Genomic DNA, 144,179 nt, shown 5'->3' with positions numbered 1-144,179 from the left:
CATATATTTCATAGGCTCCTTTTTTTCTTCTGTTTATCTTCTCAAATGAAGAGAGATCTGTTTACTTTTGGTGTTTACCTGTTTAACCAAAAACAGGGTGATTGAATTATCCTTTGATCTTTTCTCTATATATCTGTTGATAATGATAATAATTTTAAGCTGGAGGACTGATGGCATATATTTATATTGTGTGCTGACTTGCTTCAGTCATGCCTGACTCTGTGCAACCCCATGGACTGTCGCCCTCCAGACTCTTCTGTCTGTGGGATTCTCCAGGCAAGAATACTGGAGTGGGTTGCCATTTCCTACTCCAGGGGATCTTCCCGACCCAGGGATCAAACCCATGTCTCTTGTGTCTCCTGCATTGGCAGGTAGGTTCTTTACCACTCTCACCGCCTGGGAAGCCCTATATTTACATTACCAGCAAATTAAGATGAGAAGAAAAGGAGCAGGGTCCTGGATTATCACATGGGTAAGAATGTAGTGTTTATTCATCACCTTCTTTCTCTGAAGCTGACTCTTTGTGCACAGCTCTCCACAGGCATGGCTCTCTGTCTGTCCTCCATTCTTGCTCTGCTGCCCAGGGCCTCAAAAAGAAGGCATGCCTCCCTGGGGAGAAGTCTTGCCACACTGCCTGCTCCTGCTTGGTGGAACATAAGCATGGTGCCCGGGATCTCCTTGAGTAGCTGCTTTTGAATGGTGCTGGCCCACAGCTACAGCTGTGATTCTAGCGAGTGCTCCCTTCTGTTCTCTGCTGTCCTCCTCCCAGCCCTTTCCCCTCCACACTTGTGTTATTAGGGCTCTGCCAGAATGTTGTTTACTTCCTTTTTTTTTCTCATTAGAGGATTGTAAATGTTGTCTCTAGATTTTGTTGTCTTTCTGTCTGGTTGTATCAGAATCATTTGGAAGCCATACAAAAACATCCTTCTTAATTTTTAGCACGATTGCAGAGTTTCTTTCACACTTATGTTTCTGTTCTCATTTTGCTTGGGTTGGGAGTAAAAGAGGAAACTTGGGTGTGGTTTTTCTGAGTATCTCTTACATCTGTGCCCTCTTTATTCCCTTTCCACTTCTCCTGCCTCATCTCATATTTGATCATGTGTCTTTCTTGCTAGAATCCCCCTGCTGTGTCTCCCTGCCTCTTTTCTGGCACCGCTCCCCTGGTGTTGGCACTTGGTAAGAAAGGGGCTCGGCTCTAGGAGATATTTGGTTGTATTAAAATTGTGTTCAATTTCAGGTACTCATAAGCAACTCTACTGTAGCTTAAGCAGAAAACAAAAGGTCCAGGGGAGATCGGTCCAGGACTGGTAGGTTGACTCAGTGATACTGTCAGGGGCAGCTCCTGCTGTCTTTCCACCTTGCTGCTTTCTGTGAGGTCTGCTGCACCTCCAGGCTGTGCATGTCTCCCAGGAGGGTGCAGAGGGAGAGGAAGAGGCAGCACAAGAGTCTCCTGCCTTCTTTTCTTTGGTTGGAGTGTGTCTCCTGCCACACTCCTGATTGCCAGGAGGCAGAGGAAGGGAGTCATTACCTTTTTCAGACTCTGTGGCAGAGGCTGGCCAGGAGAAAAGGGCTGGAAAAAGGAGATGGGTAAGCTAAATTCTGGTGTTGGCCACCTTCCTTGTTCCCAACACCTGTTAGTCAGAAGAAACTCTCCTGCCCATTCATACCTAGGGCCTCGGAATGTTGTTTTTATAGAAAGGAAAAATATCGATTGGGGGGGGAGTGGCTGTAAGTGGGCATTTATTCTCATCCCCATCTACCACCCCCAGACATCTGTTTCTCCAAACTAGAGAATATTGGGGTTTTCCCTCAATTTTCTTCCATTTTTTCCCATTCCACTGCATAATTCTTTCAACAGTGACATGTGGATGCAATAGTTGTGGAAGTGCACTGTGAAGCTGGAAATTTTCCATGGACTACTTTTGTTCAATAATTTTGCTTCCTTTTTTAAAAAAAGTATAGTCTGTTTTATGGAGGGGATATTTGTAAATACATATGATGTCACCAGCTCTCCCAGAAGTGTCCTTGGTGTTTTGTTTTGTTTGGTAGTGGGGGGGGGGCGGGTAGGGTTTGCAGGATGAAGATAATGGTATGGGTTCATCTATGAATGTGAACCAGGTCTTCAGGTTCCTTGAGTCTCTCATTTCTGGTCATCCAGCAGAGCCTACTTATTTATATTTTATCTTCTACCCCGCCTACTTTGGCTGTTTCTTGGCATTTTGGACCACTCCAGACATTAAGTGGCTTTTTCCATTTCTTTTGTGTGTCTCAGTGGCCACAGCAGGTTCACAGTTGCAGGCCAACTGTGGAAAAGGTCAGGAAATGCTAATGGGACATTTAGCAGCAAGTGTTCCTGCTTAACTTTCCATGGAAAACAAAATCAAACTGACAGAAGGAAAAACTCAGTTCTATCTTAATGTTGAAATGGTCCCAAGTTAGGGCTGTGTGATATATTAGTCATTTATAGATATAATTTCATAAGTGACAGGGATTAATAGATCATTTTGGTCTGTGTAACCAGACACATTCCCTACTGTACTTCTTTTGTAACACATAAGATGAAATTTGAATGTGCTTAAATGCAGTAAAATGTGTACATTAGAATTATGGTGAAAATTTGAACTTGAATTTTGAGAATTAATGTATAATTTCATGATGTGTGCTACTACAACTGTAATTCAAAAGATTTAATCCACATACTTATGAAGAAATATCACTGCCTATAAATACTGCTAGGTATTCTTGTTGTTCTTCTGCATCTGTATGAAAAGGTGAAAAGATCAGGTGTCTTAGGGTTAGAAAAACTCAAAGTGTGAGTCCTGGATCTCACATTTACTGACTGTGAATTGAGAGAAATTCCTTGGCTCCTGATTCTCAGTTTTACTATCTACAGAATGATGAAAGTGACATATTTCAGATTTGGAAGTCTCACATGGCAGGATGTAGTCTGTAAATTGCAAAGCATTATGTAAGTACATACTAGTTTATAAACTGCTCTTACTTGTAACAAACTACAGTACACTTTCTAAGTGGAAACGTGATATTTCATTATATAGGTGGGCAAAACATTTAGGTTGTTATATACCTGTATCTGTTTTACAATATATGTATGTATCTAACTCTATATGTCTATCTGTCTATACACACACACACACAAAGGAGATTTCCAATATACAATATAGTATTGCTAACTGTGGCTTTCCTGCTTCACTGGTGGCTCAGATGGTAAAGAATCTGCTTAAAATGTTGGAGATGTGGGTTCAATTCATGGGTTGGGAAGATCCCCTGGGACAGGGAATGGCTACCTACTCCAGAATTCTTGCCTGGAGAATTTCATGGACAGAAGAGCCTTGCGGGTCACATTCCATGGGGTTGGAAAGAGTCGGACACGACTGAGCAACTAACACACACACGCACACACACACACACATTGTTAACTGTAGTCACCATGCTATGCATTTCATCCTCAGAATTTACCTTGTAACTGAAAGTTTTTACCTTTTGACCACCTTCACCCAATTCCCTCTCTCACTACTGCCTGCCTCTGGCAACTATTAATCTTTTCTCTGTATCCGTGAATTCAGTTTTTGTTTGTATTTAGATTTTATATGTAAGTGTATATAGTGTTTTTATGTGTTGTTCCAATTCATTGTAATAATCACTTATTGTTTGAATGATCATAAGAAACTTTTTGTGGTGAAAGCTCACTCCTAACTTCTACAATGAAAATAAGTACTACAAATAAGATAAAAAGGCCAAAGACTGACTGGCAGGATCTCTTTATGGCATACATGGCAAATTGGTTAAATTCTTTAATACACAAAGAGCTTTTAAATAAATCAACAAGAAAAGCTGAAAACCATAATATAATTTAGGTAAAGAACATGAGTCAGCAATGTATGGCAAAAACCCCAAACAGATGGCAGACATGTGAAAAAATACTCATTTCTTTTACTTTTAAAGAAATGAAATTAAAATCAGAGTTATTTTTTCCTTTATTATATAAGATTAAAAAGTTGGAAAATATATTTTATAATATATGAAAATAGACACTCCATAGATATTTAAATTGGTGTGACTTTTTAGGAGTCAATTTTGTAATACCTTAAAACATTTCAATGCAAACCTGGACCTGTTATCCTCCTTTGCAGGATTTTATCCTACAAAAGCACCTGATGAATGTAAAAAGATAGCAGCAGATATGTCACTGTGACATGTGTGCCTATGTGTGTGTCAATGAAACAAATAGCTGTGTAAACAAAATATAATCTGTGAACTACCTGTATAGCCTGTATATGTCTCAGTGTGGTACTGCTCAAATTTATGTATATTCAAGAAAAGGAATTTTATATAGCAACTAAAAAATGGACTGATCTCTGATATGCAGATAACTAAAAAAAGCAAGTTCAGACTTGAGCCAGGGAGTAGTCACCAGGGAAACTTGCTAAAAAGCATTTGGCCCTTACAAACCATATCTTTGTGTGTGGAAATGAAAGAACTTAACAAAAGCGTAAACCAGTGAATCTGATTTGGATCTGAATGAGACCAGGAGAGGAGAGTTTTGTTTTGTCATGTCTTGTTTTTTAAACACCCTAGTTATTCAACACTGAGCTACTGCTCTTTGGGTAAACCTTGATTCAGTAAAAAAAGAGTTGAAGTCCAGAAATCTGAATTTTTAACAAGCACCCGGTGACTTCATTGCAGGTAAGTATTGCAAAATATTGTCCTTTTCTAAGGAGAGGGTTTCTTTAGCCCCTACGAACATCTAGCTACTCCAAGAGTCTGCACATTGCTTTGCCAGGAATGTCTATCCTCTCCAAACCTCTCAATCTTTTTCTAAATTAACTTAATCGCTAAACTCCTAAGGAGCAAACACAAAGGGCTTTATCTCTTGGTAAATGATCTCATCCAAGGTGCTGGAAATCAACCTAGGTGGAGGTCTAGAAAGAGGAGATTATTATATTTTAACTTCCTAATTGTTCAGTGTTTACACTCTGTATGAACATCACAGGGACGTCTGATGCCATCTTCTCTAACTTCTGTTTACTGGGTCATCCTGACACATGCGGTTTAATTCTTTAGTTTTCTAAGAGAAAAGTCTCCAACTCCCTTCTCCTGGTGTTTTTCGTTGGCAGCTTCTTCCTACTGTTATCAGAGTCTTTGAATTCTCATCAATTTTCTTGTGACTTTTGTGGAATGCACTTGGTAGAGCAGCAGCTGTTCCATCTTCTACTTAGAACAGGTTTTCTTCCCCTGAAGGATTAATAGGGAAGCAAACTATTTGCAGTTGCTTCACTCCACCTCTGACAGTTCTTTAACCCCATGAGAAAGAACAATCTCAGAGTTTCTCATTCTTTCTCAGCATGACAGTTGTCATGAGTTCTTCCTTGTCATTCTTCATACCTTCTCTTTTCTGTCTTGGCCAGTCAGTGTAAACTGAGGAATTTGTTTCCATGGTGACCATCAGCCTAAAGAAAACATGCTGTACCAAGGAATGAGTAATTTATTATTATTATTTTAATACAACAAACATTTCTTGAGCTCTTTCTGTGCATTGTGCTAAATGCTGGAGACATGGGTGTAAAAGCAGAGAGCAGCAGCCAAGTCTCCAAAAAACCTTGACAACTCCAGGTTGAGAGCATCCCATATAATGAGGAAACAACATAATTAAAGGTCTGGGAGTGAATCTGTACAATGGAGACTATTCAGATATGACTGGCATACATGGTTCTTGGTGAGAAATAAGAGATTCTTTGAAGACTTGGTGCTGCTGTCAAAAATCTGAATATCACTCAATAGGAAATTATTTCTTAATCAAAAAATTAAGATATGGAAAACACAGCATTCTAGTATAAAAACACAATAAATAAAATAATACTTCTGTTTTCTTTTTAAATCATTTAGGTGAGGACATAGTAGAATTGTAAACATGGCCACAGATTGGATATGGGAGTCCAATGGGAAGAGGAGGTCATGTTCACTCCAAGATTGGTGTCTAGATGATTTAGGGGGTGATCTAAGGTTGATGCCTAATGAAATGAGGTTTGGAAAGAAAGCTAATGATTTCATTTGTTAATACTTTTGGGGGAATGCTCAAGGAATTGTTTGTAGACCAAACGGAATTAGTTCCTTATAGAAATGGGAGTTTCTCAAGGCACAGTGGAGAGCCTCACAGATGAGAGGGCATGGAGGAGGGAAGAAGAGTGGGGACCAGCTGGGGAAGGATGAGAAGAGAGACTGCGTTATTTCAGTATAATTTTCAGTAGTGAAGAGGGAGGGGCTTGGGTGCAAGCCTGGATGGAGGGTGTGGAAGGATCACAGCTGAATTTGTTGAACTCTGGCCACAGTGTTCCTGGTGGAATGTTGACTTGCTGGACTCTGCGGAGTTCTTTGTCTCCCAGGTGCTGGGCACAGTTGCTCAGAGTAGCTCCTGCAGGGAGGGTCAAGGGGTCAGGAAGGAGGGTGGTCAGAGGAGAGAGCTGGAGATACCGGCCTCTGCAGAATGCTCTTATTTTTCTTGGCATTTGACAGGTGGTCTAGATGGAATCTAGCTGGGAGCCAAGCCAGTCAACAGATTCCCTTAATGGTTCTCACCATCCCCTCAAGGTCCTCCCTTGTTTAAGGCATCTCTTCTTCACATTATTTTAATGATCATTCTCTTCAGTGTTTATTTGCTAAGTGACATTTTAAGGAAATAAATATAATACCTAGTTCAATAAAAGTAGTTTCTGAAAATGTCAGATCGGTTTACCTAAAGAAAATTTAATGTTATTATGAATTATAGATATTTCACACTATATTTTTTTAGGACTTGGGGGTACCTAACTGATTACATGATTTAGAGAATCATTTTTTTTGATGTCTCAGTTTAAGAAGTAAATTTTCAAAAATCTTGTTTGCATGAAGGTAAATTTCTAATGCAAGATTATTGATTGGCTTAGAAAATCATATAACATGAATATAATATGCTCATGATAATAAACAAATACTTTATCACCATGGATTCTAAGCAAAATCATTATCATATCCCAAATAAGTACCAGCTGTTCAGAACATAATAGAGGGGGATGGGAGAATTCATGCTTAATTAATCATTTCCTTGGTTAGAAAACAAAATCTTCAAACAAAGAGAACATTATATCTACAAGACACCAGCATTGCTAAGATTCCACCGACAGTAAGGCCAGTCAACATAAAGCCAAGCCTTTCGCTGGATTTTGAATTGCTTGTATAAACTTGGAAAATTACAACAGAGAGTAAATGAGATTGTGTCCAGATAACTGAAGTCAAAAGACTGGTCTGCTTCCTTTTCTACGTCCTGTCCTCTCTCTGCCCTGCTGCCCCCTCCCGGTGCCTCCTCCCCTGCCCCTCCCCCCACCTGCCTACCCTGAGCATGCCAAGTGGGGATCCCGTCTTTAATTCCTTTGCATACAGATTGTCATCAAATCCTATTTCTTAAAAATATCATCTATGTGACTCTTCAGTATACGTTTCAAAAAAACTTCAAAACCTAATAGAGTAACCTTATTAAACTGGTTTAATAAGACTTTAAATAAGACTTTAAATTTATTGAATCCCAGGCACTGTCGTATTTTTATCTTTATAACAGCCTTCCAATAAGCTATTATTATTAGCATTATCATCACCGTTTCACAGATAAGGATATTAGGCCTTACAGCAGTAGCTCTCAGCCCATCACCTGGGAACTTTTACAACTGTCAGTACTCAGGCTACCATCCATCTGGACCAGTTAAATCAGAAACCCTGAAAGTGGGACCTGGGCATCTGTATTTTTTTAAGGTTCTCCAGGTGAATACAAAGTGTGGTGAAGTTCAGAACTACTGACTTTTAGGATAGTTAATTAACCAGCACAGGGTCACAAGGCTGATTGATGGAGTTGGGTATAGAACTAGGTTTGTAGTCTCATCTTCTTTTTTAAAGAATAATTTTCTTTATTTATTTATGGCTGTGCTGCGTCTTTGTTGCTGTGTGGGCTTTTTTTCTAGCTGCACTGAGCAGTGGCTGCTGTCTGGTTGTGCTGCACAGATTTCTCATTGCAATGGCTTCTCTTGTTGCAGAGGATGCGCTTGCAGAGTAGGGGCGTGGGACATTCCATAGCTGTGACATGTGGGCTCAGTAGTTGCAGCTCCCGGGCTCTAGAGCTCAGGCTCAATAGTTGTGGGGTAGGAGCTCAGTTGCTCTGAAATAGGCGGGATCTTCCAGCATCAGTGATTGAACCTGTCTCCTGTATTGGCAGGAAGATTCTTTACCACGAGTGCCACCTAGGAAGCTTTTCTTGATTACTATAGATTTATAATAAGTCTTGATATCTGGTCAAGCAAGTCCTCCCAACATTTTCAAGAATACTTTGGGTATTCTTAGATCTTTATTTCCATAAAATCAGCTTATCAACTCTCACAAGGAAACCTGCCGGATTTTGATTGAGTTTGCAATAAGTCTATCAGTCAACTTGGAGTTTATATCTTTACAATTTTAAGTTTTTAAATCCATAACATGGTAGGTACATCTCTCTATTTAAACTAGTTTTCATTAATTAAATGAAATTCAATTCACTATTTAAAATAGTTTTAATTTCATAGCTCTTATGAAATTTGTGTAACTTTATACACTTTTATGTCTTTTGAGTTAATCCTATGTCCTTCTTGTACATGAAATACTGTCTGTCTGTTTAAAGTGTTAACTGTATAAACTTAATTTCAGTCTTCCCTGATGGCTCAAGTGGTAAAGAATGTGCCTGCAGTGCAGGAGACTCAGGAGACGTGGGTTTGATCTCTGGTCAGGAAAATCCCCTGGAGGAGGAAATGGCAACCAACTCCAGTATGCTTGCCTGGAAAATTCCAAGGAGAGGGGAGCCTGACAGGCTGCAGTCTGTACAGTTGAACACGATTGAGCACGTAAGTGTAAATAGGAGATAACGCTTTAATCTCTAATGGTACACGGGCTTCCTTAGCGGCCCAGTGGTAAAGAATCTGCCTGCAGTGTCGGAAACATGGGTTCAATCCCTGGGTCGAAAAGATCCCCTGAAGAAGGAAACGACAACCCACTCCAGTGTTCTCGTCTGGGGAAACCCCATGGACAGGGGAGCCTGGCGGCTACAGTCCATGGCACTGCACAAGAGTCAGAAATGACTTAACAATTAAAAAACAACAACAATGGAATATGATTGATATGAGGCTGCTGCTGCTAAGTAGCGTCAGTCGTGCCCGACTCTGTGCGACCCCATAGATGGCAGCCCACCAGGCTCCCCCGTCCCTGGGATTCTCCAGGCAAGAACAGTGGAGTGGGTTGCATTTCCTTCTGAATGTATGAAAGTGAAAAGTGAAAGTGAAGTCGCTCAGTCGTGTCCGACTCTTAGCGACCCCATGGACTGTAGCCCACCAGGCTCCTCCCTCCATGGGATTTCCCAGGCAAGAGCACTGGAGTGGGGTGCCATTGCCTTCTCTGTGATATGAAGTTAACATACTCATAATACCACCATCTGACAAGGATACTAAATTACAGATCATCATACTCATGACCATGATGCAAAAATCCTAAAAAAAACCCAACTTACCAAGACTCAGTTGCATTAATTAAAAGAACGCCAGGTTAGTCTAACATTTCAAATACTAGAAACTTTATTGTAATTCACCATGCTTACAAATAAAATGAGGTAAAATATGATAATTTTGATAGTGTAGAATTTTTAAAAATAAAACTGAACATTTCTTTATGATTTGCAAACTAATCATAGAAGACTACCATAATCTAAAAAAGGTTAGCTTCAAAAAGCACAAGGAAAACTTTATTTTTAATGGCTAAACATAAAAAATGGTATCTCTTTTTAGATAAATGAGATTCCAATGATGGCTTATGTATAATATTAAAATGGAAATCCTTGCCAGATTAATTAGTTAAGAAAAAGAGAAAAAAAGGCATAATGATTTGAAAAGAAGAAACATTCACAAATACTACCTTCATTGAGAATTCAAAAACTATAGAAAAATTAGAATTAATAAAAGAATTTAGGATGTTTGTTTAGTACAAAAATCAGTATACACAAATCAATTGTATTGCCTTATGTAATACCATCAACCAACAGTTAATGTAATTGTAGAAAATGTGTTATTTAAAATAGTGAAAAAATATAAATGATCTAGGAATAAATATACCAAATATTTGCAAACTTTTAATGACAAAATTGGAATATTTTATTAAATTAATGTTAAAATCATACCAAGTTCATGGGTCGGAAGTTTCAAAATAATAAAAATGACAAATTCATCAACTGATCTGTAGATTTGATGTAATTTAAGTCAGAGTACTCTCAAATTTTTCTCAAATCAGAGGTAAGGTAAGTGCTATAAGCTGATATCATTATAGTGCTGTGCTGTGCGAGCATGCAAAGTTGCTTCAGTCCTGTCCACTCTTGACCCCATGGACTGTAGCCCGCCAGACTCCTCTGTCCATGGGATTCTCCAGGCAAGAATACTGGAGTGGGTTGCCATGCTGTCCTCCAGGGGGTCTTCCCAACACTGGGATTGAACTCATTTCTCTTAACGTCTCCTGTATTGGTGGGTGGGTTCTTTATCTCTAGCGTCACCTAGTGCTAGGAGGCTAAAATTATAGTAAAGCCAGATATTCGTTTGTGGGGATCATTGAGTCTTCACAAAGAGGAGATCACATCTGAGCTGGTCATGAACACTGACTACATTTTATTTTGGGAAGGTGCCAGCAAGATTGCGGAAGGACAGAACAACCTGATGTGTCCTGTTACCATCAGCTCAGGTGATAGGTACCTATTGTCTCGTTTCCAGATGAAGCAAGCTGGCTTGGGCATTAATGGTACTTCAGTGATTTCCATTTTCTACCTGAATTCCTTGTTTGAATGACCTGTTTACATTACTACTCTGGGTGACACCTATGCCTACAGATGTCTGCGAGTTGAAAATGAACAAACAGCAGCTAGGTATTCCTTATCTCTAATGGATGGTCTGCAAATCCCTTAGCTTTAACATTTTGTGTGCAATGAATTTTTAAAAATTGAATAAAAGGAAAATAATAGACACACATCCAGCTGCTTTGTGCAAACAGCATGTTGTTCTTCTGTCAAGGTGACTCTGAGCATAAGATATGCAGTTTGGATGTGACTGACTCAAAACTGTGTGTTCCTTTTCACTTACTTGGTCTCCTCTTTGTGAAAAATGGACTTGTGTTTGAGATTAAACTTGTTAACCTTTGCTCTACTTACATTCTTAAAGTACCATTTTTATCAGGATACTCTATACAAAAGGCTAAAATGAGTCTGAACTGCCTACTTAGAACATGTCTTCTGTTTTTGTGCTCTGGTTTCTTACACTTGATTTTAGCCAAAAGGCCGAGAAGCGATGCTCTCGTTTCTTAGAATAATATCTGTACTGTCTCAAACATCACTCTCTTTCCCCATCCCTAAAATGTTCTTTCGTTTACTTATAGATTCAACAAATAAACATTTATATACTAGCTACTGTTTGATGGACTTGGGACACAGTTTTCAAGAAGAGAGACAAAAATCAATGAGAGTCACTTGAGAGTCCCTTGGACTGCAAGGAGATCCAACCAGTCCATCCTAAAGGAGATCTGTCCTGGGTGTTCATTGGAAGGACTGATGTTGAAGCTGAAACTCCGATACTTTGGTCACCTCATGCAAAGAGCTGACTCACTTGAAAAGACCCTGATGCTGGGAAAGATTGAGGGCAGGAGGAGAAGGGGATGACAGAGGATGAGATGGTTGGATGGCATCACCGACTCAATGGCTATGGATTATATTCTAGCATTTTGTTCATTACAAAATAAATTATAAATTTAAACGAGGAGATAATACAGTATGTTAAAAGGTGATAAATGCTATGAAAAAAAGAGAGGGCAAGAGGGTTGGAGATGAGTGCACAAACTGCAACTGTAAATAGATTTGTCTGGATGGGCCTCATTTAGAACTGGGTTAGCCTCTGGTCATCTGGGTGTGAGAGCCTTTTGGGTAGAGGCAGCCACCAAGGCTCTGGCCCTATGATGGGAATTTGCTCAGGATTGTCTAGGAGTAGCCTAATTGGTTAGTGTGATTGGAGCACAGTGAGCAGGGGGTAAGAATAGTAGGAGAGGAAGTCACAAAGGAAATGGGGTCAATTGGTATACAGACTTGTAGAACTTTGTAAGAACTTTGACTTTTAGTGGATGGGAGGTTCTTCGGGAGAGATGTGATCCTTTCTCTTTGTGCTATTGTTGGCATATATTTTTCAGTTCAGTTCAGTCGCTCATGTCCGACTGTTTGCAACCCCATGAATCACAGCACTCCAGGCCTCCCTGTCCATCACCAACTCCCACAGTCCACCCAAACCCATGTCCATTGAGCCAGTGATGCCATCCAACCATCTCATCCTCTGTCATCCCCTTCTCCTTCTGCCCTCAATCCTGCCCAGCATCAGGGTCTTTTCAAATGAGTCAGCTCTTCGCATCAGGTGGCCAAAGTATTGGAGTTTCAACTTCAACATCACTTCTTCCAATGAATACCCAGGTCTGATCCCTTTAGGATGGACTGGTTGGATCTTCTTGCAGTCCAAGGGACTCTCAAGAGTCTTCTCCAACACCACGGTTCAAAAGCATCAATTCTTTGGTGCTCAGCTTTCTTTCTAGTCCAACTGTCCCATCCATATGTGACTACTGGAAAAACCATAGACTTGACTAGACGGACCTTTGTTGACAAAGTAATGTCTCTGCTTTTTAATATGCTGTCTAGGTTGGTTATAACTTTCCTCCCAAGGAGTAAGCAACTTTTAATTTCATGGCTACAGTCACCATCTGCAGTGATTTTGGAGCCCAGAAAAATAAAGTCTGTCACTATTTCCACTGTTTCCCCATCTATCTGCCATGAAGTGATGGGACCAGATGCCATTATCTTTGTTTTCTGAATGTTAAGCTTTAAGCCAACTTTTTGATTCTCCTCTTTCACTTTCATCAAGAGGCTCTGTAGTTCTTCTTCACTTTCTGCCATAAGGGTGGTGTCATCTGCATATCTGAGGTTATTGATATTTCTCCCAGCAATCTTGATTCCAGCTTGTACTTCATCCAGCCCAGCGTTTCTCATCATGTACCCTTCATAGAAGTTAAATAAGCAGGGTGACAATATACAGCCTTGACGGACTCCTTTTCCTATTTGGAACCAGTCTGTTGTTCCATGTCCAGTTCTAACTGTTGCTTCCTGACCTGCATACAGGTTTCTCAAGAGGCAGGTCAGGTGGTCTGATCTCTTTCAGAATTTTCCACAGTTTATTGTGATCCACACAGTCAAAGGCTTTGGCATAGTCAGTAAAGCAGAAATAGATGTTTTTCTGGAACTCTCTTGTTTTTTCGATGATCTAGCGGATGTTGGCAATTTGATCTCTGGTGCCTCTGCGTTTTCTAAAACCAGCTTGAACATCTGGAAGTTCATGGTTCACGTATTGCTGAAGCCTAGCTTGGACAATTTCAAGCATCACTTTACTAGCGTGTGAGAAGTATTATTATTGAGATTTTTACCAAATAAAAAGTCAAGATTTTTAATTAAGCCAAATTTAAAGTAGTATTTGTAATTAAAGTAACAGTAGCATATTTTGGTGAAATTTTAATCTGTTGCCTTTATTATAGTAATGTTATATAGATGGTCAATATTTGCAACTATACTGCTTTCTTTGTAGTCAAAAAAGACTGATTTCAATTTGTTACATGTTAGTTATTTTATGTTTCTTTTTAAGAGAGATAGTCATTAAGTCATTGTAATAAAATCAGGCGATCATAAATTTCTTCCAGGAATTATATTCCTGGTATGTTGTGGTTTTCTTGGAAGTCATTTTATAATACAACCAATCAATAGCCCACTGTGTAAAGAATTTACTAAAGAAACCCTCTACCCACAATGTAATTATTCAGCCCATATGTTGTCATTATTTTTCCTTTAAACATCAGTTGACTTTTTGGGGGACTTAATTTTGGGTTAATGTTTGCATAATATATCTTTTTCCATTTTTTTACTTTCAATATATCTATGTTCTTATATACATTAAGTGAGGTTTTTGTAGATAACAGATTAATGGATCTTTTTTTTTTAAACTACTGTGTCAATTTTGGTCTTTTAATTGGTGTATTTAGATATTTACTTTGAGGGTAATTATTGATATGCTAGAACTGTAGACAGCATTTTTGTATTTGTTTCTGTTTGATTCCTCTATTTCTCTTTTTTTAACCTTCCTGTGGGTTCCATGTACATTTTTTTAGGATTCCATCTTGATTAAAATCAAGATGCTCAAATTTTTGTGCATATCACTTGTATAGTTTTCCTAGTGGTTGTCAGAGGTAATGTTTAATTTTGATATAATTTCAAACTTAAAGTTACAAGAGTAGTATAAAAAGAACTTCCTTGTTTTTTCTTTCTCTTTTAAAAATTGAAGTGTAGTTGATCTGTGATATTATATTAATTTCAGGTGTACAACTTCATGATTCAGTATTTTTACCGATTATATTCCATCTAAGGTTATTACAAAACAATGGCTATATTTTCCTATACTGTACAGTATATCCTTGATGTTTATTTATTTTATACATAGTAGTTTGTATCTCTTAATCCCATAACCCCGTCTGTCCCTCCTCTCTACTTTCTCCCCACCGGTAACTACAAATTTGTTGTCTATATCTATGAGCTGGTTTCTGTTTTGTTAGTCATTCATTTGTTTTATTTTTTAGTTTCCACCTGTTTGTGATAATATAAAGTATTTTGTTCTTCTCTGTCTGACATATTTCACTAAGCATAATACCCTGTAGGTACATCCACATTGTTGCAAAAGGCAGAATTTCATTTCCTTTTATGATTGAGTAGCGCAACCGACCACGTGCAGAAGTGCGGCTGAGAAGAGCTACCCCACGCCCTGAGGCCAATGGCGGCAGCTGAGAGGAGCTACCCACGTCCAAGAGGTGGTGGCTGCGCGGGCGCAGGGGCCCGAGAGGAGCTACAGCACGTTCAAGTTTAGGAGGGACGGTCTTGAGGAGATACCCCTTGTCCAAGGTAAGGTGCAGTGGCTGCGCTTTGCTGGAGTAGCTGTGAAGAGATATCCCACAACCAAGGTATGAGAAACCCAAATAAGACGGTAGGTATTGCGAGGGGGCATCAGAGGGCAGACACACTGAAATCATAATCACAGGAAACTAGTCGATCTGATCACATGGACCACAGCCGAATGTGGTCCACTGGAGAAGGGAATGGAAAACCACTTCAGTATACTTGCCTTGAGAACCCCATGAACAGTATCAAAGGGCAAAATGATAGGATACTGAATGAGGAACTCCCCAGGTCGGTAGGTGCCCAGTATGCTACTGGAGATCAGTGGAGAAATAACTCCAGAAGGAATGAAGGGATGGAGCCAAAGCAAAACCAATACCCAGTTGTGGATGTGACGGTGATAGAAGCAAGATCTGATGCTGTAAAAAGCAATATTGCATAGGAACCTGGAATGTTAGGTCCATGAATCAAGGCAAATTGGAAGTGGTCAAACAGGAGATGGCAAGAGTGAACGTAGACATTCTAGGAATCAGTGAACTAAAATGGATTGGAATGGGTGAATTTAACTCAGACGACCATTATATCTACTACTGTGGGCAGGAATCCCTTAGAAGAAATAGAGTAGCCATCATGGTCAACAAGAGTCCGAAATGCAGTACCTGGATGCAATCTTAAAAACGACAGAATGATTTCTGTTTGTTTCCAAGGCAAACCATTCAATATTACAGTAATCCAAGCCTATGCCCCAACCAGTAATGCTGAAGAAGCCGAAGTTGAATGGTTCTATGAAGACCTACAAGACCTTTTAGAACTAACACCCCAAAAAGATGTCCTTTTCATTATAGGGGACTGGAATGCAAAAGTAGGAAGTCAAGAAACACCTGGAGTAATAGGCAAATTTGGCCTTGGAGCACGGAATGAAGCAGGGCAAAGGCTAATAGAGTTTTGTCAAGAGAATGCACTGGTCATAGCAAACACCCTCTTCCAACAACACAAGAGAAGACTCTACACATGGACATCACCAGATGGTCAACACCGAAATCAGACTGATTATATTCTTTGCAACCAAAGATGGAGAAGCTGTATACAGTTAGCAAAAACAAGACCAGGAGCTGACTGTGGCTCAGATAATGAACTCCTTATTGCCAAATTCATACTTAAATTGAAGAAAGTAGGGAAAACCACTAGACCATTCAGATATGACCTAAATCAAATCCCTTATGATTATACAGTGGAAGTGAGAAATAGATTTAAGGGACTAGATCTGACAGATCGAGTGCCTGATGAACTCTGGACGGAGGTTCGTGACATTGTACAGGAGACAGGGACCAATACCATCCCCATGGAAAAGAAATGCAAAAAAGCAAAATGGCTGTCTGAGGAGGCCTTACAAATAGCTGTGAAAAGAAGAGAAGCGAAAAGCCAAGGAGAAAAGGAAAGATATAAGCATCTGAATGCAGAGTTCCAAAGAATAGCAAGGAGAGATAAGAAAGCCTTCCTCAGCATCAATGCAAAGAAATAGAGGAAAACAACAGAATAGGAAAAACAAGAGATCTCTTCAAGAAAATTAGAGATATCACGGGAACATTTCATGCAAAGATAGGCTCGATAAAGGACAGAAATGGTATGGACCTAACAGAAGCAGAAGATATTAAGAAGAGGTAGCAAGAATACACAGAAGAACTGTACAAAAAATATCTTCATGATGAAGATAATCACGATGGTGTGATCACTCACCTGGAGCCAGACATCTTGGAATGTGAAGTCAAGTGGGCCTTAGAAAGCAACACTACGAACAAAGCTAGTGGAGGTGATGGAATTCCAGTTGATCTGTTTCAAATCCTGAAAGATGATGCTGTGAAAGTGCTGCACTCGATATGTCAGCAAATTTGGAAAACTCAGCAGTGGCCACAGGACTGGAAAAGGTCAGTGTTCATTCCAATCCCAAAGAAAGGCAATGCCAAAGAATGCTCAGACTACCGCACCATTGTACTCATCTCACATGCTAGTAAAGTCATGCTCAAAATTCTCCAAGCCAGGCTTCAGCAATATGTGAACCGTGAACTCCCAGATGTTCAAGCAGGTTTTAGAAAAGGCAGAGGAGCCAGAGATCAAATTGCCAACATCCGCTGGATCATGGAGAAAGCAAGAGAGTTTCAGAAAAACATCTATTTCTGCTTCACTGACTATGCCAAGGCCTTTGACTGTGTGGATCACAATAAACTGTGGAAAATTCTGAAAGAGATGGAATACCAGACCACCTGACCTGTCTCTTGAGAAACCTGTATGCAGGTCAGGAAGCAACAGTTAGAACTGGACATGGAACAACAGACTAGTTCCAAATAGGAAAAGGAGTCTGTCAAGGCTATATATTGTCACCCTGCTTATTTAACTTATATGCAGAGTACATCATGAGGAACGCTGGGCTGGAAGAAGCACAAGCTGGAATCAAGATTGCTGGGAGAAATATCAATCACCTCAGATATGCAGATGATACCACCCTTATGGCAGAAAGTGAAGAGGAACTCAAAAGCCTCTTGATGAAAGTGAAAGAGGAGAGTGAAAAGGTTGGCTTGAAGCTCAACATTCAGAAGACAAAGATCATGGCATCTGGTCCCATCACTTCATGGGAAATAGATGGGGAAACAGTGGAAGCAGTGTCAGACCCTATTTTTTTGGGCTCCAAAATCACTGCAGATGCTGATTGCAGGCATGAAATTAAAAGTTGCTTACTCCTTGGAAGGAAAGTTATGACCAACCTAGATAACATATTAAAAAGCAGAGACATTACTTTGCCTACCAGGGTCCATCTAGTCATGGCTATGGTTTTTCCCATGGTCATGTATGGATGTGAGAGTTGGACTGTGAAGAAAGCTGATCGCCGAAGAATTGATGCTTTTGAACTGTGGTGCTGGAGAAGACTCTTGAGAGTCCCTTGGACTGCAAGGAGATCCAACCAGTCCATTCTAAAGGAGATCCATCCTGGGTGTTCATTGGAAGGACTGATGCTAAAGCTGAAACTCCAATACTTTGGCCACCTCATGCGATGAGTTGACTCATTGGAAAAGACTCTGATGCTGGGAGGGATTGGGGGCAGGAGGAGAAGGGGACGATAGAGAATGAGATGGCTGGATGGCATCGCCAACTCGATGGACATGAGGTTGAGTGAACTCCGCGAGTTGGTATTGGACAGGGAGGCCTGGTGTGCTGTGATTCACAGGGTCACAAAGAGTCGGACACGACTGAGTGACTGAACTGAACTGAACTGAATATTCCACTGTGTAGGTATATATCACATCAATTTTATCCATTCATTTGTTGATGAATGCTTAGATTGTTTCTGTGTCTTACCTATTTTAAATAATAGTACTATGAACATTGGGGTACATTTATCTTTTTGAAGAAGTATTTTCATTTTCTTCAAATATATATCCAGGAGTGGAATTTTTAGATCATACATAGTTCTATTTTTAGTCTCTTTAGGAACTTTTATACTGTTTTCCACAGTGGCTGCATCAATTTATAACTCCTACCAACTGTACAAGGGTTCCCTTTTCTCCACATCCTTTTCAATGCTTGTTATTTCTTATCTTTTTGATGATAGCCATTCTGATATGTGTGAGGTGGCATTTCATTGTGGCTTTTGATTTGCATTTCTCTGATGATTAACAGTGTTGAACATCTTTTCATGTGCTTGTTGACCATCTGCAGGTCTTCTTTGAAAAAATGTCTATTCATGTCTTATGCTCATTATTTAATCAGGTTGTTTGTTTGTTTGTTTTCATATTGAGCTATATGAGCTGTTTATATATTTTGGATATTAACTCCTTATTGGTCATATCTTTGTAAATATTTTCTGTCATTCAGTAGACTGTCTTTTCTTTTTGTCAGTGGTTTCCTTTGCTGTGTAAAAGCTTCTAACTTTAATTAACTTCTATTTATTTTTATTTTTGTTTCCTTTGTCTTAGGAGACAAATCCTAAATAACATATTGCTGTTATTTATGTCAGAAGCATTCTACTTACATTCTCTTCTAGGATTTTTGTGGTTTTAAGTCTTACATTTAGGTCTTTAATCCATTTTGAGTTTATTTTCACATATCATATGAGACAGTGTTCTAATTTCATTCTATTACATGGAGCTCTCCAATTTTCCCAGTATCACTTATTGAAGAGACTGTGTTTTCTCCATTTATTTTCTCCATATATTTTTGCATCCTTCATTGTAGATTAATTGCCCATAAGTGTGGGAATTTATTTCCAGGCTCTCTGTTCTGTTCTGTTGATTTATGTATCTGTTTTTATGCCAGTACCATACTGTTTGCTGGGAGAAATATCAATAACCTCAGATATGCAGATGACACCACCCTTATGGCAGAAAGTGAAGAGGAACTCAAAAGCCTCTTGATGAAAGTGAAAGAGGAGAGTGAAAAGGTTGGCTTGAAGCTCAACATTCAGAAAACAAAGATCATGGCATCTGGTCCCATCACTTCATGGGAAATAGATGGAAAAACAGTGGAAACAGTGTCAGACTTTATTTTTTTGGGCTCCAAAATCACTGCAGATGCTGATTGCAGCCATGAAATTAAAAGAAGCTTGCTCCTTGGAAGGAAAGTTATGACCAACCTTGATAGTATATTAAAAAGCAGAGACATTACTTTGCCAACCAAGGTCTATCTAGTCAAGGCTATGGTTTTTCCCGTGGTCATGTATGGATGTGAGAGTTGGACTGTGAAGAAAGCTGATCACCGAAGAATTGATGCTTTTGAACTGTGGTGTTGGAGAAGACTCTTGAGAGTCCCTTATACTGCAAGGAGATCCAACCAGTCCATTCTGAAGGAGATCAATCCTGGATGTTCATTGGAGGGACTGATGCTAAAGCTGAAACTGCAATACTTTGGCCACCTCATGTGACGAGTTGACTCACTGGAAAAGACTCTGATGCTGGGAAAGGTTGGGGGCGGGAGGAGAAGGGGACGACGGAGAATGAGATGGCTGGATGGCATCACCGACTCTGTGGACATGAGTTTGAATGTACTCCGGGAGTTGGTGATGGACAGGGAGGCCTGGCGTGCTGTAATTCATGGGGTCGCGGAGAGTCGGACACGACTGAGCGACTGAACTGAACTGAACTGAACCATACTGTTTTGGTAGCTTTGAAGGACAGTCTGAGGTCAGGGGATGTGATACTTCCAGCTTTGTTCTTTATTTCTCAGGATTGCTTTGCCATTTCAGGGTCTTTTGTGGTTCCAAATAGTTTTAGAATTAGTTCTGGTTCTGTGAAAAATGTCCTGGGTATTTTGATAGGGATTACATTAAACGTATAGATTGCTTCGAGTACTATGGGTATTTTAACAAAAGTAATTCTTCTAATCCTTGAACATGGTATATCTCCATTTCTTTGTATCATTTTCACTTTCCTTCAACAGTTGTGGTAGTTTTCAGAGTATAGGTCTTTCACCACCTTGGTTAAATTTATTCATATGTATTTTATTCTTTCTGATGTGATTTTAAATTGTTTTCTCTTTCTGATAGTTCATTATTAGTGTATGGAATAGTAACAGATTTCTGTATATTAATCTTATATCCTGCAACTTTACTGAATTTATGTGTTAGTTCTAATAGCTTTTTTGTGGAGACTTTAGGGTTTTCTAAAAAGTAAGTCTACATATGAACAAGTTCTGTTCCAAGAGCATGTTCATAAATCCAATTTGTCTGTAAGTCCGACAAAGTTAGCCTAGGTATCCAACTAACACAATCAGCTATAGTACTGTGCTATAATAGATTAATAATACTTTTCACACAAATAATAAATAAACAAGAAAAATAAAATATTTTTAATCTTACAGTACTTTGAAAAGTATTTGAAACTCAGTCTCTTTAGTCTTATTTAATTGGGGAGCAATTTTTCATTTTTTCCTTATATTCCTTGAACCTCAATTTTTTTTTGAGGAGTAAAGCTGGTTATTTTGCGGAATGTTCTTTAGTTCTGGTTTGTCTGAAGTTTATTAAAGAAATATTCACGTTTGTTCTTGTTGTTATTCTGTCATCCAGTCATGTCCAATTCTTTGCAACCCCACGGACTGCAGCACTCCAGGCCTCCCTGTCCCTCACCATCTCCTGGAGTTTGCCCAAGTTCATGTTCTTTTGATCGGTGATACCATCCAGCCATCTCATCCTCTGACACCCTCTTCTGCCCTCAATTTTTCCCAGCATCAGGGACTTTCCAATGAGTTGTTTGTTCACATCGGATGACCAAAATACTGGAGCTTCAGCTTCAGCATCAGTCCTTCCAGTGAATATTTAGGGTTGATCTCCCTCAAGATTGACTGGTTTGATCTCCTTGCTGTCCAGAGGACTTTCAGGAGTCTTCTCCAGTACTACAGTTTGAAGGCATCAGTTCTTTGGTGTTCTGCACAACCATCCGTGACCACTGGGAAGACCATTGGCTTGACTATGTTGGCAGAATCATGCCTCTGCTTTTCCTACACTGTCTAGGTTTGTCATCGCTTTCCTGCCAAGAAGCAATCATCTTCTGATTTTATGACTGCAGTCACTGTCCACAGTGATTCTGGAGCCCAAGAAGAGGAAATTTATCACTCCTTCCACATTTCCCCCTTCTATTTGCCATGCAGTAATGGGGCCGGATCCCATGATCTTAGTTTTTTTAAATATTTAGTCTTAAGCCAGCTCTTTCACTCTCCTCCTTCACCCTTGTCAAGAGGCTCTTTAGCTCCTCTTTGCATTCTGCCATTAGAGTGGTATCATCCGACTCTCTGAGGTTGTTGATGTTTCTCCTGCCTATCTTGATTCCAGCTTGTAACTCATCTACCCCGGCATTTCTCATGATGTGCTCAGTTTACAGGTTAAACAAACAGGGTGACAGCAGACAGCCCTGTCATACTCCTTTCTCGATCTTGAACCAATCAGTTGTTCCATACAGGGCTCTAACTGTTGCTTCTTGACTCACGTACAGGTTTCTCAGGAGACAGGTAAGATGGTCTGGTACTCCCATCTCTCTAAGAGCTTGCCATAGTTTGTCATGATCCAAACAGTCAAAGGCTTTAGTGTAGTCAATGAAACAGAGATAAATGTTTTTCTGAAATTCCCTTCTCTATAATCCAGCAAATGTTGGCAATTTTATCTCCAGTTCCTCTTCCTTTTCTAAAGCCAGCTTGAACATCTGAAAGTTCTTGGTTCGCATTGTGCTGAAGCCTAGCATGCAAGATTTTAAGCGTGACCTTACCTGCATGGGAGATAAGTACGACTGTATGATGGTTAGCATGTTCTTTGGTACTACCCGTTTTGGGAACTGGGATGAGGATTGACCTTTTCCAGTTCTGTGCCCACTGCTGGATCTTCCAGATTTGCTGACATAACGAATGCAAACCCTTGATGGCATTGTCCTTTAGGGATGTGAATAGTCCTGCTGGAATTTCGTTGCATTCACTAGCTTTATTAACCAAAGTGCTTCTTGAGGCCCACTTGACTTTGCACTCCAGAGTGTCTGGCTCTGGGTGACTAACCACACCGTCGTAGTAACCGGTTCCTTAAGATCCTTTTTACACAGTTCTTCCCTGTATTCCTCCCATCTCATCTCAATCTCTTCAGCATCTACTAGGTCTCTACCATTTTGATCCTTTCCTGTGCCCGTCTTTGGGCAGAATGCTCCCTTGATGGTTTCAATTTTCCTGAAGAGATCTCTAGTCCTTCCCTTTTGTTGTTTTCTTCTGTTAGTAAGCACTGTTCATTGAAGAAGTTCTTCTTGTCTCTTCTATCTGGTCTTTGGAACTCTGCATTTAATTGAATATCTTTCCCTCTCTCCCTTGCTTTTCACTTCACTTTGTTCTTCCGCTATTTATAAGGCCTCCTCAGATAACCACTTTGCCTTCTTGCTTTTCTTTTTTTGTGGATGGTTTTGTTTGCCACCTCCTGTACAATATTATGGACCCCTGTCCATAGTTCTTTAAGGCACACTGTTAACTAGATCTAGTCCCTTGCATCTATTTATCACCTCTACTGCGAATTCATATGGGATTTGATTTAAGTCATACCTGGCTGGTCTAGTGTTTTTCCTGGTTTTCTTTACTTTAAGCCTGAATTTTGCTATAGGAAGTTGCTATCTAAGTTAACAGTCAGCTCCAGGTCTTATTTTTACTGACTGTATATAGGCTTCTCCATCTTTGGCTACAAAGAATGTAATCAATTTGATTTTGATATTCACATTACTTATTTGTAATAGAAGAAATTTGGAAACACTCTAAATATGTCATTTTAGGGGCTTGTTTAAATAAAGATACGCTATGATATATCGGAGAAGGCAATGGCAAGCCACTCCAGTACTCTTGCCTGGAAAATTCCATGGACAGAGGAGCCTGGTAGGCTGCAGTCCGTGGGGTCGCTAAGGGTCAGACACAACTGAGCGACTTCACTTTCACACATTGGAGAAGGAAATGGCAACCCACTCCAGTGTTCTTGCCTGGAGAATCCCAGGGACGGGGGACCCTGGTGGTCTTCTGTCTATGGGGTCACACAGAGTTGGACACGACTGAAGTGATGCAGCAGCAGCAGCAGCATGATATATTATGTGGTTATCAAAATAATGGTATTTTTAACCATTATTTTGTTTGGTTTTAACCAACTAACCATAGAAAGTTCAAATACATGAAGAACAAAAGGCAAGGCACAAAGCAGTCTATAAAAATGATACAATTTTTGTAAGCAAATATGCAGTTATTTACATGGGAAAATTTGCATAGGAAATAGTCTGGAGGAAAATACACCAAGTTATTAATTTAAGGTATTATTATCTCTGGGTTGTAACCCAGAGATTTTTTTCCCTTTTCAAGTTTTTCTCCAGTGAAGATCTATTATTCATGCAGTTTTAAAAAGGAAATTTTTTTTTCCCAATAAATCCAGCAACCTTTTAAAATTTTAAAACCAGAATGCTTTCATTTTTCTAGGGAAAAAAAGAGAGAGTTATATATAAGACATTATGCTATAATGGAAAATACATTGAACTGAGATCAAATCCAAATATCACTGTTTACTGTTTATAAGGTCTTGGTCAGGGGCTTCATGATTTTTGAGTCTCAATTTCCTCATATTTAAAATGGGGATCACAGTATCATTTTCCTGTCTACTTCACTGCTTTGTTTTGAGAATCAAATGGAATAATGTATTTTGTTACTCTTTGTAAATTTTAAAAACCAATACTAATATTAATAAAAGGCATTCTTATTTTATTTTTCATGAAAAACATCTCCAGCTCATTGCATACCAGAGGTGGACTTTTTCTAAAATTATTTACAGTAAAAAATATCCAAACTCCTAGGCATTTGAACTTCACTCTAGTTCCTAGTGTTACTAATCTTTTCATCTGGAATAGACAGAGCAATAAGGAATTAGCAGATCAACCACTGCAACACTTACAGCCTATCCATGTCCTCAGCGTAAAGAAAAAACCTTTTTTTTCTATTTCTTCTTCAATTTTTTCCCCACTTATTATGGGATCAGTTATTTCTTAGCTTTGATAAACAGTGGAAAGTTCTTTCCTCTTTAGAGACTTCTGATGTGCCTTATCCTAGGAAATAGAAATATAAGAGACACATGCAGTTGCACCTAGGTGCTCCTGGAGTATCCACCTTTCTGCTAAAAGTACAACCCATTTTGGGGATGGGGATGTCTCACTGACTTTTGCCGCTCCTCCTGCCCGGGACTGCAGACCAGTGGGAGTAGCAGGGTCTGGGAGAGAGAGCAACTGTGGTATAAGGAGGTGCCCTGGCCACTGGAGAGAGATTTCTGGAGTCATCTAGGAGTTTTGCTGAGAACCAAAGGCGCTGGGGAAGAAGAGGTGAGAAGAAGCAGAAATGAAGCTCCAGCAAGTAGTCTTATAAGGCTACAGACATGGAACATTGGTTCTGCTCATTTATCTCGATCCAGTATATGGTCCTGTCTTAGGCTGGTGGTCTTTCATGCCACACAGTCATGCATATTTTCACTGTGAATGTTAAATAAATGTTTGAGAAATAATAATTGATCACATAATGAAGTTTGTAAGTTGACCTGGCCCCTTACATCCCATATACAGATATTCATTATGTTTCACAAGATTTGTTGGAAAAAATTTCACAGTGGCAATGTGAAAGAAACCATTTGTAAGGCCATAGCACACAGAATCAGGGGGTCACAAAATTACTGTAACACATGGTTCAGCTGTTGCTATTATTTTTTAAAGGACATAATATATGTCCCAAAGCAATCTAAACAGTTTAGATGTTATCAAAAACCATTTTGTGAAGCAATATATTGTAAAAACTTTTTTCCCCCCTTAAAGAAAATCTGGAAAATGAAAATTCAATCTTCAGAGCCTGAAGTCCAGCAGGTTAATTCCCCCACTTCCATTCTTCTTCCTCAAGATTGCTTTGGCTATTCGAGGTTTTTTTGAATTTCCATACAAATTGTGAGATTATATGTTCTAGTTCTGTGAAAATATCGTTGGTAGCTTGATAGGGATTGCATTGAATATATAAATTACTTTGGGTAGTATACTCATTTTTATAATATTTATTCTTCCAATCCACGAACATGGTATATTTCTCCATCTATTAGTGTTCTCTTTGATTACTTTCACTAGTGTTTTATAGTTTTCTATGTATAAGTCTTATACATACTTATGATTATACAGTGGAAGTGAGAAATAGATTTAAGGGACTAGATCTGATTGATAGAGTGCCTGATGAACTCTGGACGGAGGTTCATGACATTGTACAGGAGACAGGGGCCAAGATCATCCCCATGGAAAAGAAATGCAGAAGAGCGAAATGGCTGTCTGAGGAGGCCTTACAAATAGCTGTGAAAAGAAGAGAGGCGAAAAGCCAAGGAGAAAAGGAAAGATATAAGCATATGAATGCAGAGTTCCAAAGAATAGCAAGGAGAGATAAGAAAGACTTCCTCAGTGATCAATGCAAAGAAATAGAGGAAAACAACAGAATAGGAAAAACAAGAGGCCTCTTCAAGAAAATTAGAGATTCCAAGGGAACATTTCATGCAAAGATGGGCTCAATAAAGGACAGAAATGGTATGGACCTAACAGAAGCAGAAGATATTAAGAAGAGGTGGCAGGAATACACAGAAGAACTGTACAAAAAAGATCTTCACGACCAAGATAGTCACGATAACATGATCACTGACCTAGAGCCAGACATCTTGGAATGTGAAGTCAAGTGGGCCTTAGAAAGCATCACTACGAACAAAGCTAGTGGAGGTGATGGAATTCCAGTTGAGCTATTTCAAGTCTTGAAAGATGATGCTGTGAAAGTGCTGCACTCAATATGCCAGCAGATTTGGAAAACTCAGCAGTGGCCACAGGACTGGAAGAGGTCAGTCTTCATTCCAATCCCAAAGAAAGGCAATGCCAAAGAATGCTCAAACTACCGGACAATTGCACTCATATCACACGCTAGTAAAGTCATGCTCAAAATTCTCCAAGCCAGGCTTCAGCAGTATGTAAACTGTGAACTCCCAGATGTTCAAGCAGGTTTTAGAAAAGGCAGAGGCACCAGAGATCAAATTGCCAACATCCGCTGGATCATGGAGAAAGCAAGAGAGTTCCAGAAAAACATCTATTTCTGCTTCATTGACTATGCCAAAGCCTTTGACTGTGTGGATCACAATAAACTGTGGAACATTCTGAAAGAGATGGGAATCCCAGACCACCTGACCTGCCTCTTGAGAAACCTGTATGCAGGTCAGGAAGCAACAGTTAGAACTGGACATGGAACAACAGACTGGTTCCAAATAGGAAAAGGTGTACGTCAAGGTTGTATATTGTCACCCTGCTTATTTAACTTATATGCAGAGTACATCATGAGGAATGCTGGGCTGGAAGAAGCACAAGCTGGAATCAAGATTGCTGGGAGAAATATCAATCACCTCAGATATGCAGATGACACTACCCTTATGGCAGAAAGTGAAGAGGAACTCAAAAGCCTCTTGATGAAAGTGAAAGAGGAGAGTGAAAAGGTTGGCTTGAAGCTCAACATTCAGAAAACAAAGATCATGGCATCTGGTCCCATCACTTCATGGGAAATAGATGGAAAAATAGTGGAAACAGTGTCAGACTTTATTTTTTTGGGCTCCAAAATCACTGCAGATACTGATTGCAGCCATGAAATTAAAAGAAGCTTGCTCCTTGGAAGGAAAGTTATGACCAACCTTGATAGTATATTAAAAAGCAGAGACATTACTTTGCCAACCAAGGTCCGTCTAGTCAAGGCAATGGTTTTTCCCGTGGTCATGTATGGATGTGAGAGTTGGACTGTGATGAAGGCTGATCGCCGAAGAATCGATGCTTTTGAACTGTGGTGTTGGAGAAGACTCTTGAGAGTCCCTTATACTGCAAGGAGATCCAACCAGTCCATTCTAAAGGAGATCAATCCTGGATGTTCATTGGAAGGACTGATGCTAAAGCTGAAACTGCAATACTTTGGCTACCTCATGCGACGAGTTGACTCACTGGAAAAGACTCTGATGCTGGGAAAGGTTGGGGGTGGGAGGAGAAGGGGACGATGGAGAACAAGATGGCTGGATGGCATCACCGACTGTGTGGACATGAGTTTGAGTGAACTCCGGGAGTTGGTGATGGACAGGGAGGCCTGGCGTGCTGTGATTCATGGGGTCGTGGAGAGTCGGACACGACTGAGCGACTGAACTGAACTGAACAGAACTGATGTATAAGTCTTTTGTTTCCTTAGGCAGATATATTCCTAAGTATTTAATTCTTTTCATTGCAACAGTAAATGGAATAGATTCCTTAATTTCTCTTTCTATTTTCTCATTATTAGTGTATAGGGATTGTATAGGGAAATGCAAGGGATTTCTGTGTGTTGATTTTATATCCTGAAACTTTACTGTATTTATTGATTAGCTCTGGTAGTTTTCTGGTAGAGTCTTTAGGGTTTTCTGTGCAGAGGATCATGTCATCAGCGAACAGTGAAAGTTTTACTTCTTCTTTTCCAATTTGTATTCCTTTTATGTCTTTTTCTGCTCTGATTGCTGTAGCCAAAACTTCCAGAACTACATTGAATAGAAGTGGTGAGAGTGGGCACCCTTGTCTTGTTCCTGACTTTAGGGGAAATGCTTTCAGTTTTTCACCATTGAGGATAATGTTTGCTGTGGGTTTGTCATATATAGCTTTTATTATGTTGAGGTATGTCCCTTCTATTCCCACTTTCTGGAGGGTTTTTATCATAAATGAATGTTGAATTTTGTCGAAGGCTTTCTCTGCATCTATTGAGATAATCATATGATTTTTATTTTTCAGTTTGTTAATGTGGTGTATTACGTTGATTGATTTGTGGATATTGAAGAATCCTTGCATTCCTGGGATAAAGCCCACTTGGTCATGATGTATGATCTTCTTAATGTGTTGTTGGATTCTGATTGCTAGAATTTTGTTAAGGATTTTTGCATCTATGTTCATCAGTGATATTGGCCTGTAGTTTTCTTTTTTTGTGGGGTCTTTACCAGGTTTTGGGATTAGGGTGATGGTGACCTCATAGAATGAGTTTGGAAGTTCCCTTCCTCAGCAATTTTCTGGAAGAGTTTGAGTAGAATAGGTGTTAGCTCTTCTCTAAATTTTTGGTAGAATTCAGCTGTGAAGCTGTCTGGACCTGGAAGATTTGTTTGCTGGAAGATTTCTGATTACAGTCTCTAGTTCCGTGCTTGTGATGGGTCTGTTCAGATTTTCTATTTCTTCCTGGTTCAGTTTTGGAAAGTTGTACTTTTCTAGGAATTTGTCCATTTCTTCCAGGTTATTCATTTTATTGCCATATAATTGCTGATAGTATTCTCTAATAATCCTTTGTATTTCTGTGTTGTCGGTTGTGATCTCTCCATTTTCATTTCTAATTTTATTGATTTGGTTCTTCTCCCTTTGTTTTTTGATGAGTCTGGCTAGTGGTTTGTCAATTTTATTTACCTTCTCAAAGAAGCAGCTTTTGGCTTTGTTGATTTTTGCTATGGTCTCTTTTGTTTCTTTTGCATTTATCTCTGCCCTAATTTTTACGATTTCTTTTCTTCTACTGACCCTGGGGTTCTTTATTTCTTCCTTTTCTAGTTGCTTTAGATGTAGAGTTAGGTTATTTAGTTGACTTTTTTCTTGTTTCTTGAGGTGTGCCTGTATTGCTATGAACTTCCCTCTTAACACTGCTTTTACAGTGTCCCAGAGGTTTTGGGTTGTTGTGTTTTCATTTTCATTCATTTCTATGCATATTTTGATTTCTCTTTTGATTTCTTCTATGATTTGTTCATTATTCAACAGCGTATTGTTCAGCCTCCATATGTTGGCATTTTTAATAGTTTTTCTCCCATAATTGAGATCTAATCTTACTGCATGTGGTCAGAAAAGATGCTTGGAATGATTTAAATTTTTTTGAATTTACCAAGGCTAGATTTATGGCCCAGGATGTGATCTATCCTGGAAAAGGTTCCGTGTGCGCTTGAGAAAAAGGTGAAATTCATTGTTTTGGGGTGAAATGTCCTATAGATATCTATTAGGTCTAACTGGTCTATTGTATCATTTAAAGTTTGTGTTTCCTTGTTAATTTTCTGTTTAGTTGAGCCACAGTCATCAGGACAGTATGGTACTGGCATAAAGACAGAAATATAGATCAATGGATCAAAATAGAAAGCCCAGAGATAAATCCACGCACCTATGGACACCTTATCTTTGACAAAGGAGGCAAGAATATAAAATGGAGAAAAGACAGTCTCTTTAACAAGTGGTGCTGGGAAAACTGGTCAGCCACTTGTTAAAGAATGAAACTAGAACACTTCCTAACACCATGCACAAAAATAAACTCAAAATGGATTAGAGAGCTAAATGTAAGACCAGATTCTATAAAACTCCTAGAAGAGAACGTAGGCAAAACACTCTCCGACATAAATCACAGCAGGATCCTCCAAGACCCACCTCCCAGAATACTGGAATTAAAAGCAAAAATAAACAAATGGGACCCAATAAAATCAAAAGCTTCTGCACAGCAAAGGAAACTATAAGTAAGGTGAAAAGACAGCCTTCAGAATGGGAGAAAATAATAGCAAATGAAGCAACTGATAAAGGATTAATCTCCAAAATATACAAGCAGCTCCTGCAGCTCAATTCCAGAAAAATAAATGACCCAATCAAAAAATGGGCCAAAGATCTAAACAGACATTTCTCCAAAGAAGACATAGAGATGGCTATCAAACACATGAAAAAATGCTCAACATCCCTCATAATCAGAGAAATGCAAATCAAAACCACAATGAGATACCATTTCACACCAGTCAGAATGGCTGCTATCCAAAAGTCTACATGCAATAAATGCTGGAGAGGGTGTGGAGAGAAGGGAACCCTCTTACACTGTTGGTGGGAATGCAAACTGGTACAGCCACTATGGAGAACAGTGTGGAGATTCCTCAGAAAACTGGAAATAGAACTGCCATATGATCCAGCAATCGCACTCCTGGGCATACACACCGAGGAAACCAGAATTGAAAGAGACACATGTACTCCAATGTTCATTGCAGCACTGTTTATAATAGCCAGGACATGGAAGCAACCTAGATGTCCATCTGCAGACGAATGGATAAGAAAGCTTTGATACATATACACAATGGAGTATTACTCAGCCATTAAAAAGAATGCATTTGAATCAGTTCTCATGAGGTGGATGAAACTGGAGCCTATTATACAGAGTGAAGTAAGCCAGAAAGAAAAACACCAATACAGTATACTAACGCATATATATGGAATTTAGAAAGATGCAAATGATAACCCTGTATACGAGACAGCAATAGAGACACAGATGTATAGAACAGTCTTGGGACTCTGTGGGAGAGGGTGAGGGTGGGATGATTTGGGAGAATGGCATTGAAACATGTATGTTGTCATATGTGAAACGAATCACCAGTTCAGGGTCGATGCATGTTATAGGATGCTTGGGGCTGGTGTGCGGGGATGACCCAGAGGGAGGATAAAGGGAGGAGGGAGGTGGGAGGGGGGTTCAGGAGGGGGAACTCATGTACACCCGGGGCGGATTCATGTCAATGTATGGCAAAACCAACCAATATAATATTGTAAAATAATTAGCCTCCAATAAAAAAATAAAATAAAATAAATAAATATAAATAAATAAAGTTTGAGACTCCATAAAAGTCTCAGCAAAAAAAAGAAAATTAAATCTTCAAGGCTTCTTTTAAAGATCTTCATTTTTCTTATAAATTTAATATTGAAGAAGGAAATAGATTATTAAAGCAATGGGGCCACTTATTAAAATCATGTCAGACTGACCTCCATCAAAATCCAAGAGTCTTTTTTATGCTGATTGCCTTTTAAGTACTTAGGCCATTGGTGTCTGTGCTAATCCTAGGACACTGTAATGATTTTTATGATTTCAGTAGTGTATAGACAGGGTCCATAATCAGCATACTCAACATACAAATTCGTGAGATGAGCCAGGCTTAGTTCAAGAACTTGTTTAGTCTTTTTTTCACATCTATTTTTTTGTGTGTGTGAGTAATTCTATATATTATTCTGATACCATAAGATAAATTTTGGTGGAATTAAGTACAGATAGCTCAAACTGACTTAGTAATTACCCCTTACCTTGCATTGGTATGAAGTGATTAAATGACAATATGAGTGCCATATTCACTCTAGGAAAATGATGAATGGCATTTTAAAAGAAGCACCATGGCATCTTAAAGGCATATAACGAGGAATCCAAAAGAGCATCAGTTCAGTTCAGTTCAGTTGCTCAGTCGTATCTGACTCTTTGCGACCCCATGAATCACAGCATGCCAGGCCTCCCTGTCCAACACCAACTCCCAGAGTTCACTCAAACTCATGTCCATCGAGTCGGTGATGCCATCCAGCCATCTCATTCTCTGTCGTCCCCTTCTCCTCCCGCCCCCAATCACTTCCAGCATCAGAGTCTTTTCCATTGAGTCAACTCATCACATGAAGTGGCCAAAGTATTGGAGTTTCAGCTTTAGCATCAGTCCTTCCAATGAACAACCAGGCTTGATCTCCTTTAGAATGGACTGGCTGGATCTCCTTGCAGTCCAAGGGACTCTCAAGAGTCTTCTCCAGCATCACAGTTCAAAAGCATCAATTTTTTGGTGATCAGCTTTCTTCACAGTCCAACTCTCACATCCATACATGACCACTGGAAAAACCATAGCCTTGACTAGACAGACCTTTGTTGACAAAGTAATGTCTCTGCTTTTTAATATACTATCTAGGTTGGTCATAACTTTCCTTCCAAGGAGTAAGCATCTTTTAATTTCATGGCTGCAATCAGCATCCGCAGTGATTTTGGAGCCCAAAAAAATAAAGTCTGACACTGCTTCCACTGTTTCCCCATCTATTTCCCATGAAGTGATGGGACCAGATGCCATGATCTTTGTTTTCTGAATGTTGAGCTTCAAGCCAACCTTTTCACTCTCCTCTTTCACTTTCATCAAGAGGCTTTTGAGTTCCTCTTCACTCTCTGCCAAAGGGTGGTGTCATCTGCATATCTGAGGTGACTGATATTTCTCCCAGCAATCTTGATTCCAGCTTGTGCTTCTTCCAGCCCAGCGTTCCTCATGATGTACTCTGCATATAAGGTAAATAAGCAGGGTGACAATATACAACCTTGACGTACTCCTCTTTCTATTTGGAACCAGTCTGTTGTTCCATGTCCAGTTCTAACTGTTGCTTCCTGACCTGCATACAGGTTTCTCAAGAGGCAGGTCAGGTGATCTGGTATTCCCATCTCTTTCAGAATGTTCCACAGTTTATTGTGATCCACACAGTCAAAGGCTTTGGCATAGTCAATGAAGCAGAAATAGATGTTCTTCTGGAACTCTCTTGCTTTCTCCATGATCCAGTGGATGTTGGCAATTTGATCTCTGGTTCCTCTGCCTTTTCTAAAACCTGCTTGAACATCTGGGAGTTCATGGTTCACATATTGCTGAAGCCTGGCTTGGAGAATATTGAGCATGACTTTACTAGCGTGTGAGATGAGTGCAATTGTGCGGTAGTTTGAGCATTCTTTGGCATTGCCTTTCTTTGGGATTGGAATGGAGACTGACCTTTTCCAGTCCTGTGGCCACTGCTGAGTTTTCCAAATTTGCTGGCATATTGAGTGCAGCACTTTCACAGCATCATCTTTCAGGATTTGAAATAGCTCAACTGGAATTCCATCACCTCCACTAGCTTTGTTCGTAGTGATGCTTTCTAAGGCCCACTTAACTTCACATATTTATTCATTATTCCTTTGCCACAAAAGATGATCACTGGGTTGGAAAAGACAGAGTTGCCTATGAAAAAATGCTACTGACAGAGTCAGTTCAGGATGGAGACAGGTCACTAGAGCAGCACGTAGCCTCAACCTTCAGTGCACAGTGAATTTTGGAGGGAAGAGTCTTCCATAAACACCAAATACATTTCAGAGATAACCACTAAGAATTAGCAATATATCCCATGAAAGAGTAAATATCTCAACATGGAACAAGTGAAACAATATCCAAAGTAGGACGTACCAAGGAAGAAAGGAACAATTTGTCAAACTGGTTAAAAATTTAGAGAATCAGTTGCTCAGCAGGCCTCATAAGAGGTGGGATTCATATTTCCTCCCCCTTGAATCTGGACTTACCTTAGTGACTCACTTGGCATTTCAGAGAATGCATCAGAAGTGACGTGGTGTCATTTCCGAGGCAAGGTCAGAAAGGGCCATGGGGCTTCCACATTTCCCTCTTGGGATAAAGAAGCCATGTTTTATAATGGGATAGAAGAAACCCTATAAGAAATTCAACTACCTAAGAGCGCCACACTGGAGAGGCTGTGAGTAGCCAGTGGCGCTCCCAACAGAAGCTTAGCCGCACTTGCCAGCTAAGTGATTAGGCCATTTTGGACATTCAGCCAGGCAAACCTTCAGATGACTGCAGCCTCAGTGGACGTCTGAATGCATTTGCATGAGAGACCCCAAGTGAGAATCTTTCCCAAATTCCCGACTTTTGAAATTGTGAGCAAAACCAAACCAGTTTATATACCACTAAATTGTGGAATAATTTTTATACAGCAAGAATGACTGAAACATTCATGTGGCCTCGTGCATTTTAAAGAAGAGTAAAAGCAAAGTTTCAAGTGTAGTTATTCTGCTATGAAAATCTCAGAGCAGGCACTCCCCTTGCCAGAACCCAGTCTTCCATTTCACACATCATTCCCCCTCCCACGCTCCCCCTCGTCACACCCTGCAGCCCTGCACCAGCCCCAAATCTTAGGAAGCCAGGGTGATTCAGGTTTTTCCTAGACTTTTTCATTATTCTAGTAGTTTCCAGCTCTGTAAAAATCTACTGTGTGAGGAATTACTTTTTAAAACTAGCCAAGAAAAGAATATGTGTTTTGCTCAAAGCTGCTGATTGGATTTCGAATTGTTTTGATTCTCTCTGACATTCCAAGAACAAGATGCTTGTTTTTCCAAGATTCTTTCCTGCTGAATAAGGGACTACAGATCATGGCGTAACAGACTTTTGTTGTAAACCAGCCACAGGGGCTCAGCAATCCTCTTCCCCTCTTCCTTTTTGATTTTGCTCAGACTACCTTCCTTAGGTTACCAAGGAGGCAGGAGGAGAATGAAAGAAGTAGATTTTTCTTGCCCAGTGTACAGACTTTTCACATCTTGCCTCCATTACAGTGACTTATATTGCTCTGGCCAAAATTTAAGGAAAATCTAATGTGTGACTTAGTGAAAATTTCAGGGACCGGTAAGAGGAAACTTTCACAATTCATTAGCTATTTAAGGAGAGGTAGCAATCCTCTCTCCCTCTTCACCTCCTCCCCTCCCTTCCTTTTAGCTACTTCTGTCTTAATGTAAGAGATAATTTATCACCTCTGGTGTTTCCCCCTTTAAAAATTTTTCCTTATCTAGAAATAAGTCACTTTTATTTTTTCTTATTTATTCATTCAGCAAACATTTATGGAGGACCTAATATGTGCTTCCCACTGTTCTAGCTATGAGAGTCCGTGGGTAAACAGTACAAAGTCCTTGGCCTAATGGAGATTGCAGAGATTACTAGGTATAAAGTAAAATACAAAACAGTAAAATATAGTGAGAAGGTCAGGTGTCGAGTTGGAGCAGAAGCTCTTGCGATTTTATTTAGATGTGCCAGAGTCTTTCTGGTAAAGTAACATTTGATCAGATATCTGAAGGAAATTCTGCAGGCAAAATAATGCTTCCCTCCAAAGCTTTCCAAGTTCAAATCTCTAAAACCCACACACATGTTAGTTACCTTACATGTAAAAGGTACTTTGCAGATTTGATTAAGCTAATGATTTTGAGATGGGAAAGTTTTCCTGGAATATCCAGATAATTACAATGTAATTACAAGGGTCCTTGTAAGAGGGTCTCAGGAGAGTCCGTTAAGAGATATGATACCAGAAGCAGAGTCGGAGAGATTGAAGATGCTTTGTTGCTGGCTTGAAGTTGGAGGAAGGGATTATGAACTGAAGAATGCAAACAGCCTGTAGGAGCTGAAAAAGGCATGGAAACAGATATTCCCCTAGAGCCTCTAGAAAGGATACAGGCCTGCTGACACCTTGATTCTAGGATTTCTGGTTTTCAGAACTCTAAGATAACAAATGTGTGTGGTGTTTTCATGTTTGTGGTCATATGTTACAACAGCAGTTGGAAACTAATAACAGCAGTGCAGAAGCAAGATTTGCAGGTAACCAGGGAAAAAGAAGAGTGTGAAAATGTTGGCTTGAAGCTCAACATTCAGAAAACAAAGATTATGGCATCTGGACCCATCACTTCATGGGAAATAGATGGGGAAACAGTGTCAGACTTTATTTTTTTGGGCTCCAAAATCACTGCAGATGCTGATTGCAGCCATGAAATTAAAAGACGCTTACTCCTTGGAAGGAAAGTTATGACCAACCTAGATAGTATATTAAAAAGCAGAGACATTACTTTGCCAACCAAGGTCCGTCTAGTCAAGGCTATGGTTTTTCCCATGGTCATGTATGGATGTGAGAGTTGGACTGTGAAGAAAGCTGATGGCCGAAGAATTGATGCTTTTGAACTGTGGTGTTGGAGAAGACTCTTGAGAGTCCCTTGGACTGCAAGGAGATCCAACCAGTCCATTCTAAAGGAGATCCATCCTGGGTGTTCATTGGAAGGACTGATGCTAAAGCTGAAACTCCAATACTTTGGCCACCTCATGTGACGAGTTGACTCATTGGAAAAGACTCTGATGCTGGGAGGGATTGGGGGCAGGAGGAGAAGGGGACGACAGAGAATGAGATGGCTGGATGGCATCACCGACTCGATGGACATGAGTTTGAGTGAACTCCGGGAGTTGGTGATGGACAGGGAGGCCTGGCGTGCTGTGATTCATGGGGTCGCAAAGAGTCGGACACGACTGAGCGACTGAACTGAACTGAAATGAGGGAAAAAGAAACCCTAGAGGAGAGCATAGCAAAAGCTAAGGTCTTGTGGTAGCAGCATCTAGGAGAGGTTGAAGAACAGAAAGGGATCCACATGGTCCCGAGTCAAGTGAGGTGGGCGAAGGGTATAAGAGTGGTAGGAGATGAGGCCGGAGAACTAAGGGTGTATGAACTTGGACCTTTTCTCTGAGTGAGCTGGGGACCCTCTGACACATAGAACATTTATTGCATTCAGCCCTGTTTGTTATTTTCTCTTTGTTTTCCCTAATTGCCAAAGTTTCTGATTTTCATGTTATCAGATCTGTTACATTTTTCCTTTAAAGATTTCTCCATTGCCTATACGCTTAGAAATTTCTTTCACACCTTCAGTTCAGTTCAGTTCAGTCGCTCAGTCGTGTCTGACTCTTTGCGACCCCATGAATCACAGCACGCCAGGCCTCCCTGTCCATCACCAACTCCCGGAGCCCACCCAAGCCATGTTCATTGAGTCCGTGATTCCATCCAGCCATCTCATTCTCTGTCGTCCCCTTCTCCTCCTGCCCCCAATCCCTCCCAGCATCAGAGTCTTTTCCAATGAGTCAACTCTTCACATGAGGTGGCTAAAGTATTGGACTTTCAGCTTTAGCGTCAGTCCTTCCAATGAACACCCAGGACTGATCTCCTTTAGAATGGACTGATTGGATCTCCTTGCAGTCCACCTTAAGACCTGTTAAATAACCAGCTGTAATTACTTCTGGTTTTTAATGATTTCATGTCTCCATTTAACTTTTTAGTCTGGTTTGTTAATGTTTATACATAGTATTAGGTGAGGCTTTCACTTTATTTTTCTTGACTTTTCTTTTTTCAGTAGAAGCCAATGTTCCCAACAATATTTGTTACATGGTTTATTATGATCTCAGTGGTGTGTGACACCACTCTATAATATATTAAATTCTTATACATACTAAAGTCTGTCTTCTGGCTGCACATTCTGTTCCACTGATCTATTTGTTTGTTCTGGACCAGGCCCTTTAGGTCTCTAGCAAAGTGTCGAAAATGTAGATGAGTAAATATTTTTTGAGCAACTTGCTAAAGGCTTGGAAGTAAGAGGGAATTAGACTCATTTGGGAAACTGAAATTAATTGTTCATATTGTTGGTGCATAGGGGGAAGGAGGGGAGAAGGGAGTGGAGGGAGTGGAGTCTGGAAATGAGGCTGGAGGCACAAGTAGGATGTGTAAATTAAGCTGAATGGTATATATTTCATTACAAGGGCAATAGAAAATTATTTATTAAAATGTTCTAAGCAGGGAGATGACAGGATCAGACACAGCATGCCAAGGCAATCATATTCCAAAGGAACTCAGTGGAGAGCTGGAGCTCAGAGCCAAAGGTAAGGAATTTAAATCCCCTAGGAATTTGCAGGATCTTGGGAAGGGAGAAAGCATTGGATTCACCAGTGCCTTTCCCAAGGTGAGCCCAGCTGAGACTTGGGTCACAGGGAATTGGTAAATAAAAAAATTGTGACACATCTATCTTTTAAAATTTATTTTCCATATTGGAATAAACTCTAACCCCTAACCCCAACATTACAAATGATGCTGTAAGAGAATTTTTAATGAGAAGGACAATTTGTGACAGATGGCTAAGTGAAACTGGATGGTCATCTCTGAGTGGTAGAGGTACGCGTGATTCTAACCTTTTTGATTGCTTATTTGAAAAGTTGTTGATAATAAACTTGTTATGTATTTTATAAATAAAAAGGGAAAATTTACTCTGAGGAAAAAAGACACTTGAATTCTGTATTTTCTGGATTTTTTCACATATGGAATTACTGTTTTTTCTTTTACACAGGAATGACCACGTGGAAATAGCATTTTTGTGCCCTGAGTTTACTCCCAGGAAATTCTATAGCCTTTTCTGTACTTTATTTTGACTTTTTTTATTAGAATTTTGAGGCCAGCACGATATTTGTTGGTGGTGGTGGTTTAAAATTTTAATTTTAAACGTTTCCTTTGTGGATATAACATCTGTTTGCCCCTGAAAAATTATAGGATATTTATCCTTATAATGGAGAAAATTTGACATTGGTCTCTTTTCATTAATTTTTCTTGCTGCTGCTGCTGCTAAGTCACTTCAGTCGTGTCCGACTCTGTGCGACCCCATAGACGGCAGCCCACCAGGCTCCCCCGTCCCTGGGATTCTCCAGGCAAGAACACTGGAGTGGGTTGCCATTTGAACTTGTTAATTGCTTTTGGTCTGAATATTGTAATTCTTATACTTTTAAGTTCAGCCAAGTTATGACTTCTAAAATTGTTCTGATTTTGTTGGGGTGACCATAATTAATTCTTTGATTAGATTTTCACCTAAGTGCTCTATATTTATAATTTCTTGAGTAGTTTTTTGCACTTGTCCTTTACAGCTACGTATTAGGAAAGCTCAAGTTATTTTCCACGTCATTCCTTCTCTTTAATGTCTCCATTGCAGATTTCAATTCTGCTAGTTTCTATTTCGTTCTTTGTTGCCTCACTCAACCCGTTTATCTCCAATTATTGCCTTTGCTCTCATTTTGTTGCATTCTTACTTGTCTTTTCTTTCTCTTTTATACTTGTTGTGTCCTCTCGGACCCTACTTAGGATTGCCAAGTCTTACAAAATTTTCCTTTGATTCCTTCTAAATATCATTTTCAAAGATAGGTAATTCTCTATTAGATTATCAAAGTGATAGTCTTTTTTCTTTGTGACACATTTCTTTCTTTTAAAGGGCTTAAATATATTTTTCTTTGATTTAAAAAAATTGAAAAAAATTTATAAAAATATTAAAATGTTGAAAATATTTAAAATTTTTACTTAAAATTGAAATTAAAATTTTTTTCTTCCTTTTAAAAAATGATAAGACCTATTTAGACTTGCTTATCATTTCATCAGTCAAGATGTATGTTTTTTTTTTTTAATTTTTGTTTTAATTTTATTTATTTATTTATTTTTTTGCATTACAATAGTTTAATATGAACAATCAGAACTAATTAACAGTATAACAATATTTTACAACTGAAATAATTAAAATAAACTATAAAATTACTACCTAAAACAGGTCTGATCTAGCTTATTTACTTTCTATAATTTCTTCAGTGCTGCAAAACCATTTATTTCTTTTTTTTTTTCATGTTTTAATAAACGCTTCGTCTTTTTGTATTGCTTTTTTTTTATCACAATAATAGAAATATAACATCATATATCACTGTAAAACACATTTCCACATAAATGCTGATAAGCACAAAATATTTTTCATCATTTACATTTTAACTGTAATAATATATGGCAGAATTAAAGCTGCATCCATCATGTGTCTAACTCACCTTGCTGTAATGAATTTTTAAATGTAATGGTTTCTGTCGCAAAGTAAAATCGTACATAATGTCTAGTGACACAGTACGCTGGTGGATGGGTGGATTTGGAAAATGGAAATGCAACTTCATTTTTAATTAGATTTATAAACTTCACCACCTCCACCTCCAGCCAGCTTCCCAACCCTCCCTCCCACCACCATTATTTATTTATTTATTTATTTATTTAAAATGAGGCTTTTAGTTAATGTTTGACAGAGCTGATTCAGGTTGAATAGACTAAATTTCTTTAAACAAACTTACTTATACTCCAGAGTCCTTTAAAAACTTAATAGCATTTATACATTGAAGGTATTTGATTTTCTTGTAACTAGCACTTCAAATGCAACAAGCATTTGACCCAACAAGTAAAACTTTCTACAGTTCATAACTTTTATAAATAAAATAAATTAAATGTACAGTGAATAAGTTCTCTGAAATATTTCAATATTTCTGCAGGTTTAGTAACATCGTAAAATACATTTCAACTAAAATTCACAAATCTAAAAATCTGTTAGGCATTTTTAGGCATTTTAAGTTGGAAATGAAGACCAATGTTACATCGTAATATGCCAATTACAAATAGTACTTCAAACAGCAAATACTACAGTTTGTCCCAAACTTTAAAAACTATTCATGAACTCAACACTGAACTATTGATGGCTATGAGAATTGTTTCCTAGCCTTTTTGAAAATTTCAACCCATTTACGTTTAAGGTGATTATTGATAAGTACGATCCCTTAGCCATTTTCTTTATTACTTTGGGTTCAAGTTTATACACTCTTTCTGTGTATCCTGTCTAGAGAAGATCCTTTAGCATTTGTTGGAGAGCTGGTTTGGTGATGCTGAATTCCCTCAGCTTTTGCTTGTCTGTAAAGCTTTTGATTTCTCCTTCATATTTGAAGGAGATCCTTGCTGGGTATAGTAATCTGGGCTGTAGGGTATTTTCTTTCATCACTTTAAGTATGTCTTGCCACTCCCTTCTGGCCTGAAGAGTTTCTGTTGAAAGATCAGCTGTTATCCTTATGGGAATCCCCTTATGTGTTATTTGCTGCTTTTCCCTTGCTGCTTTTAATATTTGTTCTTTGTGTCTGATCTTTGTTAATTTGATTAATATGTGTCTTGGAGTATTTCGCCTTGGGTTTATCCTGTTGGGGACTCTCTGGGTTTCTTGGACTTGGGTGATTATTTCTTTCCCTATTTTAGGGAAGTTTTCAACTATTATCTCCTGAAGAATTCTCTCATGGTCTTTCTTTTTGTCTTCTTCTTCTGGGACTCCTATGATTCGAATGTTGGAGCGTTTAACATTGTCCCAGAGGTCTCTAATATTGTCCTCATTTCTTTTAATTCGTTTTTCTTTTTTCCTCTCTGTTTCATTTATTTCTACAATTTTATCTTCTAGTTCGCTAATCCTGTCTTCTGCCTCTGTTATTCTATTGTTTGTTCCCTCCAGAGTGTTTCTGATCTCATCTATTGCATTATTCATTGTATATTGACTCTTTTTTATTTCTTCTAAGTCCTTATTAAATCTTTCTTCCATCTTCTCAATCCTTTTCTCCAGGTTATTTATCTGTAACTCCATTTTGCTTTCAAGATTTTGAATCATTTTCACCATCAAAATTTGAAATTCTTTATCAGGTAGAGTCCCTATATCTTCTTCTTTTGTTTGTGTTGGTGGGCAATTATCTTGTTCCTTTACTTGCTGGGTATTTCTCTGCCTCTTCATCTTGCTTATATTGCTTTGCTTGGGGTGTCCTTTCCCTCTTCTTGCAGTTTGTGGAGTTCTCTTTATTATGTAGTTTCTTCGCTGTGTGTGGGGTTGGACGGGTGACTTGTCCGGGTTCCCTGGTTAGGGAGGCATGTGTCAGTGTTCTGGTGGGTGGAGCTTGATTTCTTCTCTTTCCTTTAGAAGACAATGGCTGCTTTTCTGGGAGCCTGATGTCCTCTGCCAGTATTCAGAAGTTGTTTTGTGGACTTTACTCCGCATTCAAATGTTCTTTTGATGAATTTGTGGGGAAGAAAGTGGTCTCGCCGTCTTATCCCTCCGCCATCTTGTTCCTTCCTCCCCAGAACACTGGATTCTTATATTCCACTTGGTCATGGAGTATCTCTTCCCAGCTGCTCCAGCAAGGCGCAGCCGCTGTACCTTACCTCGGACGAGGGGTATCTCCTCAAGGCTTCCCCTCCTGCTTTGAATGTGGATCAGCTCCTCTCGGCCCTCCGGTGCCCAAGCAGCCACTGCCTCCTGGACGTGGTACAGCTCCTCTCGGCCACCGCCCTAACCCTGGGCGCGGGGCAGCTCCTCTCAGCCACGATTCTGCACGTGGTCGGTTGCGCCGGGAGCCGGGCGTCTCTCGCGTCTGCGCCGCCGGGAGCCGGGCGTCTCTCGCGTCTGCGCCGCCGGGAGCCGGGCGTCTCTCGCGTCTGCGCCGCCGGGAGCCGGGCGTCTCTCGCGTCTGCGCCGCCGGGAGCCGGGCGTCTCTCGCGTCTGCGCCGCCGGGAGCCGGGCGTCTCTCGCGTCTGCGCCGCCGGGAGCCGGGCGTCTCTCGCGTCTGCGCCGCCGGGAGCCGGGCGTCTCTCGCGTCTGCGCCGCCGGGAGCCGGGCGTCTCTCGCGTCTGCGCCGCCGGGAGCCGGGCGTCTCTCGCGTCTGCGCCGCCGGGAGCCGGGCGTCTCTCGCGTCTGCGCCGCCGGGAGCCGGGCGTCTCTCGCGTCTGCGCCGCCGGGAGCCGGGCGTCTCTTGCGTCTCATGTATGTTTTTTATAATACTGTTTCACTGCATGCCTTTTGGCTAAAATTTCATTATGTTCTATATATTTGTAGAGTGCATTCTGCTGGCATGAATCATGCTTTTCTCTTAGTTCCCCTTTCTGAACCCAAGAACAATTGAAATATCACAGCCTGTGTTATGTATTCTTACCAAGGCCCTTCCCATTTCTGCCTTTGCTATAGGCCTCTTCCTGTATGCAGCCAGAGAAACAGACTAGAAGAAGGATGAAGTGTCCCCATTGTCATCTTTCAACTCAGCAGAGCCCCTTTTTTTACATAATGAAGCTGGAGAATCCCTGAATTATTTTTTCTCAATCCAACTCCATTGATGTTTTAGTTGGTAGAAATTCCTTTCCTTCCACCCATTTCTATTATATTGTCTATTAATCTTGCTAGTTTCATAATTTTCTGAATCTTCATCAGTCTTAGTGTGTGGTCAGGAAAAGTTGCTGCAGACGTTACTAAGCAGTACCATTTTATATCAAAGCCTTTTATTTCCCTCTATTTGGTGAAAATATCTAAGTCTTGTGTTCAATTGAAATATTTTTTTCTCAACATTGTTTTCTCTTATATTTACTTACTTTCCTACATCCTCTCAATGTCTCAATCTTTTTTTTTTTTTTTCATTTCTTTTTATGTCTCTGAAAATCCATTTTGAAATTTGGAGGGACATAAAGACTCTGATGCTGGGAAAGGTTGGGGGCGGGAGGAGAAGGGGACGACCGAGAATGAGATGGCTGGATGGCATCACCGACTCTGTGGACATGAGTTTGAGTGAACTCTGGGAGTTGGTGATGGATAGGGAGGCCTGGCGTGCTGTGATTCATGGGGTCGCGGAGAGTCGGACACGACTGAGCGACTGAACTGAACTGAACTGAACTGAAATAATAAATGAATATGTGAGGTGAATTTTTATTTTAACAAAAGTAGCCAAATCACTAAGATCAAAATAATACATAACTTCAAAAATTACTAATGCTCAGAATTTCCAAACCAGATTGTAAACACTGAATGCATCCTGTATTATATTGATTGTCCACTCAGCAAACTGGGTAAAAGCTATCATATTTATCTCTGTGCCAAGAATAAAGAACTGCAGCCCATAGAAGAATTAATAATTTGATGTTTGTGCTAACTTCTTGTTTTGAAGCAGCTCCTGGTCATTTGTAGGCTTTTCATTCATTTTGAAATAATCCCTCCCTGTGGAATGAAAGAAGTGTTTCTATCTCTTTAGACAGTGGGTTGTCTGGGGCTTATGGATAGACAGACAGGTATTCTTGATGATATGTTTTCCAGTCCAGATCTTTCTCCAAATCCTTTTTTTTCCCCTGTGTCATGCTGCCTCAGTATTATCAAATAGTTCTGTCCCAATGACAAGGATGGTATCGCTGCTTAACCTGCAGGGATAACAGTATACTGTGATAGCTGTGCTCAATTGCAAACATTTTGGGTACTGTCATAGTTTCCATGAAGTTTTATTCTGTCCAAATTCTCAAAAGTATATCAGATGACCAGAGAACTTTTAAAGACTGAGGGAGACTTCTACTCAGTTTTCTAACTGTGTAAAATGATCTCATTTTCCCACAATTGTTCAAGAATGTGGAAAGATAGAGATTCTTAAGACATATGTGTTCTACATACCATGAGGTGCACGCCATCCTTAGAAATAAACAAAAGAAGTAAATGATTTCTTCTCCTTTTTTAGATATTTAATCTGGCATCCCTAAATAACAGATTAGACTGGTGAAAGTTGATGTGATTTTTATAACTGTCAGTGGAAATTGTTGAAGAAGTTGATGTTTGAGGTTCATATGTTGCTGGAGTGTATGTAACAAATGGAGTTAATCTTTGCTGTCAGACGTATTTTGTGTTCTGTTGTGCTTGACAAGTGCATGCACACTGTTTAGCTTGGGTCTTCTTCATATTCCTGGTCTATTTTGTAAAGAATGTTGTTTTTGCTCAGCCAGAATGCTTTGTCACTGAAAAAGATGGTAGACCGCGAGAATTTCCCTCTCACAAGGCAAAATAGAAGTTGTATTCTTTGGTAGCTCCTTCCAAAGAGCTGAGTTATTGAGGGACTGAAAATGCCCTGTGGAATCTAAAGACCCTATATTTTACTTTGGATTAATGCTACTCATGAAATCTCTTTCTCTCTTTCAATCTATCTATTTATATAGAAAGAGTTTGCACAAAATACTTCATAGAAAAAGATAATTTTAGAGTGTGACTGATTTAAAATAGTAACTTATCTATTTGCCTAATTAAACTGATTATCAAGTCATTTAAAATTTTTGTCTCCTTTATTTTGGTGACAAATACATCCTTTTCTCCCTCCAGACTTCTCATCCATTTTTACTGCCATTAAATGTTGCGTGTGCATTTTCCCTCCCATTAGTGGATCATTACAGACAATGTTCAAGATGTGATGGGAGCATATTGTTCTGGTGCATATCTTTACTGTGTCCTGTAGGTGACAAGAGACATTAAAGAACTAATAAGACTTCCCTGGTGGTCCAGTGGTTAAGACTCAGAGCTTACAGTATAAGGGGCACAGCTTCTATCCCTGGTCAGTGAATTAGGATTCCACATGCCCTGCAGTGTAGCCAAAAAATAAATAAATGAATAATTTTTAAAAAGAACTGATAGAGAAAGCATTCAGAGTAAACACGAAAGGTCATAAAAAACATCAGCAAGAGAATATGAAGCAATCATTCCCATTGCCATAAACATTCCTTTCATACCTCTCAACACAGTAGATTTTGTGGACTTCATTTGGCTGAATTGGTTAGTATACAGTACTGGTGAAGACCCTGGAATCAGACTGTCCAGGTTTCATTCCCAGCTCTACAACTTTGTAACTGTATGATCTTGGGCAAGTTGCTTAACCATCTTTTAGTGGCAGCAGCTAAGTCTGCTAGACTGGTACTCTGGTGCCACCTACTCTGGGCTAGTCTGCTCAGCCTCCCTACTTCCTGCCATTTCTTGAGCCTGCTTCTCCAAACTTCTCATCAATTTTAATAAAGCTCTTATCACTCAGTTCAGCCATAATTTTATTCTGTTGCCTGCAACTAGTGACTCTAAATGTATACAGACATCTAGAAGTCATGTGACCATGTATGTCTTCATACATTATAGTTCCCTTCTACTACCTAACTTCCATTATATATATTGTTCATATATGAATACCTAACATTCCAGGCCACTGCACAGCAGTTCAGTGTTTGCAGTGTTATCTGCTTCATCTATAAAATAACAGCCTAGAATTACTTGATTTTTTCCCCCTATTCTTCCTGCAAGTATTATTGAATAAGTAATACTATTGAATAAGTAGGTCCATCTAGTCAAGGCTATGGTTTTTCCCGTGGTCATGTATGGATGTGAGAGTTGGACTGTGAAGAAAACTGAGCGCCGAAGAATTGATGCTTTTGAACTGTGGTATTGGAGAAGACTCTTGAGAGTCCCTTGGACTGCAAGGAGATGCAACCAGTCCATTCTAAAGGAGATCAATCTTGGGTGTTCATTGGAAGGACTGATGCTAAAGCTGAAGCTCCAATACTTTGGCCACCTCATGAGGTGAGTTGACTCACTGGAAAAGACTCTGATGCTGGGAAAGGTTGGGGGCAGGAGGAGAAGGGGACGACCGAGAATGAGATGGCTGGATGGCATCACTGACTCTGTGGACATGAGTTTGAGTGAACTCCGGGAGTTGGTGATGGACAGGGAGGCCTGGCGTGCTGTGATTCATGGGGTCGCGGAGAGTCGGACACGACTGAGCGACTGAACTGAACTGAACTGAAACCTAGTTCTAGGTCTGTGTTAGGTGTTAAAATTGCATTATTTTTAAATTAACTTTTGTTGTACCCACATTATAGAAGCACATTCTTTTTAATTTTTTTTTAAAGTTGGAACATTACTGATTAAAGACTAAGTCCCCTTTGACCACCCCCATTCTTATTCCTCTCCTGACCTTCTTACATGTAACAGTATTTCACTTTTAGAGGAGCTTTCTAGATATCTTTTTTCTTACATATAAAAAGCAGTAAAGCTGTATGGAAAATAGAAAGCTACTCTATGAGTTCTTATGAGGTTTAATATAGGTTTTAGGAACCATCACAATCACTGGATCATAAAAAGAACTGGAGGAATGAAGGGCTTTATCAGTTAAAGGGATTAGTTGTATGCCACAAAAATGGACTCTGGATGATTGAAGCAGAAAAAGACTTTATTAAAATTGTTCAGAATGAGAAAGTAATGGGGGATCTTCCTATTACTATTCCTCCAGGGATGGAAGCTGTGTCCCCTGTACTGTAAGCTCTGAGTCAGCCACTGGACCACCAGGGAAGTCTTCTTAGTTCTTTAATGTCTCTTGTCACCTACAGGACACAGTGAAGATACGCACCAGAACAATATTCTCCCATCACATCTTGTACATTGTCTGTAATGATCCACTAATGGAGTGAGGATGCACATGCATTCCTGTTATTATAGGGCGCCCTTTTCTGAGCAGAGGACAGTTCAGAAATGTATACTAACCAGTTTGGGCTCTGGGAAGTCCATCTACATCAGAGAAACAGTAAATCTCTCTGCCTCAGAGACAGTACCAGGTGGATAGGAGCTACTTGTTTCCTTGTGGAGTCACCGGGGTGGGGTGGTGGGGGTGGGGGTGGGAGGTGGACAGTCTTGCCACTTTGGATTCCAGGTGTCTTTCTGTGTGCAAAGCTACCCCATTTTCACTACTCATTCATTCATCCCACCAAAATCTCGTTCTCCATTTAGCATTCCTCTGACTGAGAATGGAACAAGGACCGGAGGGAAATCCTGAAGTCATGACGATGCACTGGGATGAATGCAGGGATTGACACAGCAGTCCAGAGACCTTAGCAAGGCTGTACAGTTAATTCTTCTTATGTAATGCACAGTCTCCACTGAATGCACTGTGTGCTCGGGAGACTCTGCGCCAGAGTCCTAGGGAAATTAATAGTCTCTGCCTCATGAATCCCACTGCATCATTTTTTTAAATGATATTGAAACATTGCTTCTGACTGTAAGTACCATAATAAATATTTAACAGTGAAAGTGAAACAGGATCAGAACAAGAACTCTTGATACCACCATTAGCGTACAGTACTGTAGAGGAATTATTGGCAGTAATACCCAAGCAGTCTTGGAGCTCTTTAAGAACTCTTCCCCTTCATGCCTTCTTGATTGGCTATAAAGATCTGTAAATAAGGCAACTATTTGTCTCAGTTTCTGCAGGAATGCCCTGGTTTACAGTTGCTGTCCTAGTGCAATTATCCATAGAGTCTCAGTTCGAATGATAAAATTATATAATCATTCTGTTTATAAAAATCTCCCTCCCTCTGTATACCATTATTCCAGTAAATATCTATAGATTTTAAAATCCCTAACTAGTTTAACCTATATTCCCTGGTGTTTGGGGTAGATGTTTCCTGATTTTTTTATTTGTTTTCCACTCATACCTATTGAAATACTACTTTGGGTTTCCTGTTTCCTCTTAAGCACACCCTTGTCTGAGATGCTGACTCTGGTTACCTTTTTCTCTATCAACATATAAGCAGGCAGGATAGAAATTAGAATCCCCTGTGGCCCATACCCTAAGTCACAAGTTTGGCACATTGTGAAAATTTCTAATGGCTAGGGGAAAACTCATGATGTAATGTTAAGTAAAAGAAGAAGGACATAAAATTATTTCCATGTGTGGTACTTATTATGATTTTTTAATAGTGATGACTGGAAACATAGTAATTTGAACTGGTAATAGTTTGTATCACTTCATGGGAAGACTACGAATCAAATATTATTTTTTTTTTGGTAATTAATTTATTTTTTATTGGAGGCAAATTATTTTACAATATTATATTGGTTGGTTTTGCCATACATTGACATGAATTCGCCCTTTACTCTTATAAATAAATTGTTTTTAATTCCATAATTCATGTATATTTTATAATCAGAAAAACAATGTAAAAATAATGAAGTGGTGTTAGTTGTCCCTTCTGGCTTAAGGAATTCAATGTCCAGAAAGTTCTAGAGGTGTCTCCCCATTTCTTATATACAAATGAAAAGAGGCTCTGGAAGACAGCTTTTCAGGGTTTCTCTATAGTGTTTCATCTGCATATCTGAGATATTGATATTTCTCCCGGCAATCTTGATTCCAGCTTGTGCTTCATCCAGTCCAGCATTTCTCATGATGTACTCTGCATATAAGTTAAATAAGCAGGGTGACAACATACAGCCTTGACATACTCTTTTCCTGATTTGGAACCAGTCTGTTGTTCCATGTCCAGTTCTAACTATTGCTTCTTGACCTGATACAGATTTCTCAGGAGGCAAGTCAAGTGTTCTGGTATTCCCATCTCTTTAAGAATTTTCCACAGTTTGTTGTGATCCACATAGTCAAAGACTTTGGCATAGTCAATAAAGCAAAAGTAGATGTTTTTCTGGAACTCTCTTGCTTTTTCGATGATCCAACAGATGTTGGCAATTTGATCTCTGGTTCCTCTGCCTTTTCTAAATCCAGCTTGAACATCTGAAAGTTCACAGTTCATGTATTGTTGAAGCCTGGCTTGGAGAATATTGAGCATTACTTTGCTAGCATGTGAGATGAGTGCAATTGTGTGGTAGTTTGAAAGTGAAGAACTAAAGATCCTCTTGATTAAAGTGCAAAAGGAGAGTGAAAAAGTTGGCTTAAAACTCAACATTCAGAAAACAGATCATAGCATCCCATCCCATCACTTCATGGAAAATAGATGGGGAAACAATGGAAACAGTAACGGATTTTATTTTTTTGGGCTACAAAATCACTGCAGATGGTGACTGCAGCCATGAAATTAAAAGATGCATGTTCCTTGGAAGAAAAGCTATGACAAACTGAGACAGTGTATTAAAAAGCAGAGACATTACTTTGCCAAAAAAGGTCCATCTAGTGAAAGCTTTGGTTTTTCCAGTAGTCATGTATGGATGTGAGAGTTGGACTATAAAGAAAACTGAGTGTCAAAGAATTGATGCTTTTGAACTGTGGTGTTGGAGAAGACTCTTGAGAGTCCCTTGGACATCAAGGAGATCCAACCGGTCCATCCTAAAGGAAATCAGTCCTGAATATTCGTTGGAAGGACTGATGCTGAAACTTCAAAACTTGGGCCACCTGATGCGAAGAACTGAATCATTTGAAAAGACCCTGATGCTGGGAAAGATTGGAGGGGATGACAGAGGATGAGATGGTTGGATGGCATCACAGACTCAATGGACATGAGTTTGAGTAAGCTCTGGGAATTGGTGATGGACAGGGAGGCCTGGTGTGCTGCAGTCCATGGGGTTGCAGAGTTGGACATGACTGAGAGACTGAACTGAACTATAGTGTTTCTTCCAGAGGAAGTAGAATCAAGGTTTCCTTTGTTTGGAAAACCTCTCATTAGAGACTTTCAGGAACTCCTAAATTTGTCAAGCTTTGTATTAATCAGTTCACAGTGAACCCAAGGAATTTTGACTGGACTAGATGGCCAGTTCTAGTCACATCTGCTATTTCCTCTTCATATTGCAAACATGGGTTATGTTGTAGATGTAAAGCAGTAAGGTTTTTTTTTTTTTTTTTTGTAAGTTAAGCATTATGGATAATATCTGAGAACTTGATGTGCCAGTGCATCCTTGTGAGAATTCTCATCTCTTCAGAGGTGGCCATTATGATGCCATGAAAAGAGCATGACTTTCAAGCTAGGTTGACCTGGGTTTGAATCTTTAATCCACCACTCATTTACTAGCTTTGTGTCTTTGTTTTGTTTTGTTTTTTTAACCACTGTGTTTCCTTGGAATAATCACCATTTCTCACTGTTGTTGGGAACTTTTTTAAAAATTGAAATATAATTGATTTACAATATCGTGTTAGTTTCAGGTTACAGCACAGCAATTCAGTTATACATACAAACCTAAATGTATACCTCTATATATCTATCTGTTCTTTTTGAGGTTCTTTTCCCTTATAGGTTATTACAAAATGTTGAGCATAGCTCCCTGTGCTATACAGTAGGTCCTTGTTGATTATCTACTTGAAATATAGTAGTGTGTATATGTTAATTCTAACCTCTAATTTATCCCTCCTTTCAACCTCCTTTCCCCTTTGATACCCATAAGTTTATTTCCTATGTCTGTGAGTCTCTGTTGGGAACTGTTTAAAGTTCTGTGGTGCCAGGTTTATAAATGGTTTGCTTTAGTGGCTGGGATACAAAGATTGGCAAGTGTCTTAATTTTCAATTAATTTTCCATGAATGCAGGGGCATAGCCTGTTCAGAGGGTGTCAGTCTTACTTCCAGACACCAGCTAGAGATAGGGGATTGGAAAGTAGAGTCCATCCACTGGTGCTGTTGCTTTGGCTTCTGCTGCATTTGTTGCTGCTGTAAGACCTGCCCTGCTCAGCCAGTTGGGTGCCTGTCTGCAGTTGAGGAAATGTTCTTGAAGGTCTGGATTTCTGCCTGTGCTGCAGTGGTTCCTGGCTGGACTGCTGCATTCTGAGCTCGGTCACTCTTGCTCAAAAAGCTCAATACTAGGCCAAAGTGGCTGAGTCTGTAGGGCGTCCTCTTTCAGCCATCTGCTGCCTTGCATAACCTAGGCTTGTCTTGAGGCTACACCATGTACTCAGAAAAGGCCAATCTCCCCTTCATCCCCCTGCCAATGATTTCTCCTTTGGTGTACTCATTGTCATTTTGCAGTATCTCTTGCTGAATGGCACCTTGGTTCACCCCAGATTTCCCTGGTCTCTGATTTGGGGTAACAGGAGTTTCAGTCTCATCCTTTTCTCTTAGAAGTTTCTGGGCTTCTTATGCAAGTTGAGACACTTTTTACCTAGAGCTTTCAAGGAGGGGAGTTGAATTTTCCCCAGGTGAAAGCAGTTGCTGACTTTATATTTGCTTAATCAAGAGCAGCCACAGAAGTGAACTTTCACAGCTCCCAGGGTCTTCTTTCTAGGTCTTCTCTTAAACTGAGATGTCACTCCAGAATAAAAACAAAACAAAGCAAACTCCAGGTGCTTCATCAGCCCACCCCTGTTATTTATTATATTTTGTAAATTCTAAGACAACACTAACAGTGAATGCAGCATTATTTTATGTTCCCCTAAAAACAAAACACATACACAAAGCAAACAAGCAAGCAAACAAAAAACTTTGCCAATTAAACTATGAGGCATCATTGACTGTAAGTCTCATCCCAATTTCAGAGACATTAAAACATGAAAACCAAAGCAAAACCAAGCCAAAAAAACAAACCTGGGCCTTAGAGATGATGGGAAAACGATAGATGATTTCCCTATCAGCAGGAATTAAAGAATAATGCCCACCCCACCCCCAGTTACCTTAGTGGTTGGGAGACTAACCAGGCCAGATGGCATCCTGTAGATTCAGAGAGAGGTTAAAGGTTTGAGATAAGCAGGTGAAGAGGAACGAATAATGAACTGGATTTACTTGGTCTGCATTAAGTGCAAGCATGTTGAATTCATGAGTAAGAAACCTCCTGCTTTAAGTCTTTGTTTCAGACTTGGAATATATGTACATTTCTCCCTTTTTTCCATCTGGACTTAGTTGAAACGTCAGGTCAAGCCAGCTTGAAAACAAATACAGTGGAGCTACCTTTTACATTATGACATCATGTCTCCACTGTTTCTCATTATAAAGTTGAGTTTCAATGTTAAAATCATATCCTCCTCACCCCTCTTTGTTTTCTTCTTCCCCTTACCCTCAACAATCCTGTTCTGATGGAGTTCCATTGTTTTTATAGTTGAACTACAACTATTTTGGGCCACATGCACAAAATTATTGACCTGACAATAAGAAAACACACCTTATGACTAGGAATTCAGCTTCTATTATTTTTAACTCTACAAAGGTTTTAGTGTATTTTTTTGCCAGCTGCAAGTCTACATATTTTTTTCAAGTTCCAGTTCTGACTTACATAGAAGAGGTTGTTTTTAATAAAAAGAAAAGCTTTGGATTTGCTATAAAGCGTCACATAATTTTTTAGAGATCCATGTGAAATTGTAACATAGTTTATACAATTTTACTAAAAATGGAAAGTGAATAATGACATAGTTTAAATTTTTTTTAAATAGTGGGAACATGCTGCAATAACAGAATGATGCTTGTTCTTTCCGCTGAAAATGCAGGCAGGTTGCATAAAAATGTTGGCTATATGTACAGTAGTTTCTAAAACTGTAATCTAAAACTAATCAAATTATGATATAAATGATGTGCAGCACTGAATCGCTTTTAGAAGTAGTATTTTGGCAGTTTGAGCTAAGAACAAGGCAATATGATCAATCTTTCTCAGTGATATTCTCCATGAAAACAAACAAAAATAACAACAAAATCCTAGAGAGAAAAAATAATGAAGTATAGAAGTCAAGTTAAAGTAACTGTTCTGGAGCCTCCCTGGTGGTCCAGTGGCTGAGACTTCTCCCTTCCACTGCAGAGTGTGCAGGTTTGAGTCCTGGTTGGGGATCTAAGATTCCACATGATGCAACTAAAAAAAAAAGTTAAAAAAAACTATACTATTATTTTTCTATACAAGAGAAATGATCCATCAGTAAATTGATGGAAAAATATATAATTAAAATGCCTACAAAAAATTTTAACTTAACTAAGGGAAAACAATACAATGAGAGAATATTCAAATAAATGAATAGCAGGAGATATAACATGTTTTCAATACGATGACCCAACATATTATCAGTTCTCCTCAGGTTAATTTATGTAGTTAATCTGACTCACTTAGAACCAGACATCCAGGAATGTGAAGTCAAGTGGGCCTTAGGAAGCATCACTATGAACAAAGCTAGTGGAGGGGATGGAATTCCAGTTGAGCTATTTCAAATCCCCAAAGATGATGCTGTGAAAGTGCTGCACTCAATATGCCAGCTAATTTGGAAAACTCAGCAGTGGGCACAGGACTGGAAAAGGTCAGTGTTCTTCCCAACCCCAAAGAAAGGCAATGCCACATAATACTCAAACTGCCACACAATTGCACTCATCTCACATGCTAGCAAAGTAATGCTCAAAATTTTCCAAGCCAGGCTTCAACAGTACGTGAACCGTGAACTTCCAGATATTCAAGCTGGATTTAGACAATGCAGAGGAACCAGAGATCAAATTGCCAACATCTGCTGGATCATGGAGAAAGCAAGAGAATTCCAGAAAAACATCTATTTCTGCTTTATTGACTATGCCAAAGCCTTTGACTGTGTGGATCACAACAAACTGTGGAAAATTCTGAAAGAGATGGTCATACCAGACTACCTGACCTACCTCTTGAGAAACCTGCATGCAGGTCAAGAAGCAACAGTGAGAACTGGACATGGAAAACCAGACTGGTTCCAAATAGGAAAAGAAGTCCGTCAAGGCTGTATATTGTCACCCTGCTTATTTAACTTATATGCAGAGTATATCATGAGAAATGCTGGACTGGATGAAGCACAAGCTGGAATCAAGATTGCCAGGAGAAATATCAATAACCTCAGATATGCAGATGACACCACCCTTATGGCAGAAAATGAAGAAGAACTAAAGAGCCTCTTGATGAAGGTGAAAGAGCAGAGTGAAAAAGTTGGCTTAAAACTCTACATTCAGAAAACTAAGATCATGGCATCTGGTCCCATGACTTCATGGTAAATATATGGGGAAACAGTTACAGACTATCTTTTGAGGCTCCCAAATCACTGCAGATTGTGACTGCAGCCATGAAATTAAAAGACACTTACTCCTTGGAAGGAAAGGTATGACTAACCTAGACAACATATTAAAAAGCAGAGATATTATTTTGCCAACAAAGATCCATCTAGTCAAAGCTATGGTTTTTCCAGTAGTCATGTATGGATGTGAGAGTTGGACTATAAATAAAACTTAGTGCCAAAGAACTGATGCTTTTGAACTGTGGTATCGGGAAAGAATCTTGAGAGTACCTTGAACTGCAAGGAGATCCAACCAGTCCATCTTAAAGGAAATCAGTCCTGAATATTCATGGGAAAGACTGATGCTGAAGACAAAACTTCAATACTTTGGCCACCTGATGTGAAAAACTGACTCATTTGAAAAGACCCTGATGCTGGGAAAGATTGAGGGTGGGAGGATAAGTGGTCGATGGTTGGATGGCTTCACTGACTCAGTGGACATGAGTTTGAGTAAACTCTGGGAGTTGGTGGTGGACAGGGAGGCCTGGCATGCTACAGTCCATGGGGTCTCAAAGAGTCCGACATGACTGGGTGAGTGAACTGAACTGAATGTGCCTCCAAGCAAGACCCCAATAAGGGTATTTTGGGCTTATCAAACTTTTTTTTTGTTGGAAGTATATAAAGCCAAGTATATTCAATATATAAACGTTAAACCTTCTTAAACATTATTTTTATTAAGTTATAATTAATATAGTAAAATATCCAGATCTTGATTTTACAGCTCAGTGAATGTTTACAATGTATTCACATGTTGTGACCACCACACAGATATAGAACATTTTCATATCCTTAGAAAGTTTCCTTATTCTACCTTCTAGTCAGCAGCCCCAGTACAAAGGTTCAGTTCAGTTCAGTTCAGTCGCTCACTCATGTCCGACTCTTTGCGACCCCATGAATCACAGCACGCCAGGCCTCCCTGTCCATCACCAACTCCCAGAGTTCACTCAAACTCACGTCCATCGAGTTGGTGATGCCATCCAGCCATCTCATTCTCTGTCGTCCCCTTCTCTTCCTGCCCCCAATCCTTCCCAGCATCAGAGTCTTTTCCAGTGAGTCAACACTTCGCAAGAGGTGGCCAAAGTATTGGAGTTTCAGCTTTAGCATCAGTCCTTCCAATGAACACCCAGGACTGATCTCCTTTAGAATGGACTGGTTGCATCTCCTTGCAGTCCAAGGGACTCTCAAGAGTCTTCTCCAGCACCACAGTTCAAAAGCATCAATTCTTTGGGGATCAGCTTTCTTCACAGTCCAGCTCTCACATCCATACATGACCACTGGAAAACCCATAGCCTTGACTAGACGGACTTTGGTTGGCAAAGTAATGTCTCTGCTTTTTCATATGCTGTCTAGGTTGGTCATAACTTTCCTTCCAAGGAGTAGGCGTCTTTTAATTTCATGGCTGCAATCAGCATCTACAGTGATTTTGGAGCCCCAAAAAATAAAGTCTGACACTGTTTCCACTGTTTCCCCATCTATTTCCCATGAAGTGATGGAACCGGATGCCATGATCTTTGTTTTCTGCATGTTGAGCTTCAAGACAACTTTTTCACTCTCCTGTTTCACTTTCATCAAGAAGTTTTTTAGTTCCTCTTTACTTTCTGCCATAAGGGTTTTGTCATCTGCATATCTGAGGTTATTGATATTTCTCCCGGCAATCTTGATTCCAGCATGTGGTTTTTCCAGCCCAGCATTCCTCATGATGTACTCTGCATATAAGTTAAATAAGCAGGGTGACAATATACAACCTTGACGTACTCCTTTTCCTATTTTGGAACCGCCTGTGCTTAGTTATAAATGAAGGCTTTCCCCCTGCTCAGTCAGTAAAGAATCCACCTGCAATGCAGGAGGCCTGGGTTCGATTCCTGGGTCCAGAACATCCCCTGGAGAAGGAAATGGCAATCCAATCCAGTATTTTTGCCTGCAAAATCCCATGAACAGAGGAGCCTGGGGTCACAAGAGTTGGACACGACTTAGTGACTAAACTACCACCACCACCATCATTATAAATTAGTTTTGGCTAGTATTGGAAAAGACTCTGATGCTGGGAAAGATTGAAGGCAGGAGGAGAAGGGGACAACAGAGAATGAGATGGTTAGATCGCATAACTGACTCAATGTACTTGAATTTGAGCAAACTCTGGGAAATAGTAAAGGACAGGGAAGGCTGGCATGCTGCGATCCATGGGGGTCACAAAGAGTTGGATACGACTAATCAAATGAATACAGACAGTACTGAATTGCATAAAATTGGAATCTTACAGTAGGTGCTCCTTTGTGTCTCTTTTTGATATTTATCCTTATAGTTAAGTGTATCAGTTGTTTAATCTTTTTTTTTTTGCTCTGTAGCAATTCATTGTATGGGTGGCTTCCCTGGTGGCTCAAATGGTAAAGCATCTGCCTATAATGCAGGAGACCCGGGTTTGATCCCTGGGTTGGGAAGATCCTCTGGAGAAAGAAATGGCAACCCACTCTCTGGGTAAATACATAGGAAGAGAACGACTGCATCATATGGTGGATGAATGTTTAACTCGATTAGAAACTGATAAATATCTTTCCAGTATGATTTTCACCATTTTTTCACTTCCACTAGCATTGTGTGTGAAGGTCAATTGCTCTACTTTCTCATCAGTGCTATACACTGTCAGTCTTCTAATAGACAGTTTCATAGTGTGAAATGGTATCTCACTGATGTTTTAATTTCAATTTTCCTAACTGTCTTTGACTACTGAGGCTAGTATAACAAAAATACCATAGACTGTGTGGCTTAAATAAAAGCATTTCTTCATTTTTTCTTTTTCCTTAAAATTTTTACTATATAATTCCATTTCCAGAAGAGGCAAATCCATGCAGACAGAAAGCAGACTAGTGATTGCCAGGGGCTGGGGAAAAGGGGAATATGCAATGACTACTGACAGGCATAGGGCTTCTTTTGGAGGTGATAAGAATGTTTTAGAATTATTCAGTGGTGATAGTTGGACATCCTTATGAATATCCTGAACTCCACAGAATTGCCACTCTTTAAAATGGTAAATGTTAAGGTGAATATTTTCTCAATGAATAAAATGAAAAAGAAAGCAGCGGAACCAAAAAGACCAGAATAAAAAACCAAGCCTTTTGTTTTCTCTACTTTTCCCTTTGCTTTCCCTGTTTTTCAGAATTATTCTGAATACATTGAATTTTGACTCTTGTAATGCAATAGTCTACTGGCCAGGAATGGATGAGGGTGTCACAGTTTCAGTGTGCTGAGGGCAAGTTCAGAGACCCCCCTAGCCCCCAACAGGAGTCTCATCCCCATGTTTCCATTGAGTTGGGACATCAGGAATCACATTTAAATACAAAGATGTGGATAATACTTCATGGAGAAATTCTTATACCAGACAGCTTTCAAAGCTCTAAAGTATGGAGGATGTGAGGATCAGAAGTGGACAAAAAAGAGGTTTAGTGAATATGTACCCAGCTAAGAGACGGGAGGCCTGGCTTCCAGTTCTGGCTCTGATGCTTTCTTCTTGAATGATTTTTCATAAATTCCTTTCACTTCTTTAGTTTAATTTCTCCATCCTCACTCCCACCATGTTTTATAGGACCCAGTCTTTCCAAGTCCCAGCTCTGCCAGTGGTTTGCTGTCTGAACTTGGGCAAGTACATATCATTCTAAGGTTCTCCACTGCATCATTTATACACGAAGAAGATTAGACCTTGTCACCTAACCTTCTCCAGGCCAGAAGGTTTTATGTTCATTCCCCGACACCTCTGTCTGCAGGCCTGGGTTTTGAACTATTATGGAGTATTTTTGTTCATATTATCTCAGCTTGTTTAGATTCCTCAAGCTAGGTCTAGAGCAGTGGCTCTTAAGTTAGCCTGTATATGTGTGGAATTATTAATTATAGATATTATCTCATATTTCCCGCATTCTCTTTTTTTTAAAGTTTTTTCTTTGTGTCTTAATTTGTTTCTATTGATCTGTCCTCAATTCATTGATTCTTTCTTCTGCTATATCTAATCTGATATTAAGCCCATCCAGTGCCTTCCTTGTTTGAAATATCTATGTTGTTGTTCATTTGCTCAGTCATGTCTGACTCTTTGCAACCCTATGGACTGCAGCATGCCAGGCTTCCCTGTCCTTCATCATCTCCTGGAGCTTGCTCAAATTCTCACACATTCAGTCAATGATGCCATCCAACCATCTCGTTCTCTGTGGCCCCCTTCTCCTCCTGCCCTCAGTCTTTCCCAGCATCAGGGTCTGTTGCTGCTGCTTCCATCCCTCTGTTGAAATTATATAGCTTTCCATAAATTAGGTCTATTTTTACTCTAATTTTAAAAATACTCCTAAGAGTGATTTTGTAGTCATTTTCAGTCAATCCCACATTTGAGTCATATACAATTCTCCTATAGATTTTATTTTTCCTTTGAATAAAAGTCACATTTTCTTTCTTTCCATGACTCAACTTTTTATTGTGTTTAAAAATTCTAGAGATTGAAGTAAATATTGAGTTCCTCCAGAAGGGGGGATATCTTTTCTTCTTATCAGGCAACTGAAGAGCAGTAGAGAAAATTTTTGCTTTGATCCTATCAGGAACATCAGAATTTAAGCTGGTTTGCAATTCAGTTAGTTTTAGGTTGCATTTGTGTTCACATTTCTTGAGAATGCTATCTTATCTGTATATATAACAGGTTCTTTTTTTTAGTGGACTTTCTGTGTTTGCTTTCCAGCTCTACCCCAGATTCCCTATTGCTTCTTTCAGATACCAAGCAGAAGTCCTGGGGGGAGAATTACTGGGAGAAAGGACTAGCTATGCATTTGGGGTTCCTAAGATTCTATTCCACTGTACCAGCTCACATGGCATTTTCACCATGCCAGGTAAAAGTTTAACTGGTTTCTTCTTTCTCTAGCGGATTCTTTCTGTGTAAACTCAGCAAGGGTTCCTAGGAGAAAAGCGTTCCAGGGTCCACTCACCCAGGAAGGGTCTGTTACTCTCTGAAAGTCTGTAGATTCTTTTCCTTCTTAGCTCTCCAGTGTGTTAAAACGTAGGAATTTTTAGCTAATCCATATTTTAGTAATTTTTGTGCCAAGAACAATGATCTGTTACAGCCTTCTGCATCTTTGTTGCTGTTGTTTAGTCACTAGGTTGTGTCCGACTCTTTGCAAATCCATGAACTATATCATGCCAGGCTTGCCTGTCCTTCACTATCTCTGCGAGTTTGCCCAAACTCATGTCCATTGAGTTAATGACGTTATCACCATCTCATCCTCTGTCCCTCCCTCCTCCCTGTTGCCCTAAATCTTTCCAAGCATCCCGGTCTTTCCCAATGAGTCAGCTCTTTGCATCAGGTGGCCAAAGTATTAGAGCTTAAACTTCAGCATCAGTCCTTCCAATGAATATCAGGGTTGATTTCATTAGGACTGACTGGTTTGATCTTGCAGTCTGAGGGACTCTGAAGAGTCTTCACCAGCACCACATCTTAACCTGAAGTAAAACTCTGCAGTAGAATTATGGGGAAAAATCCACTATGAATTGACATTTGCATCACAGAAATTTAGAACATATATAATTTTACATTGTGGTGTTGGCACAAGAGTAGGCCAATGTAGATGAGTCAAACAGAATAGAAAGTAAAGAAACACAAAAGGTTTTACCTTATGATATATATGGTTATCCCCCAAATCTTGCAAGGTAATGTGTTATTCAACATAAGGAAAAAAAATGTCTGTTTGTAAAAAAATAAATGTAGAGCCTCTTTTTATCCAGTACTCAAATAGAAATTACATAGAAGTCAATCTAAAACATGAAACTACAAGATAAAAATTCCTAAAAATATGGAAGAACAGATCCTGCTTACAGGGTTAGTAAAATATTTTGAAGGATGAAATTAAAGAAAAGAATAAGAAATACAACTTTTCTTTCAAAAAAATTACCATGAACAAATTTAGAGAAGAGCTAAAACCTATCCTACTCAAACTCTTCCAGAAAATTGCAGAGGAAGGTAAACTTCCAAACTCATTCTATCACTATCACCCTAATACCAAAACCTGACAAAGATGCCACAAAAAAAGAAAACTACAGGCCAATATCACGGATGAACATAGATGCAAAAATCCTTAACAAAATTCTAGCAATCAGAATCCAACAACACATTAAGTAGATCATACATCATGACCAAGTGGGCTTTTATCCCAGGGATGCAAGGATTCTTCAATATCTGCAAATCAATCAATGTAATACACCACATTAACAAATTGAAAAATAAAAACCATATGATTATCTCAATAGATGCAGAGAAAGCCTTTGACAAAATTCAACATTCATTTATGATAAAAACCCTCCAGAAAGCAGGAATAGGAGGAACATACCTCAACGTAATAAAAACTATATATGACAAACCCACAGCAAACATTATCCTCAATGGTGAAAAACTGAAAGCATTTCCCCTAAAGTCAGGAACAAGACAAGGGTGCCCACTCTCACCACTACTATTCAACATAGTTTTGGAAGTTTTGGCCACAGCAATCAGAGCAGGGAAAAAAAATAAAAGGAATCCAAATTGGAAAAGAAGAAAACTCTCACTGTTGCAGATGACATGATCCTCTACATAGAAAATCCTAAGGACTCCAACAGAAAATTACTAGAGCTAATCAATGAATATAGTAAAGTTCCAGGATGTAAAACTAAGATACAGAAATCCCTTGCATTGCTATGCACTAACAATGAGAAAACAGAGAAATTAATGACACAATTCCATTCACCATTGCAATGAAGAGAATAAAATACTTAGGAATATATCTACCTAAAGAAACAAAAGACCTGTATATAGAAAACTATAAAACACTGGTAAAAGAAATCAAAGAGGACACAAATAGATGGAGAAATATACTGTGTTCATGGATTGGAAGAATCAATATAGTGAAAATGAGTGTATTATCCAAAGCAATTTATAGATTCAGTGCAATTCCTATCAAGCTACCAACAGTATTTTTCAGAGAACTAGAACAAATAATTTCACAATTTGTATGGAAATACAAAAGGCCTCGAATAGCCAAAGCAATCTTGAGAAAGAAGAATGGAACTAGAGAAATCAACCTGCCTGACTTCAGCCTCTACTACAAAGCCACAGTCATCAAGACAGTATGGTACTGGCACAAAGACAGAAATACAGATCAATGGAACAAAATAGAAAGCCCAGAGATAAATCCATGCACCTACGGACATCTTCTCTTTGACCAAGGAGGCAAGAATATTCAATGGAGAAAAGACAATCTCTTTAACAAGTGGTGCTGGGAAAACTGGTCAACCATTTGTGAAAGAATGAAACTAGAAGACTTTCTAACACCATACACAAAAATAAACTCAAAATGGATTAAAGATCTAAATGTGAGACCAGAAACTATTAAACTCCTAGAGGAAAACATAGGCAAAAACTCTCTGACATAAACCACAGCAGGATCCTCTATGACCCACCTCCAAGAATGTTGGAAATAAAAGCAAAAATAAACAAATGGGACCTAATTAAAATTAAAAGCTTCTGCACAACAAAGGAAACTATAAGCAAGGTGAAAAGACAGCCTTCATAATGGGAGAAAATAATAGCAAACGAAGCAATGGACAAAGAATTAATCTCAAAAATAAGCAACTCCTGTAGCTCAATTCCAGAAAAATGAAAGACCCAATCAAAAAGTGGGCCTAAGAACTAAACAGACATTTCTCCAAAGAAGACAAACAGGTGGCTAACAAACATATGAAAAGATGCTCAACATCACTCATTATCAGAGAAATGCAAATCAAAACCACAATGAGATATCATTTCACACCAGTCAGAATGGCTGCTGTCCAAAAGTCTACAAGCGATAAATGCTGGAGAGGGTGTGGAGAAAAGGGAACCCTGTTACACTGTTGGTGGGAATGCAAAATAGTACAGCCACTATGGAGAACAGTGTGGAGATTCCTTAAAAAACTGGAAATAGAACTGACATATGACCCAGCAATCCCACTGCTGAGCATACACACAGAGGAAATCAGAATCGAAAGAGACACGTGTACTCCAATGTTCATCGCAGCACTGTTTGTAATAGCCAGGACATGGAAGCAACCTAGATATCCATCAGCAGATGAATGGATAAAAAAGCAGTGGTACATGTACACAATGGAATATTACTCAGCAATTAAAAAGAATACATTTGAATCAGTTCTAATGAGGTGGATGAAACTGGAGCCTATTATACAGAGTGAAGTAAGCCAGAAAGAAAAACACTAATACAGTATACTAATGCATATATATGAAATTTAGAAAGAAGGTAATGATAACCCTGTATGCGAGACAGCAAAAGAGACACAGATGTATGGAACAATCTTTTGGACTCTGTGGGAGAGGGCAAGGGCGGGATGACTTGGGAGAGTGGCATTGAAACATGTATATTATCATATGTGAAATGAATCGCCAGTCCAGTTTTGATGCATGAGACAGGGTGCTCGGGGCTGGTGCACTGAGATGACCTGATGGGATGGGGAGGGAGGTGGGAGGGGGGTTCAGAATGGGGAACACATGTACACCCGGGGCAGATTCATGTCAATGTATGGCAAAACCAATACAATATTGTAAAGTAAATAAATAAAACTGAAAAAAAATTCCAAAGTTCCTGGCACACAGTAGGTTCTCACAGCATAGACTATAGTTCTACTAATTCCTCTAATCAAGACACAGCTCACCCATGTCCTTGGAATTCCATTCCCACCATTACAGAAGGCTATAGTATTTAAAATACGTAGAAGGGACTTCTCTGGCAGTCCAGTGGTTAAAACGTCGACCTCCAATGAAGGTGGTGTAGGTTCGATTCCTAGTTTGGACCTGAGGTATTCTACCACATTCCTTGAGGCCAAAAAATAAACATCAGAAGCAATATTGTAACAAATTCAATAAATATATGTAGGATATCTAGCAAGATGGTCATTTTCATTTGACTCCAAAATGAATGATTTACAAGACTGGTGGAAAGGATTTCAGCCCCTTACCAAGTCTAAAGCATTGTTCATGGAACGTAGTAGCCAAGAAGAACCAGAGTGAATTAGCAATAGCTGTGCCGATGCATAAATCGCCCCAACTTTCCACTCAAACTCCATACTGTCAGCAATCTCATTACGGATGCATTTTAAAAATAAGCTCTCATGATCAAGATGATGGTGGTGGAGAATCTGAAATAAATTGAATTTCCATTATTCATACAATGGATAAACAATAAGGTACTCTACAATCAATATCTTGTGATAAACCACAATGAAAAAAAATGAAAAAAGTATATATATATATGCATAACTGAATCAGTTTGCTATACAGTAGAAATTAACACAACATTGTAAATCAACTATACTTCAATAAAATAAAATTTTAAATTTTTAAAAATTAAAAAAATAAAAGTTCATCTCTAAAACAGATAAAATATATTTGTAAAATAAATGACACAGAATCATTTATCATCCTCAATATAATGAGCTCTTACAAATCAACATGAAAAAGGCAAATAGGAATATGTCTTAATGGGTAATTCACAAAGACAAGTGAATGTCTTAAGATATAAAAGAAAATTACATCATTAGTAGTCAAAGATGCCTCTTATACCATTTTTTTGTTTCTTACTCAACTCTTGGTGGGGTAGATAACTTGATATTCTAATAGGCTTTTAAGTGATACTTTCTAAAGTGAATAAAAATTTTGTCAAAAAGTAAATTACCTAAAACATAGTTAATTTGTAATATTTCAGAAGACTACTTTGCTTCTATTCAGTATACTTCAGTAGCTATGTTTTTCTGTGCTCATGATTGTGGTACTTTTATATGTAACATACTTTTAATATGTTTCTTTGTGAAAACTGATTTTCTCAGAACTCACTAGAACTTAGGTCTGGATAGAGTCAATATAATAATTCCACTGGCATATGGCCAAGGCTGACAAAGAAATTCCAGCTCTTTCAGATCTTAATTGGTTATTCCTTTGGTGTTTTACTTGAGCTCATGTTCTCCTACTCTGTGTACCCATTTAAATGTCTGATGTTCCTGAAACTTCCTGAGAATTGAGACTCAACACCATCACTACTGCTGGTGTCTACCATGACGACACTGATGACCTTGCCAAAAGATAATTTCCCAAATCCTCAGGCCCTTAAGGGATCTGAATGTCACTGCAATTCTTTACAGTTCAGTTCAGTTCAGTTGTTCAGTCGTGTCCAACTCTTTCTTCACCAAAGCAAAGTTATGTGTCTGGGGGCAGAATGGGGAAACCTGCCTCCTTTCTGATTCTATGTCATGCTCTGTCACCTGGATAACACTATGCTCCTTTTTCTTCTTTGAGGTAATAGCTAATTTACATCTTACAATCCTTTTGTTCATTCCAAGGTACTAGACCTGGGACCAAAGAAAGGAAAGGCCAAAGAATGCTCAAACTACCGCACAATTGCACTCATCTCACATACTAGTAAAGTCATGCTCAAAATTCTCCAAGCTAGGCTTCAGCAATACCATGAACTGTGAACTTCTAGATGTTCAAGCTGGTTTTAGAAAAGGCAGAGGAACCAGAGATCAAATTGCCAACATCCGCTGGATCATCGAAAAAGGAAGAGAGTTCCAGAAAAACATCTATTTCTGCTCTATTGACTATGCCAAAGCCTTTGACTGTGTGGATCACAATAAACTGTGGAATATTATGAAAGAGATGGGAATACCAGACCACCTGACCTACCTCTTGAGAAATCTGTATGCAGGTCAGGAAGCAACAGTTAGAACTGGACATGGACCAACAGACTGGTTCCAAATAGGAAAAGGAGTCCGTCAAGGCTATATATTATCACCCTGCTTATTTAACTTCTATGCAGAGTACAGCATGAGAAACACTGGGCTGGAGGAAGCACAAGCTGGAATCAAGATTGCCAGGAGAAATATCAATAACCTCAGATATGCAAATGACACCACCCTTATGGCAGAAAGTGAAGAAGAACTAAAGAGCCTCTTGATGAAGGTGAAAGAGGAGAGTGAAAAAGTTGGCTTAAAACTCAACATTCAGAAAACTAAGATCATGGCATCTGGTCCCATTGCTTCATGGCAAATAGATGGGGAAACAGTGGAAACAGTGGCTGACTTTATTTTTTAGGGTTCCAGAATCACTGCTGATGGTGATTGCAGCCATGAAATTGAAAGACGCTTTCTCCTTGGAAGAAAATTTATGACCAACCTAGAAAGCATATTAAAAAGCAGAGACATTACTTTGTCAGCAAAGGTCCATCTAGTCAAGGCTATGGTCTTTCCAGTGGTCATGTATGGATGTGAGAGTTGGACTATAAAGAAAGCTGAGGGCTGAAGGATTGATGCTTTTGAACTGTGGTGTTGGAGAAGACTCTTGAGAGTCCCTTGGATTGCAAGGAGATCCAACCAGTCCATCCTAAAGGAGATCAGTCCTGGGTGTTCATTGGAAGGACTGATGTGGAAGCTGAAACTCTAATACTTTGGCCACCTGATGCGAAGAGCTGACTCAGTGGAAAAGACCCTGATGCTGGGAAAGATTGAAGGCGGGAGAAGGGGTCAACGGTTGGATGGCATCACCAACTCAATGGACATGAGTTTGGGTAGGCTCCGGGAGTTGGTGATGGACATTGAAGCCTGGTGTGTTGCAATCCATGGGTTGCAAAGAGTTAGACACAACTGAGCGACTGAACTGAACTGAGACCTGGAACCAAAACCAAGATATAACCTTTATTCCATCTCAATTAGAGAGTGGTCTACCAAGCAAAGTTCATCTGAACTTTCTCGACACACAAATGAGTGCAGACATAAGAACACCTACAATGCCTGGTCCACCCCTTGTCTGTCCTGTCCAGATATGCATCAATCTCCTTTATGATCATCTACAACACACAAGACACATTCACAGGCTGAGTTAGAAATGAATGATGCGGGACTTTCCTGGTAGTCCAGTGGGTAAGAATCTTCAGTGCAGGGATGTGGGTTTGATTCCTGGTTGGTGAACTAAGATCCCACGTGCTGCAGAGCAACCAAGCCCACATGTTGCAACTTCTAAGCCCTTGAGCTCTGAAGCCTGTGTGCCACAATTGGAGTCTGTGTGCCGCAATGAAAGACCCCACGTGATACAACAACGCTCCTGCTTGCCCCCACTGATACCTAACACAGTCAAATAAATAAATATAAAAAAAGAGGAATTAATAATGCTCCATTCCCTTGTGTCTTTCTGAATTTTTCCTTCACAAATGTCAAGAAGGAATGAGTGATGCTGCATTCTTGATATTTTTTAAAATTTTTCCTTCACATACAGTGGAAACTCTGCTTCAACATTGACTTTACTGTTAATACTTGTTTGACTGCAACTAAACCATTTTGCTCCATTTCATTTTCTTTCTCCATATGATACATCAGTATCTTTATCTGTAGTCCAGGGACGTGGTGACACCACACTTGACTAGAGGGAAGCAAGTGGTAGAGGAGCCTAAGGCAGACATAGTAAAAATCTTTAAGACTCTAAACCAGTGAATCAACTAAAGAGGCAAAAACCTCCATAAGAAAGAGGACTGACCTTCTGAGCTTTTGTCCCTCAGGGAATATTAGTTTTACCTTCCCTGTGCAAGTGATAGCAGCCAGACTGGGAACTTTGGATAGATTATTTATTCAGTGTGACAGCCCCTCCTCCTCTTTCCCTCCCTCCAACCCCTTTACCCATGACCTTTCCAGACTCAAGTTTTTTTAAACAAATCTCATCAAAGAATCAAAATTAGATGACTAGGCATTGATCACCTGAGTTAGCTTTGTTTCTTTGTCTCAAAAAAAAAAAATAGTTTAAACATTTCCCAGGTGATCTTTACCTGTGGAAATTAATGGCAGCAATAACAACCTTTTAAAAATGTTATCTTATCTCACCAATGATCAGAAAAAAAGAATTGTGTTTCCAACTGCAGTGTATGATAGAAGGGGAAATGAATTCTTGAAAGAGGCCTGTTCATTACAGCTTTCTCTTGTTAAAAGAGAGATTGCTCAATGGGAATTGAAAGATCACAAATCTTCTCCTTTTGGAACCAAAAGATAGAGTTATAATACCTTAACAAAAATAAAACCTTCTCCCTCAATGAGCTACGCAAACACTGCTCTGCTTGAATAATGTGCTAAAGCTTGCGATGCGGTAATTACTCCAAGGAGCCTGCAGGGAAAGGAAAGTACATTCCAGACACCTAATCATTTACAATTGAGTTTAATGAGGTAGTAATTTACAGCTTTGGGGGTGGAAGTACGGAAAGGTCTCTGCCAGGGACTGGGCAGACTCTTTAAAATCCTGGAGTTTAATGAAAGCATTGAAGGGTGGACTCATGCAGCTGAACTTGTGTAATTCCATCTGCTCAGGACTTGGACAGGAAGTAAATGACAGGGCACTCGGGACCTACATCTGGAAACAACATGTTTCAAAGGATTTCATAAATCGTGCAGTAAAAGAAGAAGAAGAAAGAAGGAAAAAAACAGAGGTGAAAGGGTATAATTACAGGGCGATGGGGAAGCACAGCAGAGAAGGGCCATCGCAGATTGTTTTTAGTTTGAAGAAATAACATCTTCTAATGTCAAGGTCAGTCATGATAATAGTTGACAAAACGCAATAGTCAAGCTCAGTGTGAAGACAGAAGGGACTGAAGTTTCTTTTCTGGATAGTATTTGGGTGAAGACTGCAGAGGAATTCAGCATCCATTGAATTGACCTGAATACTCCTTTTCAGTAATGTTTCTGGTACCTTCTTTATTGTCATTATTTCTTGGTTCATCATATAGCAGCTTAATTTTACTTTTTCTTCACTGATACTTTTAAAATCAACCTAGCACAAGAAGAGTTTGTCTTGAGATGGAAAAGGCTCAAGACATGATTATGTAGTGTGGGGGTAGAAAGTAGCTGCTAGACTGGCCTTTCATTAAGTCATACCAATGACTGACATATGCAGAAATCAGTGTTTGTTTTCTTCTCACTTAGGCTGAATATCCTTCACATTTCATTTTATGTTACCCCATTTCAACTCTCTCAAGGGTAAACCTTATTCTACCCAATTTCCAAATCCTCAAAAGCACAGTTTCCTCATTTTTTCCTTTTCTAATTGTTTCTGGAAATTGGGAAGAAAATTGAAGGAATGGTGAGAGTAGATCAAATGGAACAGAGAGAAACTTTTGCGTTTCTTGAGTTTGAAGAGCATGTATACAGGTGAAAGGAAGTACTATGTGTCTGTGTGTCATGCAGGCAAGTGGTATCAGGAAGGGAAACCATGATCACAGTCACATTCACCATTGTAATCCCTGATAGCAGGGCTTGAGCATTTACTCTGTGCTGAGGGCTTTATATGTTATTTTGTTAATTCTTTCAGTTACTGTGAAAGTAGGAAACAGCCATACTTTTACGTTACTTGGCAGATGAGAAAACTGAGGCTCATAGAAGTGAATTTCACTAGGATAGTAGGTTGAATGGAGAGTTCAAATGCCAGTCTGTCTGATTTCAGAGCCTATAATCATTTAATTTCCCTTCATGGTTCACAACCTTGTGGCAGAGAGGCTTGTGGAGCTCAATGAAGCTATGAGCCATGCTGTGCACTGCCACCCAAGACGAACAGGTCATCGTGAACAATCAAGATTGCTGGCAAAAATATCAATGACCTCAGATATGCAGATAATACCACTCTAATGGCAGAAAGTGAAGAGGAACTAAAGAGTCACTTGATGAGGGTGAAAGAGGAGAGTGAAAAAGCTAGCTTCAAACTCAACATTCAAGATCATGGCCTCCAGTCCCATCACTTCATAGAAAATAGAAGAGGAAAAAGTGAAAGCAGTGACATTTTATTTTCTTGGGCTTCAAAATCACTGTGGACAGTGAATGCAGCCTTGAAATTAAAAGACGCTTGCTCCTTGGAAGGAAAATTATGACAAATCTAGACAGCATATTGAAAAGCAAAGACGTCACTTTACTGAAAAAGGTGCATATAGTCAGAGTTATGGTTTTCCCAGTAGTCATGTACAGATGTGAGAGTTGGACCATAAAGAAGGCTGAGCACTGAAGAATTGATGCTTTTGAATTGTGGTGGTAGGAAAGACTCTTGAGAGTCCCTTGCACTGCATGGAAATCAAACCAGTCAGTCCTAAAGGAAATCAACCCTGAATAGTCATCGGAAGGCCTGATGCTGAAGCTGAAGCTCCAATACTTTGGCCACCTGATGTCAAGAGCCAACTCATTAGAAAAGACCCTGATCCTGGGAAAGACTGAAGGCAGGAGGAGAAGGGGATGACAGAGGATGAGATCATTAGATAGCATCACCAACTCAATGGACATGAATTTGAGCAAACTCTGGGAGATAGTAGAGAACAGGGGAGCCTGTCCTGCTGTAGTCCATGGGGGTCTCAGAGTCGGACATGACTGAAAAACAACAATTTTTTAACTCCTATGTTATATTACCTTGAATTTTATATGTTTGGATGTCAGACTGTAGGGACTTTAAAAAGATTTGGCCAGAATGCAGAGTCATGGTCCTAATGACATCAAGGAAACCATTCTATTCCTCTGCTGCTGCTGCTGCTAAGTCGCATCACTCGTGTCCGACTCTGTGCGACCCCATAGATGGCAGCCACCAGGCTCTGCCGTCCCTGGGATTCTCCAGGCAAGAACACTGGAGTGGGTTGCCATTCCCTTCTCCAATGTATGAAAGTGAAAAGTGAAAGTGAAGTCATTCAGTTGTATCTGACTCTTAGCGACTCCATGGACTGCAGCCTACCAGGCTCCTCCGTCCATGGGATTTTCCAGGTTCTATCCCCCTTCAGTTCAGTTCAGTTCAGTCACTCAGTCGTGCCTGACTCTTTGCGACCCCATGAATCACAGCACGCCAGGCCTCCCTGTCCATCACCAACTCCCAGAGTTCACTCAAACTCATGTCCATCGAGTCGGTGATGCTATCCAGCCATCTCATTCTCTGTTGTCCCCGTCTCCTCCCACCCCCAATCCCTCCCAGCATCAGACTCTTTTCCAGTGAGTCAACTCATCGCATGAGGTGGTCAGAGTATTGGAGTTTCAGCTTTAGCACCCACCGAAGCAATAACTTTAAAGTACCTCATATGACGTTTGGACTACTGAATACAGAAAAAAAAAAAAAGGAATGTTATTTTTTCTCAAGTAATTTTTAACCATAGAATATTAGAATGTTGCTCAAAGAAAAAGGAAAATTGGTTTTTAAAAGCTTTATTTTCCTGTTTTCCAGAGAATTGAGTTGTTTTCCATGTCTAGGTTTTGAACATGTGAGTTGCTCAGTCGTGTTCAACTCTTTGTGAACCCATGAACTGTAGCTCATCAGGCTTCTCTGTCCATGGAAATCTTCGGACAAGAATACTGGAATGGGTAGCCATTCTTTTCTTCAGAGAATCCAAGAAGTGAACCCGGCTCTCCTGCATTGCAGGTGGATTCTTTACTGTCTCAGTCACCAGGGAAGCCTGGTGGGCTTCCCAGGTGGCACTAGTGGTAAGGAATCTGCTTACCAATGCAGCAGATGCAAGGTTCAATCCCTGGGTCGGGAAGATGCCCTGGAATAGGCAATGGCAACCTGCTCAAGTATTCTTGCCTGGAAAATTCCATGGACAGAGGAGTCTGGCGGGCTACAGTCCCCGGAACTGCAGAAAGACAGACATAACCGGGCAACTGAACAACAACAAGTTTTGAACACAGTCTTTTCTGATTAAAAATCAGAAACCAGTTTTTAAGTTTCTCAAGATCTATATTGTACATTTTGAAAGTCTGGCAAAATCTGTTCACTGGAATAATAATTATTCTTTGGAAAGCTATGTACACAATAAGAAACATGTGACAAAGTATTTAGTTATGGTTTCAATCCACGTGAACTGGAAAGGACTTTCAAGTTAAATAAATCTTCACACGTGTGACAAAAACAAGCTTCGATATGCTATGGGTAATGCCAGCAGTGAAATCTGATACCAGAAGCACTAATAAGAGTGGAAAAAAATTTGAAAATTTTAGTATTAAGCTCTTGTTTTCTCTTTCTTTCTGGTCTGCAGAGTTAATAATCTGATTATTGGCGTTTCCCTTTTTACTGTTATTTTATTTCTAGTTTCGAGTGTTATACTGCTAATCTTAGAGAAAGAAATTTCTACTTGGAAAGTGTTTACTTAGTTACCTCCTAATAAAACTATTTTTTTTTTCTCTTCAGAAGATCACAGAACTATTAAAGTAACTAACCTTCCATCCCCTGGACTAATGAATACCAACTTGTATTAGGTTGTTACTTCCATGATGCCGAAGTTGTGATATAGAAGTTACCTCTAAATATCTTTCACTTCAGTTCAGTTCAGTCGCTCAGTCATGTCTGACTCTTTGCAACCCCATGGACTGCAGCATGTGAGGCTTCCCTGTCCATCACCAACTCCTGGAGCTTACTCAAACTCATGTCTGTTAAGTCAGTGATGCCATCTAACCATCTCATCCTCTGTCAGCCCCTTCTCTTCCCTCCTTCCATCTTTTCTCAGGGTCTTTTCAAATGAGTCAGTTCTTCGAATCAGGTGGCCAAATTATTGGAGTTTCAACTTCAGCATCAGTCCTTCCAATGAATATTCAGGACTGATTTCCTTTAGGATGGACTGGTTTGATCTCCTTGCCATCCAAGGGACTCTCAAAGGTCTTCTCCAACACCACAGTTCAAAAGCATCAATTTTTTGGCGATCAGCTTTCTTCACAGTCCAACTCTCACATCCATACATGACCACTGGAAAAACCATAGCTTTGACTAGACGGACCTTTGTTGGCAAAGTAATGTCTCTGCTTTTTAATATGCTGTCTGGGTTGGTCATAACTTTTCTTCCAAGGAGCAAGTGACTTTTAATTTCATCTTCAGTGATTTTGGAGCCCCCCAAAATAAAGTCTGACACTGTTTCCACTGCTTCCCCATCTATTTGCCATGAAGTGATGGGACCGGATGCCAAGATCTTCGTTTTCTGAATGTTGAGTTTTAAGCCAACTTTTTCACTCTCCTCTTTCACTTTCATCAAGAGGCTCTTTAGTCCTTCTTCACTTTCTGCCATAAGGGTGGTTCCATCTGCATATCTGAGGTTATTGATATTTCTCCCGGCAATCTTGATTCCAGCTTGTGCCTCATCCAGCCCAGTGTTTCTCATGGCATGAGTCAAACACAAATTAAAAGTAAAAATCAAGCCTACTTGATTCGCTTTGAGAAGAACACTGTTGTCCCATTTACCCAGCATACTTAGGGACTGAGGCTCTTCCATTAACAGATTTATTTTTCGGGAAATTTTACCTCTTCAAATGCAGCTTTAAAAACTTACTGCCAGAGTTAGTGAATATCTTTCTAAAATATATGAGTTATCTGCCTGCCTTAAGAAGAAGATACTAAATACAACTTAGTCTTATCCTCATGACCTCAGATCATTGTTCTGAACGATTACTGCCTTACCCTACCTTGTACTTGAGGGTAGCGGGAGAATCAGTACTGAGGTGTGAAGGGCTATTGAGGTGTACAGGGCTGTGCTAGGGCTGAGTGAAAGAACACCAGGTCATTTTGGTTCTTGGAAAGGCTTTTGGAAATCGTGTTTGTGTATGTGTGGGAGTGTGTGCTTTCTGGTGCTGTCCTTATAGTTGGTTACTTTTAAGCTTCTGTGGTTGGAATACCTAGACCTAAACTTGTGGCTCTGAGAGCCTGTTAAGCTCCTCATGTGTAAACTTGGGCTTTGTGACATCTGCTTAGGTTATTTAGAGGCTGTGGTTGTTCCATTTCTCATTCTGGACTGTGTAGTAGGTATCCGAGACTGCCAGATTACTCACCTCTGAGTAAGCAGGCAGTTTCTGTAATGTTATGCTCATTTTGCAAGCTAGTAAATGATTTCACAACTCTCCATCTCGAATCTTCACTCTCTTATAGACTCTACTAATGATTCGGCCAGCTATTCCAATCATCCTATCAGAGGCACAGGTTGTAGCATGAAGATTTTGGGTACATGATTTTAAAGTCAAGTGTTTCTGAGTTTGAATCTCTGCTCCCCAACTTAATAATTGCATAATCTTAGGCATGATAATTTGTCTCACCCATCCATTTAACAAATATTGAGTTGACCAAAAAGTTAGTTTGGGTTTTTCCATAAGCTGTAAAAGTCCAAACAAACTTTTTGGCCAAGCCAATATTTACTGAATACCTATTGTGTACCATGCAATGTTCTGGGCTTTTGGGGTAGAGTTCTTGGAAACTACAGCTTCTGCAAGCGAGTAAATACAAGGTGGGTCAAATGGTGGTGTACAAGGGACATGGAAGTTAGAGAGTGTGAGTGATAGAGGTAGGTTTGGCAATGTTTATGAATGCTGTTTCAGAAGAGTGATAGGGATGAAAACTGATAGAAATGCATTCGAGTGAGATTTGAAACACCATATATGTCAACCTTTTATAGAAGTTTTGCAGTAGAGGAAGGCAGAATTGTGTTACAGTAGCTGGTGGGGGGAGTGTGGGGTCATGTGATGGTTTTATTTTAAGATCCAGCATTTCTGTATCCTGATGTGAATGACTCAGCAGAGAGAGGGAACTGGAGGATGCAGAGGAGAGAGGAAATGATCGTTGGAGGAGTGTTCTTGAGCTGGTCAGAGGAATGAGATCTACCACACATGCGGAGTGCTTGGCCTCACCGCAGAGGCCGGGAATTTATCCGGGGCCACAGGAGGGACGGAGGAGAATAAAGGCACACAGAACAGGCTGTCAGCAGAAATGGTGGTGGGAGTATGTCAGAATCCGTTCCAGTTGCTTCTGTTTTCTCGTGAAAAGGAAAACAGGCTCATCGTGTGAAAGAGAAGATGGAGAGGGAGTGCAGAAGGTTTAAGATCCCCTGGAGAAGAGATAGGCCACCCACTCCAACATTCTGGGCTTCCCTTGTGGCTCAGCTGGTAAAGAATCTGTCTGCGATGCGGGAGACCTGGGTTCAATCGTTGGGTTGGGAAGATCCCCTGGAGAAGGGAAAGGCTACCCACTCCAGTATTCTGGCCTAGAGAATCCCATGGACTATATAGTCCATGGGGTCACAAAGAGTTAGACACAACTGAGTGGCTTTTGCTTTCACTTTCCCATATTTTTTCTACCTCAAAAAACAAGTCGTAATACTGTCATTGACTCTGAGAAGGACTGGATGTTTTTGCTTCCATCTTCCCCTTCACAATTTCTGTCCCTGTTCCTTCACTCATTGGAAAGCCTTTTAGTGGTTTTCTCTTTTGAATTTCCAAAACGGCTTGCACACACCATTATGATAGCACTCTTCAATAAACTGCAATCATTTCTTTATGTTTCTGCCTCCAACCTCATCCCTACTATGCAAATATTTCTCTTCCCAGCCCCTAGTACAAGATCTTAATATTGCAGATTTTTAGGTAAATGTTTACCAAATAGAGGAAGGAAGGGAAAATAAAAGTTTTGCCTCTTTTTCCATATTTTCAGTTCAAGTTTTGATATTCAAAGATTAAAAAGGATATTACCCTTCATTTTGTGTCTCTAAAGATGGATTAACAGTGACTTTTTTTTCCCTTTGGATTTATTTTGGAAATTCCATTTATTTACCTAATATTTGTTATTTTTCTTCTGGTATTTCTGAACAATGAAGAATATTTCTTGGCACCCATTTAACAAGACACATTCAAAAAAGATTTATTTTCTAACAACTGTTTCCCTGTCAGATAATGGCAAATTACATAAAACATTTTTAGGTCAAACAAGGCAACTGAGAAATTTTGACTTTGACCACGGCTGAGGCAATTTGCTGTGGAGATGGCTGGAGGCACACAGAGGTTCCTGAAGCCAGTTGGGGGCTGTAATTGATTTCAGATGTTCTCTGAATAACACTGAAGATAAATGTCCCAGAGGTAGATTATTGGAGGGCTTTTTAGCTGTTTCTAATAAAATTTTCCTTAAAATTCCAAGTTTTTTTTTTCTACAGATGCATATAATAATTCTAGCATGAACTAGTGGGCCTGAATGAAAACTGCACATGTTTGTTAATAATTTTCCATTTCCCCCTAATTATGAAAGGAATTCATGGTCATGGTAGAGAAATTGAAAGTTACAGATATCTATAAAGAACAAAATAGAATCACTGGATACTTACATACTTATGTCTATCTAGTTGAGATCATACAGAATGTAGTTTTGTATATTAATTTTTATGTGATATTATATCCTGAGCTTTTGCTGTCATCATTACAGATATTTCAAAGTATGAATTCAGTAGGCTTATAATATTGTACAGCAGTTTTTACCTTCACAGTTTTCCATAAAATCTTAGGGATTCATAGAGTTGTCTTGGGGCCACCACAGAGCTTGGGGGAAGCCAGAATTGGGACAGAAGCCACCGAGTCTAGGTTCCCCTGTGCTTTTCAAGCAGAGCAGCTCCACATTTAACTAATTTACATACTGGGCTTCTGCACAAAATTCTCCTCCAAGAAGGATTCCCAAGCATATAAAATTTGAAGTCAGTCACCAATGAGCCATAATTTATTTAATCATTTCACATTTGTTGCATAGCCAGTGTTTCTATAGTCCAAGTAATATCATGGACAACTTTTAAATTATTAATATATAATATAAATGTAATATATTCAATATAAATATGTAAATAAATAATATGTAATATATTTTAAATTTATAAACTATAAAAATATATAGGGCTTCCCTGGTGGACCAGACAGTAAAGAATCTGCCTGCAATGCAGGAGACCTGGGTTTGATCTCTGGGTTAGGAATATCCCTGGAGAAGGCAATGGCAACCTACTCCATTATTCTTGCCTGAAGAATTCCATGGTCAGAGGAGCCTGACGGGCTGCAGTCCATGGGATCACAAAGAGCAGGACACGACTGAATGACTTTCACTCACTCACATAAATATATAATTATTCCTTTAAGGTATATATTTATAAATAGATCCAGACTCAGATACTGGGTCAAGAATAGATGCTATTCTGTTGTTCTAGAGAAATATGGCCTGAAGGAGGGTTGCGTGACTTGAACTCCTAACACAATGTATTAATACAAAAGGACCCATCTCATAGTACACAACTGACCCTTTCTTGGTGTTATTTTCTGTTTGATGGTTGAAAAGTAACCAGTCACTGTTATTTTAATAAGCAATTATTTTATTATCGTAAGGCTAAACTTGCGAAGAGTTGACTCACTGGAAAGGACTCTGATGCTGGGAGGGATTGGGGGCAGGAGGAGAAGGGGACGACAGAGAATGAGATGGCTGGATGTCATCACCAACTCGATGGACATGAGTTTGAGTGAACTCTGGGAGTTGGTAATGGACAGGGAGGCCTGGCGTGCTGTGATTTATTGGGTTGCAAAGAGCCGGACACAACTGAGAGACTAAACTTTAATCTGCATAGTTGTAAGTGATATTTTCTTGCATGAATTTTCCTTGCTAAAATTTCTGTTGGAGGATTAGTGTTATTCCAGTTAATGTTAAGATTTATAAGTATGCTTTGTCTATTAAAAGTAACAGTCATTTTTCTAATTTGTGGCTACTTTTCCAGCTCATCACTTAAGTATTATGATGATCTTTTTATATATTTTATGGAGTCTCATTTATCAGTTATTTGCTCTATGATTCTTTCAATGGCTTTTACATTTGGAAAATCTCTTTCCATTTACTTAGACTTTCACCCATAATTCCTAATAGTCTAATAATTTCATTTTTAAAAATTAACATTAATTTACAAAAGTTTATTTAGGATTAAGATATGTTTTGTTTGGGGCTTCCCTAGTGGCTCAGATGGTAAAGAATCCACCTACAGTGGGGCTTCCCTGGTGGCTCAGACAGTAAAGAATCTGCCTGCAGTGCAGAAGACCTGGGTTCAATCTCTGGGTTGGGAAGATTCCCTGGAGAAGGGAACGGCTACCCACTCAAGTATTCTTGCCTGGAGAAAAGAGTCAGACACGACTGAGCGACTAACACTTTCACTTTCATATTTTGTTTTAAATTTACAATAGCTAATTTTTATGTTGCTTTAAAAATAATTCATACCAGTCTTATTGGATTATGAATGTGTGAGAATGCAATAGATTTTATATATTGACCTTTCATACAGCAATTTAGTTAAACTGTATTATTTGCTTTGGTAGTTTGAAAAGTTTCTTAATGTCAAGTAATTTCACCAGGAAATACTGTTTCGTTTCTTCCTCTCCATTTTATATGTTACTTATCTTTTCTTCTTTGCTTATCCATCTGGCTAGGGTGTCTGGTGCAGTGTTGAATAGAACTATTGATTGTGGTATCTTTATCCTATTCCTATCTTCGAAAGGAATGCTCCAACTTCTTACCATTCAGGGTGATTGTTGTAGGCTCTCAGTAGATTACTTTTATCAGGCTAAGGAAGTTCACTTTTATTTTTATTTGCTAAGAGTTCTTTAAAATTGTGAATTATTTTTGCATAATAGAAAATCATTTCCTTCATCCATTAGACTGTTCACTTTGTTGCTCTTATTTTGTTGAAGTAACTGAATTACATCAGTTAGGTTTTCTAATGTGAACCCATATGAAAATAGACATGAATATATTATTTATTTTATACATTGTTGGATTCACTTTGATAATATTTTATTTAGGTACCTTTTGATATATATTTTTAAATGAGACTGGATTAATTTCCTTTCTTACAGTGTGCTTTTGAAATCACGGTTATTTAAGCATTATAAAATGACGTTCCTTATTTTTTACTCTCAGGAAGAGAATATTTGGTAGAATAAGTCTGCAAAACCAGCTGGGCCTGGTTGTGTATGCGTGTGTGTGTGCTAAATTGCTTCAGTTGTGTGTGACTCCTTGTGACCCTCCAGAGTTCTCTGTCCATGGAATTTTCCAGGCAAGAATACTGTAGTGGGTTGCCATGCCCTCCTCCAGGGGATCTTTCCAAACCAGGGATAAAACTCACATCTCTTATGTCTCCTCCATTGGCAGGTGGATTCTTTACCACTGGTGCCACCTGGGAAGCCTCTGGTTGTGCATACATATATCATAATTATAACAAAATGTATTCTGGTAGGTTGTCTGCAGAGGTGGACATGAAGAGTGGGAGAAAAGGATTCCATCCTAGTCTGTACATAAAACTCAATTTGCCTTTTCTGGAACTTGGGCCTATGTGACTTGCTTTTGCCAAGAGGATGCAGCTGTGGTTGCACTGTGCTGGCTGTGGGCCTTGGGAGGTTGGGCAGCTTCTGTTTTGATTCTCTTGTGATCAGTCACCATGTCAAGAAATTCAGGCTAGGTTACTGAGTGATGAGAGGAGAGAGAATTGATTGACCGAGAAGTGATTCAGTTAGTATCTTGGAACCTCCAGCCCTGGCTGAGTTGCTCTAGTCAACACAATATGAGAAGCAAATATTCTAAGCCTCACCAAAATTTCAGAATCTTGAGAAGCAATAAATGATTTTCATACTAAATTCTAATGTATACTTGGGTCTGTTTCAGTCTCTTATTATTTAGTGTGATTGGTATCATCCGTTTTTTTTTTTCCTACCCATCTCTCACATTGTTCTTAATATTGTTTGATTACATATATTATTCTGGTAATGCAATTTCTCCTTCTTATCCTTGTTTTTCAAAATATTGCAGCTATTTCCACATTTTTTCTTTCAGGTGAATTCAGAATGTTTTTGTCAATTTCCTAAACCCCTGGAACTTTCATTAGAATTGCATTAAATCTATGAATTATTTTGGGAAGAATATTTGCATGGTTATCATCAGTTTTAGATTATGATTTTTGTTTTTGTATCTTCAAACACTATTACATTTCTTAGTAATTTTTAGTCTTTACATATTTTATATAATCCTTGATTCACTCATTCAATTAACTACTAATTCAGAGGGCACGTTTCTTATTAAGCTTGTTTGAAGCACACTGCTAGCAAATGTATAGGACTTTACAGAAGGTGCTTTGTATAATAATCCCATGTTATACAAATAGTATATTTGTATTACAAATATTATTTTACTGTTTTATTTTTATTATTTTATTTTCTATTTCACACTCTTTTCCTATTTATATTTATTTTACTGTAGTTCTGATGTATTAGGGACACCTGAAGTCACATTGGGTACACTCATGGCCGAAGTTTATACATCAAACTTTCTTGGTTGGATGCATGTTCCCTTGAGAAGGGGGTGTGTGTGTGTGTTAGTCACTTAGTCACGTCTGATTCTTTGCGACCCCATGGACTGTTGCCCGCCGGGTTCCTCTGTCCATGGACCTCTCCCGGCAAGAATACTGGAGTGGGTTGCCATTTCCTTCTCCAGGGGATCTTCTCCTGCATTGTGGGTGGATTCTTTACAATCTGAGCCACCAGAGAAAGGCATAACCTTGAGGAACTACCTTGTTGCACCACCAGAATTGTTTCCAATTTTAAGTTCTAGGCAGATGAGTCTGATCTTTAAGTTGCTGTCAGCTGGAGGCTCACTTCTGACTACAATCTTCATAGCTGAGCATCAGGTCCATTCTTGAAGGGGTACCTGGGTGGTGCATTGCTGTGTTCACCACAGTGAAAAACTTGAGAAAGATACGTCTGTCAATATGAGTGAAGAAGATGGTTCTCCATAATATCTGCTGCTCCTTGCAGTTCTGAATTCTCTGTGTTTTTCTCCACCACAGCTTTTCCTCTCTTCCCTGATGGGTGTTTATTTAACTTGCTTTAGAATCACTGGAGAAGCTTGACTTCCAGCTTTGATGTAAAGAGTGACGGTAAGACCCTCAGCATGTAGCTGTTCACACATAAGCCCCAGCAACACACAGCCAGACAGGAAAAGGGCCTCATTTCTGGCTCTGGAAGGAGATCCCAACTAAATTGCATTGATGGCTTTCCCTTTAATTGAAGCCTCTTGGCGCACCGCCAGCATTGTTTGTGATTTAATCGAATTCAGCTGATGCCTTCATTTTAAAAAGTCTGTCTATAAGCAAAGCAAAATTATTTTATTCTAAGTTACCTGTTTTTCTAATCATTTCAGTTAAGTTTCAGAGACGGCAATGGCAAGCCACTCCAGTACTCTTGCCTAGAAAATCCCATGGATGGAGGAGCCTGGTAGGCTGCAGTCCGTGGGGTTGCTATGGGTTGGACACGACTGAGTGACCTCACTTTAACTTTTCACTTTCACTCATTGGAGAAGGAAATGGCAACCCACTCCAGTGTTCTTGCCTGGAGAATCCCAGGGATGGCGGAGCCTGATGGCTGGCATCTATGGGGTTGCACAGAGTGATGCGACTCAGCAGCAGCAGCAGCAGCAGTTAAGTTCTCTTTAAGACCATTATCGGGTGAAAGGAAGACCAGTTTAGAAATGGATATGAGAGTAGCAAAACCTCAAATAGGTTTTTATTAAAATAAAATTATATTTAATAAAATTATGCACATTGAGTTTCCAAAGAAACGTAAAAATCTATTTATGACTGGATATTCTCAGCAAGTAATTTAAAACAGTGATCTGTGATCAAGATGTTTTAAACACTTCTAGGTGATGGCAGCTGTTTATTTGAACTATGCCTACTTAGATTTTGCACTACCACATTTGCTTCTATTTTTTAATTAAACTTTTTTTTAAAGGGAGCTTTATTTATTTATTTAGGCTGTGCCTTGTGGCACTTGGGATCTTTGTTCCCCAACCAGGGATTGAATTCGTGTCCTCTGTAGTGGAAGCAGGCAGCCTTAACCACTGGACTGCCAGGGAAGTTCTGTAAATTTCCTTTTAAAACTCAGTGTATGATATGCCTTTTCCCAGTATTCCATTAGGGTGTTGTTGCTGCTGCTGCTAGGTTGCTTCAATTGTGTCTGACTCTGTGCGACCCCATAGACGGCAGCCCACCAGGCTCCCCTGTCCCTGGGATTCTCCAGGCAAGAACACTGGAGTGGGTTGCCATTTCCTTCTTCAATGCATGAAAGTGAAAAGTGAAAGTGAAGTCACTTAGTCGTGTCTGACTCTTAGCGACCCCATGGATTACCAGTATATAAAACTAAATAAAAATACCTAAAAACAAATGAAATAAAGCCCCTAGAAACTACGGATAATAGACCAATTTCCAGAGAACAGAAGGAAATTCCGCCAGCTGCTATGACACAGAAGTTGGGTTGAAACTAAAAGACCAAGATCTATATGCTCCCTTAGTAACACCACTATGACGTGCAAGTAGGAAAGTAAGGCAGAGATTCTGACTCACTTCCACTCTCTGGCCTTAGCTCTGAGAGACAGAAGGTTCCCTGACCAGGAAAAGGCCAGCTGCCCCTCCCCACCTCACATACATGAAATTTTGTAAAGGTGCTAAATATACTTTTTGCTCTCTCAAGTTCCTAGTCCCCATCAAGTATGCTGTTTTGTTACTCATGGCAACAACCTGACATTTGCACAAACCCATGGAAAGGGTACAGGGATGTGTTATTTTCTGAGATATGTATTTGCTTGGACTGAGAAGTGATGTGAGGGAAGAAATGAAAGGGTGTGGAGGGTACAAGGAGAGCTTTCAGGGTGGTATCCCTGAATAAAGTAAAATCTCCTGCTTATGCAGTGTCCCGTTATGGGCAGAGACTTGGACTTGAGGCTGTGTACATCAGTAGGTCTGAGATGGAGATCCAGTCAGAGTGCGAATGAGTGAATGAAGATTGATATAATTGTCCTTGCAGCAGCTAAAGTTCCTAGTTTAGGTCTCTTCCTCAAAGCAAAACAAAGTAACACAAAGCCTATGAAATATTCTTAAATCTGCATTTTTCATACTATTATAATGTAAGCACTTAAAAATTTTATTAGAAACTTACTTTAAACCTATCTGATGGCTTTATGTTACAAGTGGTGCTAGTGCTAAAGAACCTACCTGCCAATGCAGGAGAAGAGACGTGAGTTCTATCCCTGGGTTGGGAGCATCCCCTGGAGAAGGGCATGGCAATCCACTCCAGTATTCTTGCCTGAAGAATCCCATAGACAGAGGAGCCTGGTGGGCTACAGTCCATGGGGTCACAAAGAGTTGGACACAACTGAAGTGACTTAGCATACACGTATTACCCTGAATAGAAGTATTAATATTTTCATAGTTATTCTCCTATCTTCAGATATTTTTATTTTTCACTACCACAGATGAAGAAGCAAATCTGTGATACTCTACTGTAATCAATTTTTTTTTTTTTAGAAGAGAGTCCTAGGACTCTCTGATCAGTGGCCATTAATTTTTAAATTATCTTACTACATACTATCTAGTTACTTTCTATTGTGTTGGTCAAAAAGTTCATTCAGGTATGGAAAACCCAACAAACTTTTGCGCCAACCCTATAAAATACTGTAGCACTTTCTACCCCTACCACCAATGTTGAGAGAATGGTGGAGAGCTGCTAGCAATGCACTCTTGTGTTTTTTTTTAATAATACAATTGGTGAAAATTTATATATTATTTTTATAACCATTTCCTTAATGAATAAGGAGACAATTATTAAAAGCAGTGATTACCATACTTTCTCTTTTTGTGAAATCTGTGATCACTTATTTTCATTTATTCTGCTATTAACATGACATTGGGAAAGATTTTAATGGTTTAAATTTCTACCCAGGTAAAGGGAGAAGACAGGTTTGTGACAGTTGAGTGAAAGGTCATATCCCTAAATTAAATCATGAAAGCCATAACAGCTTTAATATTTTTGAGGGCCTATTTTTATAACTAGTATTTATTGAATATTAATAATTATAAATGATATGTACTATTTATTATTTTTTCTAAGTGCTTTAAGTATTAGATTTAAAAAATTGTTTTAAGAAAGGAACTATGTTATATTTTGTTAATGGATAGGAAAAGCACCACTTAAAGGGCCAGGGTTAGAATTCAAATCCAATACTATATATGACTCCAAAACTGAGGTGTCCATTCTTCCAGTGCAATACTTTCCCCTGTACACATCTGCAAGTCCTTTTCAGAGATTTAACTCTCTTTGTTTAACTCAGTTTTCTTTTAAAAACAATACTTTTTAAGAGTAGACATGTAATCTTAAAAGTAGTCTTTTCATAATCATTGTATTTGGTCTTTTTTATAATTTTAAAGGCACTTAAAGGGAATTAAAGTCAAACACCAGACTTAAGCATTTTGAAAATGATAATATATTTAATATATAAAAAACCTATGTAATTTTATCATAAAAACATTAGAAACTTGTAATAGTATGGCTAAATATTATGATTTTGATTCTCATACTTGTCTAAAGTAGACAGGACAGACTTTGTTTTTTTTTTTACAGAGGAAGAAGCTACAATTTAGAGAAACTTGAGTGATTTTTCCAAGCTCAAACAATTAATGATTTATGAAGCCAGCACTAGAATTAAAATTTTCTGACTGTGAATAGGCAGCTGTGGACTCTTAAACTAATTAACATTTCATTTTTAAGGATAAACATAGCCAAATAAAGCAGCTGCAGTCCCTCATAACCAGAAAAACGAGGAGAAAAATGCCTTGGAGAAAATGAAGTCAGAACTTGGATGATAAAGTGGTGATAGGCACCCCTCAGGTTGTTATCTGCCGGTGGGCGTGCACTCTCACAATGGAGCCAATGGTATAGGGATACCCTGAAAATCCAGGGGTGTGGTACCCATGGAGAGAGTAATTCCAGCTGGCCTCCAGCCTCCCACACTGGAGGGCCAGTCCTTGCTGGATGAGCTCCAGATTACCCTGGAGGCACCGGCCACAATCATGCTAGTCTGTCAGCCTCTGAGCCAGACTTTCTCCTGACTCATACACACACGGTCCAGTGCAGCTTCACGGCCAAGTCTCCACTCCCCATTCAGAACATTCTGTTGAAATTGTTCGTTATTTCACATCCGGCCGCTTAAAATGGCTTCCTCTGGTTTACAGACTTTGATTACTCTCCTGTGTTCAGGTAGCAGCTCTCCTAAGAAACAGTCACCCCAGGGCACTCCCGTTCTAGAGAGAGGGGCACTCGAGTGCATCAGGTTAGCTCCTGGGACTCATTTTCTGCTCTGTTGTGCTGGACAAGCAGTTCCATCTAGGTCCCATCTTCACAACATGCAGAGAGGAACTTTCCAATCACAAAATAGATCCAAATATACATGGTGATTGGGGCTTCCCTGGTAGCTCAGCTGGTTAAGAACCCACTTGCAATGTGGGAGATCTGGGTTCAATCCCTGGGTTGGGAAGATCCCCTGGAGGAGGGCATGGCAACCCACTCTAGTATTCTTGCCTGGAGAATCCCCATGGACAGAAGAATCTGGCGGGCTGCGGTCCATGGGGTTACAAAGAGTTGAACACGACTGAGTGACTTACACACACACACACACACACACACACACGGTGATCTGGGTTTAAGTATACCAATGCAGGATTCAGGAGGTAAACCAGGGGAGTCTTAAGTCTTCAGCCAGCATTAGTTGTGGGTATAGGGAGATCATGTCTGCTAAGGTGACAGACAGCCATTTTGCTTTTTATTTTTTGCATTTCTTTTCCATGGGGATGATATTGGTCCCTGTCTCCTTTACAATGTCACGAACCTCCATCCAGAGTTCATCAGGCACTCTATCTATCAGATCTAGTCCCTTAAATCTATTCCTCACTTCCACTGTATAATCATAAGGGATTTGATTTAGGTCACACCTGAATGGTCTAGTGGTTTTCCCTACTTTCTTCAATTTAAGTCTGAATTTGGCAATAAGGAGTTCATGATCTGAGCCACAGTCAGCTCCTGGTCTTGTTTTTGCTAACTGTATATAGCTTCTCCATCTTTGGCTGCAAAGAATATAATCAATCTGATTTCGGTGTTGACCATCTGGTGATGTCCATGTGTAGAGTCTTCTCTTGTGTTGTTGGAAGAGGGTGTTTGCTATGACCAGTGCCTTCTCTTGGCAAAACTCTATTCGCCTTTGCCCTGCTTCATTCCGTGCTCCAAGGCCAAATTTGCCTGTTACTCCAGGTGTTTCTTGACTTCCTACTTTTGCATTCCAGTCCCCTATAATGAAAAGGACATCTTTTTTGGGTGTTAGTTCTAAAAGGTCTTGTAGGTCTTCATAGAACCGTTCAACTTCGGCTTCTTCAGTGTTACTGGTTGGGGCATAGGCCTGGATTACTGTAATATTGAATGGTTTGCCTTGGAAACGAACAGAAATCATTCTGTCGTTTTTAAGATTGCATCCAAGTACTGCATTTTGGACTCTTTTGTTGACCATGATGGCTACTCCATTTCTTCTAAGGGATTCCTGCCCACAGTAGTAGATATAATGGTCATCTGAGTTAAATTCACCCATTCTAGTCCATTTTAATTCACTGATTCCTAGAATGTCTACGTTCACTCTTGCCATCTCCTGTTTGACCACTTCCAATTTGCCTTGATTCATGGACCTAACATTCCAGGTTCCTATGCAATATTGCTCTTTACAGCACCGGACCTTGCTTCTATCACCGGTCACATTCATAACTGGGTATTGGTTTTGCTTTTGCTCCATCCCTTCATTCCTTCTAGAGTTATTTCTCCACTGAGCTCCAGTAGCATACTGGGCACCTACCGACCTGGGGAATTCCTCATTCAGTAACCTATCATTTTGCCCTTTGAGACTGTTCATGGGATTCTCAAGGCAAGTATACTGAAGTGGTTTGCCATTCCCTTCTCCAGTGGACCACATTCGGCTGTGGTCCATGTGATCAGATCAACTAGTTTCCTGTGATTATGATTTCAGTGTGTCTGCCCTCTGATGCCCCCTCGCAATACCTACCATCTTATTTGGGTTTCTCTTACCTTCGTCGTGGAAAATCTCTTCACAGCTACTCCAGCAAAGTGCAGCCGCTGTACCTTACCTTGGATGAGGGGTATCTCCTCAAGGCCGCCCCTCCTGACCTTGAATGTGGAGTAGCTCCTCTCGGTGAAAAGAAGAGAAGCGAAAAGCAAAGGAGAAAAGGAAAGATATAAGCATCTGAATGCAGAGTTCCAAAGAATAGCAAGGAGAGATAAGAAAGCCTTCCTCAGTGATCAATGCAAAGAAATAGAGGAAAACAACAGAATAGGAAAAACAAGAGATCTCTTCAAGAAAATTAGAGATTCCAAGGGAACATTTTATGCAAAGATGGGCTCGATAAAGGACAGAAATGGTGTGGACCTAACAGAAGCAGAAGATATTAAGAAGAGGTGGCAAGAATACACAGAAGAACTGTACAGAAAAGATCTTCACGACCAAGATAGTCACGATAACGTGATCACTGACCTAGAGCCAGACATCTTGGAATGTGAAGTCAAGTGGGCCTTAGAAAGCATCACTACGAACAAAGCTAGTGGTGGTGATGGAATTCCAGTTGAGCTATTTCAAATCCTGAAAGATGATGCTGTGAAAGTGCTGCACTCAATATGCTAGCAAATTTGGAAAACTCAGCAGTGGGCACAGGACTGGAAAAGGTCAGTTTTCATTCCAATCCCAAAGAAAGGCAATGCCAAAGAATGCTCAAACCACCACACAATTGCACTCATCTCACACGCTAGTAAAGTCATGCTCAAAATTCTCCAAGCCAGGCTTCAGCAATATGTGAACCGTGAACTCCCAGATGTTCAAGCAGGTTTTAGAAAAGGCAGAGGCACCAGAGATCAAATTGCCAACATCCGCTGGATCATGGAGAAAGCAAGAGAGTTCCAGAAGAACATCTATTTCTGCTTCATTGACTATGCCAAAGCCTTTGATTGTGTGGATCACAATAAACTGTGGAAAATTCTGAAAGAGATGGGAATACCAGACCACCTGACCTGCCTCTTGAGAAACCTGTATGCAGGTCAGGAAGCAACAGTCAGAACTGGACATGGAACAACAGACTGGTTCCAAACAGGAAAAGGAGTACGTCAAGGCTGTATATTGTCACCTTGCTTATTTAACTTATATGCAGAGAACATCATGAGGAACGCTGGGCTGGAAGAAGCACAAGCTGGAATCAAGATTGCTGGGAGAAATATCAATAATCTCAGATATGCGTATGACACTACCCTTATGGCAGAAAGTGAAGAGGAACTCAAAAGCCTCTTGTTGAAAGTGAAAGAGGAGAGTGAAAAGGTAGGCTTGAAGCTCAACACTCAGAAAACAAAGATCATGGCATCTGGTCCCATTACTTCATGGGAAATAGATGGAAAAACAGTGGAAACAGTGTCAGACTTTATTTTTTGGGGCTCCAAAATCACTGCAGATGCTGATTGCAGCCATGAAATTAAAAGACACTTACTCCTTGGAAGGAAAGTTATGACCAACCTTGATAATATATTAAAAAGCAGAGACATTACTTTGCCAACAAAGGTCCATCTAGTCAAGGCTATGGTTTTTCCCATGGTCACGTATGGATGTGAGAGTTGGACTGTGAAGAAAACTGATCGCCGAAGAATTGATGCTTTTGAACTGTGGTGTTGGAGAAGACTCTTGAGAGTCCCTTGTACCGCAAGAAGATCCAACCAGTCCATTCTAAGGGAGATCGATCCTGGGTGTTCATTGGAAGGACTGATGCTAAAGCTGAAACTGCAATACTTTGGCCACCTCATGCGACGAGTTGACTCACTGGAAAAGACTCTGATGCTGGGAAATGTTGGGGGCAGGAGAAGAAGGGGACGACAGAGAATGAGATGGCTGGATGGCATCACCGACTCTGTGGACATGAGTTTGAGTGAACTCCGGGAGTTGGTGATGGACAGGGAGGCCTGGCGTGCTGTGATTCATGGGGTCGCAGAGAGTCGTACACGACTGAGCGACTGAACTGAACTGAACTGAACTGAAGGTGACAGAAAACTGTAAGTATACTGTAGAGCTTGTTTTGTTTTGCTGGTTTGTATTCTGGCTGTTCAACCTTTCCATTTGCTTTTGCTAATAGCACTTGAATTTTCATTTGGAAATGATCCTTTTTCCCATTAAATACAGTCTAACACTCAAGGACAGAGAAGGCAATGGCAAGCCACTCCAGTACTCTTGCCTAGAAAATCCCATGGATGGAGGAGCCTGGTGGGCTGTAGTCCGTGGGGTCGCTAAGGGTCGGACACGACTGAGCGACTTCACTTTCACTTTTCACTTTCACACATTGGAGAAGGAAATGGCAACCCACTCCAGTGTTCTTGCCTGGAGAATCCCAGGGACGGGGGAGCCTGGTGGGCTTCCGTCTATGGGGTCGCACAGAGTTGGACACGACTGAAGTGACTTAGCAGCAGCAGCAGCAGCAACACTCAAGGAAGGCCTGTTGAAAATCCTCTACCTGAAATTTTAATTATGAGCAGAATGATGAAAGGCTGTTAATTATTGGAATTAATTCATTATGGTATCAGTTCCTAGGGAAACTCCATAGTTCCTGCTACCTAAACTTTCTGGGACAGTCTATTTTCTGTATGTCCCATGCTTGGTTTTCAAGGTTTCCTTCAATTCTGTGGCTTCCCAATAGCCTTTCAAAGAATTACCCATTTGTTTAAGTTCATATGTGGTGGTCACAACCAAAGAACTAATGCTCAGATAGTCCAGATTAGGTGAAGTAATTAAAATTGAGCCTTGTGATGTTCACAGTATGAGCAGTATACTGAAGCAATGCAGGCAGTTCTGTTTTAGAGAGGAGGATGGAGCTGTAATTCCCATGAATTAAAGTGATGATGAGTGGAGGAGGTCATTGGAGGCTGCCAGAGCAAAGTGATATATTTATTTCATACTTTATTTAGAGTTGGGCTGGAGAATGTGAGTTGATTTTTTTTCCCTCCAGCCTTTTATTGTGAAAAATTTCAAACATACAACAAAGTTGAACGTTTTTACAGTGAACGTTCCCATGCCCACCATCTACATTCTGTTATAAACATTACGCGGCGCTTGCTTTGTCATGGATCTGTCCACGCTTCTGTTGTTGTCTAGTCACCCAGTTGCGTCTGACTCTCTGTGACCCTGTGTGTGGTCACACACCAGGCTTCTCTGTCCATCACCATCTCCTGGAGTTTGCTGTAACTCGTATCAACTGAGTCAGTGATGCCACCCAACCATCTCATCCTCTGTCATCCCCTTCTCCTCCTGCCCTCAGTCTTTCCCAGCATCAGGGTCTTTTCCAGTGAGTTGGTTCTTTGCCTCAGGTGGCCAAAGCATTGGAGCTTCAGCTTCAGCACCAGTCCTTCCAATGAATATTCAAGAATGATTTCCTTTAGGATTGACTGTTTGGATCTCCTTGCTGCTGTCCAAGGGATTCTCAAGAGATTTCTCCAACACCACAGTTCAAAAGCATAATTCTTTGGTGCTCAGCCTTCTTTATGGTCCAACTCTCACATCTGTACATGACAACTAGAAAAACCATAGCTTCGGCTATATGGATCTTTGTTGGCAAAGTGATGTTTTTGCTTTTAAAGTATGTCTAGGTTTGTTATAACTTTTCTTCCACGGAGCAAGCGCCTTTTAATTTCATGGCTGCAGTCACCATCCATAGTGATTTTGGAGCCCAAGAAGATAAAATCTGCCACTAGTTCCATTTTTACCCCATCTGTTTGTCGTGATCGTCTGTTAACCCATCTTAAAGTTGATGATGCAATTCAAAGTAAATTGCTCTTTATATCTGTGAGTCTGTTTTTGTTTCATAGATATGTTCATTTGTGTCAAATTTTATTTCATTTAATTTTTAAATACATTTTTATTACATAATAGCATTTATATGAGGAATCTAAAATAGTCAGACTTACAGAAACAGAGCATGGGGGTGGGGGACTTGGTCAAAGGGTTGTGTCATAATTTAGATTCCACATATAAGTGGTATCATATGGTATTTGTCTTTCTCTTTCTGACTTACTTTGTTTAGTAAGATAATCTCTACGTCCATCCTGGAGAAGGCAATGGCACCCCACTCCAGTACCCTTGCCTGGAAATTCCCATGGAAAAGGAGCCTGGTGGGCTACAGTCCATGGGGTCGCAAAGAGTAGGACACGACTGAACGACTTCACTTTCACCTTTCACTTTCATGCATTGGAGAAGGAAATGGCAACCCACTCTAGTGTTCTTGCCTGGAGAATCCCAGGGACGGGGAGCCTGGTGGGCTGCCATCTATGGGGTCGCACAGAGTCGGACACGACTGAAGCGACTTAGCAGCAGCAGCAGCAGCAGGTCCATCCATGTTGTTCTGACACCATAGAGAATAGACTTGTGGTTGCAAAGGGGGATGGGTGGTGAGGGAGGGAAGGATTGGGGGTTTGGGATTAACAGAAGCAAACTAGTATATATAGGATGGGTAAACAACAAGATCCTACTGTATAGCACAGGAACTATATTAATGTCCTATGATAAATGATAATGAATATGAAAAAGAACATGTATATGTATGGCTGAGTCACTTTGCTATATAGCAGAAATTAAACACATTATTTGTAAATCAACTATACTTTAATAAAATTAAAAAGAAGAAAAAATTGCTGACGTCAGTATACTGACATCAATAGATCGTATCATTTATATATCATTAACAAGAGTTTAATATTAATTTACAGCTTTTCTTTTGATGTAAAATTTACTACAATGAAATTCACAAGTCTTAGATATTAATTTCCCGAGTTGTAACAAATGTATACACTTGTTACAAGTATATGTTAACAAACCCCTATTAAGATATGGAACGTTACCTTTATTCCAGAAAGTGCCCTTGTGCTTTGTCCTAGACAGTCCTTGTCCCTTTCCTTCCAAAGTCAGCCACTCATTTTTTTTTTTTTTTTTTATCATGGAGCTCATTTCCTATAAATTGGGAAAAAGATTTGAGTCAAGAAGACAGCTGCCTGGATCTCTGGTCATAGGGGTACTATGACCAGAGAAATGTAGCTATGTGGAGGAAATTATGTTTCACACAGCTATTCTTAAAGAGAGTTCTGCAGGAGACTGAAGAGTGTTTTGCTTAGATAAGCACATGGGGTGTGAAGAACTGGCTTCTAGGAAGCCAGCTCTAGCCACAGTCTCTGGGTCTCTAGTTCCAGGACAGTAAAGGAGAGGCTGAGGTCCTCCGCAACCATTCAGTCAATTTCTGCTACCCAGGTCTCTTGCATTGAAGGCAGATTCTTTATCGTCTGAACTATGAGAATGAGCGAAGCTGAAGAGATATCACATATACCTAAATAACATCCTTTGAAGGCACACAAATGGTTATCTTCCTGTAGTGTCAATTATCTGTACGAGTCCTCAGGTATCTCTGGACCTGAAGGGGAAGGAAAGCGTGTTAAATAATGTAGGGCAATTCTGTTTATGCTCCTTTAATTACTAATAAGGAAACACATGGTAAGTTTAACTCTTGTCCATTTGTTACGAAACACTTGACTGAAAAGACTGGAAATAAGAAGGTAGGAAGAGTGGAGTTTTAAATTCACAGATGTTAGGCTCTGGACAGTGGAAGGGATGGATGAAAGACTGGTAAAGACAGAATATCTTCCCTTTTCTCTACTCTTCTTTCCCAGAGAAGACTTCATGACATTCTATAGTTTCATGACTACTTCTCTACTATTTCTTGCCACTGATAGAGGGGTGATCTGACCTCTCTATCATCTGATCTCTCTATCATCTGACCTCTCTATCACTTGAATTCAGAATAATTCAATTTTAAGTTTGTGCCCAAAGGTTTCTTATCTCTTGCAAAGAGTTGTCTTTCCCTTGAAATTAAAATGTATGTGGTTCAATGAGATATCACCTCTCATATCAGAATGATTATTATCAAAAAGACAAGAGATAAGAAATGCTGGCAAGGGTGTGGAGAAAAGGGAACCCTTATACACAGTTGGTGGAATGTAGATTGGTACAACCATTATGGAAAACAGTATGAAGATGCCTCAAAAAATTAAAAATTGAACTACCATTTCACCATTTGATCTACCTTATGAGCTGGGCATCCACCCCCTAGGTACATTGTCTGAAGGAGGTGAAATTGTTATTTTGAAGAGATGTTTGCACTGTCATATTCATATAGCATTATTTGCAACAGTTGAGATATGGAAACAAGCAAAGTGTCCTTTGGCAGATGAATGGATAAAGAAAATGTATATACACATGATGGAATAATATTCAAACTTAAAATAGAAAGAAAATTCTGCCATTTGTGATGGCACTGGTGAACCTGGAGGGCATTATGCTAAGTGAAATTAGTCAGAAAGAAGGACAAATGCTGTATTATTTCATTTATATGTGGAATCTAAAAAGAAAGCCTAATTCATAGAAACAGAGAATAGAATGGTGATTACCAGGAGGTAAGGTTAGGGGGACCTGCTGCTGCTGCTAAGTGGCTTCAGTCGTGTCCGACTCTGTGCGACCCCATAGATGGAAGCCCACCAGGCTCTGCCGTCCCAGGGTTCTCCAGGCAAGAACACTGGAGTGGGTTGCCATTTCCTTCTCCAATGCATGAAAGGGAAAAGTGAAAGTGAAGTCGCTCAGTCGTGTCCGACTCTTCGAAACCCCATGGGCTGCAGCCCACCAGGCTCCTCTGTCCATGGGATTTTCCAGGCAAGAGTACTGGAGTGGGGTGCCATCGCCTTCGCCAAGGGGGACCTAGGTAGATATAAGTCAAAGGGTACAAACTTTCAGCTATAAATTGAATACATTCTGAGGATCCAAGGTACTCTATGGTGATTGTATTTAATAATATGATATGTTGCACACTTATGGCAGAAAGCGAAGAAGAACTAAAGAGCCTCTTGATGAAAGTGAAAGAGGAGAGTGAAAAAGTTGGCTTAAAATTCATCATTCAGAAAACTGAGATCATGGTGTCTGGTCCCATCACTTCCTGGCAAATAGATGGGGGAAACAGTGGAAACAGTGACAGACTTTATGTCTTTGGGCTATAAAATCACTGCAGATGGTGACTGCAACCATGAAATTAAAAGACGTTTGTTCCTTGGAAGAAAAGTTATGACTAGCCTAGATAGCATATTAAAAAGCAGAGACATTACTTTGCCAACAAAGGTCTGTCTAGTCAAAGCTATGGTTTTTCCAGTGGTCATGTATGGATGTGAGAGTAGGACTGTGAAGAAAGCTGAGTGCTGAAGAATTGATGCTTTTGAACTGTGGTGCTGGAAAAGACTCTTGAGAGTCCCTTGGACTGCAAGGAGATCCAACCAGTCCATCCTAAAGGAAATCAGTCCAGAATGTTCATTGGAAGGGCTGATGCCGAAGCTGAAAGTCCAATACTTTGGCCACCTGATGTGAAGAACTGACTCATTGGAAAACACCCTGATGCTGGGAAAGATTGAAGGCAGGAGGAAAAGGGGATTACAGGATGAGATGGTTGGATGGCATCACCGACTCAATGGACATGGGTTTGAGTAAACTCTGGGAGTTGGTGATGAACAGGGAGGCCTGGCGTGCTGCAGTACATGGGGTTGTAAAGAGTGACACGACTGAGCGACTGAACTAAACTGATTGTATACTTGAAATTTTCTGAGAGAAGATCTTAAGCATTCGCACCACATACACACACACATTAACTATGTGAGGTAAAAGATGTATTCATTATCTTTATCTTGGTGATCATTTCACAGTGTCAAACCACAATATCAAGTCATTGTGTTGTACAGTTTATTTATTTATTTTTATTTTATTTTTTTTTATTTTTATTTTTTTTATTTTACAATATTATATTGGTTGGTTTTACCATACATTGACATAAATTTGCCCTGGGTTTACATAAGTTCCCCCTCCTGAACCCTCTTCCCACCTCCCTCCTCCCTTAATCCTCCCTCTGGGTCATCCCCGCATGCCAGCCCCGAGCATCCTATAACATGCATTGACCCTGAACTAGTGATTTGTTTCACATATGACAACATACGTGTTTCAATGCCATTCTCCCAAATCATCCCACCCTCACCCTCTCCCACAGAGTCCCAAAGACTGTTCTATACATCTGTGTCTCTTTTGCTGTCTCGTATACAGGGTTATCATTTGCATCTTTCTAAATTCCATATATATGCGTTAGTATACTGTATTGGTGTTTTTCTTTCTGGCTTACTTCACTCTGTATAATAGGCTCCAGTTTCATCCACCTCATGAGAACTGATTCAAATGTATTCTTTTTAATGGCTGAATAATACTCCATTGTGTATATGTACCAAAGCTTTCTTATCCATTCGTCTGCAGATGGACATCTAGGTTGCTTCCATGTCCTGGCTATTATAAACAGTGCTGCAATGAACATTGGAGTACATGTGTCTCTTTCAATTCTGGTTTCCTCGGTGTGTATGCCCAGGAGTGCGATTGCTGGATCATATGGCAGTTCTATTTCCAGTTTTCTGAGGAATCTCCACACTGTTCTCCATAGTGGCTGTACTAGTTTGCATTCCCATCAACAGTGTAAGAGGGTTCCTTTCTCTCCACATCCTCTCCAGCATTTATTGCATGTAGACTTTTGGATAGCAGCCATTCTGACTGGTGTGAAATGGTATCTCATTGTGGTTTTGATTTGCATCTCTCTGATTATGAGGGATGTTGAGCATGTGTTTGTTAGCCATCTTTATGTCTTCTTTGGAGAAATGTCTGTTTAGTTCTTTGGCCCATTTTTTGATTGGGTCATTTATTTTTCTAGAATTGAGCTGCAGGAGCTGCTTGTATATTTTGGAGATTAATCCTTTATCCGTTTCTTCATTTGTTATTATTTTCTCCCATTCTGAAGGCTGTCTTTTCACCTTACTTATAGTTTCCTTTGCTGTGCAGAAGCTTTTGATTTTAATTAGGTCCCATTTGTTTATTTTTGCTTTTATTTCCAATATTCTGGGAGGTGGGTCATGGAGGATCCTGCTGTGATTTATGTCAGAGAGTGTTTTGCCTATGTTTTCCTCTAGGAGTTTTATAGTTTCTGGTCTTACATTTAGCTCTCTAATCCATTTTGAGTTTATTTTTGTGTATGGTGTTAGGAAGTGTTCTAGTTTCATTCTTTTACAGGTGGCTGATCAGTTTTCCCAGCACCACTTGTTAAAGAGACTGTCTTTTCTCCATTTTATATTCTTGCCTCCTTTGTCAAAGATGAGGTGTCCATAGGTACGTGGATTTATCTCTGGGCTTTCTATTTTGTTCCATTGATCTATATTTCTGTCTTTTTTGCAGTACCATACTGTCTTGATGACTGTGGCTTTGTAGTAGAGCCTGAAGTCCGGCAGGTTAATTCCCCCAGTTCCATTTTTCTTCCTCAAGATTGCTTTGGCTATTCGAGGTTTTTTGTATTTCCATATAAATTGTGAGATTATTTGTTCTAGTTCTGTGAAAAATATCATTGGTAACTTGATAGGGATTGCATTGAATGTATAAATTACTTTGGGTAGTATATTCATTTTTACAATATTTATTCTTCCAATCCATGAACATGGTATATTTCTCCATCTATTAGTGTCCTCTTTGATTGCTTTCAGTAGTGTTTTATAGTTTTCTATGTACAAGTCTTTTGTTTCCTTAGGTAGATATATTCCTAAGTATTTAATTCTTTTCGTTGCAACAGTGAATGGAATAGTTTCCTTAATTTCTCTTTCTATTTTCTCATTATTAGTGTATAGGAATGCAAGGGATTTCTGTGTGTTGATTTTATATCCTGCAACGTTACTGTAATCATTGATTAGCTCTAGTAGTTTTCTGGTAGAGTCTCTAGGGTTTTCTGTGTAGAGGATCATGTCATCAGCGAACAGTGAAAGTTTTACTTCTTCTTTTCCAATTTGGATTCCTTTTATGTCTTTTTCTGCTCTGATTGCTGTGGCCAAAACTTCCAGAACTATGTTGAATAGTAGTGGTGAGAGTGGGCACCCTTGTCTTGTTCCTGATTTTAGGGGAAATGCTTTCAGTTTTTCACCATTGAGGATAATGTTTGCTGTGGGTTTGTCATATATAGCTTTTATTATGTTGAGGTATGTCCCTTCTATTCCCACTTTCTGGAGGGTTTTTATCATAAATGGATGTTGAATTTTGTCGAAGGCTTTCTCTGCATCTATTGAGATAATCATATGATTTTTATTTTTCAGTTTGTTAATGTGGTGTATTACGTTGATTGATTTGCGGATATTGAAGAATCCTTGCATTCCTGGGATAAAGCCCACTTGGTCATGATGTATGATCTTCTTAATATGTTGTTGGATTCTGATTGCTAGAATTTTGTTAAGGATTTTTGCATCTATGTTCATCAGTGATATTGGTCTGTAGTTTTCTTTTTTTGTGGGGTCTTTACCAGGTTTTGGGATTAGGGTGATGGTGGCCTCATAGAATGAGTTTGGAAGTTTCCCTTCCTCAGCAATTTTCTGGAGGAGTTTGAGTAGAATAGGTGTTAGCTCTTCTCTAAATTTTTGGTAGAATTCGGCTGTGAAGCCGTCTGGACCTGGGCTTTTGTTTGCTGGGAGATTTTTGATTACAGTTTCAATTTCCGTGCTTGTGATGGGTCTGTTCAGATTTTCTATTTCTTCCTGGTTCAGTTTTGGAAAGTTGTACTTTTCTAGGAATTTGTCCATTTCTTCCAGGTTATTCATTTTATTGCCATATAATTGCTGATAGTATTCTCTAATAATCCTTTGTATTTCTGTGTTGTCAGTTGTGATCTCTCCATTTTCATTTCTAATTTTATTGATTTGGTTCTTCTCCCTTTGTTTCTTGATAAGTCTGGCTAGTGGTTTGTCAATTTTATTTACCTTCTCAAAGAAGCAGCTTTTGGCTTTGTTGATTTTTGCTATGGTCTCCTTTGTTTCTTTTGCATTTATCTCTGCCCTAATTTTTATGATTTCTTTCCTTCTACTGACCCTGGGGTTCTTCATTTCTTCCTTTTCTTTAGATGTAGAGTTAGGTTATTTAGTTGACTTTTTTCTTGCTTCTTGATGTGTGCCTGTATTGCTATGAACTTTAGATGTAGAGTTAGGTTATTTAGTTGACTTTTTTCTTGCTTCTTGATGTGTGCCTGTATTGCTATGAACTTCCCCCTTAGCACTGCTTTTACAGTGTCCCAGAGGTTTTGGGTTGTTGTGTTTTCATTTTCATTCATTTCTATGCATATTTTGATGTCTCTTTTGATTTCTTCTATGATTTGTTCATTATTCAGCAGCGTGTTGTTCAGCCTCCATATGTTGGCATTTTTAATGGTTTTTCTCCCGTAATTGAGATCTAATCTTACTGCATTGTGGTCAGAAAAGATGCATGGAGTGATTTCAACTTTTTTGAATTTACCAAGGCTAGATTTATGGCCCAGGATGTGATCTATCCTGGAAAAGGTTCCGTGTGCGCTTGAGAAGAAGGTGAAATTCATTGTTTGGGGTGAAATGACCTATAGATATCTATTAGGTCTAACTGGTCTATTGTATCATTTAAAGATTGTGTTTCCTTGTTAATTTTCTGTTTAGTTGATCTATCCATAGATGTAAGTGGGGTATTAAAATCTCCCACTATTATTGCATTATTGTTAATTTCCCCTTTCATACTTGTTAGTAATTGTCTTACATATTGCAGTGCTCCTATGTTGGGTGCATAAATATTTATAATTGTTATATCTTCATCTTGGATTGATCCTTTGATCATTATGTAGTTTCCTTCTTTGTCTCGTTTCACAGCCTTTGTTTTAAAGTCTATTTTATCTGATATGAGTATTGCTACTCCTGCTTTCTTTTGGTCTCTATTTGCATGGAATATCTTTTTCCAGCCCTTCACTTTCAGTCTGTGTGTGTCCCTCGTTTTGAGGTGGGTCTCTTGCAGACAACATATATGGGGGTCTTGTTTTTGTATCCATTCAGCCAGCCTTTGTCTTTTGGTTGGGGCATTCAACCCATTTACGTTTAAGGTAATTATTGATAAGTACGATCCCGTAGCCATTTTCTTTATTGCCTTGGGTTCGAGTTTATACACCCTTTCTGTGTTTCCTGTCTAGAAAAGATCCTTTAGCATTTGTTGGCGAGCTGGTTTGGTAATGCTGAATTCTCTCAGCTTTTGCTTGTCTGTAAAGCTTTTGATTTCTCCTTCATATTTGAATGAGATCCTTGCTGGGTACAGTAGTCTGGGCTGTAGGTTATTTTCTTTCTTCACTTTAAGTATGTCTTGCCATTCCCTCCTGGCCTGAAGAGTTTCTGTTGAAAGATCGGCTGTTATCCTTATGGGAATCCCCTTGTGTGTTATTTGCTGTTTTTCCCTTGCTGCTTTTAATATTTGTTCTTTGTGTTTGATCTTTGTTAATTTGATTAATATGTGTCTTGGAGTATTTCGCCTTGGGTTTATCCTGTTGGGGACTCTCTGGGTTTCTTGGACTTGGGTGATTATTTCTTTCCCTATTTTAGGGAAGTTTTCAACTATTATCTCCTCAAGTATTCTCTCATGGTCTTTCTTTTTGTCTTCTTCTTCTGGGACTCCTATGATTCGAATGTTGGAGCGTTTAACATTGTCCCAGAGGTCTCTAATATTGTTCTCATTTCTATTAATTTGTTTTTCTTTTTTCCTCTCTGTTTCATTTATTTCTACAATTCTATCTTCTAGCTCGCTTATCCTGTCTTCTGCCTCTGTTATTCTACTGTTTGTTCCCTCCAGAGTGTTTATGATCTCATCTATTGCATTATTCATTGTATGTTGACTCTTTTTTATTTCCTCTAAGTCCTTCTTAAACCTTTCTTCCATCTTCTCAATCCTTTTCTCCAGGTTATTTATCTGTAACTCCATTTTGCTTTTAAGATTTTGAATCATTTTCACCACCAAAATTCGAAATTCTTTATCAGGTAGATTCCCTATATCTTCCTCTTTTGTTTGTGTTGGTGGGCATTTATCTTGTTCCTTTATTTGCTGGGTATTTCTCTGCCTCTTCATCTTGCTTATAATGCTTTGCTTGGGGTGGCCTTTCCCTCTTCTGGCCGTTTGTGGAGATCTCTTTATTATGTAGTTTCCTCTCTGTGTGTGGGGTTGGACAGGTGACTTGTCAAAGTTCCCTGGTTATGGAAGCTTGTGTCGGTGTTCTGGTGGGTGGAGCTGGATTTGTTCTCTCTGGAGTGCAATGAAGTGTCCAGTAATGAGTTATGAGATGTCAGTGGGTTTGGAGTGACTTTGGGCAGCCTGTATATTGAAGCTCAGGGCTAGTTTCCTGTGTTACTGGAGAATTTGCGTGGTATGTCTTGTTCTGAAACTTGTTGACCCTTGGGTGGTGCTTGGTTTTAGTGCAGGTATGGAGACGTTTGATGAGCTCCTATTGATTAATGTTCCCTGGAGTCAGGAGTTCTCTGGTGTTCTCAGGATTCGGCCTTAAGCCTCTTGCCTCTGGTTTTTGGTCTTATTCTTGGAGTAGCCTCTAGACGTCTCTATCTGTCATTTCCAAGGTCATTTCCCTCTGTTTTAGCTTCTGTTTGCTGGTCTCTTCAGTGTCTAATTTCCACCCTGATACTAGGGGGTGGGTGGACACTTTTTAAGGCTCAGTTGTTCAGTCCTGTTCTGGGAAGGGAGGAACGCTGCAGTCGAATAACTCTGGCATCTGTGGGGAGTGCTTGCAGCGTCTCGGCCACACTGGGTTTGCCCCCGCTCACAGCACGTATGCTGTCCCAGTCTATACTGCACAGGCTCTAGGTTGCTCTGCCGGGAACTGTCTGAGGCCGGCGCTGGCTTGTATGCACTTCCCAGGTCTGAGCGGCTCAAGTTCAGGTTCGGGTACTCCACAAAGGCGCAGACTTGGTTGGGCCTGCGTTTTGTGCCTTCCCCGGTCCGAGCAGCTCAGGGGACCAGGTGTTTGGCGAGCGCGGTCTCTGCGACTTATCGCCTCCCCAGTCCCCGCCACTCAGTTTTCTGGGTGTACAACCGGCGCACCTTCTCAGGGGGATATCGACCGGCCCGAGCCCAAGAAGTCCTGAATAACAACAAGCCTGTCTGCAGTTTGTATCAGATGCCTTTCTGGGGCCGCGGTTGCCCGCTCCGGCTCTGGCTGCGCTCCCTGCCTGTCTCGGAGGGGGATGGGGGATGGGCCGCCGCAGCCGGCTCATTCTGCTCAGTCCTTTATTCTGTGAGCGGGGCTGGCCGAGTCCTAGGTTAGAGCTTTCCGCCTTTTCGTGGGGAAGCTATCCCACAGTCTGCTTTGCTCTCCCCAGTTCTCTCAAATTGTTCTCGCGGCATTCAAGCCCAGTCCTCTCTCTAAGCAGTTCAGCCGGCTCCTCCCTGCCCAGCCCCCGCTTGCTAATGGCGTATGCAGGCATCTGTGCTGCTTCTCCGCTGGGAGTTACCGTTTGGCGGGTAATCTGTGGGTTTTTAAAAAGTCTTAAAAAAAAAAAAAGAGAGTTATGTGGCCCTCTGAGCTTCCAAGGCTCGCCACAGATTCGCCAGTGAGAGTGTTTCCTGGTGTTTGGAAAGTTCTCTCTTTTTAAAGCCTCCCTTCCCGGGACGGAGCTCCGTCCTTACTTCTTTTGTCTCGCTTTTTATCTTTTGTGTTTTTTCCTACCTCCTTTCGAAGACAATGGGCTGCTTTTCTGGGTGCCTGACGTCCTCTGCCAGCATTCAGAAGTTGTTTTGTGGACTTTACTCCGCATTCAAATGTTCTTTTGATGAATTTGTGGGGGAGAGAGTGGTCTCGCCGTCCTATTCCTCCGCCATCTTGTTCCTTCCTCCTGTTGTACAGTTTAAATAGATACAATTATATTTGTCAATTATTCCTTTAGTAAAATTGGAAGAGAAAAGAAAGAAAATGGAGATAATAGGCTTAAAAATATGTGGCTGCTCAATATTAGCCTGTCATTCTTTTCCTTTTTAGTTTATCTGTTCTACAAGACATCTTCTTTTTGGTGATGTACCCTAAAAACTTTCAATAAGGCTGAATCAAGATGACAGTGGGAATCTGGGGTCACTGGCCATCACATAGCCCTAATTACTTACAGCTTTTTATTTATGGTTCAAGAAACCAGGGAAGACATGTCATGTATTCACATTTAATTTTTCTTACAAAACTAGAGAAAATAATCCATAAGTTGTCACTTTAATAATTGGTTTTAGCATTTTGTTGCATTAACTCTCAGTATATTCTACAAATATGACATAGGCTCATCACATCTGTATATTTTATATTGTTTTTGCCTTTATTGTTCAATCATAAGAAGGCTCCCAAGTTGCATCTTTTAAAATTAAATTAGAAAATTATTTTCTAAGGGCCCCACAGTACATCACTGAGCAAACTTATGATGGGCTGTTTAGTTATTTTCCTCCTTCTGGTTATTTTAGGTTGTCTCCATATTTTACTGATTTCAGTAACACGGTGATGGACACTTTTTTTGCTGGTAATATTTCTGTGCTGTGGCACTTATATACAAATATGAATATAAACTATTACTAAGGGCCGTTATTATGCTGTTCACTGAGGAAGATGTGTGCCTTGCCCTCAACATATTTAAGAATAGACAGTGAAGAGTAAAGAGAGAAAAAAATTGGTGGTGAAGAGCAAGTGCCCACTGCGAGCACCACGTTTGGCTACTCTTATTCTACCAGGAACTCTAAGCCATCCGTGGCCTCTTTTGCAGCAAATAAATTGCTGTTCTTTGGAAACTTCATATTTACAATATTTTAATCTTTTTTATTGCTTAAAACATTGTTTGCCATTTTGCACTCATGCTATTATGTCATGTGTCTCTCTAATTTTCTATGTGATTCCAAAACTTTTATGCTGATTGGATAAATAATATATATTTTCCTTATCATTATTAATCAGTGTTATCTCTATTCATGTATCAAAATGTTTGCTTTTCATCTAGAATCTTAAGGTATTTTTGTTAACCTAAATTTATTTTTCTTTTCATACTTTTTTTTGCCCTTCCCTTATATTTGTGAATTATTATTTTTAGCATATTTTCATTAAGTAGAATTTCTAGGTTTTGTTACACAAGTGTTTTGTGGCTCTTTATTCATATTCCCATATATGAAAATGCCACATTTATTGTGCCTTCATTTATATTCAGTGTATTTTAAAAACAAAGTTATTAATAGAGCTTTAGAGCAGTAATCATAGCTGTGCAGCAGGAAGACACAAAAGCATCTGGAAAAGTAGTTTCTGTCCCATTGACTGCCTATTAAAAGAATTTATTGGTTTGTAACCCAGAGGTTGCTGACCTCTGCAGTTGTCAGAAGTAGCACTTCCCTTTAATTCTCAATCAAAGGATCTGAGCCCTCCTTATGTTTGACCACAGGAAAGTTAGGCTTTTCCCATTTTCCCCTCCCCAAGGTCTCTGGGACTCCCTGTAGAATACTCAGATGTTTCTTAGATCAATCTTGGATTTCACTGAACACTTGGGCCAGCAAGCTACCCCTGGTCTGTGTCTCTGATCTTTGGATAACAATTTTTAATTATTTCTCAACTGATTCCTAAGGACACTGCAGCTCACACTACGTGGCTGAATATGGAAATAGGCCCATCATTGAATACTCAGAGTTCAGCCAAGTTCAGTTCAGTTCAGTCGCTCAGTCGTGTCCAACTCTTTGCAACCCCATGAATCATAGCACGCCAGGCTGTCCATCACCAGCTCCCGGAGTTCACTCAAACTCCTGTCCATTGAGTTGGTGATGCCATCCAGCCATCTCATCCTCTGTCGTTCCCTTCTCCTCCTGCCCCCAATCCCTCCCAGCATCAGAGTCTTTTCCAGTGAGTCAACTCTTTGCATGAGGTGGCCAAAGTATTGGAGTTTCAGCTTTAGCATCAGTCCTTCCAATGAACACCCAGGATTTCTCCTTTAGAATGGACTGGTTGGATCTCCTTGCAGTCCAAGGGACTCTCAAGAGTCTTCTCCAACACCACAGTTCAAAAGCATCAATTCTTCAGCGATCAGCCTTCTTCACAGTCCAACTCTCACATCCATACATGACCACGGGAAAAACGATAGCCTTGACTAGACGGACCTTGGTTGGCAAAGTAATGTCTCTGCTTTCAGGCTATAACAATTAACTAAACTCTACTGACAATCAGTCAGTCAGTCAGTTCAGTCACTCAGTCGTGTCCGACTCTTTTCGACCCCATGAATCACAGCACGCCAGGCCTCCCTGTCCATCACCAACTCCTGGAGTTCACCCAAACTCAAGTCCATCGAGTCAGTGATGCATACCCGATAACAAAAAGAGATTCAATATAAAAAAGAAAATACTGGGTGTTAGATATGAGTATTTCTAGGATTTATAAACCTCTTCTCCATTCCCATGACCCTTCAGGGCATCCGTCTTATTTCCTCCACCTTATTACCAAGTTGTAGTAACTGGTTCACATTCTGCAAATGGAGTGTCTTTAACCTTGTGCCCTACAAGAGTCCATGACTTTCAATTCCTTCATAATCCAGCAAAGGGAAGAATCTTACCCTCTTCTACTCAAATTTAGCCCAACATCCCAATTAATGAAGAAACAAAAATCTGTAGGTGAACACCTTTATCTATTAGTGTAATTAATCCTCTGTAGATTCCAAACGGAGAAGGCAATGGCACCCCACTCCAGTACTCTTGCCTAGAAAATCCCATGGGCGGAGGAGCCTGGTAGACTGTAGTCCATGGGGTCGCTAATAGTCGGACACGACTGAGCGACTTCACTTTCATTTTTCCCTTTCATGCATTGGAGAAGGAAATGGCAACCCACTCCAGTGTTCTTGCCTGGAGAATCCCAGGGATGGGGCAGCCTGGTGGGCTGCCGTCTATGGGGTTGCACAGAGTCGGACACGACTGAAGCGACTCAGCAGCAGCAGCAGCAGATTCCAAACAACTGATATCTAAAGACATAGAGGCTGATTTTTAAAAATCATTAGCAAAACACCACCCTCAAGGAAATTTTAAAAAACTTTTAATATTGCTTCAATGTTGAAATGAATATGAGGATAGTATATGATAAAATATCAAGGGATTTTCAAAAGGGAGGGGATATATATATACCTGTGGCTGATTTATGTTGAGGTTTGACAGAAAACAGCAAAATTCTGTAAAGCAGTTATCCTTCAATAAAAAATAAATTAATTATAAAAAAATGTACTGCAGTGTTACTCAGAGTATCATAAGTCTTAGTTGTGATTTGGAGAAAAGCCCAAAGAATAAATCTAAAAACATCTAGAATTAATAAACTAGTTAAACAAAAAAGTCTGAAAGAAAAATGTATACGGAAATGGTATTAGCTATTTAACATAATAGATGAAGAATTATAATGAGGAAAGTTTTACAAAAATAAAATATTTAATAACAGCTTCAGAAATCTAAAAATTCAGTGAATAAAGTTATCAAATATATTAAGTGATTAAAAATTCACATAAAGGTAGAACTCTGTTACTTATACATATATTATTTAATTTCACAATTATCTTGGCACATCTACATTCCAGGGACAACTTTTAATACTGGGAATAAATCAGTGAACAATATAGAAATATGCCTTCATGAGTTAACGCCTGTTAGGAGAGATAGACATTTTAAAGATTTGCATACTTATAATTACATAGCTAATTAAAACTGTGATAACTGCAGTATATAAGGTAGAGGCTACCTACACATGTATAAACCATGAAGTGGGAAACAGTGGCGCAATTGAGGAATTCAAAGAAGGCCTTGATAACTAAGTGCAGAGGATAAATGGGAAGGAAAGAGTGAACTGCGGAGGGAGGGAGGGAGGCCCTAGAACATATGGGGCCTTGTGACCATGTTAAAGATTTTGACCTTTATTCTGAGAGCAATAGGAAGCCACTGAACGGTTTTATGGTGGGTTAGAAAAAGTATTAACAATTGGAAATGACCTGTCTATCTAACAGAAGAGTGAAGCTTTAGAAATTATTTTATAACCAAAGACAAAATACTTTTCATTATGAAAAGTGTTTATTGGGAATTTAGTGATGTGAAAAATGAGATGACTAAAGAAAGATTTAAGATTAAGTGTGGCATCACCTATGTCAGTACATGAAAAAGTTAACAATGGTAATCAAGGATTGAGGGTTTCAGTGAATCTTTTTAAATATTTTTTTAGGTTTTCCACATTGTCTAAAATAAATCTGCATTCAGATTTACAGTGATAGGGAAACATGGTAATATTTAAATTTCTGATACCTTCTGAACTGTTCTTATTCTTCAGTCTCTAAGGTGTGTCCCACCCTTGCAACCCCATGGACTGCAGCACACCTTCACTATCTCTTGGAGTTTGCTCAAGTTCACGTCCATTGAGTCAGGGATGCTACCTAACCATCTCATCCTCTGCTTCCCTCTTCTCCTTTTTCATTCAATCTTTCTCAGCATCAGGGTCTTTTCTAGTGAGTCAGCTCTTCCCATCAGGTGACCAAAGTATAGGAGCTTCAGCTTCAGCATGTCCTTCCAGTGAATATTCAGGGTTGATTTCCTTTAGGATTGACTGGTTTGATCTCCCTGCAGTCCAAGGGACTTTCAAGAGTCTTCTCCAACACCACAGTTCGAAAGCATCAATTCTTTGGTGGTCAGTCTTCTTTATGGTCCAACTTGCTCATCTGCACGTGACTACTGGATAAACAATAGCTTTGACTATATGGACCTTTGTCAGCAAAGTGATGTCTTTGCTTTGATATACTGTCTAGGTTTGTCATGGTTTTCCATTCAAGGAGCAAGCATCTTTTAATTTCATGGCAGCAATCATTGTCCATAGTGATGTTGGAGCCCAAGAAAATAAAGTCTGTCACTGCTTCCACTTTTTCCCCTTCTATTTGTCATGAAGTAATGGACTGTGAAGAAAGCTGATCACCAAAGAATTAATGCTTTTGAACTGTGGTGCTGGAGAAGACTCTTGAGAGTCCCTTGGACTGCAAGGAGATCCAACCAGTCCATCCTAAAGGAGATCAATCCTGGGTGTTCATTGGAAGGACTGATGCTAAAGCTGAAACTGCAATACTTTGGCCACCTCATGCGACGAGTTGACTCACTGGAAAAGACTCTGATGCTGGGAAGGATTACGGACGGGAGGAGAAGGGGACAACAGAGAGTGAGATGGCTGGATGGCATCACCGACTCGATGGACATGAGTTTGAGTGAACTCCTGGAGTTGGTGATGGGCAGGGAGGCCTGGCATGCTGTGATTCATGGGGTCGCGAAGAGTCGGACACGACTGAATGACTGAACTGAACTGAATGGGACTGCATGTCATGATCTTAGTTTTTCGAATGTTGAGTTTTGATGGTGAAGTTTTAAAGGTGGAGTTTCACCTTCATCAAGAGGTTCTTTAGTTCTTCACTTTCTGCCATTAGAGTGGTACAATCTGCATATCTGAGGTTATTGATATTTCTCGCAGCAAACTTGATTCCATCTTGTGATTCATCCAGTCCAGCATTTTGCATGATGTACTCTGTATATAAGTAAAATAAACAGGGTGACAGTTTAGAGCTTTGACATATTCCTTTCCCAATTATGAAATGGTCAATTGTTCCATGTCTGGTTCTAACTGTTGTTTCTTGACCCACATGCAGGTTTCTCAGGAGACTGGTAAGGTGGTCTGGTATTCCCATCACTTTAAAAATTTTTCACAATTTTTTGTGATCCACACAGTCAATGGCTTTGACGTAGCAATGAAGGAGAAGTAGATGTTTTTCTGGAACTCTCTTGCTTTTTCTATGATCCAATAGATATTGGCAATTTGATCCCTGATTTCTCTGCCTTTTCTAAACTTAGCTTGTACATCTGGAAGTTCTTGGTTCATGTACTGTTCTGTTCTGTTCTGTTCCGTCGCTCAGTCGTGTCCGACTCTTTGCGACCCCGTGGACTGTAGCCTACTAGGCTTCTCCGTCCATGGGATTCTCCAGGCAAGAATACTGGAGTGGGTTAGCGTTTCCTTCTCCAGGGGATCGTACTACTGAAGCCTAACTTGAAGGATTTTGAGTATAATCTTACTAGCATGTGGAATGAGTGCAGTTGTACAATAGTTTTAACATTCTTTGGCACTGCCCTTCTTTGGGATTGGAATAAAAACTGACCTTATCCAGTCCTGTGTCCACTGCTGAGTTTTCCAAATTTGCTGGCATATTGAATGCAGCACTTTCAGTTCAGTTCAGTTCAGTTCAGTTGCTCAGTCGTGTCCAACTCTTTGCGACCCCATGAATCACAGCATGCCAGGCCTCCCTGCCCATCACCAACTCCAGGAGTTCACTCAAACTCATGTCCATCGAGTCGGTGATGCCATCCAGCCATCTCATCCTCTGTCGTTCCCTTCTCCTCCTGCCCCCAATCCCTCCCAGCATCAGAGTCTTTTCCAGTGAGTCAACTCTTTGCATGAGGTGGCCAAAGTATTGGAGTTTCAGCTTTAGCATCAGTCCTTCTAATGAACACCCAGGACTGATATTCTTTAGAATGGACTGATTGGATCTCCTTGCAGTCCAAGGGACTCTCAAGAGTCTTCTCCAACACCACAGTTCAAAAGCATCAATTCTTCGGCGATCAGCTTTCTTGACAGTCCAACTCTCACATCCATTCATGACCACTGGAAAAACCATAGCCTTGACTAGACGGATCTTTGTTGACAAAGTAATGTCTCTGCTCTTTAATACGCTCTCTAGGTTGGTCAAAATTTTCGTTCCAAGGAGTCAGCATCTTTTAATTTCTTGGCCGCAACAGCATCTGCAGGGATTTTGGAGCCCCCCAAAATTAAGTCTGACACTGTTTCCCCATCTATTTGCCGTGAAGTGATGGGACCAGATGCCATGATCTTAGTTTTCTGAATGTTGAGCTTTAAGCCAACTATTTCACTCTCCTCTTTCACTTTCATCAAAAGGCTTTTTAGTTCCTCTTCACTCTCTGCCATAAGGGTGATGTCATTTGCATATCTCAGGTTATTGATATTTCTCCCAGCAATCTTGATTCCAGCTTGTGCTTCTTCCAGCCCAGTGTTCCTCATGATGTACTCTGCATATAAGTTAAATAAGCAGGGTGACAATATACAGCCTTGACGTACTCCTTTTCCTATTTGGAACCACTCTCTTGTTCCATGTCCAATTCTAACTGTTGCTTCCTGACCTGCATACAGGTTTCTCAAGAGGCAGGTCAGGTGGTCTGGTGTTCCCATCTCTTTCAGAATTTTCCACAGTTTATTGTGATCCACACAGTCAAAGGCTTTGGCATAGTCAATAAAGGAGAAACAGATGTTTTTCTGGAACTCTCTTGCTTTCTCCATGATCCAACGGATGTTGGCAATTTGATCTCTGGTTCCTCTGCCTTTTCTAAAACCTGCTTGAACATCTGGGAGTTCACAGTTCACATACTGCTGAAGCCTGGCTTGGAGAATTTTAATCATGACTTCACTAGCGCGTGAGATGTGTGCAATTGTGCGGTAGTTTGAGCATTCTTTGGCATTGCCTTTCTTTGGGATTGGAATGAAAACTGACCTTTTCCAGTCCTGTGGCCACTGCTGAGTTTTCCAAATTTGCTGGCACATTGAGTGCAGCACTTTCACAGCATCATCTTTCAGGATTTGAAATAACTCAACTGGAATTCCATCACCTCCACTAACTTTGTTCATGGTGATGCTTTCTAAGGCCCACTTGACTTCACATTCCAAGATGTCTGGCTCTAGGTGAGTGATCACACCATCGTGAATGTCTTGGTCGTGAAGATCTTTTTTGTACAGTTCTTCTGTGTGTTCTTGCCACCTCTTCTTAATATCTTCTGATTCTGTTAGTTCCATCCCATTTCTGCCCTTTATCGAGCCCATCTTTGCATGAAATGTTCCCTTGGTATCTCTAATTTTCTTGAAGAGATCTCTAGACTTTCCTATTCTGTTGTTTTCCTCTATTTCTTTGCATTGATCGTGAGGAAATCTTTCTTATCTCTCCTTGCTATTCTTTGGAACTCTGCATTCAGATGCTTATATCTTTCCTTTTCTCCTTTGCTTTTTGCTTCTCTTCTTTTCACAGCTATTTGTAAGGCCTCCCTAGATAGCCTTTAGGAACATCATATTTTAGGATTTGAAATAGCTCAGCTAGAATTCCATCACCTCCACTAGTTTTGTTGGTAGTGATGCTTCCTAAGGCCCACTTGAGTTCATGCTCCAGGATGTCTGACTCTAGGTGAGTGATCACATCATCATGGTTATCCAGGTCTTTAAGACCTTTTTAGTGTAGTTCTGTATATTCTTTCCACGTCTTCTTAATCTCTTCTCCCTTTCTTAGGTCCTTACTGTTTCTGTCCTTTATTGTGCCCATCCTTGCCTGAAATGTTCCCTTGTTATCTCCCATTTTATTGAAGAGATCTCTAGTCTTTCCCATTCCATTGTTTTCCTCTACTTCTTTGCCCTGTTCACTTAAGAAGGCCTGGTTATCTCTCCTTGGTATTCTCTGGAACTCTGCATTCAGTTGGGTATATCTTTCCCTTTCACCCTTGCCTTTCACTTCTCTTTTTTCCTAAGCTGTTTGTAAAACCTCTTCAGACAACCATCTTGCTTTCTTGCATTTCTTTTTCTTTGGGATGGGTCTAATCACTGCTTCCTGTTCAGTGTTACAAACCTTTCTCCACAGTTCTTCAGGCACTCTATCAGATCTAATCCGTTGAATCTATTCATCACCTCCACTATATGATCATAAGGGATTTGATTTAAGTTGTACCTGAATAGCCTAGTGGTTTTTCCTACTTCTCCAGTTTAAGCCCGAATTGTGCAGTAAGGAGCTGATGATCTGAGCCACAGTCAGTTCCAGGTCTTCTTTTTGCTGACTGTGTAGAGCTTTTCCATCTACAGCTGCAAAGAATATAATCAATCTTGTTTTAGTATTGACCTTTAGTGATGTACATGTGTAGAATCATCTCTTGTATTATTAGGTGTTTGCTATGACCAGTGTGTTCTCTTGACAAAGCTGTTAGCCTTTGCCCTGCTTCGTTTTGTACTTCAAGGCCAAATTTGCCTATTACTCCAGGTATCCCTTCATGTCCTTCTTTTGCATTCCAATTCCCTATGATGAAAAGGACATCTTTTTTGGTGTTAGAAGGTCTTGTAGGTCTTCAAAGAACTGGTCAACTTCATCGTCTTTAGCATCAGTGGTTGGGGCATAGACTTGGATTACTGTGATGTTGAATGGTTTGCCTTGGAAATGAACCTTGATCATTCTGTCATTTTTGAGATTGCACCCAAGTAGTGCATTTTGGTGGAGAAGGCAGTGCACCCCACTCCAGTACTCTTGCCTGGAAAATCCCATGGATGGAGGAGCCTGGTCGTCTTCAGTCCATGGGGTCACTAAGAGTCGGACACGACTGAAGCAACGCAGCAGCAGCAGCAGTGCATTTTGGATTCTTTTGTTGACTATGAGGGCTGCTCTATTTCTCATATGGGATTCTTGCCCACGGTAGTAGATATAATGGTCATCTGAATTAAATTCACCCATTGCCATCCATTTTAGTTCACTGATTCCTAAGATGTTGATATTCACTCTTGTCATCTCCTTCTTGACCATATCCAACTTACCGACTCATGGACCTAACATTCCAGGTTCGTATACAGTATTGTTCTTGACACACCCACAACTGAGCATCATTTCCACTTAGGCCCAGCTGCTTCATTCTTTTCGGATTTATTAGTAATTGCCCTCTCCTCTTTCCCAGTAGCATATTGGATACCTTCTGACCTAGGGGGGCATATCTTGGTGTCATAACTTTCTGCCTTTTCATACTGTTCACGGGATTCTCATGGCAAGAATATTGGAAAGGATTGCCATTGCCTCCTCCAGTGGATCATGTTTTGTCAGAACTCTCCACTATGATCTCTCCATCTTGGGTGTCCATGCATGGCATGGCTCATAGCTTCATTGAGTTACATAAGCCCCTTCACCATGACAAGGCTGTGATCCATGGAGGGGCCCTTCTGGATTTCATCAAATAATTTATTGGTGGACCCAATAACAGTGAACTTTAGGGTAAACTTTATTCACTTAGTTTTCTTTGTTTCACTTTATCTAGGTGTGGCTGAGCCTAACATATGTGTATGTGATTCTCACGTCTGATATCTTGCATGTAAGAGTGAACATGTGTGTTCAGAAAAAGAGTTAATACAGTAGGCCCACATTGCTATCCTTGGAGATGACTTTTTCTAAGGTAGCCCTTGTCTGGTATCTGGAAATGTGGGTTTCTGGAAGGTTTCTACCATTCCCAGAACTAGTAAGAGTGGCTCACTCTGCCTAGATAGTTTATACAAACAGTGTTTTTTGTTTTTTTGTTTTTTTTTTTATGAATACCTGCTTCTCCTTCTGGGAATCTAGAATTTTAGAATACGTTAGGAAGAGGGTGCTTATGTGACCTGCAGCCCCCACCCCCAAATCCTAGATGTTGGGTTTCTAATGAGTTTCCTCAGTAGAAAGCATTTACCCATATTGTCATAACTTCTCTTTGCTGGGGATTTAACTGCTTCTCATGTGACTCCACTGGGAGAGCACTCTTGGAAGTTTTGCATAATTTCCTGTGGCCTTCGCTTTGATTTTGCTTTGATATTTTTGCTGTAATAAATCAAAGCCATAAGTATGGCTTTATCCTGAGTCCTATGAGTCTTCCCAGCATATCAACAAACCTGGGGGTGGTCTTGGGGATCCCTGAAACAATCTTCATGTCGTTAAACTCTTATCCCAGAATTGTGTTTCTAATTGACTATTAAAAATTATTTAAATGTAAGAGTTTAAGTGAAGAAACATGCTGGCTCTGTCACTGCAGTAAAATGTGGTGGTATATTTGTACTTGCATATGACAACATAGAAATTAGTTAAACTTGTGCTTATTTGCAGGGTTTTCCTGACTTGGTCCAGATCAAGTCATGCATTGTTGATTCATAGGGGCAGCACAGTTGTATTTGAAATGAAAATTTCTAAATAACTTCCAAATAGTATGCAGGTAACCTAAAATCAAATAGTTTCTACTTTATCATATTTTCTTATTTTGCTCAAAGTTATTAAAATTCAGCACAGTATATAGTTTTAGCTTAAGACTTCATCAATATGTATGTGTGTGTGTGTGTCTGTGTGTCTTGGTCTAGTCTTGCTTTGCTTTACTTCACATTAAATTCTGAATATTTTCAAGTTAGAATGTATGCTCCTGAAGCAAAATCTCAATTGCCACAGCATTTTATCTTGTGGATGTTCTACATAATTAACTAGTCTCATCTTATGATGTATATAGGCATTTCCTCAATTTTCAGTATTTAAACAAAATGTTACTCATATCCTTGATCTGGATTTCTGAATGATTGTATTTTTAAAGAATTTTGGAAATATATAACAGGATAAAAGTTACAAAGGTATCAAAAATTTAAATTTATAAGAAGTAGAAGATTCTAAAGATAATATAATTGAATATTTACATAATCTTGGAGGAAGACTTTTAATACATTGTTTCAAAATATAGGAGAAACTATGGTAAGTCCCCTATATACAAACCTTCAAGTTGCAAACTTTCAAAGATATGAATGTGTGTTTACATGTCCAGTCACTTAAATTAGTTCACATGTCTGGTGTGCATTGTCACTTTGTGCAACTTCTATAACTGGTTGTGTTTTGTGTAGTTTACTGATTGTATAGAGCTCAGTATTTCAGTATCTTAATTTCAAGCCCAAATGTCCAGAATCAAGCATAAAAGCAGTGGTGATGCAGCTGGCACTGCTCAGAAGTGCCAAACAATAATGGTGGAAACAGAAGTGAAACTAAGAAAGTGGATCAAGGTGAAAAGATGGTGGACATTGCTTGTTCTTACAACATGAGTCATTCAACCATTGGCATGGTTCTAAAGAACAAGGATGAGATCATGGAACATGTGAAGTCAACTGTGCCAATAAAGTCGACAATAGTATCAAAGATACGTCTAGTCAAAGCTATGGTTTTTCCAGTAGTCATGTATGGATGTGAGAGTTGGACCATAAAGAAGGCTGAGCAACGAAGAACTGATGCTTTTGAACTGTGGTGTTGGACAAGATTCTTGAGAGTCCCTTGGACTGCAAGGAAATCAAACCGGTAATACTAAAGGAAACCAATCCTGACTATTCATTGGAAGGACTGATGCTGATGCTGAAGCTTCAGCTTCAATACTTTGGCCATGTGATGCGAGGAGCCGACTCATTAGAAACATCCTAATGCCAGGAAAGATTTAAGGCAGGTGGTGAAGGGGACAATAGAGAGGATGAGATGGTTAGATGGCATCACTGACTCAATGGACATGAGTTTGAGTAAGCTCCAGGAGAAGGTGAAAGACTGGGAACCCTGATGTGCTGCAGTCCATGGGGTCGCAAAGAGTTGGACACAATTGAGCAACAACAATATCAAAGAAGCATGGAAAAGTGATGGAGGAGATGGAGAAAATTATCAGTGTGTGGACACAAGATTAACATCAGTGTTGAGTCATGATCAGATTAATGCTAATTCAAGAGAAAGCTAATGCCTTTATGAAGACTTGAAGAGGAAATACAGCAAAGAATAAGTTCAGTTTAGTCTCTCAGTCGTGTCCAACTCTCTGTGACCCCATGGACTGCAGCATGATAGGCTTCCCAGTCCATCACCAACTCCCGGAGCCTACTCAAATTTATGTCCATATAGTCGGTGATGCCATTCAACCATCTCATCCTCTATCGTCTCCTTCTCCTGCATTCAGCGTTTCCCAGTGTCAGGATCTTTTCCAGTGAGTCAGTTCTTCGCATCAGGTGGCCAGAGTATTGGAGTTTCAGCTGCAGCATCAGTCCTTTCAATGAATATTCAGGACTGATTTCCTTTAGGATGGACTGGTTTGATCTTCTTGCAGTCCAAGGGACTCTTGAGAGCTCAAAAGTATCAATTCTTTGGTGCTCAGCTTTCTTTATAGTCCAACTCTCACATCCATACATGACTACTGGAAAAACCATAGCTTTGACTAGACGGACTGTTGTTGGCAAAGTAATGTCAATGCTTTTTAATTTGCTGTCTAGGTTGGTCATAGCTTTTCTTCCAAGGAGCAAGCATCTTTGAACTTAATGGCTGCAGACACCATCTGCAGTGATTTTGGAGCCCCCCCCCTCCAATAAAGCCTGTCACTGTTTCCATTCTTTCTCCATCTATTTGCCATGAAGTGATGGGACCAGATGCCATGATCTTTGTTTTCTGAATGTTGCGTTTTAAGCCAGCTTTTTCACTCTCCACTTTCACTTTCATCAAGAGGCTCTCTAGTTCTTCGATTTCTGCCATAAGGGTGGTATCATCTGCATATCTGAAGTTATTGATATTTCTCCCAGCAATGTTGATTCCAGCTCGTGCTTCATCCAGCCCAGCATTTCTCATGATGTACTCTGCCCAAGCTAAATAAGCAGGGTGACAATATATAGCCTTGACGTACTCCTTTCCCAATTTAGAACCAGTCTGTTGTTCCATGTCTAGTTCTAACTGTTGCTTCTTGACCTGCATACAGTTTTGGCAGGAGGCAGGTCAGGTGGTCTGGTCTCTTTAAGAATTCCCATCTCTTTAAGAATTTTTCCAGTCTCTTATGATCCACACAGCCAAAGGCTTTGGCATAGTCAATAAAGCAGAAGTAGATGTATTTCTGGAACACTCTTGATTTTTCAATGATCCAGTGGATGTTGGCAATTTGATCTCTGGTTTCTCTGCCTTTTCTAAATCCAGCTGTGAACATCTGGAAGTTCACAGTTCATGTACTGTTGCAGCCTGGCTTGGAGAATTTAGAGCATGACTTTTCTAGTGTGTGAGATGAGTGCAATGGTGCGGTAGTTTGAACATTCTCTGGCATTGCCTTTCTTTGGGATTGGAATGAAAACTGACCTTTGCCAGTCCTGGGGCCACTGCTGGGTTTTCCAAATTTGCTGGCATAGTGAGTGCAGCGCTCTCACAGCATCATCTTTTAGGATTTGAAATAGCTCAACTGGAATTCCATCACCTCCACTCACTTTGTTTGTAGTGATGCTTCCTAAGGCCCACTTGACTTCGCATTCCAGGATGTCTGGCTCTAGGTGGATGATTACACCATCGTAGTTATCTGGGTCATGAAGATCTTTTTTGCATAGTTCTTCTGTGTTCTTGCCACCTCTTCTTAATATCTTCTGCATCTGTTAGGTCCATCCCATTTCTGTCCTTTATCAAGCCCATCTTTGCATGAAATTGTTGCGTTGGTATCTCTAATTTTCTTGAAGAGAGCTCTGATCTTTCCCATTCTATTATTTTCCTCTATTTCTTTGCACTGATCCCTGAGGAAGGCTTTCTTACCTCTCCTTGATATTCTTTGGAACTCTGCATCCAAATGGGTATACCATTTCTTTTCTCAGATATTTGTAAGGTCTCCTAGACAACCATTTTGTCTTTTGCATTTCATTTCTTGGTCTGCCTCCTGTACAATGTCATGAACCTCTGCCCATAGTTCTTTAGGCACTCTGTCTATCAGATCTAATCCCTTGAATCTATTTGTCACTTCCACTGTATAATCGTAAGGAATTTGATTTAGATCATACCTGAATGGTCTAGTGGTTTTCCCTATTTTTTCAATTTAAGTCTGAATTTAGCAATAAGGAGTTCATGATCTGAGCCACAGTCAGCTACTGGTCTGTTTTGGCTGACTGTATAGAGCTTCTCCAACTTTGGCTGCAAAGAATATAATCAATCTGATTTCAGTATTGGCCGTTTGGTGATGCCCATGTGTAGAATCTTCTCTTGTGTTGTTGGAAGAAGGTGTTTGCTATGACCAGTGTGTTCTCTTGACAAAATTCTATTAGCCTTTGCCCTGCTTCATTCTGTACTCCAAAGCCAAATTTACCTGTTACTCCAGGTGTTTCTTGACTTCCTACTTTTGCATTCCAGTCCCCTATAATGAAAAGGACATCTTTTTTGGGTGTTAATTCTAGAAGATATTGTAGGTCTTCACAGAACCTTTCAACTTTAGCTTCTTCAGCATTACTGGTCGGGTCATTGACTTGGATTACTGTGATATTGAATGGTTTGCCTTGGAAATGAACAGAAATCATTCTGTCGTTTTTGAGATTGCATCCAAGTACTGCATTTCAGACTCTCTTGTTGACTATGATGGCTATTTCATTTCTTCTAAGGGATTCCTGCCCACAGTAGTAGATATAATGGTCATCTGAGTTAAATTCACCCATTGCAGTCCATTTTAGTTCGCTGATTCCTAAAATGTCAGTGTTCACTCTTGCCATCTCCTATTTGACCACTCCAATTTGCCTTGATTCATGGACTTAACAGTCCAAGTTCCTATGCAGCATCGATCTCCAGTCTTTCCTATTCTGTTGTTTTCCTCTATTTCTTTGCATTTATCGCTGAGGAAGGCTTTCTTTTCTCTCCTTGCTATTCTTTGGAACTCTCCATTCAGATGCTTATATACTTCCTTTTCTTCTTTGCTTTTCGCTTCTCTTCTTCTCACAGCTATTTGTAAAGCCTCCTCAGACAACTGTTTTGCTTTTTTGCATTTCTTCTCCATGGGGATGGTCTTGATCCCTGTCTCCTGTCCAATGTCATGAACCTCCATCCAGAGTTCATCAGGCACTGTATCTATCAGAACTAGTCCCTTAAATCTATTTCTCACTGCTACTGTATAATCATAAGGGATTTGATTTAGGTCATATCTGAATGGTCTAGTGGTTTTCCCTACTTTCTTCAATTTAAGTCTGAATTTGGCAATAAGGAGTTCATGATCTGAGCTACAGTCAGCTCCCGGTCTTATTTTTGCTAACTGTATAGAGATTCTCCTTCTTTGGCTGCAAAGAATATAATCAGTCTGATTTCAGTGTTGACCATCTGGCGATGTCCATGTGTAGAGTCTTCTATTGTGTTGTTGGAAGAGGGTGTTTGCCATGACCAGTGTGTTCTCTTGGCAAAACTCTATTAGCCTTTGCCATGCTTCATTCTGTATTCCAAGGCCAAATTTTCCTGTTACCTCAGGTGTTTCTTGACTTCCTACTTTGCATTCCAGTCCCCCATAATGAAAAGGAAATCTTTTTTGGGTGTTAGTTCTAAAAGGTCTTGTAGGTCTTCATAGAACCATTAAACTTCAGCTTCTTCAGCATTGCTGGTTGGGATGTAGGCTTGGATTACTGTGATATTGAATGGTTTGCCTTGGAAATGAACAGAGATCATTGTGTCGTTTTTGAGATTGCATCCAAGTACTGCATTTTGGACTCTTTTGTTGACCATGATGGCTACTCCATTTCTTCTAAGGGATTCCTGCCCACAGTAGTAAATATAATGGTCATCTGAGTTAAATTCACCCATTTCAGTCCATTTTAGTTCACTGATTCTTAGAATGTCAATGTTCACTCTTGCCATCTCCTGTTTGACCACTTCCAATTTGCCTTGATTCATGGACCTAACATCCAAGGTTCCTATGCAATATTGCTCTTTACAACATTGGACCTTGCTTCTATCGCCAGTCACATCCACAACTGGGTATTGTTTTTGCTTCGGCTCCATCCCTTCATTCTTTCTGGAGTTATTTCTCCTCTGATCTCCAGAAGCATATTGGGTACCTACCGACCTGGGGAGTTCCTCTTTCAGTATCCTATCATTTTGCCTTTTCATACCGTTCATGGGGTTCTCAAGGCAAGCATACTGAAGTGGTTTGCCATTCCCTTCTCCAGTGGACCACATTCTGTCAGACCAATTTTGTGTGAAGAAAATTAGAGATACTAAGGGAACATTTCATACAAAGATGGGCTCGATAAAGGACAGGAATGGTATGGACCTAACAGAAGCAGAAGATATTAAGAAGAGGTGGCAAGAATACACAGAAGAACTGTACAAAAAAGATCTTCATGACCCAGATAATCACAATGGTGTGATCACTCACATAGAGCCAGACATCTTGGAATGTGAAGTCAAGTGGGCCTTAGAAAGCACCACTACGAACAAAGCTAGTAGAGGTGATGGAATTCCAGTTGAGCTATTTCAAATCCTGAAAGATGATGCTGTGAAAGTGCTGCACTCACTATGCCAGCAAATTTGGAAAACTCAGCAGTGGCCACAGGACTGGAAAAGGTCAGTTTTCATTCCAATCCCAAAGAAAGGCAATGCCAAAGAATGCTCAAACTACTGCACAATTGCACTCATCTCACACTCTAGCAAAGTAATGATCAAAATTCTCCAAGCCAGGCTTCAACAGTATGTGAACTGTGAACTTCCAGATGTTCAAGCTGGATTTAGAAAAGGCAGAGGAACCAGAGATCAAATTGCCAACATCTGCTGGATCAAGGGAAAAGCAAGAGAGTTCCAGAAAAACATCTATTTCTGCTTTATTGACTATGCCAAAGCCTTTGACTATGTGGATCACCAGAAACTGTGGAAAATTCTGAAAGAGATGGGAATACCAGACCACCTGACCTGCCTCTTGAGAAACCTGTATGCAGGTCAGGAAGCAACAGTTAGAACTGGACATGGAACAAGAGAGTGGTTCCAAATAGGAAAAGGAGTACGTCAAGGCTGTATATTGTCACCCTGCTTATTTAACTTATATGCAGAGTACATCATGAGGAACACTGGGCTGGAAGAAGCACAAGCTGGAATCAAGACTGCTGGGAGAAATATCAATAACCTCAGATATGCAGATGACACCACAATTATGGCAGAAAGTGAAGAGGAACTAAAAAGCCTCTTGATAAAAGTGAAAGAGTAGAGTGAAAAAGTTGGCTTAAAGCTCAACATTCAGAAAACTAAGATCATGGCATCCGGTTCCATCACTTCATGGGAAATAGATGGGGAAACAGTGGAAACAGTGTCAGACTTTATTTTTTGGGCTCCAAAATCACTGCGGATTGTGACTGCAGCCATGAAATTAAAAGATGCTTACTCCTTGGAAGGAAAGTTATGACCAACCTAGATAGTATATTAAAAAGCAGAGACATTACTTTGCCAACAAAGGTCCATCTAGTCAAGGCTATGGTCTTTCCCGTGGTCATGTATGGATGTGAGAGTTGGACTGTGAAGAAAGCTGAGTTCTGAAACATTGATGCCTTTGAACTGTGGTGTTGGAGAAGATTCTTGAGAGTCCCTTGGACTGCAAGGAGATCCAACCAGTCCATTCTAGAGGAGATCAATCCTGGTCGTTCATTGGAAGGACTGAAACTAAAGCTGAAGCTCCAATACTTTGGCCACCTCATGCGATGAGTTGACTCACTGGAAAAGATCTGATGCTGGGAGGGATTGGGGGAGGAGGAGAAGGGGACGACAGAGGATGAGATTACTGGATGGCATCACCGACTCAATGGACATGAGGTTGCGTGAACTCTGGGAGCTGGTGATGGACAGGGAGGCCTGGCGTGCTGCGATTCATGGGTCACAAAGAGTGGGACACGACTGAGCGACTGAACTGAACTGAGGTAGTATTGCTCTTTATTTCATCTTACTTTACTTCCATATCCAGTCACATCCACAACTGGGTATTGTTTTTGCTTTGGCTCTTTCTCTTAATTCTTTCTGGAGTTATTTCTCTACTTAAGTTCAGTAGCATATTGGGCACCTATTGACCTAGGGAGTTTCATCTTTGGTGTTCTATCTTTTTTGCTTTTCATACTGTTCATGGGGTTCTCAAGGCAAGAATACAGAAGTGGTTCGCCATTCCCTTCTCCAGTGTACCGTGTTTTATCAGAATTCTCCACTATGACCCATCCATCTGGGTGGCCCTACACAGCATGACTCATAGTTTCACTGAGTTGGACAAGGCTGTGGTCCATGTAATCAGAATGGTTAGTTTTCTGTGATTGTGGTTTTCAGTCTGTCTGCCTCTGTTGGAGAAGGATAAGAGGCTTATGGAAGTTTCCTGATGGGAGAGACTGACAGAGGCGGAAACTGGGTCTTGTTCTGATGGGCGGGGCCATGCTCAGTAAATCTTATATTCAATTTTCTATTGATGTGCAGGGCTATGTTCTCTCCCTGTTGTTTGACCTGAGGCCAAACTATGGTGGAGGTAATGAAAATCATGGTGACCTCCTTCAAAAGGTCCGATGCAGACACTGTTGCACTCAGTGCCCCCAACCCTGCAGCAGGCCACCACTGACCCACACTGCTGCCTGAGACTCCTGGACACTCAATGGGCAAGTCTGGATCAGTCCCTTGTTGGGTCACTGCTCCTTTCTCCTGGGTCCCGGTGCACACAAGCTTTTGTTTGTGCCCTCCAGGAGTCTGTTTCCCCAGTCCTGTGTAAGTTCTGGCAGCTCTGCAGTGGGATTAAGGCTGACCTCCTCCAAGAGGGCTTATGCCACACCCAGGTCTACTGCACCCAGAGCTCCTGCCCCTGCAGCAGTCCACGCTGACCCATACCTCTGCAGGAGACACTCACATACAGTTCTGGCTTAGTCTCTGTGGGGTCTTTGGGTCCTGTACACACAAGGTTTGTTTGAGCCCTTGGAGCATCTCTGGCGGGTGTGGGGTTTGATTCCAAATGCGATTGGGGCTTTTTCTTGGCCCCGGATGTGGGGTATCTTTTTTCGGTGGGATCCAACATTCTTCTGCCGATGATTATTCAGCAGTCAGTTGTAACTTTTTAGTTCTCGCAGGAGAAGATGGGCGCACATCCTTGTCTTGAATCCTCATCAAAGAATCGGAGGGGGTGTCTTTTAATAGCAGCCGTGGCTGGTTCAATCAGTTCAAGGCCAGAGCCAACCTTCACAATGTAAAAGTAAGTGATGGGGCAGCGAGTGCAGATACCATAGCTGCCGGGTAATTTACTGAAGCGCTTCAAGAAACTGATGAAAGTGTGTATTTACCCAAGCAGGCTTTTAATGTGCATGAGACAGGACTGCACTGGAAGAGGATGCCAGACCAAAGGTACATCAGTGATGAGGAGAAGTTGATGCCAGACTATAAAGCAGCAAAGATAGGCTAACTCTGTTGTTTGGTATCAATGTTTCCAGTGATATGAAGTTGAAGCCTCTTAGTTTATCATTCAGAGAACCCAAGAGCCCTTCAAAACACAGCCACGGGCTCTCTTGTGTTGTGTGGAAGGGTAACCCCATCGCTTGTATTACACAGGCCATTTTCCAGGACTAGTTTTTCCACCACTTTATCCTGGAGGTTGGGAAATATTACTTGGAGAAGGATGTCCCATTAAACATTCTTTTGTTGCTTGACAATGCTCCAGGCCATGGAAGCATGGGAGCATGGATGAAAGTCATGGACGATGTCAAAGTAGTGCATCTGCCACTGAATATTGTGTTGCTCATCAAAACTGTGCTTCCCTGGTGGCTCAGCTGGTAAAGAATTTTCCTGTAATGCAGGAGACCTTGATTTGATCCCTGGGTTGGGAAGATCCCCCAGAGGAGGGCATGGCAACCCACTCCAGTATTCTTGCCTGGAGAATCCCCATGGACAGAGGAGCCTGGTGGGTTGCAGTCCAGAGGGTCGTAGAGTCAGACATGATTGAGCGATTAAGCACAGCATCCAACCTATGGGCCAGGGAGTTAAAGCAACTATCAAGAGAGATTATTTACGTCACCCTTTTTGTCAGGCAGTAAAGGTGAGTGATGAATCCAGAAAAACCTTGTGACAATTTACAAGGCCATAAAAAACATCAGCTTCTCTTGGCGTGAGGTTATAGCCATCAACCTGAATGGGGCTTGGAAGAATCTTTGCCCTCAGTTTGTTCATGATTTTTGTGGGTTTAAGAAGGTGGGTGAGGAATTCAAGGAGGTCTTCAGCAACTTGGTGACCCTCAGTGAGAAGCTGGAGCTATATCTGCAAGAGGATGACTTCACTGAACTCCCTACTGTGCAACAGGAAGAACTGACTAATGAAGACCTGATGGAATTGAAGGCCCAAGAAAGAACAGAGACAAGAGGAAGAAGTGACTAAAGAACCGAAGAGATTCATGACACAGGAAATGGCAAAGGGATTTTCTTTATTTGAGGAGGCACTGTTAATTTTTGAGGCATGGGACCCAAATGTAGAACAGTGCATGAAGGTTGTGCAGCCATTAAGAATACAATCCTGTGCTACTGTGTAATCTATGACAAGAAAAAAAAAAACAAACTATTTCCCTTGTATCAGTCACTGGATTGTTTTTTTTAAGACGGTAGATAGAATAGACTCCAGTGAGGAACCAGAACCTGTGCCATCAATGTCAGGAGTGAGTGAAACTGCAGCTTGCTTTCTGTCTCTTATCATTAATGATCCTTCAGCTCTACCGTCTCCCACCTCCTCTCCCTCCTCCAGGCAGGAACTCTTCTTGCCTGGCCACTCAGTGCCAGCTCCTGTATGCCAACCATTGTACTGTGCTACTGTACATTTCAAGACTCTGTACTGTAAGATTGAAAATGTTTTCCTTATTTTTTGTGGGATTTTATTGCATATTATTTGCATAAAAACTATTATTAATGTATTACAGTACAGTACTATGCAACCTATTGTGTTAGTTGGGCACCTTGTTTAACTTTGTTGGACTTAGTAACATGCTCTCAGAATGGAACTCATTTGTATGTAGGAGACTTACTGTACAATAAAATGATTGTTAGCTTTGTCTGCATAAGAAATAGAAACGTATTTGCTATAAAAGGAAAGTGTCATAGAAAGGTTAAAAGAAAATGAGCACAGAAATAGAGAAACAGAAAACTATTAGCAGCCCACATACAGATTAAGAATAACAAGTGATAATTTACATGTTTATTAGGAAAAAAATAAATGTAGTAGTTGATAGACGAGAATCTAGGGAATTTGCAATGGTCAAGAAAACTATGAAAAGTTTTCCACTTCTTTATGGAAGATAATCAAATTGAAAATTAAAATAGCATAAATATTTTTATTCTATCTTGTCAGGTTAAGTGCAATGAAGAATTATAAGACCATTGTGAACAATAGGTACAATGAAAAACTCATACCACTGGTAGGAATTTTAACTGGCATAATATTTAGCATTTACTAGACTCCCCAAATATTTGTTGATTGAATAAAAATGTATGAAAGTAAGCTTCTTGGACTGACTATTAAAAAATGGTTTGTGAGTACATAGGCAGCATTGTTCACAGGAAAATAACTTGGGTTTCGTTTCATTTTAACTCCATTCTCTTCTTTCACAGGCAGCCAGGCTGGTGGATGAAGTGAACATAACAGCCACTGTGTCTTCTTGCCTTCAACAAGGTGCATGATGTGACCTCTTCAGTGTGCTTATCACTGTCAAGTAAGAGAAATACAGTCTTAGGTAAATCTGAAAGTGAGTTCTGTGGATGTTAAGTTTAATTTCCAGTTTTTGGACCTCATTCTAGACCTATTGAATCAGAATCTCTAGAAACGAGTCCAGGAATTTTGCAAGCTACCCAAGTGACTCTTAACTATACTAAGATCTGATCACCTTTGGGCTAGATGCCAGAAACATCATAGGAACTGATTAATGCATATGGAGATTTTCATATCTTCTGCTATTTGTGTTCCCCAAGATATCCTGATGAGCATTTTCATCAGTGACTAGGATTGTTCCTTACAGATTTTCAGATATAAGAGTTAGCTAAGTTTATGAATACACTGAATGGTTACATCAAATGCAAAGGATTGGGACAACTAGAGCGAAAGGAAATATGATGGAAATAAAAGTAAGGAAAGTTATGACCAACCTAGATAGTATATTAAAAAACAGAGACGTTACTTTGCCAACAAAGGTCCGTCTAGTCAAGGCTATGGTTTTTCCAGTGGTCATGTATGGATGTGAGAGTTGGACTGTGAAGAAAGCTGATCACCGAAGAATTGATGCTTTTGAACTGTGGTGCTGGAGAAGACTCTTGAGAGTCCCTTGGACTGCAAGGAGATCCAACCAGTCCATTCTAAAGGAGATCAATTCTGGGTGTTCACTGGAAGGACTGATGCTAAAGCTGAAACTCCAGTACTTTGGCCACCTGATGCAACGAGTTGACTCACTGGAAAAGACTCTGATGCTGGGAGGGACTGGGGGCAGGAGGAGAAGGGGACGACAGAGGATGAGATGACTGGATGGCATCACCGACTCGATGGACATGAGTTTGAGTGAACTCCGGGAGTTGGTGATGGACAGGGAGACCTGGCGTGCTGTGATTCATGGGGTCGCAAAGAGTCAGACACGACTGAGCGACTGAACTGAACTGAACATACTTTATTCCAAATAATACTGCACAAGGGACAAAATGATGACAGTATTGTCTTAGCAGCACTGATTATGAACAACTCATATGGCTTCAGCCACTAGTTGTTGATGCAGTATCCGTCAGCATTATGAATTAGCTGCCCCGTAGGGCTAATATGATTCTAGGATGCATTAATGTAAATGAAATAGCCAGATTAACCAATTATATAAACCTTTATTTTGTATCAATCACTCCACGTCAAATATATTCAGGTTAGGTTCCAAACTGTAAGGAGGCTTTTCGTAAATTAATCTATATTCAGAGAAAATCAACAAAGCTAAAAAAATGACTTGAAATAATGCATATAAGGATATATTGATAGAAGACAGATGTTAGCTTGAAACAGAATAAACTAGCATTGGAGGAGATGCATAATTTTTATTTATTTTGGTTTTTGTTTGATTTGTTGGTTTGTTATTTAAAAGCAACATATTCACATTATTTTAAAAATTAAAAATTGAACAATACCTCACTGAATATGCTTCTAAACACTGTAGCATTTCAACACATACAACCTAATATCCAGGGGAATTAATTCAAACACCCCAATCAACCTAAGTTTTATATTTTCCAGATTTTTTTCCTTTGGAGTCAATCATTTCCCAAACGAAATTTACAATCATTTTGTCAAGTAAAAAAAAGTCTTATTAAGATTTTGATTGAACCTGCACAAAATTTATGGATTCATTCAGGGAGTTTTCCTGTCCCAAATAAGACAGCCGTTGTTTTATGTCTTTGTACAGAGTTCTTCAAGTTTTAAAATTGAGCTATAATTCAAATACCATTAAATTCACCCTTTTTAAAGTGTATAATTTAGTGGAAAATAATATATTCAGAGAGTATATAAACATCACCACAGTCTACTTCCGGAACATTTTTATCTTCCTGAAAGAAACTCTGTATCCATTAACAGTAAAAATCCCATCCCCAAAGCCTGCATCTCATCTGGGTCCTCTGTCGGCTTCTTGACTTAAATTCCTGCCAAGCATTGTGGGTTCCTTCTCTGTTTTTCATCCCATAAGACTTCTCTCTCCCTCCCTCCTTCTGTCTCTTTCTTTCTCTGTAGCATTTATCTTCATTCGGAATGGGAGAAAACGAGTTGGAGTTTGTTCATTTTCCCATCTTGACCTAGAAATCTTAACCTCTCTTTTGTAGCATATGTCCTTTTATTTGTAACAGATGTAATTTTATATATGGTTGCGTGATTACTTGATTAACGTCTGTGTCCCCCATTAGACTCAAAGCTTTGTTGGGGCAGACACTGTGTCTACTTTTGCTTACTAAGTGTTTCCACCACAAGGCACAATTCTGGTATTTTTAGTTGATTAAATGAATATATTAATTTTATTATCACATATGTAACAATGTCTTTTAGCATCCCACACCATTGCCATTCCTAGTCCATTCCTCTTACTTCAAGAATCCAGAATTTTCCCTCCCCTAACACTCATGCTATTTGGATACCACCATTCTCATCTTTTGCTTGTCAGTTTCAGATTTTACTCCATGTTCAGTTCAGTTCAGTCGCTCAGTCATGTCCGACTATTTGTGACCCCATGGACTGCAGCATGCCAGGCTTCCCTGTCTATCACCAACTCCCAGACCTTACTCAAACTCATGTCCAACAAGTTGGTGATGCCATCCAACTATCTCATCCTCTGTCGTCCTCTTCTCCTTCCACCTTCAATATTTCCCAGGATCAGGGTCTTTTCCATTGAGTCACTTCTTCCCATCAGGTGGCCAAAGTTTTGGAGCTTCAGCTTCAGTATCAGTCCTTCCCATGAATATTCAGGATTGATTTCCTTTAGGATTGACTAGTTGGGTCTCTTGCAGTCCAAGGGACTTCCAAGAATCTTCTTCAGCACAGCTCAGAAGCATCAATTCTTTTGCACTCAGTTTTTTTTATGGTCCAACTCTCACATTCATGCATGACTACTGGAAAAACCACAGCTTGGACTATATGGACCTTTGTTGGCAAAGTAATGTCTCTGCTTTTTAATATGTTGTCTCGGTTGGTCATGACTTTTCTTCCAAGGAGCAAGAGTCTTTGAATTTCATATTTGCAGTTACCATCTTCAGCGGTTTTTTTAGCCGCCCCCCCCGAATAAAGTCTCTCACTGTTTCCATTTGTCATGAAGTGGGGGACCTGATGCCATGATCTTTGTTTTCTGAATGTTGAGTTTTAAGCCAACTTTTTCACTCTCTTCTTTCACTTTCATCTAGAGGCTCTTTAGTTCTTCGATTTCTGCCATAAGGGTGGTGTCATCTGCATATCTGAGGTTACTATTTTCTCCCGGCAATCTTGATTCCAGCTTGTGCTTCATCCAGCCCTCCTTTTTGCATGATCTACGCTGCATATTGGAGAAGGCAATGGCATCCCACTCCAGTACTCTTGCCTGGAAAATCCCATGGGCGGAGGAGCCTGGTAGGCTGTAGTCCATGGGGTCGCTAAGAATCGGACATGACTGAGTGACTTCACTTTCACTTTTCACTTTCTTGCATTGGAGAAGGAAATGGCAACCCACTCCAGTGTTCTTGCCTGGAGAATCCCAGGGACGGGGGAGCCTGGTGGGCTGCTGTCTATGGTGTCTCACAGAGTCGGACACAACTGAAGCGACTTAGCAGTAACAGCACCAGCAGCAGCACACTGCATATAAGTTAAATAAGCAGGGTGACAATATACAGACTTGATGTAGTGTTTTCCCAGTTTGGAACCAGTTTGTTATTCAGTCCAATTCTAACTGTTGCTTCCTGACCTGCACAGATTTCTTGGGAGGCAGATAAGGCGGTCTGGTATTCCCTTCTCTTTAAGGATTTTCCAGTTTGTTGTGATCCACACAGTCAAAGGCTTTGGTGGAGTCAATAAAGCAGAAGTAGATGTATTTTTGGAACTCTCTTGCTTTTTTGATGATCCAGTGGATGTTGGCAATTTGATCTCTGGTTCCTCTGCCTTTTCTAAATCCAGCTTGGACATCTGGAAGTTCTCAGTTCATTAATGTTAAAGCCTAGCTTGGGGAATTTTGAGCATTACTTTGCTAGCCTGTGAGGTGAATGCAATTGTGTGATAGTTTGAGCATTCTTTGGCACTGCTCTTATTTGGGATTGGAATGAAAACTGACTTTTTCCAGTCCTGTTGCCATTGCTGAGTTGTCCAGATTTGCTGGCATATTGAGCGCAGCACTTTCACAGCATCACCCTTTAGGATTAGAAATAGCTCAGCTGGAGTTCCATGACCTCCACTAGCTTTGTTCATAGTGATGCTTCCTAAGTCCCATTGGACTTTACATTCCAGGATGTCTGGCTCTAGGTGAGTGATCACTCCATTATGGTTATCTGGGTCATTAAGATCTTTTTTTTATGTAGTTCTTTGTATTCTTGCAACCTCTTTTTAGTATCTTCTGCTTCTGTTAGGTCCATACCGTTTCTGTCCTTTATTGTGCCCCTCTTTGCATGAAATGTTCCCTTGGTATCTCTAATTTTCTTGAAGAGATCTTTAGTCTTTCAGTTCTATTTTTTCCCTGTATTTCTTTGCATTGATCACTTTGGAAGACTTTATATCTCCTTGCTATTCTCTGAAACTCTACATTCAGATGGCTATATCTTTCCTTTTCTCCTTTGCCTTTCACTTCTCTTCTTCTCTCAGCTATTTGTAAGGCCTCCTCAGACAACCATTTTGCCTTTTGCGTTTCTTTTTCTTGGGGATGTTTTTGATCACTGCCTCCTGTACAATGTCATGAACCTCCATCCATAGTTCTTCACGCACTCTGTCTATCAGATCTAATCCCTTGAATCTATTTGTCACTTCCACAGTATAATTGTAAGGAATTTGATTTAGGTCATACCTGAATGATCCAGTGGTTTTCCCTAGTTTCTACAGTTTAAGTCTGAATTAAGGAGTTCATGATCTGAGCCACAATCAGCACCAGGTCTTGTTTTTGCTGACTGTATAGAGCTTCTCCATCTTTGGCTGCAAAGAATATAATCAGTCTGATTTTGGTGTTGACGATCTGGTGATGTCCATGTGCAGAGTTGTCGCTTGTGTTGTTGGAAGAGGATGTTTGCTATGACCAGTGCGCTCTCGTGGCAAAACTCTGTTAGCTTTTGGCCTGCTTCATTTTTACTCCAAAGCCAAACTTGCCTGTTATTCCAGGTATCTCTTGACTTCCTACTTTTGCATTCCAGTCCCCTATGATGAGAAGGACATAATTTTTTGGTAAATTGGAAGTGGTCGAACAGGAGATGGCAAGAGTGAACGTCAACATTTTAGGAATCAGCGAACTAAAAGGACTGGAATGGGCAAATTTAATTCAGATGATCATTACATCTACTACTCTGGGCTTAGCAGTAGTTCTACTTAGAAGAAATGGAGTAGCCCTCATTGTCAACAAATGAATCTGAAATACGGTACTTGGGTGCAATCTCAAAAATAACAGAATGATCTCTGTTCATTTTCAAGGCATGTCTCACAGTAATCCAAGTCTATGCCCCAACCATTAATGCCGAAGAAGCTGAAATTGAATGATTCTGTGAAGACCTGCAAGACTTTCTAGAACTAACACCAAAAAAAAAAGATGTCCTTTTCATCATAGGGGACTGGAATTCACTCCTTATTAGTCACTTACAGTTGTAAAAATACACTGTCATCTAAAACTACCCCTTAATCCTTTAGGGTGCCTTTGGCTGCTATGAACAGAAAGCCCAGTTTAAATTTGCTTTAGGAGATAAGGTCGTTTATAACTCACATAATGAAATTTAAGACCCAGGGCAGCTTTAGGCATATTCATCAGGGTTGAGTTTGTTATTTGGCAATCCCTCTGGTCCCTGTCCTGCTGTCTGTATTAGCTTTGACCTTAAGCTGGTAGCAGGGGACCAAGACACGTAGCATCCAAAGGAGGAAGGGCACTGAGTTTCTTTGTGTAACTCTCTCTGTAGTGATGGAAAGCCTTCCCAGAAGCTCCCCAGCAGACTTTCCCTCATTCCACCAAGACTAGATTATAGGCCTCGTCCCAAATCGATCTTTGATAGAGGGACTGGGATTACCATGTTTCATTTAGTCTAATCACTGGGATGGATTGGAAGTTGATGGTGTCAGTTATTTTGACCTCTGTAACTCTACCTTTAAAATCTAATAGAATCCCCATTTTGATTATATTTCCTATTATTTAATTTTTCTTTTACATTTCCTATTCTTTAATTTTTCTCATCTCTTGACCTTCCCTCAATCTCTTCCTTTGTCTTTATTAAATCCCCTTGTCTGTCAATTCAGCTCAGTTTTTCTAAAACATCAGCCCTCAACTGGCAAACTATCTCTGCTTCCCAGTCTAATATCCATTCTCATGGGACTCTTCAGTAACCTCAGTTCCATTATAGGACCATACTTTAGCCAGTACAACAAGGTCAATCCTCAGTCAATCCTAGTTGACTTCAACAATTAACTTTGCTAGAAAAAAGTAGCATAGTTCTGCAAGCTTGTGTTACTGTAAATCTGTACCTGTTAAACTGAGAATGGCTGTTATTGCTGTGCAGATAAAGTGGGTTCTACAGATAGTAGGTCATATCCTGCTTCTACAATTCACTAGGCTGTGTGACCTCAGGCAAGTTATTTAACCGCTTGGATTCCCAATTACTTAATCTCTAAAATGAGAACAATAGTACCTATATCAAGAGATTCTCTTGCTTAAAAAGCAATATATGTAAAACAGTTTGTCCACTGGCTGGCACATAGTACTCAATTAATGCTAGCTTTTCTTTTAATTAAGAATACACAGAAGAACTATTTAGAATAGAGAAAAGCACTAGAATGGGAAAGATTAGAGATCTCTTCAAGAAAATTGGACATATGAAGGGAACATTTCATGCAAGGGTAGGCACAATAAAGGACAAAAATGTTAAGAGCCTAACAGAAGCAGATGAGATTAAGAAAAGGTGAAAAGAATACACAGAAGAACTGTGCTAAAAAGATCTTAATGACCTGGATAACCACGATGGTGTGGTTATCACCTAGAACCAGACATTCTGGAGTGTGAAGTCAAGTGGGCCTTAGGAAACATTACTATGAACAGAACTAGTGGAGGTGATGGAATTCCAGCTGAGCTATTTCAAATCTTAAAAGATGATACTGTGAAAGTACTGCACTTGATACATCAGCAAATTTGGAATACTCAGCAGTGGCCGCAGGACTGGAAAAGGTCAGTTTTCTTTCCAACCCCAAAGAGAGGCAATGCCAAAGAATGTTCAAATTATCGTACAGTTGCACTCATTTCACATGCTAGCAAGGTAATGAGTTGCACTCATTTCACATGCTAGTTCAATAGTACATGAACTGAGAACTTCCAGATGTCCAAGCTGGATTTAGAAAAGGCAGAGGAACCAGAGATCAAATTGCCAATATCCACTGGATCATAGAAAAAGCCAGAGAATTCTAGAAAAACATCTACTTCTATTTCATTGACTTCAGTGAAGCCTTTGATTGTGTGGATCACAACAAACTGGAAAATTCTTAAAGAGGTGGGACTGCCAGACCTCCTTATCTGTTTCTGAGAAACCTATATGCAGGTGAAAAAACAACAGAACGTTACATGGAACAACTGACTGGTTCACAATTGGTAAAGGTATACGACAAAGCTGTATATTGTCACCCCGATTAATAACCTTATATGCAGAGTAGTTCATGTGAAATACCAGGCTAGATGAATCACAAGTTGGAATCAATATTGCTGGAAGAAATACCAACAACCCCAGATATGCAGATGATACCACTCTAATGGCAGAAAGCAAAGAGAAACTCAAGAGCCTCTTGATGTAGCTGAAAGAGGAGAGTGAAAAAGCTGGCTTAAAATGCAACATTAAAAAAACTAAGATCATGGTGTAGTCCCATCACTCCATGCAAATAGAGGTGGGGAAAGTTTAAACAGTGACAGATTTCACTTTTTTTGGCTCCAAAATCACTGTGGATGGTGACCACAACCAAGAAATTAAAAGACACTTGCTTCTTGGATGGACAGCTGTGACAAACTTAGACAGTGTATTAAAAAGTAGAGACATCTTTGCCAACAGAGGTCCATCTAGTCAAAGCTATGGTTTTTTTCAGTAGTCATGTTTGGATAATGTGAGACGTGAACCATATAAAGAAGATTGAGCACTAAAGAACTGATGCTTTCGAATTGTGGTGCTGGAGAAGACTATTGAGAGTCCCTTGGACTGCATGGAGATCAAACCAGTCAATCCTAAAGGAAATCAACCCTGAGATATTCATTGAAAGGACTGATGCTGAAGCTGAAGCTTGAATACTTTGCCCATCTCATGCTAAGACCAGACTCATTGGAAAAGACCCTGATGCTGGGAATGATTGAGGGCAGAAGTTGAAGGGGGTCGCAGAGGATGAAATGGTTAGACAGCATCACTGACTCAATGGACATGAATTTGAGCAAACTGCAGGAGATAGTGGAGGACAGAGAGGAGCCTGGAGTGATGCAGTCCATGATGTTACAGAGTCAGACACACTTACTGGTAGAACAACTGGCTTTAGTGGCAAATCCTAAAGTTTACTCCTCTCCTTATATCTTCTACCTTGAACCAACTTTTCTTCCCCATGTGCCTCTACTCTTTTTCTTTTTTTTTTTTTGGCCAAATGGCATGTGGGATCTTAGTTCCCCAGCCAGGAATTGAACCTATGCCTACTGCAGTGGAAGCATGGAGGCTTCACCACTAAACCACCAGGGACGTCCCGGCCTCTACTCTTAATGACTGTCTTGATTTTATGAAGAACAGAGGCCAACATTTGTGGAACCTCTGGTTTCCTTTCATCTTCAAATATATGAACAACCGTATTCCCTTTTTGCTCCCTACATGTCTAGCACAGCCCTGGCAGATGAAAATATCTGGCATTTGTTCCACTGAATTTAAAATGTCCTCATTTTTTTTAATGTTCATTCCATGAAATTAGGGCAAGATAAGGGGGCAGGAATCACAATTGCAACTGTTTGAAAATTAGGCTCAATATTTGCTTGTGATGGTTGGTGAAAAATAAATCCTCTGGTATTTAAAAGCTGCCTGAAGGAGACTTGAGAATCAGGAGATGTCTACATGAAAGGACTCATTTAGCTCTGATAATTAGCAACATAAGCAAAAAACAGATGAATAAGCTGGCTTTATTTGTAAATAATCGTTTATGGTCCAAATAATTTCCCCTCTGTGACAGAGACTTCCTTGCTCAGTATTGCAACATCTCTCAAATATAAACAGTAAAACCAAATGGCTACAGACAATGATCAATGTGTTTTATGATAGCAATACAGTGGGAGAACAAACATTCCCCAACTAACTAAACACAGCCAACCAAGCAGTCATTTGAACCTCTTGTGTCAGGATAGAAATGTGATAAATATGTTTTTTCAATGTATACCCAAATTGAACTTTTGTGACCAATTCTGACACTAAATTAAATTTCTTTTCCTGCAGTAAGAATGAATTTAGGAGAGAACTTTAGAATGATGTTATTGGCTTGAGGATATTTATTCTAGTATATGTGTTCAGTCAGTTCAGTCACTAAGTCATGTCTGACTCTTTTGACCCCATGAATCACAGCACGCCAGGCCTCCCTGTCCATCACCAACTCCCGGAGTTCACTCAAACTCATGTCCATCGAGTCGGTGATGCCATCCAGCCATCTCATTCTCTGTCGTCCCCTTCTCCTCCTGCCCCCAGTCCCTCCCAGCATCAAAGTCTTCTCCAGTGAGTCAACTCTTCGCATAAGGTGGCCAAAGTATTGGAGTTTCAGCTTTAGCATCAGTCCTTCCAATGAACACCCAGGACTGATCTCCTTTAGAATGGACTGGTTGGATCTCCTTGCAGTCCAAGAGACTCAAGAGTCTTCTCCAGCACCACAGTTCAAAAGCATCAATTCTTTGGCGAACAGCTTTCTTCACAGTCCAACTCTCACATCCAGATGGTATTCCCATCTCTTTCAGAATTTTCCACAGTTTATTGTGATCCACATAGTCAAAGGCTTGGCATAGTCGATAAAGAACAAATAGATGTTTTTCTGGAACTCTCTTGCTTTTTCCATGATCCAACGGATGTTGGCAATTTGATCTCTGGTGCCTCTGTCTTTTCCAAATCCAGCTTGAACATCTGGAATTTCATAGTTCATGTACTGATGAAGCCTGGCTTAGAGAATTTTGAGCATGACTTTACTAGCATGTGAGATGAGTGCAACTGTGCGGTAGTTTGAGCATTCTTTGGCATTGCCTTTCTTTGGGATTGGAATGAAAACTGACCTTTTCCAGTCCTGTGGCCACTGCTGAGTTTTCCAAATTTGCTGGCATATTGAGTGTAGCACTTCACAGCATCATCTTTCAGGATTTGAAATAGCTCAACTGGAATTCCATCACCTCCACTAGCTTTGTTCGTAGTGGTGCTTTCTAAGGCCCACTTGACTTCACATTCCAGGATGTCTGGCTCTAGGTAAGTGATCACACCATCGTGCTTATCTTGGTTGTGAAGATCTTTTTTGTACAGTTCTTCTGTGTATTCTTGCCACCTCTTCTTAATATCTTCTGCTTCTGTTATGTCCATCCCATTTCTGCCCTTTATTGAGCCCATCTTTGCATGAAATGTTCCCTTGGTATCTCTAATGTTCTTGAAGAGATTTCTTGTCTTTCCTATTCTGTTGTTTTCCTCTATTTCTTAGCAGTGATCACTGAGGAAGGCTTTCTTATCTCTCCTTGCTATTCTTTGGAACTCTGCATTCAGATGCTTATATCTTTCCTTTTCTCCTTTGCTTTTCTCTTCTCTTCTTTTCACAGCTATTTGTAAGGCCTCCCCAGACAGCCATTTTACTCTTTTGCATTTCTTTTCCATTGGGATGGTCTTGCTCCCTGTCTCCTGTACAATGTCACGAACCTCCGTCCAGAGTTCATCAGGCACTCTATCTATCAGATCTAGTCCCTTAAATCTATTTCTCACTTCCACTGTATAATCATAAGGGATTTGATTTAGTATGTGTGTTATAAGCTCTTAATCTAAAAATCTGAGATACGGAATTTTAGCCAAGGAAGCTTGTAGATTCAAACTCAACAACTTTTTCCCGTCAAGACTCTCCATTTTATTTGTGTTCAGTGCTGAGTATATAGGCTTTCATTAGCCACTGGTCTTCATGGGATTTTGAGAAGGAAGATGCCACGGATAATTTCTGAAATGCGAGGACATTGGCAGAATGAAATGAAACTAGTTTTGAGCCAAACATTCTATCACTTAGGAGTTTAGACAATTGAGAGATTTTCTACCTTTCACACACATTTCACGTGCAATTGCAATGATCCATTCCTAGAACTGCCAATATAGATTTAACTGGGCTTTTCTTTTTGTAATAGAAAGCTGTAACTCACTTGGCCCTGTTTCTTTTCTTGGGTTCTTGTTTATTTAGAGAAACATATGTAATGTTTCTTTTCCTTTTCCTTAACTTCTTATGTTTCCCAGAAAGAATCACTTGAATTGAGAAGGTAACATTGATACAAATTCTAACTAACATCACCTATCATTGTATTGAGTTTTGTTAACTCTGTGTGTTCATAATGATGCTGTATTAAACTCTTATTAAACTTAAGGAAAATAGATGGATTTGTTTGAATGATTCTAGGGACTCTTACGGGATTCACGAGCAGTATGATTCCATGTTTCAGGAGAGAGTGAGAAAAAACTGTGCTGTATGACCTCTTTCTCCATTTCCCCCCCATAATCTCACTGCACATTTGCTTTATTTTTTAAATTTTTTATTTTGTATTCAAGCATAATTAGTTAACAGTGTTGTGTTTCAGCAAAATGTGCAGCAGAGTGATTCTGTTATATATACATGTATCTATTCTTTTTCGAATTCTTTTCTCTTTTAGGTTATTACAGAATATTGGGCAGCATTCCTTATGCTATACAGTGGGTCTTTGTTGGTCATCTATTTATTTTATTTTATGTTGTAAACTTTTTATTTTGTATTAGAGTATAGCCAATTAACAATATTGAGATAGTTTCAGGTAAACAGTGAAGGGACTCAGCCATACATATACATGTATCCATTCTCCTCCAAGATCCCCTCCCATCCAGGCTACCACATAAAGGAGCAGAGTTTCATGTGCTATTCACTATGTCCGTGTTGGTTATCCACTTTAAATATAGCAGTGAGTCCATGTCAGTCCCCAACTCCCAGTATATCCCTCCCCCAACCAAAGTTCTCTAAGTCTGTGAGTCTGTTTCTGTTTTTGTAAATAATTTTTCTTGTATCACTTTTTACGGTTCCTATATAAATGGTATCATATGGTATTTGTCTTTCTCTGCCTGACTTATTTCAGTCAGTATGACAATCCCCAGGCCCATCCATGTTACTTCAAATGGTAAAAGAAGTATGTCACAGAGTATGTGCCCAAGAAAATCACTAGTATTGCTAGAAGCAGTGAGTGACCTGTTGAAAAGAGCCATTTATTTGATTTAATTTTAGTTCCTGATTGTTTCATCTTTTTCCAGTGTCTTCATAGTCTTAATTTTTTTTTATTAAAGTATAGTTGATTTACAATGTTGTGTTTAATTTCTAGTGTACAGCAAAGTGGCTATATTCTTTTTCTTATTTTTTCCATTATTTCATAGTCTTTTATGTAAGAAGCAGACAAGCTCAGTGGGGAACTGCTAGCCAGATGTCATTGTAATCCAGAAGTATTTTACAGAATTTTTTAAAAACTTAGGGCAAGTTTTAGTTTTTTTTTTCCAATTGTCCAAGATACAGTCATTACTCCTGTGACTGTGTGGTAATGACCAACAAATGACATTGGTGCTCCATGGCTTGTAGTTGTTGTATTAAGAGATTCCAGGTTCAAATTAGAAGCTCAAGGCATTGAATTCCAACTGGATGAGACTCATACCCTATTTGCAATGTTGAACAATCAGCTATAAACAAAGAGAATTGGGGAAAAAAATCTGCTTTTTGTATAATATCCCTAATTCTTGTACTCCCTTGGGTATAGTGGCCTGATTGGGTGTTAGGTTTCTTGATCCTCTCAAATCAACTTGTTGCCATGGGATTTTGTATTTAAAATCCCTAGGTTGTACAAGTTGCTAGGTTAACGGTTTTAAAGACAGTCTTTCCAGGGCCTGAGTGCTGAGTATCTCATGGAATAGTCCTGTTTGGAGCTTCAAAATGTTCTTCATCAGATGGATGCTGTGTCCACTGACCAGGAGGCCTGTTCTTCAGGGATTCAGCTGCAACATTTGCTACCGATCATCAGGGGCTTAGAGAAGACAAACCCTTTTTCTAGCGAAATTAAGCTGACAACTAAAAATTAACCCTCTCTGGCCTATCTCATCTCTGTGTGCACTTTAGCAAACAAGTTGTGCTGAGGGGCATGGACAGCATAATCTGGGATGGTAGAGATCCATGTTTTATCACCCCTTCCTACAAAGCTTTAATGTTTGAAAATACTGTGAAGTTTCAAAGAGTCTGCTATAACCAGAAGGTGATAGGAATCCCTTGCAAACCCTGCCGGGTACTCCCTTTGGAAATGGATTGTGGCTCAAAGACACTAGGCTATGGAATGTACTCTGTCCTTCCCAGAGCCCCTGGATCCGAATCCTTCCCTAAATAGCTGCACGTGCTGATTCCTTTCTTTACCTCTGTTTCCTCATCTCTGAAACCAAATGCATACTCAGTCACTCAGTCATGTCCAACTCTTTGTGACCCCATGGACTGTAGCCCACCTGGCTCCTCTGCCCGTGGAATTTTCCAGGCAAGACTACTGAAGTGGATTACCATTCGCTACTCTTCTCAACCCAGGGATGGAACCCAGGGATTCTGTGTCTTCTGCTTTGGCAGGCGGTTTTGTTTTTTCTTCTTCTTTTTTTAGCATTGTGGCACCTGACTACAGGTCTAAAACTAAATGGCTGGTCTTAATTGATGTAAGGATGCATGTAAAGGGCCAAAGCACATATAGGGCTTAGCCTAACAGGTGCTCAATAAATGTAATTGGAACTCCCTCCTCAGTTCAACCTCATAACAAACACCTGGGATGAGAATACTCTTCGCTAATTAGGGGAGCAATTAGGAAATTGCTCCCTATGGATTAGACTTTCCTGTGTTTGTTTTATGGCAGTGGATGTGGCTGCTTTTTATATATGTCTCTAATGATTCAACAGTTAATCATTGGGCAATCTGAAGAAGTTTGCGAGTATGTGGGTATGGTGACCTCTAAGGGTAGCTGGGGGGGAGCACCCAAAAGTGAGCAGCTGTCTGATAGTCATGTCAAGACAGACACAGAAGAAACTCTCTCAAATAAATGTGGAAGGTGACCACTGCCAGGTGTGGTACCACTTCCAACTCTGCTTAATAGATTTGCATTCAGGCAATATCTATAGGACCCTTACTTTCTGACAGGGGCAGAGATAAAACAGAATTTTTGCAAATAGGATTGTTAAAATGGGGAATGATACATGCATACAAGCAAGTGCAAATCAGTGGGATAGATGTGTGGATAAATACATGCACAAGAAGCTTTGGTTGCACAAAGGAGGGAGTGCTTCAGGGGAAGGAGCATCAGGGAAGGCTTCCTGGAAGCAGTGACTTCTGATGAGCAAAGAAGTCAAACATGTGGATTGAGGAAACTCACTGAGCGGCACTGTTGGAAATATGTGAGCAGATCCTGGTGAGTGTGCTGTATGAAGCATGGATGGAACGGGCTATTTACATATCAAGGTGGGTTTTGCAGACTATCAGTTCAGTTCAGTCGCTCAGTTATGTCCAACTCTTTGCGACCCCATGAATCACAGCACGCCAGGTCTCAGAGTATAGTATTCAACAATTGTTTATTGAGTGAGTGGTTTAGAGACTCTGTTCTGTGCCCTGCTGAAGTGCAGATAAGTGTTTTCTATTGCCTCTCTCTGTTCATCCTATCATGAACCTATTAAAAGAGAAATGGAGATAGTTTACCACAACCATTTTTCTATAGCCGTTATAGTTCCAATGAGCTCTGATTTTTCTTTTTAATATTTTTGTATGATTTTAAAGGTTACTTTCTGTTTTCAGTATTATAAAATATTGGCTATATTCCCCATGTTGTATAATCATCAAACTATTATCTTACACCTAATAGTTTGTACCTCCCACCCTCTCACCCCTGTATTTCCCCCCACCACTGGTAACCACTAACAGATGTTCTCTATATTTGTGAATGTGATTCTTTTATATTATATGCACTGGTTTGTTGTATTTTCTATCTTATGATATTTATCATACTTACCGTTTTCATGTTTTATGCCTTTACAGTTCACATGAATTTAGCCCTGGCTTTATTCCTAAGGTTTCTGTGACTGCTCTTGACACAGTTAATGGCCTCTACAGTCCAACCAGACTTAGTAATATGTCATAGTTGCTTCAGATATTTTTTTCTGTTAAACGGAAATAAAGTGTTACTGGTAGAGCAGAAGCCCATCTTTTCTCTTCCCTCCCTCCTGGGAGTTAGCTTGTGTCCTGACATTCTCATGCATGTCTTAAATCTTTTACTATAAATGTATATATCTATAAACATAGTATTCTAAATATGAATAATATGGTCATTTCCTCATATATGTTTTCATATTTCAAAAAATCAGACATCATTTCAAGATGAACCAATTCAAGATGAACCTTCAAGAAAATGTATCACTTAACAAAAATGTGGGAGGGAACTCAACCAAAAACACTATATTTAAAACAGATGCTTGAGTGTCTGAAACGGGAAAGAAAATTTAAAATCACAGAATGAAAAAGCAAAATGATCACTTCAAAAATCATTTGTGTTACTTTATATTTCAGGAGGAAAATGCGTTAAAAAATTTACTTTGGTTACCATTAATCAAGTATGGAAAAATTGATACTAAAGGAGGAAATGGAATAAAAAGAAACCCAATGAGGCTTTTATACACTTTGCATCCTGATAAGATTTACTGGCAGTTTAGTTAAGGACTCTATAATTGGATAGATCAATGATGAAACAAACTAGTACAGGGCATTTCTCCTTCATCTAATTAGACTTCCTGAATCATGGAATTTAAATTATATGTGGAGAGGCTCTGTCAAAACAGACTCTCCTGCTTCTCCAGTAATTGAAAGCAACTGGATTTTTGCCCCTGGCCCCCAACATCTGGGAAACTTTCATCTTTTTTTTTTTTTCCCGCCAAGTGTGTATGTGCATAAAAGCAAAAATCTCCAGCTTCCCAAATAGATTTCAAATTTGTCCTCATTCAGCATTTTGTTGAGTTTTAATTTGTCATTAAAATTATCTCGTAGACATAGTAAAAGAAAACCAAGGTGAAGGAAGGCCTAGTTTAAGCTTACCTACAATTCTCATTATGTTCACCTGGGCCATATGTTTATCCTGCCCTCAAGTCTGTCCTAAAGGGCAAGATATTTCAGGGTTATTTCACACGGGTTGAGGATTCTTTTGTGGAATTGCAGTCTCTGAATTATTGCCCCTGGGAGCTAAGACAGATAAAGACAGAACTCAGGTAAGTTCTGCCTCAGAAGTTGAGACACACCGCGGGGCTATTAGCCTTCTGAAGCTGTGTGTTAATTGCTCACTCGGCTCCGAGTCTTTGCAGTCTCATGGACTATAGTCCGTCAGGCTCCTCCATCCACAGAATTCTCCAGGCAAGAATACTGAAGTAGGTTGCCATCCTTCTCTAGGGAACCTTCCCAACCCAGGGATCAAACCCAGGTCTCTTTCATTACAGGCAGATTCTTTACAGTCTGAGCCACCAGCGAAGACCGAAGAATCATTGTGCTTGTGTGTTAAATCGCTTCAGTCCTGTTGGACTCTGCAACACTGTGGACTGAGCCTGCCTCCCACTGCAGGAGACGTAAAAGATGCAGGTTCAACCCCTGGATCGGGAAAAATCCCCTGGAGAAGGGCATGGCAACCCACTCCACTATTCTTGCCTGGAGAAACCCATGGACAGAGGAGCCAGGAGGGCTACAGTAATGGGATCGCAACAAGTCGGACATGACTGAGGTGACTTAACATGGACTGTAGCCCACCAGGCTCCTCTGACCATGGGATTCTCCAGGCAAGAATACTGGAGTGGGTTGCCACTTCCCGCTCCAGTAGATCTTCCCGACCCAGGGATCGAACGTGCATCTCCTGTGTCCCCGGCATGCCCAAGCGGGTTCTTTGTCATTAGCACCATCTGGAAAGCTGAGTGCTTCACCAGTTCCTGGGGCTATTTCTCCAAGACAGATCCTAGCTCTGATTCTTTCCTTTTTTTTTTTTAAACTTCTTTCTTTATATTGGAAGATAGCTGATTAACAACATTGTGATAGTTTAAAACATATCTGTTGGGATAGTTCAAACATATCTGTTGAATATATCTCAATTTAACCATTAATGAATGAAGAATTTAACTATTGATTGACTTTTCCTCTTTACCTGTGTACTCTAAAAATGTTTATAGGATTGCTCTAAAGTGTTCCAAACACAATGCGATATTTGAAAAGCAGAGCATTGTGACTTAAGTATAGTTATTTCTAGTAAAAATCCTATAGATGTTTTGAATGAAGAATCAAAATATTTACAGACCTGTATATTTTAAGATCCCTTGGATCTTGCAGTTGTAGTAATAGCTTCCACCTCACTTCAAAAGAAGGGATCACCCAGGTAAAGAGGTAAGTGGAGTCCCTTTGCTTCCACTTGAGACTTCACTTTTCTTTACCTGGATGATCCCTTCTTTTTAAGAAAAACATTTATTTTATTTTTAATTGGAGGATAATTCCTTTACAATGTAGTGATGGTTTCTGCCATACATCAACAAGAGTCAGCCACAGGCCATGCATGTGTCCCCTCTATCTTAAACATCACTTGCACCTCCTTTCCCATCTCACCCCTCTAGATTGTCACAGAGAACCAACTTTGGGTTCCCTGCATGATCTAGTAAATTCCCACTGGCTACCTTTTTACATATGGTAATGTATATATTTCAGTACTATTCTCTCAAGTCTTCCCACACTCTCCCTACCCCACTGTGACCAAAAGTCTGTTCTTAATGTCTGCATCTCCTTTGCTGCTTTGCAAATAGGATCATCAGTACCATCTTTCTAGATTCCATGTATATGCATTAATATATGATATTTGTCTTTCTCCTTCTGAGTTACTTCACTCTGTATAATAGACTCTAGGTTCACCCACCTCATTAGAATTGATTCATATGTGTTCCTTTTTATAACTGAGTAATATTCCATTGTGTATATGTACCACAACTTTATCCATTCATCTATCAATGGACATCTAGGCTGCTTCCATGACCTAGCTATTGTATGATCCCGTCTTTTGAAGTGAGATGGAAGTTATTACCACAGTTGCAAGATACAAGGATCTTAAAATATACAGATCTGTGACTACTTTGATTCTTCATTCAAAGTATCTGTAGGATTTTACTAGAAATAACTAAAGCCATGATGCTCTGCTTTTCAAATATCTCAGTGTTTGGAATAATTTAGAGCAACCCTGTAAACATTTTAGAGTACTTAGGCAAAAAGGAAAAGTCAGTCAATAGTTAAATTCTTCATTCATCAAGAGTTAAATTGAGATATATCTAACAGATATATTTGAAATGGTTGTTGGTAAAATATAACTTCAGGAATTGTTTCTAAAAAGACTGATTTTTTTGAATGGCATTGAACAAAAAAAGAACAGTTTTTTAAAAGCAAAAAACAAACAAAAACACTTCCAGCACAATTGGTAGGCTTTTTAGCAATATAAACAGAACTGAAAAAATCAAACATGAAAACTAAAAATATGTCAGAAAAAGAATTACTGATTTCACACTTTAGATCAAGAGACAGACACAAAGAAAAGATATCATAAGAGGAGGAAATTTTTAACCCAAATTTTACAAATAAATTTTATATTTATTCTGAATATTGGTCCCTAGAAGAATGTGTGCATATCCCATAGAGATAGGCTCAGATACAGAGATGGAATTTCCACGTCTTTCTGCAAAAATCATTTCCTTCATTGGTCTGTCATGGTCATAACCACCCTCCCCAAGTCTGTTAAACTTCCTGCCTGTGAAAATATCATTTCAAATCTCCTTGTGAATTAGAAAATTGATGAGAAAATGTTAGATGAAAAATAACTTGTATTAAACTGAAGTGTTTGTATCTCAAAATGTCTTCACTGTTTTCTCTGATGAATTCCTGCCTTTTCAGTCTTAAAATCCCAAACTTGAGAAACTTCTCCTCCTGAAATAACATCCCTCACCATTTTCCTGTGCATTCCTCTCCCTGATACTGATGACTTCTTCTTTCGTGCTCTCTCTACACCTTGTATAGACTTTAATTGTATCATTTATAACCATTGAGTCACACTGGATTACTATTGACACACTAGTAAAATATACTGTGAGATCTTTGAGAATAATAACATATTTTTTTGTTTGTTTTGTTTAGATTCAAAGCATTGCTAAGAACCTGTCTAACAGTCAGCTCAACATAACACATGTTCATGAGTAAATTATGGGAAGGTGAAGAAAAGTCCTGGGGCTCCCCTGCATGGCACACCAGATTTAGCTGATCCTGGATCTAGAAGCATGAGAGAAAGGATTTCTTCAAAACAAACTCTGAGAGGAATGGAGAGTTTTAGTTTAATGGGTGGCATTTCATTTTGGCGAGATAAAAAGGTTACGGAGATTGGCTGCACAACAATGCGAATGTGCTTAATTTTACACCGCCAGATTGTTCACCTGAAAATGGTTAAGATGGCAAATTTTATGTTTTGTGTATTTTACCATAATTAAACATAAAAAAAGTTTGGATGATAAGGAAGAGGACATATGAGCGCGAGACATTGTAAGTGGCCTAATGACCTCTCACCTGTGATGAGCGGAGATAATATCCATGACAACTGGCTACTCACACTTGGTGTTTTTCCTTTTGGGTGCACTGTGTTTCAGATTGTATCTTGTTTGATTTTTTGACTAACCCTGTGAATGGAACACATTTTTTCTCCTGCTAAAGACCTAGAAACTAAGATGAAAAGAAGTGAACTGAACACTGGGGATCTGCTGGGTCACTGCCAAGATTGGTGGTCAGCTGTCTGATGTTAACCAGGCAGGCTGGGCTCATGATCTCACGGTATTTTGTCCTATCTGTGGCGCTTTAGGCCCAGAGAAAGCCACTCTGCTCCCACCTGGGGCTCTGGGGGCTGGTCCAATATGCTGCTGTTGGGAGGTCATCTTGGATGAACAGGAGAGGAAGAGTTTTCTCTCAAGGATGGCACCTGCACTCTGTCTGGATGATCCTCTCAAGCAGCTAGTCTCTTATTTGGTATTGCCCAAACATTGTCCATGTGAGCCTCGGCTGATGCAGTGCTGGCCACTGTAACACAACTGCCTTTAAACCAACTGAGAGAATTCTATTTTCAGTGCCAACAAAGTCTAGATTTGGGAGTAAGGCAGTGACTTCTAATTCTTCCCTTGCAGCTGCCCAGGAGACCAAGTTTCCCAGCCTCCCTGGCAGCTGGGTATGGTCATGAGACTGAGTGTTGACCAATAGGATGTGAGCAGGAATAGCAACTTCTAAATTGACTTTGTTTAAGAAAGTCACCTTTATTTCTTCTCTGCTCTTTTCCAGTGAGTTAGCCTCAATCACGCTGCCTTGGGTCATTCCCTAGGGCAGGATTTTCTCAAATTTTTGGTCTTAGGACTTCTTCAGACTCTGAAAAATTTTTGAGGAATCCCAACTAGCTTTTGTTCCTTACGGGCAGATTTACTGTATTTAAAAAGTAAAACTAAG

General features: G+C 39.9%; 1 long non-coding RNA gene across 2 annotated transcripts; it reads left to right on the top strand.

Annotated features, from left to right (window-relative positions):
* The first annotated feature begins 74,056 nt into the window (after window positions 1–74,056).
* LOC129557045 (uncharacterized) lies at window positions 74,057–143,707 on the top strand. 2 transcript variants are annotated; one of them, XR_016037779.1, is made up of 3 exons: window positions 74,057–74,342; window positions 123,308–123,408; window positions 142,836–143,707. It is a non-coding gene; the product is annotated as an uncharacterized LOC129557045 (long non-coding RNA). The 2 variants fall into 2 exon arrangements; XR_016037780.1 differs by having other exon boundaries at window positions 123,308–123,429.
* Window positions 143,708–144,179: the final 472 nt, after the last annotated feature.

The sequence above is a fragment of the Moschus berezovskii genome, chromosome 7 (genome assembly GCF_049115385.1).
Source record: "Moschus berezovskii isolate FMDL1 chromosome 7, NW_MosBer_1.0, whole genome shotgun sequence".
Taxonomy (NCBI): Eukaryota; Metazoa; Chordata; class Mammalia; order Artiodactyla; family Moschidae; genus Moschus; species Moschus berezovskii.
This window is presented reverse-complemented; position numbering and strand designations above follow the sequence as displayed.